Source organism: Pongo abelii, chromosome 18 (assembly GCF_028885655.2).
Source record: "Pongo abelii isolate AG06213 chromosome 18, NHGRI_mPonAbe1-v2.0_pri, whole genome shotgun sequence".
NCBI classification, from domain to species: domain Eukaryota; kingdom Metazoa; phylum Chordata; class Mammalia; order Primates; family Hominidae; genus Pongo; species Pongo abelii.
This window is the reverse complement of record NC_072003.2, coordinates 34034028-34178206: the sequence shown is the minus strand read 5'-3', so window position 1 is coordinate 34178206 and position 144179 is coordinate 34034028. Positions and strand designations below refer to the sequence as shown.

At 40.9% G+C, this 144179-nt stretch overlaps 2 protein-coding genes and 1 pseudogene across 6 annotated transcripts; 1 reads left to right on the top strand and 2 right to left on the bottom strand.

Moving 5' to 3' along the window:
* Window positions 1-48182: 48182 nt before the first annotated feature.
* On the top strand, window positions 48183-53245 carry LOC100456288 (ubiquitin-protein ligase E3A-like; annotated as a pseudogene).
* Window positions 53246-54277: 1032 nt separating this feature from the next.
* Window positions 54278-79191, bottom strand: LOC100455560 (nuclear pore complex-interacting protein family member A7-like). 5 transcript variants are annotated; one of them, XM_054533818.2, is made up of 11 exons: window positions 73856-75190; window positions 68498-68626; window positions 65011-65110; window positions 64709-64847; window positions 61644-61745; window positions 60575-60635; window positions 60430-60465; window positions 60293-60354; window positions 60081-60175; window positions 58843-58916; window positions 54278-57084 (listed from the first exon to the last, which is right to left on the bottom strand). In XM_054533818.2, exons 1-11 carry the CDS (start codon window positions 73919-73921, stop codon window positions 55987-55989), a joined length of 1962 nt encoding a protein of 653 aa, XP_054389793.1. In that variant the 5' UTR covers window positions 73922-75190; the 3' UTR covers window positions 54278-55986. The 5 variants fall into 5 exon arrangements, with proteins under 5 accessions (XP_054389793.1, XP_054389794.1, XP_054389791.1 ...); XM_054533819.2 differs by having other exon boundaries at window positions 58843-58913; XM_054533816.2 differs by having other exon boundaries at window positions 60293-60465; window positions 73856-75191.
* LOC112131899 (ubiquitin carboxyl-terminal hydrolase 31-like) lies at window positions 76164-136590 on the bottom strand. The gene is given in 21 exon segments (XM_054533815.2): window positions 76164-79122; window positions 79124-80411; window positions 80414-80644; window positions 83048-83200; window positions 84727-84885; window positions 90938-91115; window positions 91117-91164; window positions 93431-93550; window positions 95848-95977; window positions 96572-96649; window positions 98089-98183; window positions 98719-98830; window positions 101621-101801; window positions 113294-113438; window positions 116426-116561; window positions 117191-117283; window positions 117377-117465; window positions 119021-119158; window positions 135937-136043; window positions 136046-136098; window positions 136100-136590. Coding segments are annotated over 21 exon segments (4050 nt in total). The 5' UTR covers window positions 136576-136590; the 3' UTR covers window positions 76164-79082.
* Window positions 136591-144179: the final 7589 nt, after the last annotated feature.

Here is a 144179-nt window from a genome sequence, read left to right as displayed (position 1 = left end):
TACTTGGATCTCAGAATTCTGTGGTAAAATGATCCAAGGCCTGTCAACAGGGCCTGCATAGGCCTCTTTACTTGGCCTATTTCTGTGGCTGGACTGATGTGTGTACTTGTAGGTTGGAGTGGTAAACAAGATGTGGAAGAGGTGAATGGAGCTTGGAAATGAGGACTAGACTGCTCACTTTTGTGCACAAAGCCCTTTTTGGTGTTGTAAATAAGAAGGGCAGGCTGCAGATTAGAAACAGGGACCTGGAGCCAGCTTCTTCCAGATTTCACATTTTTGTACCAAAATAAAAGGAGTTAGAAAATTCCAAATTCACAACTAGCTTTTTGGGACTTATAAAGGGATAGTTACCAAAGTTGGAGAATAGAATTTTGTTAGCTTAGTTTATAATTTTTTAATACTTAGATATGATATGCAGGCTACTATATGTATTCTTGTCCCAGACCCCACAAATGTTAGAGGAAGGCCTGGTTTTCATGCATGTAATAATCTTTTATGTGCAATATCTCATAATAGAATTTGATTGTTACTTCATGTTCTTTACCTACTAGGTCTAAGAAAGCCTATTTTTTCCCCTCTGCAGTGCATGTTGTTAAATTAACACTTTAAGAGACAGCATAGAACATAATGGGGATTTAGTTCATTTTGTTGACTGAATAACCAGTGGACTACATTTAGGCATATTAACATAATTCTCTCACACTGTCTCATTTAACATCTGAACATCCACAGAGCTGAAATGGTCATATGCAATAGTATATTACAGAGGCCAGGCTACCACAGGTGGCATTCTGAATCAATGCTAGCAGAATTTCTAGATTCTGAGATATTTAGTTAATGTTGTCTAATATCCTAAATTACATCCTTTACGTCTTTAAACTGAGACTGTCTTAATTTTGTTATGCGTAGAGTGGTATGAGTAGAAAAATTTGAATGTGAATAATACTTAATATTAGCAAATTATGATGATTCACTCAATATCTATAAAGAAAGTTTAGAATTTTTTAAGTTAATGGCACTAAAGAATTAAATGTTAACACATAAGCCACTTTTCAGAATAGTAAGCTCCCTGTAGTCTATTTTCATTAACGGCAAATAGCCATTCCTTAATTATAAGGCATTGTATTTTCATACTGTTATTTGGTTAAGTATATCACACCAGGTCTTTGATTGTGCAAGTTCTAATTATTCTAATATGATAAACTGATGAAATTTAGAAGTTAATTTTTATGGCACTTTTGTTTAAAACCTCTAATTCTTAACAAAATTCTAAGAAATGAGCTTTGCAAATGTTGTTTAAAAAACATATTTTCTTCCTACAACTCCTTTCCTAATATTTACTCTTTATTTTCTTACAAGGATAGGAACGGCTTTAGCAGAATTAATCCAAGGTCCAGGAGATATCTCTATAAAAGAATGGAAGATGAATGGTCAAGATAATTTGAGCCTGACAACAAAGAGAGCTATAGCTCTTGAGAAATTTAAATTAAAATTTAAATGTATGAGAAGGATTGCAGTCCCTAGGAGTTAAAGTAGCATGCTACAGAGATCAATGAAAACATGAATTCTTCAGTTACTGGAGCTGTACATTAAACACCTGTCCCAGACTGCATCTATGCTCATTCGCATTTATTCATTCATTCAATAAGTATTTATCGAGTACCCACTAAATTCCAGGCACTGTACTGCTTGCTAAATACATGAAATAAGAGTTGAATTCTTAGAGTTTAAAGAAGGGAGATGGCTGGGTGCGGTGGCTCACGCCTGTAATCCCAGCACTTTGGGAGGCCGAGACGGGCGGATCACAAGGTTAGGAGATCGAGACCATCCTGACTAACACAGTGAAACCCCGTCTGTACTGAAAATACAAAAAATTAGCCAGGCGTGGTGGCGGGTGCCTGTAGTCCCAGCTACTCGGGAGGCTGAGGCAGGAGAATGGTGTGAACCCGGGAGGTGGATCTTGCAGTGAACCGAGATCGCGCCACTGCACTCCAGCCTGGGGTGACAGAACGAGACTCTGTCTCAAAAAAAAAAAAAAAAAAAAGAAGGGAGGTACATGTGCAGAAAGTGCAGGTTTGTTACATAGGTATACATGTGCCATGATGGTTTGCTGCACCCATCAACCTGTCATCTACATTAGGTATTTCTGCACATGTACACCAGAATTTAAAGTATCATAAAAAAAATTTAAAAATAAATAAATAAATGTTCTCCTAAAAAAATAAAGAAGGGAGGTATGCTGTGGAAGGGACATACTCAGTATGTGTTGAAATAATTATATGTAATGATACATGCTATGCTATGTATGCTATGCTTTTGCTGAAAGAGAAAATAATGAGAGACACAAATTTGATGGCAACATTTCTAGAGAAATGATATTCTCGACATGAAACATAGGTAGAGATTATTCAGGAGAAGAAAGAGGAAGTAATGTTTCGGGCCAATGGAGCAACAGGTGCAAAGTCATAGAGATTGGAAACACATTGGCATATATATATTTGTATTGTTTCTATGAAATCATTTGCCAAATTAGGCTAGTGCCATGGCCAGATTAGGGCTTATCAGTCAACAAAAATATTTAAATAATTATCGTTGACTCAGAGCCATTACAACTAAATTATGAGCTCTTATTCATATAATAGATATCCATTTGCACATGCTTCATAAACTATCACTGACACCTTTCTGTGTTGAACTGAAAGATCGGGGCATGCTCTTTATTGCTATTATGCTATTTATTATTGTGGTAAATTTAAATGACATGATATTCATAGATCTCAGAAACTATACTTAATGTTGGCAATCAATTTGAGATAAAAGAACGATAGGTTTCATGCAGTCATGTATTCCTTCAATAAGCATGTGGTGAGTGTCTACTTGCAAGTAACTACTAGGTGATGAGGATAAAAAGATGAGTTAAATTGTTTTCAGTGAACACAGAGGAGGAAAGCAAGGTATGCATACAAATGAGTCTGAAGTGTGAGAGTGGTTACTTAAGTAGAGGCAAGAGGAGAAACAGGCTTACTTTTATTTTTAAGACTGTACCAGTTTGCATATGTGTTAGGCTAAAAGAAAGAAGGTGATAGAAATGGAGAGACTGAAGATATTAAAAATATGACAAAAATCAGAAGGATAGAGGCCTTGAGGAGAGAATAAATGATTGAACAAAAGCAGATGTGGAAAGAAAGTGTTTGAACAAATAAATGTTACAGGCAAATTTAAAAAAAAAAGAGAAAAGTTATTGGAGTTGGCTCCTGGTGGTAAATACCTACTCCGTGAAATGTAAGTTAATGTACTGAAAATTAAAGGCCAGGCCAGGCTCAGTTTTTTGTTCTCATTGAACAAATGAGAAATAAGGTTTGAGGAGATTAGTTCAAAATTAAAATAAACTTTATACTTCTTTCTCTTAATACATTTGGTTTAGTTCCTCCTAAGTTGATGATGCTGATGATTGGAATGGCATTAATTACACTTTGCAGTTTTCAAAAGTTTAATAGTGAGCCCTAAAATTGTGACTAAAGAAATGTTAATGCTAAATACTTCAGATTTATGACAACTCTTTCTCTTCTTTTACCATAAAAGGTGGTTGAAAGCATACACAAATATGCAACTCTATATATTCATCAACAAAACATTTAAAAATTGATATCGCAAGATTTTGTTCCTTGCATAAATCATTCAGAGTAAGGTTGAAACACTACTAATATTTAAAAATGGGTTGATATCATCAGATGTCAGCTTGCCTTGCACATAGTAAACAGCAAATAAACCTAAGTTGAATAGAATTGTTCTCATTTTTTCACTTTTACTTTTGCATAAACTCAACATTTCTTTGATTTCTCTTGTTTTTTCTTTGAATTTATATCTCATGTTTTTCAAATTGAAACTATGTGAAAAGAAATGAAATTAACTGATAACTATAAAGTTTAGTATAACGTACAACAAATATTCTCAAGTATCCATATTATGGTAATCAGGCTGATGCAATATTTATCTCATATCTTATAAAATGTATTTACTACATGTACTAAATTTTATGGTGAAATAAGCTAAAAGAGCTTTTTCTGTGACTAATATTTAAGCTACACATTCCGTTTTTGAGAGTTTTCATGGTATTTGTCTTTAAAACACACACACACAAATACAGTGACAAAATGCTTTTGGTTCTAATCATTCAATTATATTTTTCCTATCTTTATCTCAAAGTTTGCATGTATTTGTATCATAGATTATCATGTTTTTCCACTTCCTGCATCATTTTTCCCTCTTTTTGGAGGTACCTTGGCAAAATAGTCCAACATGTCTGTATTTCCATGCCATTCATCTGCTGCTGAGCAAATATTTGCTAGGTAATTGTTTTTATCAGAGTGTCATAAATTTCATGAAACTGAACCATCAGTAAATCTCTTCTCTGCATGCAACAATAATCTATTGCCTAAAATTACTGAACAAATTAAAAACGAATACAGAAAATTTGAGTTTTTTCTTAATACTCTGAGCTCCTACACATTTTAAAGTGTAAAAACCTCTGACATTTTTTCTTAGAAGTTTAGAAATACTAAGTAACATTACTTTTAAATGTTAGTTATGGTACTGCTGATTCTTTCAGGCCATCTATTTCTCAACACAGGGCCATACAAGCTAAGGCAACAACTGGTTTCTTTGTTTTTGGATCCAATGCGCAGAAGCAAGTACACACACACATTCATCTTTTCCCTTGTTAAGCAACTGTCCACCATTCTGTAAAATCACAGAGGTAAGAAGGTAATTTTAACTGTATGACACTGAAATGTATGTGACTCCAGCTAGCATTCATTGTGTTTGACACTTGCAAACTCTCTATTTTCCTCTCATCTCAAGGAGAAGTCTTGGTCTTCCATTTCATTTTTACTTTTAGTGTTTTCTATTGAGGCAAAGTGAATACAATGAAGAGCAGCATGGCTTTTCTGAGTTTGTCTACTGATAGAAAAAATAAGAATGTGGAACCTTTATGCAGTTCAACAGTATTTCCTATTAATGACAACGTACTCTTGTTGAGAAGGGATTGGCCTGAAGAATGGCATCTCAAGATAAAGACGATAGAAGCAGAAGAGGAATAAAAGAGGTAATAGTCTGCTCCCATTCTTAAATATAGCCAATGATCTGAAAAGCTGAGAAATGCTTTGTGGTTTGTTGAAATCAATTCCTCTTTAAGATCTTCATTTTGGGCTACAACATATTTGTTTCTTTTTTATTGCCGATGTTTCTACATGAATTTATGAAATTGAATTAATGGACTCTATTCTTAGTTCAGTTTTCAAAATTTTCAATCGTTTAATATTAATTTGAAAACAAGTCTTTTCAGTTTTCAATTAATTATTTACTCCTCTTATGACTTTATTATCTGATAGAGAAATACGACATTTTAGCTAGTTGTGAATTTGTTGAATTGAAAAAGCATTATATAATCAATAGAACAATTAGGTTTAAGATTTATTTCAGTTACAGATGGGACATTTTACTCATCAGAGGTACTCGTGATTTGGTTCAGTGGTGAAGTCCAAATATAATGTATAATACATCTTTCATTATAAAATGAATAATACATCTTACATTTTATAATGAAAGATGTATTATATATACTATATATGTACTATATATTATAAGAGATTGTAAAATAATATATATCCTTTTTTGTGTTCAGTATTAACTTTGTAGAAGTTATGGACAATTATAAATGATGTAAAAAATGAAAAGTGTGTGTTCATGTTTCAGCAGAGCTAAAAGAAGCATTGGTCTACTGCCCTTGTTTTTGTAATAAGCAATGTTACATGCTTTGTAACAAGCAATGAAGGCGTTGTAAAATTCATTGAGTCAATGGATTTTAAATTTTACAGCTAGACAGGAGGAATCAGTTCTAGCATTGTTATACACCACTGATGACTACAGTTAACAGTAATGTATAGTTTATAATAGCTAGAAGGATAATATTGATTGTTACCAACACAAAGAAATGATAAATGTTTGAGATGATGGATATGCTAATTACCCTGATCTGATCACTCTACAGTATATGTAACATCAATGATGTTATCAAAACATCAATGTGTATCTTATAAATATTCACAACTATTATTTGTCAATTAAAAATAAAAAAAACTTTTATCATAATTTCTTTAAGAATATACAAGTTTTATATCTTGATTCCAATTAGGGAACTACAGCTTGGACAAATAATTAGTCTTATTGATGTTATTAGGTCAAGGACCAGAAATGAACCTATAACAACTTAACTGAGATCTCACTCTGTGTTTTACCTCACTAAAGGTAATTGTTCTTTATGAAGTATTTTTCAATGTTGGCTGCTTTAAAGCATTATATTATTTAGAGCAGAATGTATGAAATAAATTAAATTCTGCTCTAAATTAATAAAAAATTAAATAAATACCTTGGTGTTTATGTTAGGCAAAGCAGTTTATCAAAATTATCGAAACACTTTCTTATCCTTAAAGCAGCTTGCAATCTCCTGAGAGGAAAAGTAATTTTTGTAAAGAGATGTCCTGGCCAGGCACAATGGCTCACACCTGTAATCTCAGCACTTTGGGAGACCGAGGTGGGTGGATCACGAGGTCAGGAGTTCAAGACCAGCCTGGCCAAGATGGTGAAACCCCGTCTCTACTAAAAATACAAAAATTAGCTGTGCGTGGTGGGGCATGCTTGTAATCCCAGCTACTTGGGATGCTGAGGCAGAGAATTGCTTGAACCTGAGAGGTGGAGGTTGCCATGAACTAAGATCACATCACTGCACTCCACCCTGGGTGACAGAGTGAGACTCCATGTCAAAAAAAAAAAAAAAAAAAAAAAGAAAAGAAAAGAAAAAAGAAGGAAAAATATGTCCCAGAGCATTAATTTTGGCAGAAAATGATGTCAGCAAAAGTATAGAGATGGGACAACTAATGATAGGTTTTGGTAGTATTGTGGCTCAATTTAAAATCTATGCATTGTAGCTGCAAAGGAACCTAGAAAAGAGTTGCTGAAGGACAGTTATGGAACTCCTTAATGGAACACTGTAAAATCTGAAATGTGTTCTTTAAACAATAGAAACCATTAAAGCTTTTAGAGCAAAGAAATGACATGACAAGCTTGAGTCTCTGAAAGATTATCCCATCAGAATTATTGACATGTTGGAGAATGGAGGGAGAGAAACCAGTCTGGTGAAAAAAATTCCCAGTGAGATTCCCTGAAGCAGTGTTGAGTGAGTGATATTTAGAAGGCTACTTTGAATATGAGAAAACAGGCTCATTTATCTGGATTATTTTATGTGATTGAAGAAGATAAAATTATCTTCTCTTCACTGGATCTTTTGCTTACAGTGGAGGGAGAAAAGAAGACAATGGTATTTGTACAAACATCTCTATATTTTCACAGATATGCATTTTATTTCTTATAAAATCTGGCAATGCCTCAAAGCATTTTAAATTGACCTATTGCCGCTATGGGTTTTTTTCTGTTAATATGTAAAGGGACTAGGAAGAAGATCAACTCAGAACATCACTGGCGAATGGGTAGGAACCATAGGTCAAATAAAAAATGTGTTATAAACATAAAGGGATGTTCAAATATTAAACATAAATTAAAATAAAAACATTCTTTTAGAACCATTCTATTAGGCATAGAACAAGCAGTTTGGTAGCACAGTGTGTTGGCTACAGTGGGACGAGACAGACACTGTAATACACTAATAGTGGGAGTATTAGTATCATCACTATGGAGGGAAACTTGGCAGTAAAAGCAAAATTTTAAGTGTACCTTCTCAATGACCTAGCAATACTACTTCAAGATCTACTCATATAAAATTCATAACTAAGAATTTTAATTTCATATTTATTTGTTTTCATATGAGAAATAAATTGATAGATAATTTTAGGTGAGGAACTATTCATATAAATCATGTATAACTTTACCAAAAGTACTCTATTAAAAAATTGGATAACTTTTTGTTATGTAGCTACCCAAAATTATATTAAGAAAAATTGATACAACATTATCTATAAATAGAATGATACATGTATAAAATGAATGTATAAAAACCTCCTAATGATGACTACTTCTGAGGGAGCGAAACTCCGTCTCGGGAAAAAAAAAAAAAATTCTGGTATGTAGGAGATATTGGACCATATATAATGTCTAAACCGGTCAAGTTATAAGAATTATAAATGAGAACACTAGGTCATTTCTTCCTTCTAAATTAATATTTATCCAAGCAATTGTATGGCATTTCTGAATAGCTGGCATTTCGATACGCAACGTGAAAAACTAAGCCATAAATTTAGATCTTAAGAACTATTATCTTATAAGAAAAATACATGGAGCAAAGATTAAAAGACACCTTTGTTTCAGGTGAAATATCTATTCCAGGTTTGTTTGTTTTTTTCAAATAGCTCATGGTATGAATATTTATTTAATGACTTCCTCAGTGAACAGTACAAAATTGCTTTCCATCAGCTCCCTCTCCTGTCTGCTTGGTGGCTTTCTTCACCTTTTTTTCCTCTCTATCCAATAGTTCCAGACCCAATAAATTTTTCTCATACCTTTTTGAAAGAAAATATTCTTATCTGAGATTTCTTTCTTCCATTTCTTTCCACTATATTATATCTTCTGCAACAGTAGAATAATCAGTAAATGTTTCAGGAAGAGGTTTACTTATTGGACGGGTATAAAGGACATACATACTTAAAATATTATATGATTTACCACACAAATAATAAAATGTGTTTTTATTTTATAATAACTCATTACCAAAGTAGCCAATCCAAAAAGCTACCATAGTAATATATCTAGATGTCATTTTTGGAAAAAAAATTGTAAAATGTTTGCAAGCTTAAATCATTGTATTTTTGCTGTAAAATACAATTACAATTCACGATTTAAAAGATTTCCATTTCAATCTGTTTTAAAGAGTTAGCATTAGGCCGGGCGTGGTGGCTCATGCCTGTAATCCCAGCACTTTGGGAGGCCGAGACGGGCAGATCACGAGGTCAGGAGATCAAGACCATCCTGGCTAACACGGTGAAACCCAGTCTCTACTAAAAATACAAAAAAAAAGATTAGCCGGGCGTGTTGGCAGGCACCTGCAGTCCCAGCTACTCGGGAGGCTGAGGCAGCAGAATGGCTTGAACCCGGGAGGCGGAGGTTGCAGTGAACCCAGATCGCGCCACGCCACTGCACTCCAGCCTGGGCGACAGAGCGAGATTCCGTCTCAAAAAAAAAAAAAAAAAAAAAAAAAGAGAGTTAGCATTAGACACCACATTTGTAGCACAAGTCTGTTTCATAAGATTACTTTTTTGAAGTAGCAAAACAGACAATAAAAGTGAAAAAATAATATAATTGGGGAACATAATTAATTTCAAATGAATGTATTCTGTACTATTTTGTTATCACACAGGATTCAACAGACATTATGTGAAATATCTTCCTCTACTTACAAAATAGAATCTATGCTCTAAATAATTTTGTAAAGGGAAATGAAGGACATCCCTTTTCCGGCCCAACAAAACAAAATTAAAGTAAAATGTCCAGAAGAGGTAATCACTGTCAAAATGAGCAAGTAAAATAAGGTCATTAAAATAAAACATGTCACCATCAGCAAATATACATGAATACACAGCATCCAGCCAAGAAAATAGTGATTTTCTTCATATTTAGAATACTAGAGTCATTGTATCCACATATATTTATATAAAATTTAAATAATTTTATGCCTTAAAAAGTCTAAGGATAAAAAGAAATTTTGTAAGCATCTATAGCTAAAGATATGAAGAAAGTAATTTTGATTCCTAAATCTACAGTCTCATTTCCTTTTTGCAAAAAAAAAAAAAAAAAAAAAAACTATGAGTTAGTAGTCAATACATCTTTTACAGGGAAAGAAATGAAAACGTAGAAAGGTTATGGTGTTGCTCAGGGAAACACCTGGGTTAAACCTGAGTCTAAGAAGCCCATGCTCTTTTTGTGACCTCACCATATGCCATGAATGTGGTTTCTTCTCTCTTCTCTCTCTTCTGTGGAGTTCATTCTAGATGCAGTCGTCAATCCCTAGATTTTCATTTCATTCCATTCTATTCTTCGTCAAAACCTCCTAACTCACACAGTTATAGAGTAACAGTGGATCAAAACCTGAAGAATATGCTTTAAGTTCATTGATTTTAATTCTTTTGATTGAGAAATTAATAAACTAGGGAGAGAAGCAAGGTGACCTGTACAAGTCACAGTAAAGGGAAAAACTGAGAAGAAACTCAAATATCATCCAATCTTGAGATAAATATTATTCTCTTGCTTTGGAACAAAATCCCAACTTTTTCAGTTTATCTTAAAATCCTCCAAATTTCCTCATTTTATATACTTTTAACTTCTCTCTTTGCTTTAAAAGCATTCTTTCTGTACATTATTTAGCTTTCCTACTGTTTTCCTACACATTTGTTTTGCTTCTGCCTCTCTTCCCACCAACTGAAAAGAGTTTGTCTAGGAAGTCAGTTCAATCCATCACCACAATGACCATTTCTGTTCCTCCAATGTTTCTACAGTCTTTTACAGGTATTTTTCCTTAAGTTTCTTATTAAGCTGTGTCCTGACTGAATGATCTTCCATCTTTTCATTGTCAGTGGTCAAACTTCTCACTTCCTTTGAATCCCCAAAAGCATATGGTATCAAACATACTAGATTTATTAGAAGTATATATTCAAGAAAATTCTTTGAATAAAAGATGAGATACACAGAATAATCTTTAAATGCTGATGTTCTAAAGATCTCAATATCCCCTTCCACAATTAGAATAGGATTGTGTCTCATTAAAAAAAAATAGAATATTTGGGTAGATAGATAAGCTTAGAATGAAAATTGAAGTAAAATAAAAATTTCTCTTTCTGAACTTAAACCTTTAACAATTTTAACACTATAATTTTTTTACCACTGAAAAGTAGATATTTTTTCTTGTATATAATATTATGACAGGTATTTTGTACATAAAGAAAGATTGTTACTTGTCCAAAATTATACAGCTAATAAGTTTTAAAGTCAAAACTGAACCTAAAATTCAAACAGCACATCCTTTAATCCATATGGCTCCCTATGTTAGCTATATTATTATAATTATTAAAATAATGTTTACTATGACTTCTGCCACTATTACTACTATTACTATTTGGAAACTGCCATATAAGCAAAGCTTCATTGGCTTCATAATTAATCCACTCCTGCAAAATAAGTTTTATCAGCAGCATTAATATGTCACACTAAATAAATGAAAGAAATCAGTCTTATTTATAACATATAGAAATGGCATTTTTTTCCACAGCATCTCAGCCACATTCATTTTTACCTTGAATTTGGCTATATCATGAGAGATTAGATGGCTCTGAGATATTAAAATTAGCAACATAATGAGATGTCAAAAAACACAACATTCATTTAAAGTGGTTAGGTGAATCTTGGAACCAAAGTCACTTTAAAATAACTTAGGCACTGGAAAGTAAATGCAGCAATTAGAGAACTAATGTTAACATGAAATTGTCCAAGCTGGAAAGACTCATTAGGAGAAAAGTAACAGAAGTCTCCAGAAGGAGAAATATTGAGAATCTGTATCTTAGTCACATATACCTCTATGACTGCACACTTCACATTGAATTATATTCACCCTATGGGTGTATTTCCTCCGCCAGGTTGTGAACTATTTATTCTCTTTTATATTTTTACTTTGTACTGCCACTGTCCACAGTAGACCATTTATGTGAGTAAATTAATGTTGAAATTGCTTTAAATTACTCACTGTGGCACTTACTAACAAGACCACGTTAAAGAATGAGAAACAAACAAACACAGTCATATATTTTTAAAACAGTTAATATGTATAATTTTCATAAAATCAATTCTGGATCATTTAACTTCAATCTCAGATAACTACTCCTTCTTACTAAGATTACTGTTATTTGAAAATGTTAAAGAATTGAATGTAAGTTTTAGGAAAATAAATACCTAAGGAAAGTAAAAATTCAAAGAACTAAAATGACTATTCATTGGGCTTCAAGGAAATGTTTTATGTTTTATTTATTTTATTTGCAAATTGGGGTCATATACTTAGGATATAAAAGACTTCAGATAAAATACTAACCTTTTTAGTCACAGTCTTTTAGCTCATCTCTACTACACTACACTTATTGCGCCATCTTTAAATATTCAGTGTTTAAAGAAAAAGTCTTAAAACTTGAATTCATTCCCCCAAACACATAAATTGCTTGTCATAATTTGACAATTAAAGCATGAGGAGAAGGCATCTGTAAACGCAATGCAATACCAGAAATTCAGCAATATTTAAACTGCCTTCCACTCAATTGCGCTATGGTAATTTTATGTTTTATCATATTCAGTTCTACTGAGGAATTTTTAGTGTATACATTCATTCTAAAATAATTTATATGACATTATTAAAATTAAGCATAGGTAAACTTTGGTTCAGATACAATGACGATTAAATACTATTACAGTTTCAAATTTGTTCTCTATTAACCTCCTTTAATCTTGTAACAGAAAAACTAGAATTTATATAAAAGTTGACATTTGAACTTTAAAACACAGAAGAGTAGTGCATATTTCAAGAGATATATTCTCTGCTTTATTATCAAATGATCTAAAATTGCTACTACCTTTAAAAAGCCCATGAATTAAATTTTACCCAAAATTTGTCAAACACAGAAATACACTCTCATCTACATTTCTTGTTTAGTTTCTATTTGATTTAGGGCTTCCATTAAACATTTATTACTAGGAAAAGAAGAAAACCTGCCAGTCTGGGAAAAATCAAAAAGTATTATAGGGCAAATGGATGTTCCCTTATACATATGCCATGGAATAAAATCACTTAAATCCTTTTTTCTACTTAATTATAATACTCTAAAAGGTTCTCAAGTTTCCTAACTAAAACTGTCAAAAAAAAAAAAAAAACACTTCTGTCATTTGATGTAGCTGTTGAGTGCATACCAAGTTCACTGTGAAAAAGTTCACATCTAGCAGTTTAGTTCTATAGTTGTTGGTTAAGAGAATGTGGGTATAGCAGTTTCCACTGAGTTAATACAGTTGGATCTTAAATTTCTAACGTTAAAAGACAATGTTTTACAGATAATCAGGGGCAACAAGGAAATTACATATACTTATATTCTAATATAAGGATTTGATTTGAATAGATACAAAAATAATCAAGATGTCCACAGTATAAAACGAAGTATGAGCTATAAAAAGCTCTGATCTTGAAATTTAACAGATGTGGGTTCTAATTCCATCTTTTTACATTACTTGCAATGTTGAACACATCACTTCACCTCTTTATACCCTTGTTTATTACTGAAGAAACTTTGTTTATTATGAATAGGTAAAAATATGAGCTCACACGGCCCCTTCCAATATTAAATGGTATTTATTCTGTCACTGTTTCCTAAGGGTTCTGCAATTAATCATTAATAAATCATGAGATTTGTGCTGTATTTGAATGATACGTTTATTTTAGCATGAACTCTCATTCACCAGCTCACACATTAGAATAACAGCATCACAAAAGGAGGAAGAGAGTATTAAATAGAATTATGAAGCTTAGAGTTTCAATTCTCTTATCAATGCCATAACTTTTGAAATCCTTATCATTGAAAATACAAAATTAGAAAAGAAATAGTGGTCACTAACAAGTTGTTTTAATAATTTTTGCTATATGGGAGATAATATTAAGCCAGTCTATATCTTTTAGAAAAGAATATGAAGAAGAAGGTTTTAAAATAACAAAATAAGGCAAAATACAATACCTAACAGATTAAACATGAGACTTTTCACAATGTTTTCAGATATATTTGGGGTCAATCTGTTCCAGTGCCCAGGAATTCCTATCATATTTAATGATCATGAAACTGCCAATTAAATAAAAATGTATTTTTAGAAAACAATAATTCTTTTAAAAATTCTTGTTGTCACTCACCTGTAACTTCCAATAATATTACTTTAAATCATCAGGGATTTTGTCTAGTTTAATACATTTAAAGGCTGAAGAACAATAGTATCTCAACAAATATTGCATAATTGAAAGTAAGTTCTTGCATGTAACTGAAATGGGAGAACCTAGGTGAATTAAAACAGTTGTTCTAAATTCTTGAATATTGCCTTTATATTTCATTTAATTTCAGGAAAAAATCCTTAATACTTCTAAGTATAACATTAATTATTTAAGAAAATAAAGATAAAACTTTATATACTTAAAAGTAAATTTCTCACAAAATCAACATCCCATTTCTCTACTATTTATATGATAAATACAAACTCCTGCAACTCATGAAATATTTGTAAAACTACATTAATAGACCTGGTTGCAGCTCCAGATACTTTATTACTATCATTATAATATCTCTCAATGAGAACATCTCAGTATTTTTAGCCTCATGATGAATGCTTCTGTCAATATTATAACTCACAAAAGGAAGAGAATTTCAATCAATTTTTTATCACCTATATAATCAGCAACATTTCTCTTCCTAAACATATGCCACATTTACTACTGGATAGTAATGGAAGATGAGATGTTCTCCTTTCTGAGTTGTTAGCAGCTATAAGAATGGTATGAAGAACATCTCTACTCCCTTCATAAAATGTTTAAATATATAATTATACTTTTCCAGTCAATGGTTATGAAAGAGAATTTTTGATCATTCAGATAAATGAAATATTCCTTGCCTAAAATGCAATTGCTTATTTGGATACTGTTCAGTTTAGTCACTTTACCTTTAATTGGCTCCATATTTTCTAGTAAAGATACTATTACAATATTTTTCATAGCAAACTCATAAAATGTATTGGCTTCTTGCTTTTTATCTAGATCTCCGCTCTATGCAAATTGAGTGTGAGAAATATTTCAAACAAGACTGGCATAAGAGGAAATAGGTGAGTCCTGTCAGATCTGTTATGAGAATGTCATTTGTGAAAATAAATAAATAAATAAAAAGTGGTAGCCATTGGGCAACAAGTTATTTAGATCATTATGAGTTTTTAAGAACCACTCAGAAAAAAAGAAAAATCAACTTTACACCTGTGTTTCAAAATGTATCTAATGAAACATTTTTTGAAACGTTTAAAAATGGCAGTGATCACAAGAAATTCTAGCTTAAGAAATACATGGGAAATGAAAATGACTGTAATTTCTTAAGATTCTCATGAATGATAGATCTCACACTATTTTATATTAGATTAAAAATGACAGTTTTTTTTATTTCCATAAAACAGACAATCTTGATTTATTTTTCAGAATTACTCTGTGGCCTCTCTGGAAAGTTCCCAGTTCCCTGCACTGGAGAAAAGAGAAACTACCATACTTTGAACAGCTTTGTAACACTGATGAGCTTATGTTTGAGGAGGGTATAATGTCAAAAATATAATATGCACTACTCTGGGATATAAAACTAAAGACCTGTGTTTTAATGTATGGGGATTAATAGACATAAAATTATCTACAATTAGCTGATGCAAATATTTATAATAGGTAAAACATAACTGAAGTTATACAGTGTTGTGTCAAGTTCTTGGGATTCAATTCAATACTTCAAAATAATTTTGATGAAAGAAATCCATTGTAAAACCAATTTTCTAAAAAAGCAAATATATGTTTCCCTTTAAAAATTGCTTTTATAGCCACTGTATTAAAACACTATATTTTGTGTCATTCAATTTAAATAAAATAATTAACTAAAAAGCTGTTTAAGTGTCTTGAAAAAATATAAACTAATAATAATCAGTTTATTAGAACCCTTCTAACAATACACATTTGAATCTCCAAAAATCATAAAATAGGAAGGATATCTTACTTGAGTGGGTAGGGAGATGGAACATAGTTCATAATAGTTTTTAATCTTAAATCTTAAGCATTAGGAGTTTTATATACTTCATTACTTTTTAAAATGTACCTGCCTCTAATGTGGAGTTATTGATTACAAATGCTCAGAAAATAGACCTTTGCAGTGATTCTACTGCTTTGAGCTTCCGACCAGTCTCTTTCCTGCTATAAAGTGTTAAGAAGTTCATGTAACATGTTAGCACAGCCTTACAACACTGTTCTTAATATCTTGTGAGAAACGCATTACTCTCTTACTTTATGCTTGGATTGTCAGAAATAAGAAAGAGAGAATAAAATCAACTCCTGGAGTCAGAATTTCAAGAAAACAAACTACATGAATGTATGAATTTATTATTTAAAGTAAGAGAAATAAATTTCCAACAAGCTTTATTTTAAAAAGCTTCATCTTACAGTTTTTACATTCTGGCAACATGGCAAGAAAGGATGGCTTTGCAGAAGAGAGTGTGTCAAAAATCCTAAGTGGCTGGGAGATGAAGTGCACAATCACAGAACGCAGTCACTGGCAAAGGAATGTCAGCCACTTACCAATAAGATGCCAGACTCCACTGTCCTTCCTCTGTGACTCTCAATTCCTGTCTCCCATCCTCCTGCCCATCAGCACAGTTCAGAGAGAGCGGTTCCTCGGGTCCTTTGCAGCCTGTGGCAGAGGCGAATTGCGGAGTTCTTAATCATTCAGAGGGAATCCTCCAGCTTGCTGTGCCTCTCGCAGCATAGGGGACCCAGGTAACGCATCCTCTCCGCCCCGAGCTTTAATGACACTTTGGCTGCCGCCTTCTCGCAGTTCCGCTCCCCCACGCCGTAGTTGGTTATATTGGGAAGTAGGTGCGGCGCCTCCTGCGGCTGGTGTGTTTGGGGCTGGCGTGTTTTCCTCCAATGCGTCTGCGCGCCCCGCGCGCCGCGCCTCTGACTGGCTGTGTCCTCCCGGGGCGGCCCCTCGCCCCTCCCCGCCCGCCCGCACTGTCACCGGTGCCCGCGTCCAGCGCCTCACTGCCTCTTGCTGCAAAGGCTCATTGAGCATGTCCCCCGGCTTAACGAACTGTGTGCCTCCAGGAGGGTTCTCTGTGTTTCTCCACTCGTCTCACTAGTCAACCGGCATTTTCCTTCCCTGCTAAGTACAGAGGACTTGTCCCCCTTCCCCCAGCGTTTCTGCTCTGCAACCCCTCCGTATTTAACATTCATAGATTACAAAGCAAACGTGCTGGCTGGAGACGGCACGGGAGATCCAGGCGAGAGTCCCTTCCTCCTCTCCTATCTTCTCTCTGATTGATTCCTGTAGTCCCCGGCTCACACCTCTGACAGCAGCAGCACAGACTGACGTGTTCACTTAGGTCGGTTTGAGAGTGGACTTTTTCACTTTGCAGAATTTTCTTAAGTCCTGAATGGGAAGCACTTCTCTTTTGTTTCTGCACTTATGAGTTTCATCTAAGGACTATCAAGCTCTGCCTGTTTATATTTCTCTTTGATTTGGGGTGTTGAGTCAGTTCTAAAAAAAAGCGAAGGAATGGTCTCAGCAACCTTTTTTTCTGAATTTTTATATTACAATGGCTGTAATTGGAAAAATAACACAGGTAGTAAATCCACAGTGTGGCAGCTTTAGTGCCATTGTTCTGCCGGTCCTCCTCTCTACTTTTTTTTTTTTTTTTTCCTCTCAGTCTTTGAGTCGTTTTCCAATTCCCACGATTGGGTTGATGGTAATTGGGTATTTGTTAAATAAATTATATGACATTTCCTTTGCAATATATTTCCATAGAGAATGTGGTTTGCACCTGTATTTAATGGAAAGGAAATCCCACGTACTGCTTTCTATTTCTGTGTCTGTATAAGAAACTCTATGGGAGTCTAGGGTCGCACCCCGTGTCCGCTGGTGTCCGTTTTTCATGTGTGTTTGAGAGCAGCCTGACCCTGGACTGACGCTGATTCTTCTGCTCACTGAATCCCCCGATGGGGTCTGACTGGCTCTAATTGGCAAGGAGAGTACAGTGCCATGCAGCCTGTAGCTGGAAGCCGTCTACCACTAGCTCTGTGTTCTTCCTCTTGCAGTTTTTCTGGTAATTAAAATTAGTCTTTTCCTGTTTCTTGGCTGCTTCTCATTCATCCAATGATGTACAAACACCCAGTCTCTGCTTTTAATCGCTACCCTCAGGATCTAGGCTGATTGCTTGTTCTGTAGCAAAGACAAATTTGTGTGCATTTAATGCTTCTCCACTCTTCCATACTTTTTGTTTTCGTGTTCCTGCTTTCCAGTAATTAGGTTATCTTCTTTATGTGTTAACTGAGGGATCGTGGTGCAGATTCCGCTTCTGTGGCTTTTTCTCTGTCCCACTGGCTCTTCTCCTCTGTCAGCCTGTCGGTTCACAGAGAGAACTACCAGGACTTTTATAACCACATTAAATACATCACAAAATAAATTCAAAGTGTAGGAGCTCTAACGCATTCTTTTTATTGTTCGATGAGGTTTTTGCCTTTAAAAGTGTATAATTGAGCACATGCAGCCTGAAAGAGGGGTCGAGAGTGTAGAAAGCTTTCTGGAAGTTCTCTTCCCTTCTTAGAACACCGTTCTATATTACCCATGATCCGATAATTTGGGCATTTTGAGTCATTATATCACATAATTTCTTTCAACTAGCTTTGCTCTAGAAAGGATGTAAGTTGGCTTATAAAAATCTATTCAGTTTAAAAAAATGAATAAAAAATGTAGGTCAGTGAGATCAAGACAAACGGTAAAGTGATAGGAGGAGAGATAAGATGAAGCCAGAAATGAGGTTTATAGAGAAAACTGCATTGATGTTTTTTGTTACAAAAGGTGCTAGGTCTGCCATTAACGTTGTTAGCAGCCAATGTAAAGAAGGAAATGCTATCGGTCACGTGATTCGTGGTGCCCTCTTACCATTAATATGAACAAGAAAATTTACCTTTTACATGATGTAAACGGACTAAATATTTCTCCTTTCTTAAGCAAGAACTAAATAAAAGCTTTTAATGTTTTTGCTTTTTATAAGGAGAGCAATATTATCACAAGAATATGGTGTGAATATATTTTTGAAACAAGTAGATAATGTAATAGCACTTTTCCTTGCAGTTCTCTGATAATTTAGAGGGAGAGAAAGGAAATGTTGTATCTGTTTAATTAAAAATAGTAGGGTCTATTTCTGTCAGTTCAAATTTAAAATGTTGACTTCAGTCATTATTTGGGGGTGACTAGGTAACCTGGCTACACTTCATTCAGGACCCAGAAAGAGTGACTATATTTATTCTCATGTGTTTTATGACTTTTAATGTTCTAATTTGCAACAATATACAATTATATATTCCCTATTAATATCTATATATGTAATAGACAAACTGTTAGTCTATCTGACTCATCTTTCTCTAGAATTTTGCTGTTGTGGAGTTAACTTATGTACTGTATATTTTTACAATTTTCTGCTTGGAGAGTAAGGGCTCTATAGATCAGGTACTCTTATGTATCCTTTTATATCCACAGTGTTCAGGTTTAAGCAGGTCAATGTCTGGAATTAGAGAAACAACAGTGCTTAAAATAAGAAACAAACAAACAAAACTCCTTGTTAGAGTTCCACTAAAAAGAAACAAACTACCTTGTGTTTTCCAAGTAAACATCAAATCTTTTCACATATCATGACCAAGATTTTCTACTATTGACATGTGAAAATGGGATTTTAAGTTATAGTTGTTTTGATGTAAGATTTGTCTTTAAAAGATATAAAAGTATGTATGCCCCATTATTAAATTCCAGTGCTGTTTACTTAATAAAATGGCATTATTAAAAGATCACTGGCTTTCTCTGTTTGACGTTAATGACATTTTTTAATTAACCAGCTCATCCTGTACCCTGATAAAATATCATTTGTACATTAAGTTAATTAAAACATTGTTTATAAGTGAGTTAAGTGGTTCAGTAGGTCACTTTCTCTATGCTATGGTTATGACACCTCAACCTAGCTGTCATGTTGCTGATCTGATCTTGTTGTCTAGCCATCTTTGTGAAAATGTCTTAATCTCTTTATCTCATCATCCCCAATGGGCAAGCAAGCAGATGCAGCACATCTGTAGCAGTTGAGGTGCCTCTGAGCTTTTGCCTTATTTGTGTTACAGACTTTTATTTAAATCATGCCCTCGTTTCTCTTTCCCTTCATTTGACTCAGATAAGGTTCTAGGTTCTGGTTAACAGATCATAACTATTATTATGTTCCATCAAATCATAGCATAAATGTAGGGAAGCAGACCAATGGTGAATTCATGTCTAGATCAATCATCTTTCTTGGATCATCTGCCTTGCCTACTGGAGCTTCTTTTAGCATTTGCATTGTCTGTTTTGATGTTTTAATCCTCTATGTTAATGTGTTACCAATAATGGTGAATGGGTAAGTACTAAGATAAAAATTAAAGGACTCAAAATCTTGCATTTTCAATATATGCCAGTATTCCCTATAAGTGCAAAGTAACATATGAAGAAGCAAAAGTAAACTTTTACTTGAACTGGACAAAATATGATTTTAATTATATTTTGAGTTTCTTAGAAGATGTGTCTTAGTACTCATATCACAGCTGTTTTGTGAAAGCAGAAGTAAACATATCTTAATCAGACTTGGAAAATATACCAACTTAATTAATTTAACAGCTGCTTCAGTAAACAACACTAAAGAACATAGTCTACTTTGTGGATGTCTCGATAACATCGGCAACCAAAACCATTAAGAAGTATGAGAGAGGAGCTCTAATTCAACAGTGGTGGTCAAGCTTTTGGTGGTCACAGTACCAACTCTTACTTACAGAAGCTGCAAATATCTAATCTCCTGCAGGTGGAATTTATGCTCACCCTTTGTGACATTTTGGTCCAACCATTTATGCAAACCATAAACATTTGCAGTTAATTAAGATTTTAGAAAATAGAAGTAAAAGTTGAAATCTTACTAATTTAAAAGTAAAGTTGACTTAGTTTTCATCCAGTAGATTCCTTTAGATATGCATTTCTACTTTTTTTTCTTGGATATATTTTAAGTCTCAGGATCTCTATCAGTTTTAATTCACTTACATTTACAGATGTCTAATTTCTCTTTTATGTAGCACTCTCTCACCAAGACCTTTGTATATAAAGTTGTTTCCATAAAGAAACAAAACCTAAGATTCATTTGCTCGTGACCAGGTATTTCTCTGTATTGTCACTGTTTACATACCATTCTTCTCAGTATGGGATAAAAACATCTAATGGTTTCTTAGAATTAGTCTAATTTGTTCTTTATGGTTTTAAAGAATGGCCATATGTATGTTGCATCTTGATCATTTCCCATCTCTACCCTGTCTCCCAAGTCTGTCAGGTACGTTAACTTGACCTGTCTTTGATATTTGGCCCTCCATCAAAATAATCATCCTTCAAAAATATTGCTATCAAATACGATTCTCACCTTTATATATTAGCCATTCCTGGTCTCATCTACAATATTTCCAAAATGTACTTAGAATCCAGCTTAAAACATTTTGTGTAGATCTTTATGTGTAGAACTAGACTGTATGCCTCCTGTGGACCAGGAACTAAATTCTTCCACCCCTCAATCTGATATAATTCGTGTTTAAATTTTTATTGGCTGAGTAGCATATATATAGGATGTCTCATTTGTTTGTCTGAGACTAACTCCAAGAGACTGCATTATAATGAAGAAGCAGAACATTTTCACCACCTATTTTTTTTTTTTTTTGTTCACCAATAAGCCTGTAGTTAGCCATGTCTACCACTAGATGGCACTCATGCTCTAATTAGCAATGCCATTTAAGTTCTGACCTAAGGATGTTCTGATTTTTTAGGGAACTGAGAGGAACCCCAAATTAGCAGTTGAAGCTATAAGAAAAGTTGTATAGATTATATGACATGACGTATCTAATAAATACATTGGCAAACTGCAAAATGTCAGAATGTTTCGAAGGTGCCCTTACACTCAGTGGGAAAACAAGAGCTATTAACATTTGTTGAGGGCTAAGTATACACTAGGTATGTAAGCATGCTTTAGATAAACTGTTTAATTCTGTATTAATGATCTAATGAAACACAAACCTAAGTAGAGTTCCTCCACCATAGTGTTCTTAACTTGTTCACTAAACAAATCCCCATTTTAATTTGAATAAAACGATTAGAACACCACAAAACAAGTTGTTTGTATCAGATCAGATTAACATACCTCACATATAAAGAATCCAATTAATGGGGAATAGTTTTAGCACAAGTGCAATGCAAGGTAAAATACCAGATTAAATTTAATTGGCAGTTTGTGGCATTTGCATATACTCACCAGGATATATGGTTCATTCAATTGACATTTATTAGGAATCTACTACTTTAAGAACTGCACAGAGATGAATAAATTTACATATAAGATTTTGGCAAAAACTTTTGTATACAAATGTATAATCTCACATTCTAGTGTTTTACCTGAATATCTTATTCAACTTGCTAATTGGCATATAACAACCTGCAGTTTTGGAGGAAAATACATTGTTTCCACACATGCTGTTTTTTTTTTTTTTTTTCAGAAGAGACTACATTTTGTTATATCAGAGTTATTTGCCATAATCCTTATTTATATCTAGTTTTCTGTGTTTATGAGTTAGAAGATCTTTTCCCTGTTACCATATCAGGTTCAGCCTGGCACCTGGAAATGGAGCTGTGTTCTTTATACCTGAACTACCATCGACCATCACTTATGGTAGTGATAAGGGGATCAGGGCTCAGCTGGGAATTGTTTTGATGATGCAGGAGGCTCCCTCTCCAACAGCTACATTGGCTTTGCTTGCTGACAGTGGTAAAAACTTGCTTTGTGTCTGTGAACTCTCAAGATATAATTTATAAGCTATGCGAGTACAGACACACCACCAATATTTTATGCTTAAATAGCACCTTTCTTGTAAGGATCCCAAGCCCACTTAATGTGGCAACAAATATTAATCAATGTATTATAGCTACATGACACTTCTTTTATACACCTCTTATTATTTCCTGTTACACAAATTTTATATGAAAGAAAAAAATCATAGACTGTGAACCTACTTTCATTATAATTGGTGACGAGCTGCTCCTGGTGTTATGAAAATAAATTTCTTCAGGTGCCAAAGTACAATATAGTGCAATTTTATTATTAAACCTTAATTGATTATTAATTATCAGCTCACAAAGGGCTGACAGTCTTCTTGTAGTAAAGAGAAAGGAGGCTAGGTTGGACAGTCCCAAAGAAAGGCAAAAGGCTGAGCAAGGTAGCATCATGTCGGCTCAGGTGTTTCTGTTAAACGATGCTTGCTAATGAGGTAGCAAGATACTGATAAGAATCCAGAGCAGAAGAAATCATATCAGAACCCACTGGAAGCCAATATGAGACAAGAAAAACATGGCAATGCTTACTGAAAAATGACAGCAGTGGGTGTTCTGTATTCATGGCAAGCCTTAGAATAATGCCAACAACAGTGACAAGGCCGGAAGGATATAAAGTATGCTCATTTTCCAGTGGAAATCTGCATAATTAATGTGTAACAAAGTATTTGTATTAAGGAAAACTGTATGTTTGACCAAGAGACATTTAAAAACAGTAATAGAATAGTCACTAAAACCAGAGCTTTTGGATATAACAAGAATAATGGAAAAAATCAGTTTTCTACCCAGATAGTATTTTTTTTTAAGTTGAGTGATAGTTATACTAAAAGCACCGATTTCAGCACAGGGCAATATATGCATGTAACAAAACTGCACTGCACCTTCTAAGTCTATACAAATAAATTTTTAAAAAATAAAAAATAAAATAAGGGCAAAACTATCTGACTTCTGGACTCATGGACCAGTCCCTGGGAAGACTGTGACTTTATAGGCCATTTCCACTCCAAGCCCTCATCCCTTATTCCAGGTCTACTTTGCCTGTTAGCTATCCCTTCTGCATGTTCTTCTTGGCAAAGCAGTGCACAACTGTGCCAACCCTCTAAAGTGAGCAAGCTGCAGCTGTCCCGCTCATCTTCTCCTCAACATCCAAAATAGAATTGCAGACCTTTCCCCAAACCTTTTCCTTTTCTTTTTTTTTTCCTTTTTTTTTTTATTCTACTTCAAGTTTTAGGGTACGTGTGCACAACGTGCAGGTTAGTTACATATGTATACATGTGCCATGTTGGTGTGCTGCACCCATTAACTCGTCATTTAACATTAGGTATATCTCCTAATGCTATCCCTCCCCCTTCCCCCCACCCCACAACAGGCCCCGGTGTGTGATGTTCCCCTTCCCGTGTCCAAGTGTTCTCATTGTTCAGTTCCCACCTATGAGTGAGAACATGTGGTGTTTCGTTTTTTGTCCTTGCGATAGTTTGCTGAGAATGAGGTTTCCGGCTTCATCCATGTCCCTACAAAGGACATGAACTCATCCTTTTTTATGGCTGCATAGTATTCCATGGTGTATATGTGCCACATTTTCTTAATCCAGTCTATCATTGTTGGACATTTGGGTTGGTTCTAAGTCTTTGCTATTGTGAATAGTGCTGCAATAAACATATCTGTGCATGTGTATTTATAGCAGCATGATTTATAATCCTTTGAGTATATACCCAGTAATGGGATTGCTGGGTCAAATGGTATTTCCAGTTCAGTATGGCCTGAATGCGAGTTCCAACTTCTACTCTCCTAGAGTACAGTTGATCCTTGACCAACACGGGTTTGAACTGCATGGATCCATTTATACACAGGTTTTCTTCCACCTCTGCCACCCCTGAGACACCCCTCCTCCTCCTCTTCCTCCTTCCCTTCCTCCTCCCTTTCCTCCTCCCCTTCCTCCTCTTCAGCCTACTCAACAGGAAGAAAAAGTCTTTTTTTTTTTTCTTTCTCTGAGTGGGAGCCTCACTTTGTTGCTGCCCAGGCTGGAGTGCAGTGACGGGATCTCAGCTCACTGCAATCTCCACCTCCCAGGTTCAAGCGATTCTCCTGCCTCTGCATCCCTAGTAACTGGGACTATAGGCGCCTGCAAACCAAGCCTGGCTTTTTGTATTTTAGTAGAGAAGGGGTTTCAACATATTGGCCAGGCTAGTCTGGAACTCCTGACCTCAATTGATCTGTCCATTCCAGACTCCCAAAGTGCTGGGATTACAGGCGTGAGCCACTGCGCCTCGCTGAGGATAAGTTTAATGAGATGATCCTCTTCCACTTAATAAATAACAACTATGTTTTATTTTCCTTTTGGTTGTCTTAACATTTTTTCTCTAGTTTATTTCATTGTAAGAATGCCATATATAATACATATGACATACAAAATATATGTTAATCAACTGTTTATGTTCTTGGTAAGTCAATAGTAGGCTATTAATAGTTAAGTTGTGGGGGAGTCAAACGCTATATGCAGATTTTTGTGTGAGGGTTGGTGCCTCTAACTCTTGCATTATTTAAGGGTCCATGGTAGTTGGTAATAACACAAAGCTTATCCTGATTTGTTCTCAATGGCAATAGTTACTACAATATGAAAATACTCTCTGTACGAAGCTATGGAAAATACATTTCTTTTTAAAGTCTAAATTGTAGGCTTTCATATTCTGATATGGAGCAAAACATGTTTGTGCTTCATACTTCACTCTTTTTTTTTTATGGCTTTGTTGTTTCCCATCTAAAGCAAGAGCTTCTTTTTTTATTTTATTTTATTTTTATTATTATTATTATTATACTGTAGGTTTTCTGGTACATGTGCACAATGTGCAGGTAAGTTACCTATGTATACATGTGCCATGCTGGTGCACTGCACCCACTAACTCGTCATCTAGCATTAGGTATATCTCCCAATGCTATCCCTCCCCCCTCCCCCCACCCCACAACAGTCCCCAGAGTGTGATGTTCCCCTTCCTGTGTCCATGTGTTCTCGTTGTTCAATTCCCACCTATGAGTGAGAATATGCGGTGTTTGGTTTTTTTGTTCTTGCGATAGTTTACTGAGAATGATGATTTCCAATTTCATCCATGTCCCTACAAAGGACATGAACTCATCATTTTTTATGGCTGCATAGTATTCCATGGTGTATATGTGCCACATTTTCCTAATCCAGTCTATCATTGTTGGACATTTGGGTTGGTTCCAAGTCTTTGCTATTGTGAATAATGCCGCAATAAACATACGTGTGCATGTGTCTTTATAGCAGCATGATTTATAGTCCTTTGGGTATATACCCAGTAATGGGATGGCTGGGTCAAATGGAATTTCTAGTTCTAGATCCCTGAGGATTCGCCACACTGACTTCCACAAGGTTTGAACTAGTTTTCCGTCCCACCAACAGTGTAAAAGTGTTCCTATTTCTCCACATCCTCTCCAGCACCTGTTGTTTCCTGACTTTTTAATGATTGCCATTCTAACTGGTGTGAGATGGTATCTCAATGTGGTTTTGATTTGCATTTCTCTGATGGCCAGTGATGGTGAGCATTTTTTCATGTGTTTTTTGGCTGCATAAATGTCTTCTTTTGAGAAGTGTCTGTTCATGTCCTTCACCCACTTTTTGATGGGGTTGTTTGTTTTTTTCTTGTAAATTTGTTGGAGTTCATTGTAGATTCTGGATATTAGCCCTTTGTCAGACGAGTAGGTTGCGAAAATTTTCTCCCATTTTGTAGGTTGCCTGTTCACTCTGATGGTAGTTTCTTTTGCTGTGCAGAAACTCTTTAGTTTAATTAGATCCCATTTGTCAACTTTGGCTTTTGTGGCCATTGCTTTTGGTGTTTTAGACATGAAGTCCTTGCCCATGCCTATGTCCTGAATGGTAATGCCTAGGTTTTCTTCTAGGGTTTTTATGGTTTTAGGTCTAACATTTAAGTCTTTAATCCATCTTGAATTGATTTTTGTATAAGGTGTAAGGAAGGGATCCAGTTTCAGCTTTCTACATATGGCTAGCCAGTTTTCCCAGCACCATTTATTAAATAGGGAATCCTTTCCCCATTTCTTGTTTTTGTCAGGTTTGTCAAAGATCAGATACTTGTAGATATGTGGCATTATTTCTGATGGCTCTGTTCTGTTCCATTGATCTATATCTCTGTTTTGGTACCAGTACCATGCTGTTTTGGTTACTGTAGCCTTGTAGTATAGTTTGAAGTCAGGTAGTGTGATGCCTCCAGCTTTGTTCTTTTGACTTAGGATTGACTTGGTGATGTGGGCTCTTTTTTGGTTCCATATGAACTTTAAAGTAGTTTTTTCCAATTCTGTGAAGAAAGTCATTGGTAGCTTGATGGAGATGGCATTGAATCTGTAAATTACCTTGGGAAGGATGGCCATTTTCACGATATTGAATCTTCCTACCCATGAGCATGGAATGTTCTTCCATTGGTTTGTATCCTCTTTTATTTCCTTGAGCAGTGGTTTGTAGTTCTTCTTGAAGAGGTCCTTCACATCCCTTGTAAGTTGGATTCCTAGGTATTTTATTCTCTTTGAAGCAATTGTGAATGGGAGTTCACTCATGATTTGGCTCTCTGTTTGTCTGTTATTGATGTATAAGAATGCTTGTGATTTTTGTACATTGATTTTGTATCCTGAGACTTTGTTGAAGTTGCTTATCAGCTTAAGGAGATTTTGGGCTGAGACAATGGGGTTTTCTAGATATACAATCATGTCATCTGCAAACAGAGACAATTTGACTTCCTCTTTTCCTAATTGAATACCCTTTATTTCCTTCTCCTGCCTAATTGCCCTGGCCAGAACTTCCAACACTATGTTGAATAGAAGTGGTGAGAGAGCGCATCCCTGTCTTGTGCCAGTTTTCAAAGGGAATGCTTCCAGTTTTTGCCCATTCAGTATGATATTGGCTGTGGGTTTGTCATAGATAGCGCTTATTATTTTGAGATACGTCCCATCAATACCTAATTTATTGAGAGTTTTTAGCATGAAGGGTTGTTGAATTTTGTCAAAGGCCTTTTCTGCATCTATTGAGATAATCATGTGGTTTTTGTCTTTGGTTCTGTTTATATGCTGGATTACATTTATTGATTTGCATATAGTGAACCAGCCTGGCATCCCAGGGATGAAGCGCACTTGATCATGGTGGATAAGCTTTTTGATGTGCTGCTGGATTCTGTTTGCCAGTATTTTATTGAGGATTTTTGCATCAATGTTCATCAAGGATATTGGTCTAAAATTCTCTTTTTTGGTTGTGTCTCTGCCAGGCTTTGGTATCAGGATGATGCTGGCCTCATAAAATGAGTTAGGGAGGATTCCCTCTTTTTCTATTGATTGGAATAGTTTCAGAAGGAATGGTACCAGTTCCTCCTTGTACCTCTGGTAGAATTCGGCTGTGAACCCATCTGGTCCTGGACTTTTTTTGGTTGGTAAGCTATTGATTATTGCCACAATTTCAGCTCCTGTTATTGGTCTATTCAGAGATTCAACTTCTTCCTGGTTTAGTCTTGGGAGGATGTATGTGTTGAGGAATTTATCCATTTCTTCTAGATTTTCTAGTTTATTTGCGTAGAGGTGTTTGTAGTATTCTCTGATGGTAGTTTGTATTTCTGTGGGATCGGTGGTGATATCCCCTTTATCATTTTTTATTGCATCTATTTGATTCTTCTCTCTTTTTTTCTTTATTAATCTTGCTAGCGGTCTATCAATTTTGTTGATCCTTTCAAGAAACCAGCTCCTGGATTCACTTATTTTTTGAAGGGTTTTTTGTGTCTCTATTTCCTTCAGTTCTGCTCTGATTTTAGTTATTTCTTGCCTTCTGCTAGCTTTTGAGTGTGTTTGCTCTTGCTTTTCTAGTTCTTTTAATTGTGATGTTAGGGTGTCAATTTTGGATCTTTCCTGTTTTCTCTTCTGGGCATTTAGTGCTATAAATTTCCCTCTACACACTGCTTTGAATGCATCCCAGAGATTCTGGTATGGTGTGTCTTGGTTCTCATTGGTTTCAAAGAACATCTTTATTTCTGCCTTCATTTCGTTATGTACCCAATAGTCATTCGGGAGCAGGTTGTTCAGTTTCCATGTAGTTGAGCAATTTTGAGTGAGATTCTTAATCCTGAGTTCTAGCTTGATTGCACTGTGATCTGAGAGATAGTTTGTTATAATTTCTGTTCTTTTACATTTACTGAGGAGAGCTTTACTTCCAAGTATGTGGTCAATTTTGGAATAGGTGTGGTGTGGTGCTGAAAAAAATGTATATTCTGTTGATTTGGGGTGGAGAGTTCTGTAGATGTCTATTAGGTCTGCTTGGTGCAGAGCTGAGTTCAATTCCTGGGTATCCTTGTTGACTTTCTGTCTCATTGATCTGTCTAATGTTGACAGTGGGGTGTTAAAGTCTCCCATTATTAATGTGTGGGAGTCTAAGTCTCTTTGTAGGTCACTCAGGACTTGCTTTATGAAGCTGGGTGCTCCTGTATTGGGTGCATATATATTTAGGATAGTTAGCTCTTCTTTTTGAATTAATCCCTTTACCATTATGTAATGTCCTTCTTTGTCTCTTTTGATCTTTGTTGGTTTAAAGTCTGTTTGATCAGAGACTAGGATTGCAACCCCTGCCTTTTTTTGTTTTCCATTTGCTTGGTAGATCTTCCTCCATCCTTTTATTTTGAGCCTATGTGTGTCTCTGCACGTGAGGTGGGTTTCCTGAATACAGCACACTGATGGGTCTTGACTCTTTATCCAATTTGCCAGTCTGTGTCTTTTAATTGGAGCATTTAGTCCATTTACATTTAAAGTTAATATTGTTATGTGTGAATTTGATCCTGTCATTATGATGTTAGCTGGTTATTTTGCTCTTTAGTTGATGCAGTCTCTTCCTAGTCTCGATGGTCTTTACATTTTGGCATGATTTTGCAGTGGCTGGTACCGGTTGTGCCCTTCCATGTTTAGCGCTTCCTTCAGGAGCTCTTTTAGGGCAGGCCTGGTGGTGACAAAATCTATCAGCATTTGCTTGTCTGTAAAGTATTTTATTTCTCCTTCACTTATGAAGCTTAATTTGGCTGGATGTGAAATTCTGGGTTGAAAATTCTTTTCTTTAAGAATGTTGAATATTGGCCACCACTCTCTTCTGGCTTGTAGGGTTTCTGCCAAGAGATCCGCTGTTAGTCTGATGGGCTTCCCTTTGATGGTAACCCAACCTTTCTCTCTGGCTGCCCTTAACATTTTTTCCTTCATTTCAACTTTGGTGAATCTGAGAATTATGTGTCTTGGAGTTGCTCTTCTCGAGGAGTATCTTTGTGATGTTCTCTGTATTTCCTGAATCTGAATGTTGGCCTGCCTTGCTAGACTGGGGAAGTTCTCCTGGATAATATCCTGCAGAGTGTTTTCCAACTTGGTTCCATTCTCCCCATCACTTTCAGGTACACCAATCAGATGTCGATTTGGTCTTTTCACATAGTCCCACATTTCTTGGAGGCTTTGCTCATTTCTTTTTATTCTTTTTTCTCTAAACTTCCTTTCTCGCTTCATTTCATTCATTTCATCTTCCAGGGCTGATACCTTTTCTTTCATTTGATCTCATCGGCTCCTGAGGCTTCTGCATTCTTCACGTAGTTCTCGAGCCTTGGTTTTCAGCTCCATCAGCTCCTTTAAGCACTTCTCTGTATTGGTTATTCTAGTTATACATTCTTCTAAATTTTTTTCAAAGTTTTCAACTTCTTTGCCTTTGGTTTGAATATCCTCCCGTACCTCAGAGTAATTTGATCGTCTGAAGCCTTCTTCTCTCAGCTCGTCAAAGTCATTCTCCGTCCAGCTTTGTTCCGTTGCTGGTGAGGAACTGCGTTCCTTTGGAGGAGGAGAGGTACTCTGCCTTTTAGAGTTTCCATTTTTTCTGCTCTGTTTTTTCCCCATCTTTGTGGTTTTATCTACTTTTGGTCTTTGATGATGGTGATGTACAGATGGGTTTTTGGTGTGGATGTCCTTTCTGTTAGTTTTCCTTCTAACAGACAGTACCCTCAGCTGCAGGTCTGTTGCAGTACCTGGCCGGCCGTGTGAGGTGTCAGTCTTCATACTTCACTAACTCTTAACTGCAGATAATACACTCACGTATTGAATAAATGAATGCACAGGAACCATTATTAATATTAAAGAAATGTTAATATGGCAGCCTGAAAGAATTAGGAGATATTCTCTCTGACATCTTAGTCGGACCCAGGTTCTTAGTGGAGGTACGGCTTTGCTTACTGACAGCAAAACTGAATCTAGTAGAAATAGCCACAAACATTAAGCTTGTCTTTCTCAAAGTACCTAAATTTGAGGTAGGATATTTTATTGTATATATTTAAGATGTATAACATGATGCTTTGAGAGATACATTTTTTTACATGTGTATATATGTATATATGTATGTATGTATAATTATTATAGTTAAGCAAATTAGCCTATCAATCATTATGCTGTACAATTTATGATTTTTATTATTATTAGGCATTCATCCTACATAACTGCAAGTTTGTACTTTCTGACCTGCTTCTTCCCATTTCCAGCACTGCCCGCCCTGCCCCAGTAATGACTATTTTTTAGATGCCACATATAAGATTATGCAGTATTTTTCTTTCTGTGTGTGGCTTATTTTAGTTAACATTATGTCCTCTTTTTCTCACTATAAATCAGTGTTAAGATTATTTCCTATAAAATAAAATTTCCAAATAAGTATCTACACTGTTATATAAATTTTCCAAACAAAATAAAAAATAGTTTATTGTTACGTCTCTCAAAGCAATTTGAATTTTAACCAAAAGCCTTCTTAATATAAAATTTTCTTATTAATTAACAGTTTAAAAAGAGCAAAAAGAGGCGGGTGTTCCAACTGTTGCTCAAATTATACTTTACATGAGTAAATATTTATTCCTTCTATTTCCTATATGGTGATTTTTTTCTCACGATAAGTATTACTGAATAATTATATATTTTAGGGAAGAGTTCTGAAATGAATTTTTATTGACAGGATTCTAACCCGAGGTTCTCTATGCCACTGTTACTTGGATAGGCATATTTTAATTTTTTACATGATAGATTTGGTAATTAATAAAGATTGATATTTTTAAATTCCACATCTTCTTTTAACAAACTTTTAAAATGACGGATTCCATGACAACTGTGTCACATACGAAGATACACCATCTTTACTTTCAAGGAGTTTATAGTCCAGACATGTAAATGCAATGTTCAATATCGTTTACCAGAGATACTCTCAGGCTAGTGTAGGAACACATGGTGAACGCTGTGCTTCTCAACATGCAGAGAGGGGAGCAGAGCTTCATGGAGATCATACACTTGAAGAAGAATTGGCTGGAGGTGATTAAAAATATGTGTATCTGCATCTATCTATATCTGTACATCTACATCTTTTTGATTATGCCAGTATCTATACATATATTGATGTCTATAACTCTATTTATGTCAATATCTCTATATATCCCATATGATAGGAGCATAGTGTGTTACCTCAGGTTCATGTGTTTAGTAAATTTAAAATTAGTCAGTGTGGGTAGATGCTGTAGCTCCTGGAAAGTACAGAGTGGGAGATGACATTGGAACAAGTAGCAGCTGCATAAAAAAGGGATTTTTATGGCATCACAAATAATTGGAATCATTGCAAAGTTTAATCAAGAGGAGGTAAATATAAAAATAGGATTGAAGCAGAAAAAGTGATTGGGAGCTATTATACTATTTGAAGTCACGGATGATAAAAAGAATGAACTAAAAAAATGTGGCTGGGCAAGGGATGGCTTTTTGGATAAGGAATAAGAAGGAGTTGAGGACTAACTGATCGTGGGGAAGGGTGACAAAGAAGGGTCACTCTGCAATACATCTTTTCTTCTGAGAAAGTAGACCTACATGAACATGGTGAATGAAATAGATAAGAAATAGACTGTAACCTCTCAGAGCTGAGCTTTCATTGGTCTATGTAGACCAGTAAATAAGATGTCCAACACAGTCCACTGTGCTGAGTGGAACAAAAAGGTAATTCCACTTTCTCGAACATAGTGGGTTTAGCTGAGACGGAGACACGTATTTAAAGGATAGGAAATGAGTCCAGTTTGGGAGATAGTGACATAGATTCAATTGTGCAGTACTTAGGAAGCTGTACTATATAATATTCAGTACCTGTAATTAAAGGTCAGAGATGCTGTTTTGAAAGTAGTTCGGTGGAGTTGGTAGCTGACATAAGGAAGAAATAAGATTTACCTTTTCAGAATGATGGCAAGGCAAGAGGTTAGGGCCAAAAATGGAAACTTGGAGAAGGCTTCATTTTAGAGTAAGAGCCCATAATGGACACTGAGAAGGCAATATCACGTAGGTAGGAGGAGAACCGCATAAAATGTTGTCAAGGAAGCCAGGGCAGGAAAGAATTTCAAGAAGGAAGGCATGCATGAATGTGTCCTATTTAAATAAGTTAAAAAAGGCAAGAAAGGAAAACTGATTTTTCACTTAGCAGTGAGGAGTTTGGGAATATACACGGGTGTATTAGAGCTATGAAACGTGCCTCAAAAGCTATGAATAAAATAAAAAGGGCATCAACATTGGGATATATTTGTTTTAATAATAATATAGAAAAAGAAAGAGTGAAAAAAATGTTCTACCTGATGCAATTTTTTTTTTCTGAGTTAAACTTGAAATCAACAATACTATAGTTTTGAAGAGGTATTTTTCCCCACTGGAGATAAAATAAATCATAACCCATCATCCATCTTATCACCTTTTTCTGTTGTTGGAAGGGAATTCAGTTTCTAGCAACTAATCCATATATGAAGTATATATATAAATTTTGTGTACACATATATATATGACACTGTATTCATATATTTTAAGAATGATATGTTCTTAAAGCAAAAACCACATGACAACACAGAGCTCTTACCACCCAATGAACACGATGTTATAATAACACTTGTCAATTCCCAATTGAGAGAATCTAGGCAGCTTGAATATTTAAGGAATACATCTAAGACACAGGGACACTTATTTTCATTTCATATTTGACCCAAATAGAATGATTTTTCTTAAATAAAATCCAGTTAAGATTAATCATATCTTATTATTACCTAATTTCATTATTAATAAGTGAATGTAGCTAAAATATATTGTCACATTCTTAATTGTAAAATGCTCTCCAGTATATGTTCATTGTCACTAATGATTAGAGTTATAAATAATAAAATTTTAAAACTCAAATCACTTTTTCTAGATATGAACAGGATATTATATATAACATTTCTCTAACAAATAAAAATAAGAGCTCCTCATTCAGGTCTCAACCTATACAATTTACTCACAAATTATTTGCTAAATGCTGAAATAGCAAAATATAAACAAAAAAAGAAAATGTATTTCAGACTGACTATGAGACCACCAAAACAAATTAAAATATATCCTACGTAAGTTTTCAGAGAGAATAAAAAAGGCAAATTAATAATGAGATATAGTTCTTTACTGAAATAATGAAAAACGCTTTTCTGAAAACATTTTATTTTTCATACAAAATAAGGGACTGGCATGTGGTTTTTTGCTTTAAGAACATATCATTCTTAAATGATTCTGAACTGTTATCATATCATCATAATGTGAAATTATTTTTGCAACCTCTTTTGAGCTCATTATAAGTTAATTTGCCATATGCATTTTTAAAATATATTTTCACTTTCTGGAAATTAATGTTTAAATTTGGTCTTCCAACATTTTTATTTAACATATAAAAGGTGATCAGAATACATACATTTTGGTTTATGCTTGTAGACATGAATTTTAATTAACTGAGCAGCAGCTGATAACAAGATTATTAGCATGTACAAAGTGTGCAGTTAATAGAAGCAGAACTAGAGGCAGTTAGTGGAATTAGGTGTTTTTTCTACCGAGAAAGAGTATCCTAAATAGTAATTGTTTATGCCAGTCCAGTCACTGCAAATATCACTAATAGCATCATTAAATCAATGTAACACTACATTATAAGCACTAAATTGACTTACTGATTTGGTATCAGATTGGTGCAATAATGAGCTTATTCATATTTTCTGTGACTTATGTATATACACTGGGACTACCTGGATGTTTTGCAATAAACATTTATTTTTCTTTTTGAAAGACAGGCTTACTGTGACATTGGCACAGTGTCTCTATGTCACATACATTTAAATCATTCAGTGATTTTTCAAAGGTTTTTAATTATTTTTACGTACTTTATTAATAAAGATCTTATAACTGTCATGAAATAAAAATGTTGTGTCCTTATAATTGCTAAAGTGGAATGTAAAAAATTTAGTATTAATTATTACTTTTTTAAACTTGAAAGTCCAAGTATTTTTCTTTTCATGTTTCATTTTGGTTGCCCATGAATGTGGTTTTGAGATAGTTGCAGGAGACCTCCAATCCTTTGCTGTGATTTATTTATTCCTATAGAAGAGACATTTTTGTCTGTAAGACATGCCAAGTGAGATACAGAGAACTAACATGTCCCTTCAATTCTGTTTGCAATGTGTTCTTTGTCCTCTTTCTTTGATTTATTCTTCCTCCTTTATCTTTTCCATTCTTTTATTTTTAAGTCCTTAACAAAGATACATATGGAACCCCCAAAAAACCAGTGACCTCTGTATCCTGATAAATATATTTATTTAAAAGTATTTAGGACTGAAATACTCCAATTTTATGGTCTCAGAGCCACTTTGCACTCTGAAAATATATTAAAGTCCCTAAAAAGGTTCTATTGCTGATGAATACATTTATTAATATTTACTATGTAAGAGATGAAAATGGAAATAAGTTAAATATATAGTTATATATTAATTTATTTAAAATAGCAATAAAGTGAACAATTTAATGCTAGCATAAAGAAGTTTAATTTAAAAAGACTATATTTTTAAAACAAAAATGGTGAGAAGAGTAACATCATTTTATAGTTGTCAGAACTTTAAAAGTATCAGCCTTAATAGAAGGAAGATGATTATTCATCTATGTTTCTGCATTTAATCTGTTGCAATATTACATGGGATATAGCTGCTGGAAAACTCCAGTGCACACTTATGGAAGAACTAAAAGCAAAAAGGTAAATAACATTTTAGCATTGCTATGAAATAGTATGATTTCATGTACCCCCTGAAATGGTGTTTGGGACACCAGAATCCTAGGAAACTCTTTGCGAAATCACTAGTTTTGAAAATACAAGTCAGCTGGGTGCGGTGGCTCACGCCTGAAATCGCAGCACTTTGTAAGGTTGAGATGGGCGGATCATGAGGTTAGGAGATCGAGACCATCCTGACTAACACGGTGAAACCCCATCTCTACCAAAAATACAAAAAAAATAGCTGGGCGTGGTGGCGGGCGCCTGTAGTCCCGGCTACTAGGGAGGCTGAGGAAGGAGAATGGCGTGAACCCAGGAGGCAGAGTTTGCAGTGAGCCGAGATTGCGCCACTGCACTCCAGCCTGGGCGACAGAGCCAGACTCCGTCTCAATGAAAAAAAAAAGAAAAAAAAGAAAGTATAAGTCTTGTAAAGCAGAATGATTTTACTAATTGTGCCAATAGATTAATAACAATTATTACTATCTCCGTATACATTTATGTGTCTAGATTTGTCTTCACTTACATCAATTTAAATAGCTACTATATATTCACTACATAGAAAGCGTTTAGCTATCTAGGTTGTAGGACTACAGAGCTCCAATGGTAATCTTCTTGAGCCAGTATTTTGAAAAATGTTCTTTTTCTGTGTTTTGTGCTTGAGCATGTGCTTAAGCAATGTAACACAAAATTTTATATAATCAGTAGAAAAATTATCAGTAAAATATTTTAAAATCTCTCTCTCTCACACACACACACACACATATACACCTCTTAGTTAAGAGAATATAACATAATGGCATATTTACTTAAAAATTTTTTTTATTCTAAGGACAAAATGAATCAAATGAACCCACATAAATTTGAGCTATCTTCAGCTAGGTCTGAGCACAGTTATAATTAAATAATCATCAGACTTGCTTAGAAAATTGAAAGGCAGTTTAAGTATTTAAGACTCTGTAAAGCATTAAAGAAGCAAATCTCCTAAGACACAGAAAAACTTTAATGTTTTTCTACCAGCTCTCTCTCCAAGCCCCTTTCCACAAGTCTTCTCTCAACATTTTACAAGCCTTCAGTTGCCATCAAAAGCTCTTATTTTCTAAGTATTCTCAGTTTCAGATCACATATAATCCTGTTTGAGTTTGCTTACTTCCCTTTTTTTTTTTTTTTTTTTTGCTTTCCCATTATTCTCTTCTTTACTCTTTTTACAACTCTGCATTCATGATGTGACCATTGATTTCCTTGCTCTTCCAGTTCTATTTCCCCTCCCATTACCAGCAATGCAGACAGCGAAAGCCCAGGGGCTGAGCAGGCAGAGATATAATATTCTGTAGAGGGTGAGGTAGGAGGAAAGGCCATGAATACTTATAATTTTTGTTCTTCTTGTAAAAGCAAAATAATGAATCCCAAAATGTAAAATAAAAGATGTTAATTCACCTCTGTCCATTATTATGGATTCAGCTTTTTTATAGAACATTCTACTTGATTCTGGATGCATAGCCATTTTGAAGGATTGATCAGTGCCTAACTAAGAATGCAAGTACTTTAAAAAGTAACTGAGTCTCTCACCCAATCCTAAAATGAAGTGGGAGTAGAGGGGTGTTTTGAAGGCACTTTTATGCCATGAAATGGCACCTCTTTTCCTGTCCCCTGTGGGGAAAGTTTATTTTTAGCTCATACTTCCATCAGAAAGTTACTCCCCTGCAACAAAGAAAAGTTTTTTGGATGTGTCCCTCTTTTATTCATTAACAAAGAAATTAATGTGCAGAAGGCAGAGGACCCTCAGTTTTGATAAGGGTAGAGCCCAGCAGACACCATGTCTATGTTAATAAGCAAAGATATCAGTTAACAAAACAAAACAGAACATGTACAGGATAAAACCAAAATCTTAGTGATCATATTAATAATAAATAAATCATAAATATTATTAAACAAACTGTAAATAAATTTATAAACAAAGATCAGAACATTTAGAAAACATAGTAAACTCTACCATGACTCTATAAATGATATTCAAAAATTCAATTGCATAAAATAGTCACATTACTTCTGAGCATAGGGGAGTCCCTTTTTGTTTATATTTTATTCAAATTCACAATATGAAGTGACACATTAATGAAAGCTTCTTAAAGTTACACATGACAAGCTAATTGTAAGAATGGTGGGGTAGTATTTACCAAAGGCTAGGAAAGTAATTCTTTATAAGATACCAAAGTTAAAAGTCATATGATTAACAATTGATTTCTATTCAATGTAAGTTAGTTAAAGTGAAGAAACACATGTGGCTGGCAGAAGATGTTTATATCATCTAAAATGGCCAAGGCATGGGCAAAGTCTTCATGACAAAAACACCAAAAGCAATTGCAACAAAAGCCAAAATTGACAAATGGGATCTAGTTAAGTAAACATTTAACTAAATATAATAAAACTAAAGAGCTTCTGTGTAGCAGAAGAAACTATCATCAGAGAGAACAGGCAACCTACAGAATAGAAGAAAATTTTTGCAATCTACCCATCTGACAAAGGCCTAATATCCAGAATTTACAAGAAACTTAAATTTACAAGAAAAAAAAAACATCGAAAAGTGGGCAAAGGATATGAACAGACACTTCTCAAAAGCAAACATTTACGTGGCCAAAAAACATGAAGAAAGCTCAACATCATTGATTATTAGAGAAATGCAAATCAAAACCACAATGAGATATCATCTTACACCAGTCAGAATGGCGATTATTAAAAAGTCAAGAAAAAAAAAGATACTGGTGAGGCTATGGAGAAATAGGAACACTTTTACACCGTTGGTGGGAAAGTAAATGAATTCAACCATTATGGAAGACAGTATGGCAATTCCTTAAGGATCTAAACCAGAAATACCATTTGACCCAGCAATCCCATTACGGGGTATATACCCAAAGGAATATAAATCATGCTACTCTAAAGACACATTCACACATGCACATGTATGTTTATTGAAGCACTATTTACAATAGCAAAGACATGGAACCAACCCAAATGCTCATCAATGATAGACTGGATAAAGAAAATGTGGTACATATACATTATGGGATACTATGCAGCCATTAAAAAGGAATTAGATCATGTCCTTTGCAGGGACATGGAGGAAGCTGAAAGCCATTATTCTCAACAAACTAACACAGGAACAGAAAACCAAACACTGCATGTTCTCACTCATAAGTGGGTCTTGAACAATGAGAACATGTGGACACAAGGTGGGGAACAACACACAACAGGGCCTGTTGAGGGGTGGGAGGCATGGGGATGGAATGAACAGGACAGATCAATAGGTGCAGCAAACAACCATGGCACATGTATACCTATGTAACAAACTTGCATGTTCTGCACATGTATCCCAGAACTTAAAATAAAAATAAAATGGCCAAGGGATGAATATCTATAACGTACATATTAGTCTGTTTTCATACTGCTATTAAGAACAGCCCGAGACTGGGTAATTTATAACGGGAAGAGGTTTAATTTAATCACAGTTCAGCATGGCTGTGGAGGCCTCAGGAAACTTAACAATCATGATGGAAGGTGAAGGGGATGCAAAGCACCATGTTCACAAGGCAGCAGGAAGGAGAGGTGCCCAGCCATGGGGGAAGAGTCCCTTATAAAACCATCAGATCTCATGAGAACTTCCTCACTATCATGAGAACTTACTCACTATCATGAGAACTTCCTCACTATCATGAGAACAGCATGGGGGAAACTGCTCCCATAATGCAGTTGCCTCTACCTGTTCTCTCCCTTGCCACATGGTGATCATGGGGATTCCAATCCAAGGTGAGATTTGGATGAAGACACAAGCCTAACCACATCAATGTACTAAAGAATATCTAAATCAAATAAAAATAATTAGAAAAACCAATATAACGTGACCAAGAGACATCAATGAGCAGTTTAGAGAACTATAGGTTTGAATGGTTAAAAAGATACTTGAATCTACTAGCTATTAGAGAAACCCAGACCAAAAGCAACTGTAAGATTCTGGTTTACATTTACCTTGAGTGATAGAAATATGTATCATTTCTAGTAAATTCCAAAAACAAGAGGAGATGGATTTTAGGCCCTGGTGTTTAAGTGTGTAAAAATGACCATTCATAGAATCCAATTAAGTACTCTTTATCAAAATTCGGTATGCTTAAGCCTGATATGCTAGATATTGTTTATAGAAAACAAACTGTAATCTCCCCTCTCCTCCATATTTTATCATATGTCACAGAAGACGGAAGTATGGAAATACATTTTCCAAAATTTAGTGCTATTGTAGATCTTTCAACAAAAAGCACTCACATGTGATTCGGAATTATTTGCCTATAATTAGCAAAGTTTTTTAAAAATAATAACATCCAGCTGGGCATGGTGGCTCACACCTCTAATCCCAGCACATTGGGAAGCCAAGGCAGGCGGTATCACCTGAGGTCAGGAGTTCGAGACCAGCCTGACCAACATAGTGAAACCCCATCTCTACTAAAAATACAAAAGTTGGCCAGGCGTGGTGACGCATGCCTTGTAGTCCCAGCTACTCAGAAGGCTGAGGCAGGAGAATTGCTTGAACCCGGGAGGTGGAGGTTGCAGTGAGTGGAGATCATGCCAATGAACTCCTGCCTGGGTGACAGAGTGAGACTTTGTCTCAAAAAATAAAATAAAACGACATCCCGTGTTAGTGTAGAAGGAAATAAGTATTCTCGGCCGGGCGCGGTGACTCACGCCTGTAATCCCAGCACTTTGGGAGGCCCAGGCGGGTCCATCACCTGAGGTTGGAAGTTTAAGACCAGCCTGACCAACATGGAGAAACTCCTGTCTCTACTAAAAGTACAAAATTAGCCAGGCATGGTGGTGCATGCCTGTAATCCCAGCTACTTGGGAGGCTGAGGCAGGAGAATCGCTTGAACCCAGGAGGCAGAGATTGTGGTGAGCTGAGATAGTGCCATTGCACTCCAGCCTGGGCAATAAAAGCAAAACTCCATCTCAAAAAAAAAGAAGAAAATAAGTATTCTTATGGATTGCTGGTAGAATTTCAGATTGTTATAAAACTTTTGACGTATTTCATTTGTGTTGAACTGAATGGAACTGGGCATTCAGTAACAAAAACACTTAAAATATACCTATGTTTTGTACTTAAAATTCTACTCCCAAAGTGTAAACTAAATACATAAATATGTTAGAGATTTAACTATAAGACTGTCCACAGTAGCGCTGCTTATAATGAAACAAAATTGAAAACAAACCATATATACAACAAAATAACAGGGAATTGGCTAAATAGTGGTACTTCCATAAAACTGGTTAAGACACAAGCTTTAAAAAAAAAAAAAGTGCCAGGTGTGGTGGCTCTCACCTGTAATCCTAGCACTTTGGGATGCCGACGTGGGAGGATCACTTAAGGTCAGAAGTTTGAGACCAGCCTGGCTGACATGGTGAAACCCCGTCTCTAATAAAAGTACAAAAAAATTAGCCGGACATGGTGGTGGACACCTGGAATCCCAGCTACTTGGGAGGCTGAGACAGGAGAATCATCTGAACCTGGGAGGCAGACGTTGCACTGAGCTGACGTCAAGCCACTGCTCTCTAGCCTGGGAGACAGAGTGAGACTCCTTCTCAAAAAAAAAAAAAAAAGTGATGCAGGTACACAGTTATTAATATGGGAAGATGACACTGGTAACTCAAAAGGGCTGGTAAGAACACAGCATGTGTAATATGAACCTAATTTTTTTTTTAATGAAAACTACATACATGGAAAAGACTATAAAAATTCATAAAAAATGAAAAGAGTGGTTAACACTAGAGATGTTAATTTTGTTTGTTTTTTGGAGATGGAGTCTGGCTCTGTTGCCCAGGCTGGAGTGCAGTGGTACAATCTCGGCTCATTGCAGCCTACACCTCCCGGGCACAAAGGATTCTCCTGCCTCAGCCTCCTAAATAGCTGGGATTACAGGCGCCCGCCATCATGCCTGGCTAATTTTGTGTTTTTAGTAGAGATGGGCTTGTGCCATGTTGGCCAGGCTGGTCTCGAACTCCTGGCCTCAGGTGATCCACCTTGGCCTCCCAAAGTGCTGAGATTACAGGTGTGAGCCACCGTGCCCAGCCAAGATGTTAATTTTCTTAATTACACTTTTTTGTTTTTCATACTTGTAGAATTATTTTTTAAAACCACTAAACAGCCAGGCACAATGCCAGGAGCCCGTGGTCCCAGCTACTCAGGAGATCCCAGCTACTCAGGAGGTGGGAGGATCACTTGAACCCAGGAGTTTGAGGCCAGCCTGGGCAACACAGCAAGACCCCATCTGTAAAAAAAAGAAAATAAAAAACATCAAAACAGTCAGTTTTTGATCTATTGCCTTCCAGGTCCAAATCCATCCTTTTTGCCTTCTGGGTAAAAATGGATCTGGGCCCTTTAAATAGCTTTCCTTTGCCAGGAGGCACAATGTTATTTTAAGTTTTGTCAGTAGAGGACGCTGGAGAGACACTGCAGGAGGAAAGGGTTTTGCTTATTGGTTCCTGCTGATGGCTTCTCCAGTGCCCAGCTCCTGTACCACCCATTGGCAGGCAGCTTCCCCTGGCACTCCCCTCTGGTGGTCTTGCAGCAGAGTACCTTCAGTGAGACACCTTGCCATGAAAAGTTTACCCTGAGGGTCGATTTCCAGCAAGTTCCACCAGACAGCAGGGCATCATGTCAGCTGTCTTCTTTGCTATTCAGTGACCCAGGGCTGTACCTTCTCTACCTGGTCAGGATCTCAGCCTTCCAGGGTGATTGTTTCCATGAGTGTCATATCTCAGTCCTAGGGGTAGTGGCTGTTCCTTGTATCTACTACTTGTTTACTTTTTTTTGAGACAGGGTCTCAGTCTGTTGCCCAGACTGGAGTGCAGTGGTACAATCTCGGCTGACTGCAACCTCTGCCTCCCGGGCTCAAGCGATCCCCCCACCTTAGCCTCCCGAGTAGCTGGGACTACAGACATGAGCCCCCATGCCTAGCTAATTAAAAAAAAAATTATTTTTTTTTAAGAAATGGAGTCTTGCTGTATTGCCCAGGCTGGTCTCCAAATCCTGAGCTCAAGCTAATCACCTGCCTCAGCCTCCCAAAGTGCTGGGATTACAGATGTGAGTCCCTGCACCTGCCTGTATACTCTTCAGAGTTTCCTTCTTACTACTCAAACCCTCATTATTCCAGTCTCCTATTAACAATTCTTCATACAGTCCATCCTCATTATTCACGGGTTCCATATTTATAAATCTGTCTACCTTGCTAAAATGTATTTGGACCCCAAATCAATACCTCTGGTGCTTTTGCCATTATCTGAAGACATGTACATGCAGAGAGCAGCAAAATATTTAAGTCACATGATGCACCCATTCCCAGCTGAGGTCCGACAAGGTGACACTCTGCCTTCAAGTCTTTTTTTTTTTTAAGACAGAGTCCTGCTCTGTTGCCCAGGCTGGAGTGCAGTGGCATGATCTTGGCTCACTGCAACCTCCACCTCTGAGGTTCAAGCGATTCTCCTGCCTCAACGAGTAGCTGGGGCCACACACGTATGCTACCATGCCCAGCTAATTTCTGTATTTTTATTTTTATTTATTTATTGAGACAGAGTCTTGCTCTGTCTTCAGACTGGAGTGCAGTGGTGCAATCTCAGCTCAGTGCAACCTCTATCTTCCAGGTTCAAGCGATTCTCCTGCCTCAGCCTCCTGAGTACCTGGGACTACAGGCGGGTGCCACCATGCCTGGCTAATTTTTGTATTTTTAGTAGAGATGGGGTTTCACCATGTCGGCCAGGATGATCTGGAGCTCTTGACCTCTTGATCCACCCGCCTTGGTCTCGCAAAGTGCTGGGATTACAGGCATGAGCCACCACGCCCGGCCAATTTCTGTATTTTTATTAGAGACAGGGCTTCACCATGTTGGCCAGGCTGGTCTTGAACTCCTGACCTCAAGTGATCCTCCTGCCTCAGTCTCCCAAAATGCTAGGGTTACAAGCATGAGCCACCGCACCTGGCCACACTCTGCCTTCTTGTCTCAGCTTTCAGACTGCAAACAAGTGTCCTCTCTGCAGTGTTTTTAGTGTCACATCTTTCACAATTCTGTGCTTTTTGTGATTTTGCTGCTTAAAATGGCCCCCAGCCAGGTGCGGTGGCTCTCACCTGTAATCCCAGCACTTTGGGAAGCCAAGGCAGGTGGATCACCTGAGGTCAGGAGTTGGAGACCAGCCTGGCCAACATAGTGAAACCCTGTCTCTACTAAAAATTAAAAAAATTAGCCAGGCATGGTGGCGCATACCTGTAATCCCCAGCTACTCCAGAGGCTGAGGCAGGAGAATCGATTGAATCTTGGAGGTGGAGGTTGTAGTGAACCGAGATCACACCACTGCACTCCAGACTGGGGAATAGAGTGAGACTTCATCTCAACAACAACAACAGAAGGCCCGTAAGTGTCCTCCTGAAGTGCTATCCAGTGTCTCTGAGTGCAAGAAGGCTGTGAAGTACCTAATGGAGAAGGTACATTTGTTAGATAAGCTTTGTTCACGCATGAGTTACAATGCTGTTGGCCGTGAGTTCAATGTCAATGAATCAACAATATGTATTAGTTAAGGCATCCTTTAACACACACACATAAAAGAAGATTATGTATTGATTGCTTTATAAAAATATTGTGACCAGAGGCTTGGAGACACCCAATCCTGCATTTCCTTTAGAGCAAATGGTTCAATATTCACCAATTCAGTGTCCTTTTTTGAATGTAACTATCTTGAATAATGAGAATCAACTATATTAAACTTTCTCTCTTCTAGCTGGGTGCAGTGGCTCCTGCCTGTAATCCCAGCACTTTGGGAGGCTGAGGAGGGTGGATTGCTTGAGTCCAGGAGTTTAAGACTAGTCTGGGCAACATGGCAAAACCCTGTCTACAAAAAACACAAAAATTAGCTGGGCGTGGTGGCACTCAGCTGTAGTCCCAGCTACTTTGGAGGCGGAGGTGGGAGAATCACTTGAGCCTGGGAAGCAGAGGTCACAGTGAGCCAAGATCGTGCCACCCCACTCCAGCCTGGGCAATGGAGTGAGACTCTGTCTCAAAAAAAAAAAAAGAAAAAGAAAAATTGTATGGAAAATTTGCAGAAAGTGTAGCAGCAAGAGAGCACATCCCCAAGGTGGTCCGGGTGCAGCTTCATTTTATACATTTTAGGGAATCATGAAACATCAGTCAAATACATTTAAAGATTTACATTGGTTTGTTCTGGGTTATAGGTAGATTAAAAATTTTCTGGGCCGGGCACGGTGGCTCATGCCTGTAATCCCAGCACTTTGGGAGGCCGAGGCATGTGGATCACAAGGTCAGGAGATCGAGACCATCCTGGTTAACATGGTGAAACCTCATCTCTACTAAAGCTACAAAAAATTAGTGGTGTGTGGTGGCGGGCGCCTGTAGTCCCAGCTACTCAGGAGGCTGAGGCAGGAGAATGGCATGAACCCAGGAGGCAGAGCATGCAGTGAGCCAAGATCGCGCCACTGCACTCCAGCCTGGGCGACACAGCGAGGTTCAGTCTCAAAAAACAAAAAAAGAAAAAAAAATTTCTGATGGGCAATTGGTTGAAAGAGTTATTATTAATAGAAAGGAATATCTGGGTTACAGTAAGAGGTTGCAGAGACTAAAGTTTTATCTCACAGATGAAGCATTCAGGTAGCAGGCTTCAGAGTAAATAGACTGTAAATTTCAGAGTGAATAGATTGTAAATGCTTCTTTTCTTTTTTTTCGAGATGTAGTCGCGCTCTGTCGCCCAGGCTGGAATGCAGTGACATGATCTCAGCTCACCACAATCTCCACCTCCTAGACTAAAGCAGTTCTCGTGCTCAGCCTCCCAAGTAGCTGGGATGACAGGCACATGCCACGACGCCCAGCTACTTTTTTGTATTTTTAGTAGAGATGGGGTTTCACCATGTTGGCCAGGCTGGTATCAAACTCCTGGCCTCAAGTAATCTACCCCCATCAGCCTCCCAAAGTGCTGGGATTGTGCCACTGCACTACAGCCTGGGTGACAGAGCGAGACTCCAACTCAAAAAAAAAGGAAAGAAAAGAAAATCAGGAAGGAGGGAAGATTACATATCATTTCCTTGCCAGCCTCTCTCCATTCTCATTTCAGGTGACAAAGAGGAAGGCAGTTGCTTTAGTTTCCTGCTCTGTGTCTGCACATATGAACAAGTCTCAGAGGCAGATGTTGAAGAAACTTCAGTGCTACATTTTTTGAGGGGTTGGCCTTACTGGTTGATCATCTGCTCCACTGCAAAACAGTCCTTTTGGTCTTAAACATTTTGCGCATTGGCCGGGCATGGTGGCTCACGCCTGTAATCCCAGCACTTTGAGAGGCCGAGGCAGGCAGATCACCTGAGGTCAGGAGTTCTAGACCAGCCTGGCCAACATGGCAAAACCCCATCTCTACTAAAAATACAAAAAAATTTAGCCAGGCGTGGTGGCGCATGCCTGTAATCCCAGCTACTCAGGAGGCTGAGGCAAAGGAATCGCTTGAACCCAGGAGGCAAAGGTTGCAGTGAGCTGAGATCGTGCCACTGCACTCCAGCCTGGGTGACAGAGCGGGACTCCATCTCTAATTAATTAATTAATTAATTAATTAATTGTGCATCATAGTCTTTTGTTTGTCAGTAGAAATTTCAGGATTCGCAAGAGAAGCTACATTTTAGACATGGTAGCCCCCTTGGTGGTTCTTATTAAACTGGGATTCATTTAAATGAAATAATAATAGCTACAATAAGCTTCATTGTAGTCATCTTAATATATTTTAAATGTGATCCTTAGTTGTAAATTGAAGCTCAGTTCCCACATCAGTACTTATTCCCTGCTGAAAGAGCGCCGAACAAAACTGCCTTTTTTCATTCAAACACAGCCCTATGTTCTCCATTCATCTCCCACTGTTTGGGGATATTAACGGGACATGAACGCGCTGCCTCATTATTGCTGGAGGGCTCTGAATCACAGCTTCCACAGATGATGAAGCATCAATGTAATGAATTAATTTATCTTAGAGCATCTCTTCTTGTTTGAAGACCATGGGAAGCCTTTAGCATTTGCTTAAGTAATAGATTGTCTTTAGTTCCTGATTTTTTTTTCTATTGCTTCTAAGAAGAGACAAGTATACAGTAATGCATTGGAAATCATCAAAGCCTTCTAAGTCTTCATTTTTCCTTCTTTCAGTTCCCATTAAGTAAATCCATTGAGCTGCTCCACAAAGAACACCATGGATATTACAGGATATTTGCCTCTAGAGATTGCTACCGATCCTTTGCCTCTCTGGGTTTCTAGGAGAACTGACATGTGCAGAAGGTGTCCAGTAAATGTCAGTTTCATCCCTTTGGCTTTGCCAGATTTAGTAAAATAATTTTTTTCTTTACTTTTTTTAATTTTTTAATTTTTTTTTTTTTTCTGAGATGGAGTTTCGCTCTTGTTGCCCAGGCTGGAGTGATCCTCCTGCCTTGGACTCCAGGGTAGCTGGGACTACAGGTGTGCACCACCATGCCCAGGTAATTAAAACAATTTTTTTTTTTGTAGAGATGTAGGTTGTATCAGTCCGTTCTCACTTTGCTATAAAGAACTACCTGAGACTGGGTAATTTATAAAGAAAAGAGGTTTAATTGACTCACAGTTCCACAGGCTGTGCAGGAGACATGGCTGGGAGGCCTCAGGAAACTTTCAGTCATGGCGGAAGGCAAAGGGGAAGCATGCACATCTTATATAGCTGGTGCAGGAGGAAGGGAGAGAAGGGGGAAATGCTACAGGCTTTTAAACCAACCAGATCTCATGAGAACTCACTATCACGAGAACAGCACGGAGGCACTCTCCCCCCATGATCCAATCACCTCCTACCAGGTCCCTCCCCTAACACTGGGGATTATAATTCGGCATGAGATTTGGGCAGGGACACAAATACAAACCATAGCAGGGGGTTTCACTATTTTGCCCAGACTGGTCTTGAACTCTTGGCCTGAGAAGCGATCCTCCCGCCTCAGCTTCCCAAAGTGCTGTGATTACAGATATGAGCCACCACATCAAGCTAACATAGGGATCGGCACTCTAGCCTTGGCGACAGAGGTGAGTACGTCTCAAAACAATTAATTAATTAATTAAAATAAATAACCCCATACTTTCTGCCTCTGTGGCTTTGCCTGTTCTGGGTATTTCGTGTGAATGGGCCCATGCATCTGGTGGTCTGGGCACATTTCAAACGCTCAGCCCTTATGTCGGCCCATGGCCTCCGGATTGGATGGCGCGGGCTGGGTGTGCGTGAGGTGCTCAATCCCTCCGGAGCATCTGGAGTGGCCACGTGCTGGTGCCGGCGGCGGTGGCGGCGGCAGCGCAGGGGGCAGCTGGAGGCCCGGGAAGCCTGGACGTGGTGCAGGGAGCTGCCGACCATGCCGGCTTCTGATCGTGGGCGCCCAAATTCAAGATAGCCCTGGTGACATAGCAAGAGCCTGTCTCTATAAAAAATTAAAAATCAGCCAGGCATGGTGGTGCATGCCTGTGGTCCCAGCTACTCGTGAGGCTGAGGCGGGAGGACAACTTCAGCCTCGGGGTTTGAGGCTGCAGTGAGCTATGACTGTACCACTGCGTTCCAGCCTAGGTGACAGAGTAAGACTTTGTCTAAAAAAAGAGAGAGAAAGGGAGATGGAAGATTTATGCTGCTGACTTTGAAGATGTTGGATGGGGAGCCAAGGAGTGCAGGGAGCATCTGGAAGCTTGGAAGAGGCAAGAAAATGGACTCTCCTTTAGGACCTCCAGGAGGAATGCAGTCCTGCAGACCCGTTTGACTCTGACCCCCCAAATTCTAAGACAAGAAATTTGTGTTCTTTTAAGCCATTAAATTCGTGGTAATTTGTTACCTCAGCAATGGAAAAATGATACAACGGGGATATAAGTAAAAAGCAAAGAAAGAGATGTTTTGGTGAGCTGGAAGCTTGCCCAGCTGGGAGAAATCTAACAGAAATTTACTCGGGACCAGTAACAAGGATAAGGAACTGGAGAAGGCTATAAATCAATAAATGGGCAGATAAAAAGGGTCAGAGAACACAGAAATGGGCAGATTTCCAAGAACTGAAGAGAATGGATATATTAGTTTGCTGGGGCTGCCATAACAAAATAGCGCACACAGGGTGGCTTAGACAATAGAAATTTATTTGCTTACACTTCTGGAGGCAAGAAGTCCAAGACCAGGGTGCCTGCTGGGTTGGTTTCACATGGCTGCCTTCTTGCTGTGTCTTCACATGGTCTTTCCTTGGAGTGAAAACATCCCTGGTGCCTGGTTTTATTTATTTTTTAAATAAAAAAAAAAAAAGAGAGAGAGTGACAGGGTCTCACTATGTTGCCCAGGCTGGTTTTGAACTCCTGAGCTCAGGCAATCCTCCTGCCTTGGCCTCCCAAAAGGCTGGGATTACAGGCATGAGCCACCACACCTGGCCCCTGGTGCCTCTTTGTGTGTCCAGTTTTTTTTTTTTTTTAAGACGGAATCTTGCTCTGTCACCCAGGCTATAGTGCAGTGGCTCAATCTGGGCTCACTGCAACCTCCCCCTCCCAGGTTCAAGTGATTCTTCTGCCTCAGCCTCCCAAGTAGTTGGGATTACAGACATGTGCCACCACACCCAGCTAATTTTTGTATTTTTAGTAGAGATGGGGTTTCACCATGTTGGCCAGGCTGGTCTCAAGTGATCTTCATACCTCAAGCGATCCTCCTACTTTAGCCTTCTAAAGTGCTGGGATTACAGGTGTGAGCCACCAAGCATGCCCCCAAATTTCCTCTTCTTATAAGGACACCAGACAGATTGGATTAGAGCCCATCCTAAAGGTCTCACTTTAACTTAATTGCCATTTTAAAGGCCCTATCTTCAAACACAGTCGCCTTCCAAGGTACTGGAAATTAGGGCTCCAACATATGAATTTTGGAGGGCATCATTTAGCCCATAAAAACTGGGTTGATAAATTGAGGGACAGCCTACAGAATAGCTGGTTAGTGGTCTCACTTGGAGACTAAGGCCATTTGACAGTTCAACACAATGTGAAGCAATCTAGGATTGGAGGCCACATGGGGAACAAAGAACCTTAGGGTGAAGACTGGTGATCATTTGAATAAGATCTGTAGATTAGGTAAGGGTATGATTTCCATGCTTATTTCCTTGTTTTGATCATTGTACTATGGTCATGTAAGATATCAATATTTCAGGAAGCTTGGGTGAAGAGCATGTGGTAACTCTTTGTACTATTCTTCCAACTTCTTTCAAAGTCTGTAGTTATTTCAAAGTTAAAAGTTAAAAATCAAGGCCAGGCACGGTGGCTCATGGCTATAATCCCAGCACTTTGGGAGGCCAAGGCCAGCGGATCACCTGAGGACAAGAGTTGGAGACCAGTTTGGCCCACATGGCGAAACCCCGTCTCTACTAAAAATACCAAAATGATCTGGGCATGGTGGCGCATGCTTGTAGTCCCAGCTACTCAGGAGGCTGAGCCAGGAGAATCGCTTGAACTTGGGAGGGAGAAGTTGCAGTGAGCCGAGATCGCACCACTGTACTCCAGAGCCTGGGCAACAGGAGTCTGTCTCAAAAAAAAAGAAAAAAGAAAAAAGAGAAGTTAAAAATCAGGACCAGGCGCGGTGGATCATGCCTATAATCCCAGCACTTTAGGAGGCCACGGCGGGCAGATCACAAGGTCAGGAGATCGAGACCACCTTGGCTAACACGATGAAACCCCATCTCTACTAAAAATACAAAAAAAGAAAGAAAGAAAAATTAGCCAGACATAGTGGCGGGTGCCTGTAGTCCCAGCTACTCAGGAGGCTTAGGCAGGAAGCTACGTTGAGCCCAGGCATTTAAGGTTGCAGTGAGCTATGATTGTGCCACTGCACTCCAGCCTGGACCCCATCTCAGGCTGAGACCCCATCTCAAAAAAAAAAAAAAAGGTGAAGAAAAAAAGAAGCAAGGAGAAAATGAGTTCTATGAGGTGTGAGACTCTATAGTGTCTGTTGCTTGAGTTCCCACTGACACCCCACTTTTGGGACAGTGCCTAGAAGCTGGGAGCTCAGCATATGTTTTGGGAGGTGATGATCACTGAGGCACAAACTGAAGAGGAGGAGGCACACTGGGCCTCATCTCGCATTCATAAAAGCCCTCGCATTGTAACTTTTGACATTCTCTCTAGAGGAAGTCACACAATCAGTACAGTGTATTGCGTGTGTTGCAAATGTGAATTCTTGGCCTGTAAACAGTTAAAACACATTGCCATTTTGGTAACTGAGTTTTGCTATCCCTTCATTTCTTTCCCCCACCCCCCCCCTTTTTTTTTTTTTTTTTTTGAGACGGAGTCTCGCTCTGCTGCCCAGGCTGGAGTGCAGTGGCGCCATCTTGGCTCACTGCAAGCTAATTACAATCCTTTTTTCTTTTTTCTTTTCGTAGAGATGGGGTCTTCCTATTTTGTCCAGGCTGGTCTGGAACTCCTGCCCTCAAAGGATCCTCCTAATTCTCCCAAAGTGCTGGGATTACAGGCATGTGCCACTGTGCCAGGCCAAATGCACCCCATTTTTTTAAGTGTACAATTCAATGGTTTTTAATATATTCACAAAGTCATGGAACCGTCACACCTAATTTCAAAATGTTTGCATCACTCCAAAAAATAACCCCATATGGGAGGCCGAGGCGCGCAGATCACTCGAGACCAGACTGGCCAACATATTGAAACCCCGTCTCCGCTAAAAATACAAAAATTGGTGGGGCGTGATGGCGCACACGTGTAGTCCCAGCTGCTTGGGAGGCTGAGGCAGGAGAATCCCTTGAACCCGGGAGGCGGAGGTTGCAGTGAGCCCAGATCGTGCCATTGCACTCCAGCCTGGGCGACAGAGACTCCGTCTCAAAAATATCTAATTAATTAATAAAAATAAATAAAGTCATAAGCAATGAATTTAGCAGTCGAAATCTAGTGAATGATGATGATGCCATTGTTGCTGCTTCGAAGTGCTTGAAAATGGTTTACTATGCAAATGCAGTGGGAGGGGAAGTGGACACAAATCACAATGAAGAAGATGATGAGGAGCCCATCCCTGAGTCTAGTGAGCTGACACTTCAGGAGCTTTTGGGAGAAGAAAGAAGAAACAAGAAAGGTCCTCGAGTGGGCCCCCTGGAAAATGAACTTGGTGTTAAAACCCTGGATTGTCAAAAACCACTTATCCCTTTTGAAGAGTTTATTAATGAACCACTGAATGAGGTTCTATAAATGGATAAAGATTATACTTTTTTCAAAGTAGAAACAGAGAACAAGTTCTTTTATGACATGTCCCTTTATATTGAATGCTGTCACAAAGAATTCGGGATTATATTATGACAATAGAATTCACATGTACAGTGAACGAAGACTCACTATTCTCTACAGCTTAGTTCAAGGACAGCAGTTGAATCCATATTTGAGACTCAAAGTTAGATGTGACCATATCATAGATGATGCACTTGTCTGGCTAGAGCTGATCGTGATGGAAAATCCTGCAGACTGGAAGAAGCAGTTGTATGTGGAATTTGAATGAGAACAAGGAGTTGATGAGGGAGGTGTTTCCAAAGAATTTTTTCAGCTGATTGTGGAGGAAATCTTCAATCCAGATACTGGTATGTTCGCATACGATGAATCTACAGAATTGTTTTGGTTTAATCCATCTTCTCTTGAAACTGAGGGTCAGTTTACTCTGATTGGCATAGTACTGGGTCTGGCTATTTACAATAACTGTATACTGGATGTACATTTTCCCATGGTTGTCTACAAGAAGCTAATGGGGAAAGAAGGAACTTTTCATGACTTGGGAGACTCTCACCCAGTTCTATATCAGAGTTTTAAAGATTTATTGGATTATGAAGGGAATGTGGAAGATGACATGATGAGCACTTTCCAGATATCACAGACAGTTTTGGTAACCCAATGATGTATGACCAAAGGAAAATGGTGATAAAATTCCAATGACAAATGAAAACAGGAAGGAATTTGTTAATCTTTATTCTGACTACATTCTCAATAAATCAGTAGAAAAACAGTTCAAGGCTTTTCGGAGAGGTTTTCATATGGTGACCAGTGAATCTCCCTTAAAGTACTTACTCAGAACAGAAGAAATTGAATTGTTTATATGTGGAAACCGGAATCTACATTTCCAAGCACTAGAAGAAACTACAGAATATGACGGTGTCTATACCAGGGACTCTGATCTGATTAGGAAGTTCTGGGAAATTGTTAATTCATTTACAGACAAACATAAAAGACTCTTCTTGCAGTTTAAAATGGGCACAGACTGAGCACCTGCGGGAGGACTAGGAAAATTAAAGATGATTATACCCAAAAATGGCCCAGACAAGAAAGGTTACCTACATCTCATACTTGCTTTAATGTGCTTTTACTTCCGGAATATTCAAGGAAGGAAAAACTTAAAGAGAGATTGTTGAAGGCCATCACATATGCCAAAGGATTTGGCATGCTGTAAAACAAAACAAAATGAAACAAAAAAAGGAAGAAAAAAATTTAAAACCTTAAAAAAATATAACAACGGGGATAAATTTTTGGTGGAGATAGTGTCCCAGTACAAAAAGACTGTAAGACAGAGAACCACAGTAGTCACCTGTGTCTGTGCCTCGCTTCTTTATTGGGGACATGAGGGTTGGAACAGCACATTTCAGCTACATATATGAACAAATCCTTTATTATTATTATAATATTTTTTGTGTGAAAGCGTTACAAATTTTTTCACTTGTATGTACAGAGAGGTTTTTCTGAATATTTATTTTAAGGGTAAAATCACTTTTGCTTGAGTTTATTACTGCTTGAGGTTGAGCCTTTTGAGTATTTAAAAAATATATGCCAAGAGAACTACTCTCCCAAGGAAAATATTGCCACTATTTGTAGACAATGTAACCTTCAAGCATGTGCTACTTTTTTGTCCCTGTATCTAAATCAAATCAGGAACTGTGTACATATTTTTTAAAGATTTGCTTTTGAAACTTGAAGTCTTTAAAACAGTGTGATGCAATTACTGCTGTTCTAGCCCCCAAAGAGTTTTCTGTGCAAAACCTTGAGAATCAATAAAGACGGAAGGGAGAAATTGGAATGTTTTAACTGCAGCCCTCAGAACTTTAGTAACAGCATAACAAATTAAAAATAACTCATGCCACAGTATGTCGTCTTCGTGCGTCTTGCAATGAACTGTTTCAGTGGCCGGTCCTCTTTCTTAGTATATGAAAGGACAAGGATTTTTGTTCTTGTTGTTATTTTAAGTTTACTGGGGAAAGTGCATTTGGCAAAATGAAATGGTAGTCAAGCCTATTGCAACAAAGTTAGGAAGTTTGTTGTTTATTATAAACAGAAAGTATGTGAAAGTACACTTCAGATAGAGTTTTTATTAATTACTTATTGCCTAGATTTTCAATAGACAATCCAAAGTCTCCCCTTCGTGTTGCCATCATCTTGTTAAATCAGCCATTTTAGAGAGGCACGTGATGAGTGTTGCAACATAATGAAAAAGATGGCTACTGTGCCTTGTGTTAATGAATCATACAGTAATCTAACCTGGAAATGAATGAAACTATTACTCCTGAGAATTACACTGTATAGCCCCACAGGTAAAATTTAATTCAAAACATGTTAAACATTACTTTCATGTACTATGGACAAGTAGAAATAGGTTTACATTACTGGATTTTCAGAAGTAAGTAGTTTCCCTTTTCCTAGTCTTCTGTGCATGTGATGATAATTTCTTTTACTGCATTATGAAATAAAAGAATTATGTATTTTAACTAAAACAAAAAAATAAAAACAATAACAACAAAACAGAGAGAAAATAATCAACTAGAGAAAATGGTACAGGTCCCAGGGGACATGAGACTGGAAATGTCAGTCATCTCAAAAAATCATCAACTAGAGAGGAAGAAAAGGTACCAGAAGACACTTGAGGGGAGGTGTCTGTGATGCCAGAAAATCATCAGCTTGAGAAAATGGTAGGAGTCCCAAGGGAAAGTCAACTGCAGGTGTCTGCGGTCTCAGAAAATCATCCGCTGGAGACGGTGGTTGAGGTGCCAGAAGACATTCGAGGGGACATGTCTGTGGTCTCAGAAAATCATCAACTGGAGAATGTGGAAGAGGAACCAAAAGACACTTGAGAAGTGTCTTGAGTCTGAGAAAATCATCAGCTGGAGAAAATGGTACCAGTCCTAGGTGACACTTGATAGGAGGTGTCTGTGGTCCCAGAAAATCATCACCTGGAGAAGGTGGAAAAGGTATGAGAAGATGCTCAGGAGGTGTCTGCAATCTCAGAAAATCATCAGCTGGAGAAAATGATCGTGGTCCCAGGGGACCGTTGATGGGAGGTGTCTATGCTCTCAGAAAATCATCAACTGGAGAAGGTGGAGAGGTACCAGAAGACACTCAGGAGGTGTCTTGAGGTTGAGAGAATCATCAACTGGAGAAGGTGGAAGAGGTATGAAAAGACACTCGGTGGGGGTGTCTTCAGTCTCAGAAAATCATCAGCTTGAGAAAACAGACCAGGTCCCAGGCGACAGTGGATGGGACGTGTCTGTGGTCTGAAAATATCATCAACTGGAGAAGGTGGAATAGGTACCAGAAGACACTCAAGAGGTATCTTGAGGCTCAGAGAATCATCAACTGGAGAAGGTGGAAGAGGTATGAAAAGACACTCAGGGGGTGTCTTCAGTCTCAGAAAATCATCAGCTTGAGAAAATGGACCAGGTCCCAGGCAAGAGTTGACAGGACGTGTTTGTGGTCTGAGAATATCATGAACTGGAAAAGGTGGAAGAGGTAGCAGAAGACACTCGGGAGGTGTCTTGAGGCTCAGAGAATCATCAACTGGAGAAGGTGGAAGAGGTATGAAAAAACAGTCGGGAGGTATCTTGTTTCAACTAAAATCATCAGCTCGAGGAAATGGTACAGGTCCCAGGTGACAGTGGACAGGAGAAGTCTGGTGTCAGTAAATCATCAACTGCAGAAGGTGGAAGAGGTACCAGAGGACACTCAGGAGGTATCCTGAGGCTCACAGAATCGACTGGAGAAGGTGGAAGAGGTATGGAAAACACTTGGGAGGTGTCTCGAGTCTCGGAAAATGATCAGATTGAGAAAATGGTCCAGGTCCCAGGTGAGAGTGGACAGGAGGTATCGGTGCTGTCAGAAAATCAACTGGAGAAGGTGGAAGAGGTACCAGAAGACACTCGAGGGGTATCTTGAGGCTCAGATAATCATCAACTGGAGGAGGTGGAAGAGGTACGAAATGACAGTCGGGAGGAGTCTTGAGTCTCCGAATATCATGAGATTTAGAAAATGGTCCAGGTCGCAGGTGAGAGTGGACGGCAGCTGTCTGTGGTCTCACAAAGTCATCAACCGGAGAAGGTGGAAGAGGTGCCAGAAGACACTCAGGCGCTGTCTGGAGGCTCAGAGAATCATCTACTGGAGAAGATGGAAGAGGTACAAAAAAACAGTCGGGAGGTGTCTTGAGTCTCCTAAAATCATCAGCTCGAGGAAACGGTAGAAGTCCCAGGCGACACTCGACTGGAGGTGTCTGTGGTGTCAGAAAATCATCAACTGGAGAAGGTGGAAGGGGTGCGAAAAAACAGTCAGGAGGTTTCTTGAGTCTCCTGATATCATCAGCTCGATGAAATGGTACAGGTCTCAGGTGACACTGGACAGGAGGTGTTTGTGGTCTCAGAAAATCATCAACTGGAGAAGGTGGAAGGAGTACCAGAAGACACTCGGGAGGTATCTTGAGTCTCAGCGAATCATCAACTGGAGAAAGGGAAATTGGTATGAAAAGACCCTTGGGAGGTGTCTTGAGTCTCGGAAAATCATCAGCTCGAGGAAGTGGTTCAGGTCCCAGGGCACACTCGTCTTGAGGTGTCTCTCTTCTCAGAAAATCATCAGTTGTAGAATGTGGTTGAGGTCCTAGTGGACACTGTAGTCGAGAAAGACTCAGAGGTCTCAGACACCCTTTAACTGATGGACGTGGTTGACCTCTCAGATAACACTGAGTTGGAGGAGGTAGCTTGTGGCCCATCCTTTTTCTTAAAGTTTCAGCTGTGAGGTAGGGCCAGTAGGGCAATCCTGAGGAATGATGGTGCTCCACTGCCGCCATCCTGACCTGTAGGGCCGAAGGAGGAAATGTTTTCACACATATTCATTTGATGGACAAAATTACCGCCACCAACACAGGCTGCACCTTCTGTTGCTGGTGATAGATTTTTGCACCTTTCCATCCTCCAGATTTCAAAATAGCAGTATCAGTGTCATAATATCACCCTTCCACTGAGTACTGCCCACAGCTGGGGAGTAAAGAAAAGTCATTGGGACACACTGTTGTCTCCACATGCTACTGTGTCTGTTTGCAAATGTAGGCAGGCTGGGGTCCTGCCCCAGGGAAGACAGAGTCACAACAGAGTAATAAAGAAGCATGTTTGAGACACAGGAGTGTCTATGTCTATCCTCTTTCCTCCCTCACAGCCATCACCAGAGCATGTTTCTTGCACCAGGTCAACAGAGAGTAAGAGAGGCATGAAAAGCCCATTGTCCACACATGTTGCAACTTGTTTTTGGAGAATGTTTTCCAGGCCTTTTATGTTCTGTCTCTGATTCTCAGAACTCCGCAAGGTCAGTGTGACCACCCTGCTCCAAATCAAAGAAAACAGAGGTTTCCAGAGGAAGGAGAAATTGTGCCCAGGGTCACACAGCTTGCAAGAGGCAGAGTGGAAGTTGATTCCAGCTCTGCCTGTGGGACCCTCTCATTTCCCCTCTGTTTCCCTTCTGGACAAAGGATCTTCTTCACTCTGGAGGTGCCACCCATGAGAACAAAGAGCTCTGGAGATATGTGGATTCCTGAAGAGCTTCAGGGGAACTGGGAGAGGGATTTCTGACAGAACAATCTTACCTCAAGAAGTCAGTTAGACATGGCTGTAATATTTCTTTTCACTCCCAGGTAATACCAAATTGTAAGTGCACTAGGACATAAAGAATACTTTTGTCCATGGAAAAATGAGGTGGGAATTCTAAACAAAGCAAGTTTTAAAACTGTGTTTCACTTCAAGTGTACAAGTCCCATCATGTGTAATCATAGGACTCGGCAGCTTTTGAAGGTACAGAGGCCACACAAGAGCCAGCTTAGCTGAGCATCATTTAAGGCCTTCATTTGGAATTGTCCCTGTGGGTAATAAGTTACATTCACTCTTCACTAATTTAGAGTCAGGGCCTATTTGCTATTACAAATATGGAACCCCTGACACTTAGAATATTAGATCAGGGGCCCCACTGGGTGGGTATGAAGGTGTTTTTGCACAACACGGTTACCAACAGGGATGGGACTGTGATGAACTATGGAATTGGCCTTGTCAAAGAGCATTCAAAATTGCACAAAGCACAAATTAATGTTAGATTAATGCGTTTTCACTATTTTCACTTCTGGGAATACAGAAGATATTTCAAACATTAATCACCTACATTATAGCAGAATGCAAGCAAAATCACAGCAAAAGAAAATCCCACATATTTCGGAAATGAGACCCCACAACATCTTGGGTAAGGTGGATCAGTCAGAGTTCACCGCACCATGAGACCTACAGTACTGGAGGTCAGTGGTGCCTCCTCATGTTATTTCTGGAAACAGAACAGTAAAAGCCCTTCAGCCCTCAGTCCCTGAGCTTTTATGGATTCTGGAGGTGCCACCAACGATGATCAGCTGGGAATGGAGAAGCCTGAAAGCTCATGGAGAAGATTTTGCTTCTCAAGAAGTCGAGACAGAAAAGGCACCACAGAACCCACAGAGCAGAGGCCAAGCCAGGAGAGGGCGTTGTCGGAAAAGACCAAAGCATCCTGATATAGGAAGAGTGAAAACGTCCCCAGCATTTACCTTTGTCTTCTCTGTGTTTTCAGCTTGGACGCCGCTGCTATTCCTCATGGGAACCGAATGAGGTCCTGAATCTGCTAAGGGCCAGAGAAGGGAATGGGGCTAAATCTGGCTTGCATGTTCTGTGCAGAATAAGAAACCTCCACACCCTCCGCTGCCATCTCACTCTCTGCCACACGGGTCTCTTACCAGAGGCACAGGGTTTATTGACCACATGCCTCAGAGGACTCTGGAGCCCTCTGGACCCTCATCCTTGAGGAAGATACCACAGAGCCCTGGTCCAGGGGTATTCTTAACTCTCAACAGGCTGTGAACAGGTCGGGCTCTAACCAGCTGGAAATGAGCTCTAAATCAGTACATATCAGAGGAAATCACTCATCATGTGAGCACAGACTCAAAATTAAAATAGGAACAGCCATGGTTGGAAGAATATCAATAAACCCTGGACAGGAACAGCACTGCTCCTCTTCTTCAAGCCATAGGGACATTTAAAATTCTGTGGATTCATAGTTAATCTAACTTTCATACCTGGCCAGGTATTATCAATACTTGTGAACAGAAATGGACATAAAGAGATGAACAATCATGAGAAAAGGTAAGAGCTACAGAAATTAACTGGAAAGTTTTAGGGTTACACTTCAAATGTTAGAGGAGTAGGATTACATAGAAATTTAACTTACTAATGGAGTTATATAGTTGACAATAAACAACTTAAACAAAAAGAATGAAGGAAGTTCCAAAAAGTGTAAATAAATGCTTCTTTTCTTAAAGCAGATCTCAAGCTACAATATTGATCCATGAAGACACGGCCAGAAAATCTGTGCTCTCATCAGCACATGTGGCTCCCATTCTAAAGTGCTATTGTTGTTTTCTCAAGTGAAAGAAAAAGAAATCCTTCACACTGAGTGAAGGTGGAAAGGGGAGCTGGCCCATCTGCCTTCTAGGATCATCTCCTCAGTTAAAAGTAACCAAGACATCAGGGTGGGGCAACGTCCACAGTCAGTGGAGTGGCCTGAGCTCCACCATTCACAGGGGACTAGCCAAGAGCCATTCAGCTCGGGCACCTGAGAAAAATAGGGTCCTGTCACCCAGCGAGACAACTGTTCTCTTTATAAGTGCTTGGAATTGTTTCCAGGAAACATAACAATCACCCCACCCGAGCCCTCATCCCCAAAAGGAGAAGCAAGGTGTGTGGATTGTGCAGCAGAAATTAAGTGGCTGCCTTCACAGCGAGCTCCTACCCCTCCAGAAAGGTTTCTCTAGGCCCAGTCGTCCCTGGACTGGCTCCTGACTCATGTGTCTCTCTGGCACTCTCTGCTTTTGCCTCATTTCACACCTAGAAGACATAGAAAGAATTGACTTGAAGAATTAAAACACCAAGTTCTTTACTAGATGCTCAAAGCTTTATCTCAAAACAAAAACATCCTTTAAAATGTCCATCACAATGACCTACGTGTGCCGCTTGTAGGCAGCCTTCCTCTCTGCCATCCCCCTTTGCAAGGCTTGAGCACAGAGCTGTGGGGAGAAAAATACATCCATGTCCTGACCTGGCAGACTATGTCCAAAAGCAAGGAAAACAAACAAACTTACTGAGTTGGCAAGAGGCTTTCTTGCAGAAGGGGCAATCTGAAAAAGCCAACACATGAGAAATTGAATGTTGAGAGAGTCTAAGGGCCGTGGCATCATCTGCATCAGCACTGAACTATCCTGCAACTGTGGGGAGGAAGCTCCTTACTTTGCATCTGTAGTAGTCCTCTGCCCGCCGCCGCAACTCTTGCATGCGTTGAAACAGTTTCCTATGGATTACAATCACTTTCATCAGATAAAGCACCACTTTCAGGATGATTTTAAATAATCTGCCATGTTTCTGTTATCCTCACAACTGTACCTTTACACAATCTATCTATACCTAGAAAACATTTCAGATGGCTATAAGAGTACAGTCTGAGCCGGTCGCGGTGGCTGACGCCTGTAATCCCAGCACTCTGGGAGGCCGAGGCGGGTGGATCACAAGGTCAGGAGATTGAGAACATCGTGGCTAATACGGTGAAACCCCATCTCTACTAAAAATACAAAAAATTAGCCGGACGTGGTGGCAGGCACCTGTAATCCCAGCTACTCGGGAGGCTGAGGCAGGGGAATCACTTGAACCTGGGAGGCGGAGGTTACAGCGAGCCAAGATCACATCATTGCACTCCAGGCTGGGTGACAGAGCAAGACTCCACCTCAGAAAAAATAACAAAAACAAAAACAAAAACAGTACAGTCTGATCCAAACTGTTGCTGTATTGATTCCTCCTCTTTTGCTTACTGCCTGCTGACTTCTGAGTTGACAATTTCCTTCCCATTCTCAGTATATCCCTAATTCATCCTTCATTGAGCATCTTTTATCATAAAGCTCTAGTCTCTTTGTATTAATATCCTTGCTGTGTTTCACAGGGCAGAAACAGCTGGGCTTATAAACAGGCATAGTCCTTTTGAAGGATGTGGTTGATCCTACAACAACACACTTTCCTAAGGATGACAACAACTCACTCCACCCCTAGAATGGCTGGTAACTGAGTTTCCACACAGTCTAGCTGGCAATGGGGTCAGGAGACGTTTTGCTACTTCACATCTTTTGGTCACTGGTAAATCTTAAGGTACTTTGTTTTCTGTTTTGTCAACTCTCTCTCTCTCTCTCTGGATATGTCTTCTGACCATTTGTTTCTATTTCTGCAATTACTGGGTCTAAACACTGTACAAAGGTTAAAAACAACATCCAATGGGGTTTTCCCAAGAGGGTGGGGTTGTTTCTGAACTCACAGGTAGGTGTGTATTTCTTTCATATCCAATTTCCCATTCTCCTCTGCCTCTGATAGCTGCCTCTTGTTTTCTGCTTGCTCACATTGTTTCATATTTTGTTTCCTGCGATTAGAAGGGAGGGAAATGCACACACATGATCCACCAGCCCATGTGGGATTCCCTCTGCCCTTCTGGCATCTGAAGGCTGTGATTCAAAGATCCCCCCTGCAACCTTCCCATAAATGAACCAACTGATTCTCACAACCAAAGGGAGAATTGACACCTCCCACTGAGGGACAAAGAAAAATCACACTCTGGCCTGCTGGCAAGTCACCTGTCATTTCCAGCTCATCTTCATAGTTCTATAGTTAGTCCTATTCTTTAGTAAATAAAGACTATTAAAAGCTTCTATGAAGTGCACTATGTGTGTCTCTGGGGTCAGTCTTGTGCTTGACACAGCAAAAGCTCATTTTAGTTCAGTGTGAAAAACCAGACCTCACCAACTCATCACAACTAACTCCATCGGAAGCAGAGGAATGCTCCTCATCTGACTCCTCCTGTGGGAGACCTGATTCTCAGTCAGAGGCTGATGCCAGAACTGAGACCATCAGCCATAGAGAGATCCTTCCAGAATATGGTGTCATTAACCCTGCAGTTCACTACTGCACTTTGCCATGATTCAGGACTGGAACTCTTGTCATCGACTTTACAGATCCTGGTTGAGAGAAAAGGCAATCTGAATGCTGGGTGCATCTATTGAATTAGAAATGATCAGAATGGTTCCTAAGTCAGGGTGTTATGTCCTGAAAATAGATGACAACTGCAAACCATCCACCCTGGTGTTGACTGACTTTAACAAGGTTCAGTTCACAGAGAGTGAGGGCAGAAAAAGGAAATGGCCTAAAAAGTTAAGTTTGCTGTGTTGCCCTCACACCACTTGATTCATGGTCCTGATCCTAAGGACCTCACCTGATACTTGGTTTTATAGGAAGGATGTGTAAAATTCCCAGAATGCTAGGAAACAGGGACAAAAACACTTCAAAGAGAAAGTTAATGAACTTGTTTCTGACCACAGGGCATCCTTCAGCACATGCTGTCTGGAGTGGCCTCAAACAAGGAGTGTGTGGTGAAGTGCTGAGAATGCAGTGGGAGCAGGGTCCTGTCCCCACGCTAAATGAGCTCACAGATTAATGCAAATGAGAAGCCAGTGAGGACCTCACTACTCCTGCTGTGCACTTGGGAACTACAAACACAAAACCTGACTCTGAAGGGAAGCTAAGGAAGCATTCTAATCTTGAGTTGACATAAGTGCATCTGAAGCTTCTGATCTCCGATGAGAACAATGGGGGACACCAAACAGAATATAAAACCCATGATTGAATACATCAAATTGCTAACATGGCAGTAAACAGACATGAGGTCAAGATGGAGAAGAAGGAAACCCAGGAAGAAAGTCAGCCTTGCATTTGGAATCCATTTCCCTGAGTTTCATTGCTGAATTCCAGAAGGGACTACTGAGATGCAAAGAAGCAGAGCAGCTTTTGCACACATGCATGCGATTAGATGAAAAACAAGTGGATTGAGGGACTGCCAATGAAAGCGACCCGTACTGAAGTCCACTGGCTCTGGTTGATACCCAGAAGAGTCACACATCAGAACAGAGGTGGATAGGAAATACCCTGGCCTTTGTAGGGACTGAACCTGCACTGACAACCTCAATTGCAGCCTGTATGGAGGACCCCTCACTATCCCCCAGATGTAGACTCCCATTTCTTCTGCAGCAAGATAACATGCTACTAGGCCTCAATTCATTGCTAAATACTTTTTAACAAGTATCTCACATTTAACAAAAAAAGATCAGTCATATGGCAGCAAAATACAATGTAATATGACCAAAACGTGAAAGACTGTGAAAATGAATCTGGAGGTGACCCAAGCATTGAATTCAACAATCCAGGCTGGGAGCAGTGGCTCACGCTGGGAGGAAGACGCAGGCAGATCACCTGAGGTCAGGAGTTCAAGACTAGCCTGGCCAACATGGTGAACCCCGGTCTTTACTAAAAATACAAAAATTGGGCTGGGCACGGTGGCTCACGCCTGTAATCCCAGCACATTGGCAGGCCAAGGTGTGCGGATCATGATATCAGGAGTTCTAGACCAGCCTGGCCAATATGGTGAAACCCCGCCTCTACTAAAAATACAAAAATTATCCGGGCATGGTGGCATATGCCTGTAGTCCCAGCTACTCAAGAGGCTGAGGGATAAGAATCACTTGAACCTGGGAGGCGGAGGTTGCAGTGAGCCAAGATCACACCACTGCACTCTAGCCTGGGTGACAGAGTGAGACTCTGTCTCAAAAAAAAAAAAAAAAAAAAATTGGCTGACTGTGGTGGCACACACCTGTAATCCAAGCTACTCGGGAGGCTGAGGCAGAATTGCTTCAACCTGGGAGGCAGAGGTTGCAGTGAGCCAATATTGCGCCATAGCACTCCAGCCTGGGTGACAGAGTGAGACTCTATCTCAAAATTAAAAAAAAAAAAAAAAAGGCTGGGTATGGTGGCTCATGCCTCTAATCCAGCACTTTGGGAGGCTGAGGCGGGTGGATCACCTGAGGTCAGAAGTTCGAGACCAGCCTGGACAACATGGTGAAATCCCGACTCTACTAAAAATACAAAAAATTAGCTGGGCATGGTGGTGGGCACCTGTAATCCCAGCTACTTGGGAGGTTGAGGCAGGAGAATTGCTTGAACCCAAAAGGCAGTGAGTCGAGATTCTGCCATTGCACTACAGCCTGGGCAACAAGAGCAAAGCTCTGTCTCAGGAAAAAAAAAAAAAAAAAAAAAGAGAAAGGAAAACCAATGCCAGTACTAGCACCTCCTCTTCCCCCAAAAAAATTACAAACAAGAATGTAGGAAGGGAAAGGAATTATGCGGATTAAACTAATCAAGCAGAAAGGACAAACTCAATTTTGAACCCACTGAATTTGCCACAAATACTGTAGAAAATATTCTCAAGGACTTTACAGTTGTCTACTTTGATTGGCACATGGTTCATAACAACAGTATTTGTGTCAAGGCACATCTTACTCTTCCTTGGCAGTCTTCCTCTGTCCATTGATTTTGTAATGACTGTTGACCTTCCTTGTCACCTTATGGACTTCAGCTCGAACTTTGGCTTCCATATGTCTCCATGAAGTAAAGAGGTCTTCCAGGCCAATTTTAATTCCTGGAAAGGAAGAAACCCTTTTCTTTGTGTGCATACAAATGGACCTCGGCCCTTGGTGAGAGTGAGGAGAGGAGAACGTGAGAAACCTGAGGGCAAGAAGCTGTTCTTTCCCTTTCCAGGGCAAACTCATTTCCACACTATGGGGACTCCAACAGAGCCATACCTTCCCGGCTATGGCTATTGCACCTCCAGGCTTTCCGCTGTACATCCTTGGATCCGTCATGTACATTTTGTGACTTTAAGACAGTCTTGAGGAAAGACACCTAGGAAATAATAATTTAAGAATGACGGCTGGGCACGCTGGCTCATGCCTATAATCCCAGCACTTTGGGAGGCCGAGGCGGGTGGATCACGGGGTCAGGAGTTCAAGACCAGCCTGGCCAAGACGGTGAAACCCCGTCTCTACTAAAAATACAAAAATTAGCCGGGCATGGCTGCGGGTGCCTATAATCCGAGCTACTCGGGAGGCTGAGGCAAAGAACCATTTGAAGCCGGGAGGCGGAGGTTGCAGTGAGCCGAGATCACCGGGAGGTGGTGCATGCCTGTAATCCCAACTAGTCGGGAGGCTGAGGCAGGAGAATCACTTGAACCCAGGAGGAAAATGTTGTAGTGAGCTGAAATTGTGCTATTGCACTCCAACCTGGGCAACAAGATTGAAACTCTGTCTCAAAAAAAAAAAAAAAAAAAAAAAATAGGCCAGGTGGGGTAGCTCACGCCTGTAATCCCAGCACTGTGGGAGGCTGAGGCAGGTGAATCACAAGGTCAAGAGATGGAGACCATCCTGGCCAACATGGTGAAACCCCGTCTCTACTAAAAATGCAAAAATTAGCTGAGCATGGTGGCGCACGCCTGTAGTCCCAGCTTCTCGGGAGGCTGAGGCAGGAGAACTGCTTGAACCTGGGAGGCAGAGGTTGCAGTGAGCCAAGATCACACCACTGCACTCCAGCCTGGTGACAGAGTGAGACTCCATCTCAAAAAAAAAAAAAAAAAAGACATGAATATACGTCACACAACTGAACTGTACACTTCAACACGGTTAGATGGTAATTGTCATGTTATAAGTATTTTACCACAGGTTAACATGTTTCACAACTTGAAAAGGAAGTAATTACCTTCAGCTCTCTGAGTTCTAGAATTTGTAACATTTCACCCCCTGCTCCTTCCTGATCTGCACTGGAGCATCTTCCTTCTATCCCTGCTCTACTCAGAGTCCACTTTCCCTTCCCTCACATCAGCTTCATTGAGGCTGGTTTGAACCTAACGCAAAACATTCTCACTAATGACTGAATTCCCACCAAGATTTCCATATTATCACAGTATGCTTTTAATCTTCTAAGATATTAAATATTTGTTCTCATCATAGCTAAAATGCAATGCAAATCCCATCTCAGATGTGGGTCAGATACCTATGAATCTCCTGAGGTAGTCATTGAAATAACTTTTTTTTTTTTTTTTGAGATGGAGTGTCACTCTCACCCATGCTGAAGTGCAGTGGTGCTACCTTGGCTCACGGTAACCTCCACCTCCCAGATTCAAGCGATTCTTGTGCCTCAGCCTCCCAAGTAGCTGGGATTACAGGTGCCCACTACCATGCCTGGCTAATTTTTGTCTTTTTAGTAGAGATGGGGTTTCACCATGTTGGCCCATCTGGTCTTGAACTCCTGACCTCAAGTGATCCACCTGCCTCAGCCTCCCAAAGTGCTGAGATTACAGGCATGAGCCACCACACCTGGCCTGAAATAATATCTTTCAAATTCTTCGTAGAATTTGTTCTTTTCTGATTTCTGCACATAGGATAAAAAACAAAACATGTAGTAGGATTTCGAGAGAAGCAATGGGTAATCTAAAAAGATGAAAGAGCAACCACATCTATCCCACAGCTACCGCTAGATTTCATAGGAAAGGTAGCTGGCCCAGTTTGGAGCTAGGAGGAATGTCAAACACATGAAGAAATGAGAAGCAAGGAAATGCCATCATGCATGAATGCTTCATGGCACCCATGATGCCCCTGCTTAGGAGGTAGTGGTATAGATGACTAGATGACAAGGACAAAGATGAGAAGGCACAAAGTTGTCCAAGTCAAACAGTCCAACTGAACTTTCCTCAATGGAATTTTTAAAAAGCGGTAAATTTAAAAACTTCCCCCGGCTCACGTGGTGGCTCACGCTTGTAATCCCAGCAATTTCGGAGGCTGAGGCAGGCAGATCATTTGAGGTCAGGTTTTGAGACTAGCCTGGCCAACATGGTAAAACCCCGACTCTGCTAAAAATACAAAAATTAGCTGGACATGGTGCTGGGCACCTGTAATCCCAGCTACTTGAGAGGCTGAGGTAGGGGAATCGCTTGAAGCCAGGAGGTGGAGGTTGCAGTGAGCCAAGATCACACCATTATACTCCAGCCTGGGCAACAGAGGGAGACTCGTCTCGGGGGTGGGGGAAAAAAAAAAACTTCCTCCAATTTATACTGAAAATTCTCTCTTCAGGACTAAGTGGCATAGAGAATGTTAAATGTGCCTCGATATCTTCATAACTCATATATTTTCTGTTTTCTATATATCTTGAAAGGCAGTGCCAAATGACGTGTAATTATCTAGGTGGTAAAACTGAAACATACTTCCTCTTCCCTTGAATATAAAAAAGCATTGTGGTGTTAGTACTTTTATCTTGGATCATTGTTCAGAAGGAGGTTCAGCCCCCACACAACCACATTTTTACTGCCATGAATGGCAAAAGAAAATGTAGAGCTCAACTTACCCAATGGAAAAAAGGCTCAAAAGACAAATTATGGCAGAACTTAGCAGCCAAATTCTTACCAAGTACAGACTTTTGACATACTGATCTCTCTCCAGTTGCCACTGGGAACATGCACTTTGAATGATGTCATTCAAAATTACCCTGCCCAGATACACTTTTCATTGATTCTCTGGAGGGAAGTTCTAAGAGATTCTCTGGGGCTTTCTCTGCATCATGAGACGCAGTGCAGTTCTGCCCTTCACCTTCTGGAAGTTTGTCACCTCGTCCCTATGACCTCAGAGGAACTTTGTCTCAGGCCAATTGTTTGTTCCTTGAGCTCTTCCATTTCCCCTAAAAATCATTTGCTGCCCCTCTAAATGGCCTACATCTCCATCTATCTCCCTCTCCCCTCAGAAGAGGGTGCTCTTTAAGCATCAACCATCCGGCCCTTCTAGCAGTCTCATTTTTCAGCTGGTTCCCATGTTTATGACTGTTCTATGTTTTTCTTCTCCTGTTAAGCTGTCTGTTGTCAGCTCATTTCTGCAGTGAATCTTCAGAGAGGAGACTGGAAGCTTTCCTTCCACCCATATGCTAGAACTATAAAGCAGAAGAGTTTAGAAAGAATTTCCTATTTAAGTGATGAAACCTCATACTCCATTTCTGATAAATAACACTAAGGTTAAAAAAAGTTATTTTTGACCAAAAGCTCTGTTGACATTTTATTAAACAAACACCAACCTATTTAATTTTCATAATGTAAATGGCAGATACTTTCATAATTCTTATGCTAATAAATCATTTTCCTGATTTTTTGGGTAAAACCACATATTCATAATGAAGTCCAGAAACGTGAATTGTTTTAAATAATTTCTTATTTGTGATTACAAGTATACCTCTACAGAAAGTTAGTATACTCACACAAAGGCTAGTTTTCCAGAGGAAAATGGCAAGTGTAGAAATTCCCAGAAACAGAATAATGAAAACTATCCAAGGAATTCCACAAAAGTCAGTCCCAGGATGAAAATCATCAGGCACAGAATTGATAACCTGGAATAATAATAGTTGAAATAATGAAAAGGTCAATGACACTGACAATATTTCACTCAGAAAGAATCATCCTTAGAAACCATCAACCTCCTCCAAAAGGTAACCACATCCCTCAGATATCACCGTGGGATTCCACTGCTACAAAAAAGAACAGAAGTTAGAAGTCTCATGTTTTTCAGATGGCTGGTAGTGTTTTTAGGCATTGCAAATGTGGGGTGTCGTCTTTCTTGGTATAAAGCAGGGACATCCAATCTTTTGGCTTCCCTGGCTATATTAAAGCAAAGTTGTCTTGAGCCACACATAACATACACTAACACTAACAATAGCTGATGATCTAAAAAAAAAAGCTCCTTTTTTTTTTTTTTTTTTTTTGGAGACAGAGTTCCGCTCTGCTCAGTTGTCCTCCTTGAGCCTCCCAAGTAGCTGAGATTACAGGTCTCTGCCACCATGCCCGACTAATTTTTGTATTTTTAGTAGAGATGAGGTTTCACCATGTTGGCTAGGCTGGTCTCGAACTCCTGACAGGCGATCTGCCTGCCTCAGCCTCCCAAAGTGCTGGGATTACAGGTGTGAGCCACCGTGCCTGGCCACTTTTTGCTTTTGTTCTTGTTTGTTGTTTGTTTTTGAGATGGGGTCTCACTCTGTCACCCAGGCTGGAGTGCAGCGGCGTGCTCTCGGCTCACTGCAACCTCTGCCTCTCAGGTTCAAGTGATTCTCCTGCCTCAGCCTCCTGAGTAGCTGGGAGTACAGGTGTCTGACAGTGCACTCAGCAAATTTTTGTATTTTTTGTGGAGATGGGGTTTTGCCATGTTGGCCAGGGTGGTCTCAAACTCCTGACCTCAGGTAATCTGCCCGCCTCAGCCTCTCAAAGTGCTGGGTTTACAGGCAAGAACCACTGCGCCTGGCCAAAATCTCATAATGTTTTAAGAAAGTTTACAAATTTGTGTTGAACTGCATTCAAAACTGTCCTGGGCCACATGCAGCCCATCACTCATGGGTAAGACAAGCTAAGTATAAAGTAATTATCTTATCTTTTCTGTTTTGAGACAAAGGCTTGCTCTGTTACCCAGGCTAGATTGCAGTGGCATGATCTCAGGTCACTGCAACCTCCGCCTCCCGGGTTCAAGCAATTCTCCTGCCTCAGCCTACTGAGCAAATGGGATTACAGATGCCTGCCACTGTGCTTGGCTAATTTTTGTATTTTTAGTAGAGACAGGGTTTCACCATCTTGGCCAGGCTGGTCTCCAACTCCTGACCTCATGATCTACCTGCCTCGGGCTCCCAAAGTGCTGGGAATACAGGTGTGAGCCACTGCGCCTGGCCAGTAGTTATCTTTTCTTTAAAGTTATTTAGTTGTTTTTTAAATTGATGTGTAACATTGGATGCATTTATTATATACCACATGATAAAAGAATCCCTCTAAATAATACTTCTCTGTTGGATTATGTGAATCTTTGTCATTTAAAGCTCAGCATAAGTAAAAAAAAAAAAAAATACAATGAAGGGATTACTTCATTCACAAATAAGTATCAAATTTTAGTGCTTAAAAATTAATAAGGTGGGCCGGGCGCGGTGGCTCATGCTTGTAATCCCAGCAATTTGGGAAGCCGAGGTGGGTGGATCACGAGATCAGGAGACTGAGACCATCCTAGCTAACATGGTGAAACCCCATCTCTATTAAAAATACAAAAAATTAGCAGGGCCTGGTGACACGGGCCTATACTTCCAGCTACTCGGGAGGCTGAGGCAGACGAATCACTTGAACCGGGGAGGCAGAGGTTGCAGTGAGCCGAGCTTGCACCACTGCACTCAGCCTGGGTGACAGAGTGAGACTCCGTCTCCAAAAAAAAAAAAAAATGACCAAGGTGGAGATCATGACAATGGCATGAAGAGTGTGGGATTTCTCTAAGATTGTTCATATTCATTCCATTAGACTCTTATGTGAGTGAAGACGAAGACTTCCCCTGAGTAAGTTCAGATAGCTTGTGATAGCATTTCTACATCGATTCCTCAGGATTTAACTATATATTTTTGAAAACATCTCAATTTTAAATGTTTCTTTCAAGATGGTGAATTAAACAGAAATAGCCCTTCAACAGGTTGAACTCAGCATATGCTGAGTCTGAAATGCAAATGATGGAGTTAGAGAACCATACAACAATGGTAATGATTCAGAAACATGGTGTTGAGCAGAATAAGGCAGACACAAAAGAGTACCTATGGCATGGTATGCATCTGTATACGCGAAATTCCAGAATAAGCAAGCTAACCCATGATAAGAAAGAGACTGGCTGGAAAGAGTGAGAGTTCACTTTCTGGGGTGACATACTAGTTAGATCTTGGCTGGGCATGGTGGTTTACACCTGTAATCCCAACGCTTTGGGAGGCCAAGACGGGCGGATCGCCTGAGGTCGGGAGTTGAAAACCAGCCTGACCAACATGGAGAAACCCTATCTCTACAAAAAATACAAAATTAGCTGGCCGTGGTGGCACACGGCTGTAATCCCAGCCACTCGGGAGGCTGAGGCAGGAGAATTGCTCGAACCTGGGAGGCAGAGGTTGCGGTCAGCTGATATTGTGCCACTGCACTCCAAAGGGCAACAAAGGATATTGTGCCATTGCACTCCAGTCTGGGCAACAAGGGAGAAATTCTGTCTCAAAAAAATAATAATAATAAAATAAAAATAAAAATAATAAAAATAAAATAATGTACATCTTGAACGGGGGTTGGGTTGTGCTGGTGTACGTAATTCCCAAAGTTAGTAAACTTACACTTAAGGTTATATATTTTGGCAGGGCGCGGTGGCTCACGCCTGTAATCCCAGCACTTTGGGAGGCTGAGGCAGGCGGATCACGAGGTCGAGAGATAGAGACTATCCTGGCGAACATGGTGAAACCCCGTCTATACTAAAAATAGAAAAATTAGCCAGGCGTGGTGGTCTGCGCTTGTAATCCCAGCTACTCAGGAGGCTGACGCAGGACAATTGCTTGAACCCCAGAAGCGGAGGTTGCAGTGAGCTGAGATCTTGCCACTGCACTCCAGCCTGGGCAACAGAGTGAGACTCTGTCTAAAAAAAAAAAAAAAAAAAAAAAAAAAAAAGAGTCGTCAAACCAGATGACACAAATCAAATGATATTTCACTTTGTTTTGGTCCATTTTGTTTGTTTGAGACAAGAGTGCAGTGGGGCCATCTCAGCTCACTGCAACTTCCAGCTCTTAGGCTCAAGCGATCCTCCCACCTCAGCCTCTCTGGTAACTGGGATAACAGGAACACACCACCAGGCCCGACTAATCTTTTTTGGAATTTTTTGTAGAGATGGGGTTTTGCTATGATGCCCTGGCTAGTCTTCATCTCCTGGACTCAAGTGCTCTGCCCACCTCGGCCCCCTAAAGTGCTGGGATTACAGGCCTGAGCTGTGTAATTTCATGCCACATGACACAGCCCGGAAACAAGGAAGAAACCCCGCGGGTCCAGCATCTACTCACATAGGTGGGGTGATGGCTGATAAATCCCAGCAGGAGGAGCCAAAAGAGCAGCCACCACACCGACATGTCCTGGTCCTCTCAGGGCGCCCTGAGGCGGCCAGGACAGAGGCGGGGGTGGCTTAGGGCAGGGGGAGGGAAGGGGAAGGGGACGGGGAGGCAGAGGGAAGGGGGAGGGGAGGGGAGGGAAGGGAAGGGAAAGGAAGAGAAGGGGGCTGTTGGGCACCTGGAGGTGGAAGAGGAGGCGGAGGAGGAGGAGAAAGGGGTCTGGGAAAGGATCCGGTTCAAATTAAGTTCTCAAGCGCTGGTGGAAGGTTTAGCTACAGGTCACGGAGAAGGTCAATCAGGGAAGCAACAGGACGTGCAGGGCAAGGGAGCGTGAGGCTTAGGAGCAGTTAGATGGAGACCAAGGTTCTGCTTTCCGCCCAACTGCCAAACCTTCTTCGGTCTGGGCCGTCTCTTAGCAACCCTAGGATTTTATACTCCCTCTCCACCAATCCCTGACACCGGTGGTGCTGCCTCACAATGGACGGTCCGCGGGCGCCCCGCCATTCCAACGCCCCCTCCCCCATCTCAGCCCCCCACGCTCCTCCCAAGGACAGGTCCTCTCTGGAACCTTCACAAACCTGATTTCTGGTCCTCCCCAACCAGCTCCCTGTCCCTGCTTCTGGGCACTCCTTCCTTCCTGAGCTCCCAGGGTTCCTCAAGGTCAAACATGGAGAAACCCTATCTCTACTAAAAATACAAAATTAGCTGGCCGTGGTGGCACACGGCTGTAATCCCAGCCACTCGGGAGGCTGAGGCAGGAGAATTGCTCGAACCTGGGAGGCAGAGGTTGCGGTCAGCTGATATTGTGCCACTGCACCCCAATGGGCAACAAGGGATATTGTGCCATTGCACTCCAGCCTGGGCAACAAGGGAGAAATTCTGTCTCAAAAAAATAATAATAATAAAATAAAAATAAAAATAATAAAAATAAAATAATGTAGATCTTGAATGGAGGTTGGGTTATGCTGGTGTATGTACTTTCCAAAGTTAGTAAACTTACACTTAAGGTTATATATTTTGGCCGGGCGCGGTGGCTCACGCCTGTAATCCCAGCACTTTGGGAGGCTGGGGCAGGCGGATCACGAGGTTGAGAGATAGAGACTATCCTGGCGAACATGGTGAAACCCCGTCTATACTAAAAATAGAAAAATTAGCCAGGTGTGGTGGTCTGCGCTTGTAATCCCAGCTACTCAGGAGGCTGACGCAGGACAATTGCTTGAACCCCAGAAGCGGAGGTTGCAGTGAGCTGAGATCTTGCCACTGCACTCCAGCCTGGGCAACAGAGTGAGACTCTGTCTAAAAAAAAAAAAAAAAGTCGTCAAACCAGATGACACAAATCAAATGATATTTCACTTTGTTTTGGCCCATTTTGTTTGTTTGAGACAAGAGTGCAGCGGGGCCATCTCGGCTCACTGCAACTTCCAGCTCTTAGGCCCAAGCGATCCTCCCACCTCAGCCTCTCCAGTAACTGGGATAACAGGAACACACCACCAGGCCCGACTAATCTTTTTTGGAATTTTTTGTAGAGATGGGGTTTTGCTATGATGCCCTGGCTAGTCTTCAACTCCTGGACTCAAGTGCTCTGCCCACCTCGGCCCCCTAAAGTGCTGGGATTACAGGCCTGAGCTGTGTAATTTCATGCCACATGACACAGCCCGGTAACAAGGAAGAAACCCTGCGGGTCCAGCGTCTACTCACATAGGTGGGGTGATGGCTGATAAATCCCAGCAGGAGGAGCCAAAAGAGCAGCCAACACACCGACATGTCCTGGTCCTCTCAGGGCGCCCTGAGGCAGCCAGGACAGAAGCGGGGGTGGCTTAGGGCAGGGGGAGGGAAGGGGACAGGGACAGGGAGGCGGAGGGAAGGGGGAGGGGAGGGGAGGGAAGGGAAGGGAAAGGAAGAGAAGGGGGCTGTTGGGCACCTGGAGGTGGAAGAGGAGGCGGAGGAGGAGGAGAAAGGGGTCTGGGAAAGGATCCGGTTCAAATTAAGTTCTCAAGCGCTGGTGGAAGGTTTAGCTACAGGTCATGGAGAAGGTCAATCAGGGAAGCAACAGGACGTGCAGGGCAAGGGAGCGTGAGGCTTAGGAGCAGTTAGATGGAGACCAAGGTTCTGCTTTCCACCAAACCTTCTTCGGTCTGGGCCCTCTCTTAGCAACCCTGGGATTTTATACTCCCTCTCCACCAATCCCTGACGCCGGTGGTGCGGCCTCACAATGGACATCCCACGAGCGCCCTGCCATTCCAATGCCCCCTCCCCCATCTCAGCCCCCCACGCTCCTCCCAAGGACAGGTCCTCTCTGGAACCTTCACAAACCTGATTTCTGGTCCTCCCCAACCAGCTCCCTGTCCCTGCTTCTGGGCACTCCTTCCTTCCTGAGCTCCCAGGGTTCCTCAAGGTCAAACATGGAGAAACCCTATCTCTACTAAAAATACAAAATTAACTGGGTGTGGTGGCACATGGCTGTAATCCCAGCCACTCGGGAGGCTGAGGCAGGAGAATTGCTCAAACCTGGGAAGCAGAGGTTGCGGTGACCTGATATTGTACCACTGTACTCCAATGGGCAACAAGGGATATTGTGCCATTGCACTCCAGCCTGGGCAACAAGGGAGAAACTCTGTCTCAAAAAAATAATAATAATAAAATAAAAATAAAAATAAAAAAAGTAAAATAATGTAGATCTTGAACAGGGGTTGGGTTATGCTGGTGTACGTACTTTCCAAAGTTAGTAAACTTACACTTAAGGTTATATATTTTGGCAGGGCGCGGTAGCTCACGCCTGTAATCCCAGCACTTTGGGAGACTGAGGCAGGCAGATCACGAGGTCGAGAGATGGAGACTATCCTGGCAAACATGGTGAAACCCCGTCTATACTAAAAATACAAAAATTAGCCAGGCGTGGTGGTCTGCGCTTGTAATCCCAGCTACTCAGGAGGCTGACGCAGGACAATTGCTTGAACCCCGGAAGCGGAGGTTGCAGTGAGCTGAGATCTTGCCACTGCACTCCAGCCTGGGTGACAGAGTGAGACTCTGTCTTAAAAAAAAAAAAAAAAAAAAAAAAAAGTCGTCAAACCAGATGACACAAATCAAATGATATTTCACTTTGTTTTGGTCCATTTTGTTTTTTTGAGACAAGAGTGCAGCAGGGCCATCTCGGCTAACTGCAACTTCCAGCTCTTAGGCCCAAGCGATCCTCCCACCTCAGCCTCTCCGGTAACTGGGATAACAGGTACGCACCACCATGCCCACCTAATCTTTTTTGGAATTTTTTGTAGAGATGGGGTTTCGCTATGATGCCCTGGCTAGTCTTCAACTCCTGGACTCAAGTGATCTGCCCACCTCGGCCCCCTAAAGTGCTGGCATTACAGGCCTAAGCTGTGTAATTTCATGCCGCGTGACACAGCCCAGTAACAAGGAAGAAACCCCGTGGGTCCAGCGTCTACTCACATAGGCGGGGTGATGGCTGATAAATCCCAGCAGGAGGAGCCAAAAGAGCAGCCACCACACTGGCATGTCCTGGTCCTCTCAGGGCGCCCTGAGGCGGCCAGGACAGAGGCGGGGGTGGCTTAGGGCGGGGGGAGGGAAGGGGACGGGGACAGGGAGGCGGAGGGAAGGGGGAGGGGAGGGAAGGGAAGGGAAGGGAAAGGAGGAGAAGGGGGCTGTTGGGCACCTGGAGGTGGAAGAGGAGGCGGAGAAAGCGGTCTGGGAAAGGATCCGGTTCAAATTAAGTTCTCAAGCACTGGTGGAAGGTTTAGCTACAGGTCATGGAGAAGGTCAATCACAGAAGCAACAGGAGGCGCAGGGCAAGGGAGCGTGAGGCTTAGGAGCAGTTAGATGGAGACCAAGGTTCTGCTTTCCGCCAAACCTTCTTCGGTCTGGGCCCTCTCTTAGCAACCCTGGGATTTTATACTCCCTCTCCACCAATCCCTGACGCCGGTGGTGGAGCGGTGACGCCTGCCATATCATTAAGGAATGATATGGCCTCAGTGCAATGGATGTTTACAAGAAATCAAGAATAAAACTTTTTTTAAAAAGCAAACAAACATTACAGATACAACATTACTGTTGGTGATTATTTTGTGCCTACCAGGAGATGACTGCTCTAATCAGGCCCATCTAGATGTCAACCAGAAACCCAGGCCTATCATCCCTAGCAGATAATTTTTAACCCCAAAGCACATACACGCTCATTGTGCTAAATATTGTTGGGAAAATTTTAAAAAAAAAGACAGAAACCAACACCAAGTCCCCAACCCTACCAATGAACTAAATTGAATCAAGTAACTATTTTCCCACAAGATACTTTCCACCCCAAAGAGCACCTCCAAACTTTTGGGCCAAATAACCTTTCCTGTGGCCTAAAGTTGTACCTAGTTGTTGGAGATAATGAAATTTTCACTGTTTACCAACCATGGAAATAAAATAGCTTCATGATGTCTTGACAATGCCATAATACTTCCTGATTTTTTCTATTAAACCTGAAACAAGGACTAAACTCCATGACATACAGTGTATAGACACTGACATTTTATTCCAGATCCCATGGAAAACCAAAGGGATTTGTAGAAACTTTTTTCCTTTTTAAGTCACTAGACATCGTGGAAAACCCATTCCTAGATAACTCAAGAATAAAAATATTTACCACTGTGAAAATTAAACTAGTTTCTATTAATGTTTAACTACAGCAAAAAAGAAGTGTTATTTAAAAACTTTTGTCTAGTCAAATTATAATTGTTTCAGAGATTCAGACAGGAGACTTCAAATGAGATCTACCTATTAAACAAAAATGAGAGGTTTGAGTTAGACATTCAATTCCTTATATAGATGATCTCTTATTTGGTACATCTTTTTCAGGAGATAAAAGCGATACAGAAAAACGAGAGCGGTGGCTACACACTGATGGGGCTGTGATGTGCTGGGCTGAAAGCAATGACAGCATCCAAGGCAGCCAGTTGCCGCAGATGTACTGAGCAGATGAGAGTGGTGCTGCTTTGAGAACCCACCAAAATCTGAACAGTAAAACCAGGACACCGAGTGAAGAGGTGAGTACAGGGCTGAGTGCAACGGACAACAGGCTCGCAGTCAATGCATCACATGGAGCACTGTGGTAACTTTCACAAGGCTAAACGTCTAAATCTTAAATACTGCCAAGGGTCTAAAATTCCAGCTACCCTCAACGTTAAGTGGCCTCCAGACTTGCAAGTTACCAGCTAATGCACAAATTAGCAGCAAAATAAAAGTTAAGTAACCTACTAAAAACTTTTCCCAAGAGATATTCTTGGGGGGGGGGGGGGGAAGGTAGTGCAGAATTCATAGCTATGCATGCATATGTGTTGTAGTTAATTCACACACACACACACTGAATACTGAATACTGAAAAGGGAGGTTATATATGGATCTGGGCATCAAGGGTTCAAGAAGAACTTGAAGAGTCTGACGAAAAACACTAATATTTAAAAGCACATAAACTTAGCTTGCTGTATTTACTGCCAAAGTGACAAATGCTATTCAGAGAGAATCAAGACCCTCACTCTCTTGACATTTAAAAAAAAAAAAAAAGCTAAAAATTGAGCAGGAAAATATTGCCAGGAGACCTTGAAAAAGCCTGGAAAACTATATATTTTGCTCATCTGTGAGAGTTTTTTTTTGTGAGGTTCTCCTTTGTAAGAAATGCAATTTGCACTGACACGGCCAGATGGAACACACTCCAAAGCCTGCTTGTGAGTTCTGGGTATGAGATGAAATCTTAAAAACAAAGAAGAAATAATAAATGAGTTACCGAAAGGCAGCCCTAACAGAGACTGACAGACAGGATCTGAAGTGCATATGTAATATTTGATCACACAACGCTTCAACATACCACCATTGGCTTTTGGCAGAAGGCAACTTCTTTCCTCTCCAAGCTACAAGATGAGGGAACATGAGCCCACAGACACAGGGCATCGTGGAGCTTCCCACCTCTAACGGAAAAATGCAACACCTCACAAGGAAAATGATGTCCAGTCTTTCACCCAGTTTAGAATCTAGAAGTTTTTTCCAGGAATCTGTCAAAGGTGTTAACTGCTCTACTACAGTGCAAAATTCCAATAGCCTTAGCTAGTAATTTCAGAAGGAAAAAAAAATAAATGAGTGACTGGCTTTCTGGCTATCCAATCTGCCACCTCTTAGGACCTATCCCAAGAGTCAAGACAGGTTTTGGTGCACATGTCACCACAGAATATGAAGGTGGTGAAAGGCTTCATTTCTACCTCGAAAACGTCTATCTGTGGCAGTAGGAGAAATGACACAGTCACCCACATGGCACCTTCCTCTTTAATCCATTTACTGGTGTGCATCCATGCTAGACTAGCTGAGTATATACCTGAGAAACATTAGTGTTAAAATATTGCCCTTTACAAAGACTGGTAGATGGTGCGAAAGTGCAGAAAGCAAGAGTTTTTCCCTCGATTTGTTTCATTGTTAGAGTCACAGTTTTTAGAGCTCCTGGTGCCACCCACAATCCACAGTAAGGACAAGTCCTGCTCAGAAGAAACACGAGTCAGCTCCTTCCTCCTTCTACGCACTAATGGTAGCTTTACTGGTTCACAGGTTTCAAAACCCTCATATCCAAAGAAAGTCATTAGAGTTCTCTAGAAAGAAATATGTACAATTGCTAAAGGGACCATCCTGGGTATCATCTACAATTATTCCAGTTAGCTTGGTGTCAATGTTTTGCCTATGGCTGTTATTTGGTTCAATGGCAGAATAAGGCGATGCTTTGAACAATTTACAATTGAATTAGACACACACACACACACACACACAGACACACACAGTCGGGCATGTGACAAAAAAGTACAAAACAAATGCACAGGAGGCTTTGGTGGGAGGGCAGGGGTTCTAAATAAATAAACATCTTTACAGATAAAACACTTTGATTGCAGAAATATCACTGAGGTTTTTGAGAAGGCCGTGCAGAGGCTTGCATGCGATAACTTTTTTGAGGATTTCTCTGCAGACTGCCTGCCACCCGGAGATGAGGGAACTCCAGAGTCTAGTTGGGAAGACTTGGATTTGCGAGCGGACAGCAGGGAATGTTTGGCAGAAGCAGGGTCCTTGGAGACAAGCTGCTCTTTTCCCGTTATATTTGCATTTGGCTGCTGGGAAGCTAGAGGCTAGTGGCCTTTCTCTACCTTGTCGTCCCCGGTGTTCTTACAGACGGACTTCACAGAGCTCCCACCAGCCTTTTTAGAGAGCAAGGCTGTCTTGCCAAGATCCGTCAAGTGCCGGGTTTCCTTCTGTCTCAAGGCTGATTTGAAGAAGGACAGCCCTTTGTCCTCAGACTTGCTGTCCCTCTTCAAACCAGACTTGATGCTTGTGCTGGGGGAGCGCAGGCTGGCCATAGAGGAGCTCCGCACATGCTTCCCGGCCCCCCTGCCCTCCCCTGCTCGGGCCTGGCCCACCCGAGGGGAGTTGGGTTTGGAGGTGGAGGTGGCGCTGGCTCTGTCAGAACCCAAGCTTTGTCTGGAGCCCTCTCTACTCAAGCTCCGGTCTGAAGTCCTGCTCTTCCCAGGTGGGAAAGGGCTCCTTGTGGCAGGGCCCGAGGCCTTTTTGGCAGATGTGGAGGAAGCAGTGTAGGTGAGGGTCGATGCTGACTTCTGCTTCTGTGGCGAAGGAGATGACACGGAGTCCTGAGATTTCGGGGATGACTCCTTTTTGGGTTGGGCAGGGCCAGGGGATGAATGCCGTCCACTGCCCCTGGAAGAAGAATCTGCTTTGCTGCGGGAGCGGGAGGGCTTTAGAGAGACTTTTACAGGAAGAGGAGAAGAAGGGGATGTACTTGAAAGGGATGACTCCTGGCTTGCCAAGGCCGGTCTCCCCTTCCGCAAGCTTTTCTCTGGCTCAGAAGTGCCTTTGGAATTGGGGGATCTCTTAGTTGTGCTCTCTGGTTTCTTTGCGAGTGAGCCTGGGTGGCTGGGGGGTTTCACCTCTTTGACTGGAGAGCTGTCTACGGAGTCGCTCTGATCCACATAAGCGATCTGATTATTGTTATCAAATGGACTAGAGAGCGGGGGCAGGCAGTCCCCTTGTGCTGAATGTTTGCTCTGTGTATCTACGACACTGGAGTTCAATCTGCGGGTGTCCGATTCATCTTTGAACACACCTTCCATGACAGCCAGAGGGGCAAGGCCCACAGCCTTGTGCTCACGGTGACTATGACTGTCGCTTGGTTCCTGGTAACTGCTAGAAAGGTTCCGCAAGCTACCAAAGCAAGAGAGACCTTGTCATCCGCTGCCTCCCCAATCTTCTCCAAGGTGGAAGCAGAGCTGTGAATTGGCGAATCCCCTGAAAATCGGGATGGAGAATTGGAGCGCATCTGCAGCTTAGCAGACAGGGACCATGAAGGTCTCATGCAATTTTCATTGACGGCCAAGGGGCTGGTGGCAGAAGATCTGGATGACAAACTCTGACGCTGGACACTTCTCACAAATGGTCGAGTTGAAAAGCCTCCTGAACACAGTAAAGAGAATACTGTTAAGCTAAGCCAATGAAGACATTCTAACAACACTGTAAGACACTGAAGGTGAAACAAAGGTAAGCCTCATGGGATGAAAGGAGCATGACCTTCAGAGCCAGCCCATCTGGGATCAGGGAGTCCCTGTGTGGCTTTGACTTTTCTGAGCCCAGTTTCCTTATGTATAAAATAGGGACATTCTAACTCAGGATCATTCTAACACAGCAAACTTCTATTCGCCTCCTTGCCCTACATCAGGGCTCGGTATAACTTTTCCTGTGAAGGCCTAGACAGCAGATGTTAGGCTTTGCAGGCCAAACATTCAACTCCACCACTGCTGCATGAAAGCAGCCACAGGTAACACGTAAGAAAACGTGTCTGACTGCGTTCCAAAAATCTTTACAAAGAAAGGCAGTGGGCTGTATTTGGCCTATGGGGCTACAGTTTGCTGACCTCTGGTCTAACTCACAGGGCAAGTGTGACAATTAAATACAATCTTACAAGTCCTGTGCCCAACAGAGCACCTGGCACTCCATAGATGCTGTGAGCTATTGACCCAGCTTCATTACCTTCCTGAAGGTGATCTGGGGCTCACAGAAATGAAGTCCTTGACCAAGATTACACAACTCATTAAAGGAAGAGCTAATACCAGAACCCAGAACCCCTTGACCCCCCGCACCACTCAATTCCACATGTAAGCTGGCCTGTCATTGTTGACTACAGATGTGGATCAACGCAAAGAGCTAAAAAGACTTGGATATCATATACTCCTATTTCCAGTGACTTAAAACTTCCAAAAAAATATTCATAATCAGAGGCCAGGTGTGGTGGCTCACGCCTGTAATCCCAGCACTTTGGGAGGCCGAGGCGGGCGAATCACAATGTCAGGAGATCGAGACCATTCTGGCTAACATGGTGAAACACCGTCTCTATTAAAATCCAAAAATTTAGCCAGGCGTGGTGGCAGGTGCCTGTAGTCCCAGCTGCTGGGGAGGCTGAGGCAGGAGAATGGCGTGAACCCGGGAGGCGGAGCTTGCAGTGAGCCGAGATCACGCCACTACACTCCAGCCTGGGAGACACAGAGAGACTCCGTTTAAAAAAAAAAACCAAAAAAAAACTCATAATCAGAACCACATACTCCTATTTGGTGTGGCTCAAAACATCCTAAGAAAATATTCTAAATTAAATTTTCTACACAATGATACTACAGTTGTGATATTTACAAAATTCTGTCTTTATAGAGCTTAAGAGATAGGCTCTATTCTGTGGGCACCACCCAGCACCATTATACAATGATGATGCTTAAAAGGATATTGATTTCACCAACTGCACTGCTTAAAAATAGATTGAGGCAAACCTTATTGAGGCTTATCGTTAAAATGACAGTGAATTCTAAGTTTAAAGGCAGTACTGAAAATAACTGCCTGAACAAGCAAAGGTTCACCAGTCAGTTTTCCATAAAATGTGAGGAGCCGGAAGGAGCTTAGGAATTGCAGTCCAATGTTTTTATTTTACAAATAAAGAGGAAGAGGCAACAAGCCAGAAGAGGTGACAGAGCTAGAGCTATGGTGCAGCTCTCTTCACCTGGCATTCTTCTTCCAGACTACTGCAATTTTAACTCAATTTCATTTTCTCAGAATTACAGTGATCGAAATGCTGGCTGCAGACTGAGACTTGTTGGCAGATTGAGTCACTGTGCTCATTATAGAAGCTGCACTCACTCCTCCTTCCAGCTTCCAGTACTGTGGCTGCCTGGTCCTTCCCACACCACCTGGGTCCCTGTCGAAACTAAGGTCTATCCTGCCATTACCCAAGCAGAAAGTGAAAGTTTGAAAAAAAAAAAAAAGAGTTCAATTTTTATCAGACTTTTTACTATCTCTATGCAAAGGCAACAACAGTTTTTGTTTTAGATGCTTCTGTACTAAAAAGAACATTCCACAGCTTCCTCCCTGGGGAGCAGCATGGTGGAAAGGTGAGGCTCTCCTGGGGCCAAGAGAGCCAGGGGCCTCCGTGCCAAGCCTGGAGCCGAATCCCCACCAGGGCCTGGGCAAAGCACAAACTCTCTGAGCCTCTTCCAGCTATTCTGCTTTTTAAAACACTTTGGGGGGGAAAAAAAGTATACATTGGTATATAAAGCTCCAGCCTCCACAAGAGACCTTACAAGTGGAAAATAATGAAGTGGAAGGAGAAAGTACTGGGACACAGGAAAAGCAAATGACTCCGTTAATACAAAATGCTTCTTAGGATCATAACTCACAGCTACATAGCTCCACTCCCTGTAGCTCCCTTTGGGTTCTCCTACCATCTCCTTGGGACTTAGCTCCTAGGAAAAACACAAGGGACTCTGCTGTGTCTGTGAGTTACCATTCTGGAAATTTGTCACCAAAACCCACACCCACCATCATCTTCACTCCTTTCTCCAGTCATCTCCACGGACTCAGAGAGCGACGCCAGGGAGGTGTGTCTGGTGGAAGCTGCAGAGGTCACGCTGGCTGGCTTGCTGCCCGGGAGTCGGCTCACCCAGTGTTCACACAGGGAAGAACTCGTGGAGCCTGCAGAGAAGAAAACAGGCATAGAGGTCAGGTTGGGGTCCCTCGGCCAGCCCTGAGCCACACACACCCTCATGAAGGTGCTACGAGCTGAGCTGGGGGGCGCTGATGTCCTCACCCCGAGCTCAGCATCAATTCCCAGACCCTGTGTCATGTCGTGCCTTCCCGAATATCCCCAGTTAAGATGAAAAGATGTAAGGCAGACTTCCAGACGCATGAAATTTGTAGTAATAAAATGCAAGGATAGGGATGAATACTTTATAATGTAAGTCTGAGTCTAAAGAATTGGCAAGAGAATGGAATAGACAAGCATTCATACACTTACTCTACAAATATTTATTAAGCATCTACATGCCAAGCACTGCTCTAAGCAACTGCAGTAATATTTCTTACACAAAGAGAAGAGAGGATGCGGCAGTGTACTCTTTTTCTCTCAGCCTCAGTGTTTTAAGGAAATTTGTAACCATTTTCATAATATTAATAATATACACACACACAGCTATATGTCAATCTGCCCTGTCTGTTCCAGGGATGCCCTTAAATATTTATTAGGGCAAGAGAAATTGCTCTTGAAACAGAGTACATGAAGCAGCATGACTGTCTCAAGTAGACCTCAGGAAGGTGTCATTTCTGAGCACATCTGAGACTGGTGGAAGAGCACTGGAGTTCCCACTGTGTTAAGTGAGTGAGTGGCTGTACACCGGGTGGGCTTGGCCCCCAGCAGGGCGTCATTCTGCTTGAGAGATGCCTTGTTTTCACTGCTTTGAACTCACCCCCTGCAAGCTTCAAGAGAAGCAAGGATTCATAGCCCCTAACCTGACTGCACATTACCACATTCCAATCCTCTGTCACGCTCTCTTGAAGTCAAACTCTGCATTCGGAAACGTGTGTCCACTTGTTTGGATTATGTGTGGCTGCATTCATATTGTGTATGGGCACTGGTCCCTGCGTTTATTAAACACAACAGGCTGGATGTCATCCGGCTAAACCCAAGCCATCTAATATTATCACAGCCATCAATCCTTCTCCTAACAGAAGAGGCCAATCTTCTCACTGGAAAAGCAGACTATTTCTAATGGTCCTTTACCCTTTACAAAATGTTTTAACACACATTTACCTAACTGGATGCTTACGACGACCCCATGAGGTAGGCATTATTATTACACCTGTATTATAGATGATTGCTATGTGGCCCAGATGGGACAGGCTCCAGGATAACCCCAGGACAGGGGGTAGCATGCCACGCTGCTTTTCAGCTCACCCATGCATTTATCCACAAGAACACATCATGAGCTTTGTGCCAGATCCAACCCACTCTCCCCAGTGAACTCCACTGGGCCACAGCTGCTGTCACATTCCTCCCCAACTTCCTTGACTGCAGTCATTTTAGTTTCCAGATTAAATGCAAATGTAAGGATTCATCTGATCAAACTGACAGAGTCATAAGAGCCTCCAGAGAGGTCCTCTATACCATTCACTACAATCTTCTGCTCTGGAAAATACGGCCCAAGAACAAGAGTGGACCTTACCTGCCACCGAGCTGTTGGCTGACCATGACGGGATGGCTGTCTGCCTCTGGTAGAAGAGGATGTATGCTGTCTGCGTGCAGACCTCATCTTCTGACAGCTGCTGCACATCGCTGTCATCGAAGCAGTACCAGAGGCCATCCACAGAGTTCTTACAGTACGCTGCCAAAGAGAGCCCGCCATCAGCACCAGGGGAGGCTGCACCAGCCACTTCATGAGACCCACAGACACCATCTCTTTGGCTCATCTAATTAACTCAAGAATGTTTTAAGGCTGCGTGTAGCAACACAGAAAGAGATTTTAAAAAATTCTAAATTCTATATCACACTCGAGCAAAATGTCTTGAGAAATTCAAAACTATTCCAAGTAGATGCAGTTCCAGTTCATCTTAGAAAACACACACTTATTTAAACCAATGGGTCTCAACCAGGGAACTGTGTCTGTGGCGGGGGGAGTGGGATTTGGCAATGAATGGAGATGTTTTTGATTGTCACAACTCAAGGGAGAGGTGCTACTGGCATCTAGTGGGTAGAGGCCACGGATGCTGCTAAACATTCTATAATGCACAGGACAGTCCCCTGCAACACAAAATTGTCCAGCCAAAATATTAACGGTGCCAGGGTGAAGAAACCCTGAGTTCAGTGTGTTGCAACATTTTAGTGCCTATTAGAAATAGCAAATAATATGAATAGAAATAACAATATAATGATATGATAGCAGATAAATATAATATATAACACTTATTATGTGCCAAGCAACTCATTTAATCCTCAGATTTGTTCTCTTATTACTCCCAATTTCCAGAGGTTGAAAAAGATTAACCTGCTGCCCAAGGTCGTGCAGCTGGTGAAAGGCAGGAGCCCAGCTCATTTCAGGTTTATCAAGTCCTTGGCTTGCACTTGAAGCCCTATCCTGCCCTGCTTCCCTCAGGGAGGAGCACAAACCAGGCTCCATGGAAGTTCCCCGGCAGACTGAGAACACATGAGCTCATGAATGCAGGAGGACTTCTTTCAGTCCAAATTCTAAGCCTGAGCTAGAAATAAAGAACATTCAAGTACCAGCAAGAACAGACAAAAACTTAAGAGTTCACAAAGCCAGTCAACCTGCAAGGATATATCAAAGGGTGTTATAAGCTTGATCCAGAAAAGTACATTATGATCACATTTTCTAAAAATATGCATTTATTTGGGGTGAGAATAATCGAGTGCTAGAATATTTAGCTAAATGCTGGAACAGACTCAGGATGGCCCCAGGGATGGGGCAGATAAGGTCCTGAAAGGCACCAGGAGTGATTCCTTCAATGGGCCATAACCATTTCCGCAAGTATGGAGACTTAAGGGATAAAAGGGACTCAGGTGGGAAAGGGCTACACCAGACAAGTCCCCCAAAAGGAGAGCAGAACAAGAACCTATGAACGGAGGCAGGGAAGTTATTTGCAGCTGAGAACTTGCCGGAACCAGAAGGGAAAGAACTTAAAATGTAAGCAGCAAATGGAGCTCTAAGGAAACAGCAATTGGCCAGTGGCATCAGGTCAGGCTTGATGCACACATGACCCAGCTGGGGAGCAGCTGCTCTTCTGGAGTGGTGAGTGGGAGCAGAGCTGTGAGGGACAGGCCCAAGAGGAAGAGACAGAACAGCCTTGCCTCCTTTCAGCCTGCTCCTCTTCAGAATGTTCTCTTCTCAGTCATAGTGTAGAAACTGAGGCAGCACAGCAAACTCATTAATTACAAAATAATTCTACTTGCTTTTCTTCCTAGAACTATTTTCTGAAGTATTCTCTAGGCCAGTGCTACTAGAATTATGGCTCACGGACCAACACAAGCCCACAAGAGAGAAGCACCAAAAAGGAGAAAAGCATTTAAAAAACTTTTATAGCAATCTGATACTGCCGTGATATTTTTATTGTATTTTTACAAATGCACTAGTTGATAAAGGATTGGAAATTTTAAAGTAGAAAAAACCAAGTTCTTCATCACAGATGGTGTGAGAGGCACTGTTCTAGAATCCTTACACAATCGATTATATCATTATACCATCGATTATAGCTAGAAACAGTGCAAAATAAAGATTACATCAAAATAAACATTCCAGGCCAGGCATGGTGGCTCATGCCTATAATCCCAACACTTTGTGAGGCTGAGGCAGAGGACTGCTTGAGATATGGAGTTTGAGACCAGTCTGGACAACATAGTAGGCCCTGACTCTACAAAAAAATTTAAAAATTAGGCAAGTGTGGTGGCACACACCTGTAGTCCCAGCTACTTGGGAAGCTGAGGTAGGAGGATCTTGAGCCCGGGAGGCTGGGGCTACAGTGAGCCACGATCACACCACTGCACTCCAGCCTGGGTGACAAAGTGAGACCCTGTCTCAAAAAATAAAATAAACATTCCAAATGAAAACTTAAAAACAGAGATGAGGGGTGAGAGAGCATCAGGAAGAATAGCTTAATGGATGCTGGGCTTAATACGTAGGTGACGGGATGATCTGTGCGGCAAACCATCATGGCACATGTTTACCTAAGTAACCAACCTGCACATCCTGAACACGTACACCTGAACTTAAAAGTTGATGTTAAAAAAAAAAAAGAAAAAACTTAAAAACAGAGTATCTTTAATTCAACAATGCTAAGAATATTTAAAATGTTCTCTAAACTAAGACTCTAAACATCTCATATACTAGAAAAGTGGTGGTAGGGCCTCAGCATGAGAAAGGGGAAATAATACAGAAAACATCTGAGCACATCCTGGGTAATGGGTTCCTTGAGGTCAGCATGACCACTTTCTGGCTCACTAACATGGTAGCCAAATTAGTGAACAGTTACCTGCCCCAGGACACAGAGCTAGAAAGATGTGTCTGGCTTCTAACCCAAGCTCCTTCCACCAAACTGTACTGCCTCTAAGGTAGCTGGAGGTTTCCAGGCATTTTCCAAGATCTATTCTATATATAAAGAGCAACATGATGCTAAAGTGTAGCCCTGTCTTATTCTTCCCAACAATTTCTTCCCAAAAACTATGTAACAAGCCAGTCCATATTTTCTTGAGAAATAGTGTTATAAATGGAAAACACATTCTTTACCAAAGCTGAGCTGGTGAACATCAAGGATGCTGGCAAAGGTGTTATAACACCGGGTGAGTTGTGAAGTTAAATGACCTCCACGTCCCTTTCCATTCTACCAGTCCACAAGTATAGAATTCCATCACTCAGTACCAAAGAACACAGACACAACTGGTAATGCCACAAAAGCAAAAATCCAACAAGACACAATATTTGTACACATGGCCCCCATAAAATAGAAACCTAAAATATGTAAGATACCAAATATACTATTATCATCATTGAAATATGGTTTAAACCAAAGCACAAGGCAAAATATATCTAAACATTTAATTCACATTAACTTTTGTCTTCTATGAAGTGACAGCATCTTTTAAACTTCTCTAGCTTCTTTCTCTCATTGAAAGTGCTTCCTAGAGCAGGCAGAGGCAATCCAAGCCATTCCATTACGAGATGCGCTCAAAGTTGGGATCATTCCTCTCACAAACAGTTGCTGCCTGCAGCATTTAAATATTTAAAGAACTTCTGGCAGTAAAATGAGTTTGAAAAAAAGAAAAATATCTATTTAAAGAACTTGAACTAAAAGGGTTTCAAGAATAAAAGATTATTGTGTCCAGTAATCTTCCCCAACCCCTGCCCTCCTGGAAGGGAACAGAGCAGACTGAAAAAGTGAGTATGAAAGGTAACAAGGCCAATGGACTCCTCTGCCTTGGCTGATGGGGAGGGAGGTTCATGGCTAAATACTAGAGAAAAGAGTCCCAGAGATTTAATAGTACCCAGGATTGGGCAGACCCCACCCCTCCTCCACCTCTCCCTACCTTTATAAATCAATGGTCAGCACTAGCACTCGGGGTCTTGTTGCAGAAACCACTGAATTAATAAAGAAAGTCCCTGAGAAGTATACATGTATAACACACTGAGTGTGAAGGATGCAGAAATCCAAATCCTAGCCACTCACACAGATAATCAAATTAATCACATCAACCCTCACATCAACAAATAAAGCCCTGAAATCTGCCTGGCTCCCAAAAGGCTCATGCAGGCCCTTAGCCCAATGATTCCATTTCCAAGACTCAATCTCAAGGAAATACAGAATTAAAATTCAGAAAAAGTGAAAGAGCATAAAGATATTCAACAATGTTACATGAAAAGTTAAAAACCAGAAACAATATAGATGTTCAGCAATGGGGAAGGGTTAGATAACATTAGAGGTCTATCAACGGAACATTCTGTGGTCATTAAAAAGTATTTATAGGTTGGGCGCAGTGGCTCATGCCTGTAATCCCAGCACTTTGGGAGGCCAAGGAGGGCAGATCACCAGGTCAGGAGATCGAGACCATCCTGGCCAACATGGTGAAACCCCGTCTCTATTAAAAATACAAAAATTAGCTGGGTGAGGTGGTGCGTGCCTGTAGTCCCAGCTACTTGGGAGGCTGAGGCAGCAGAATTGCTTGAACCCAGGAGGCGGAGGTTGCAGTGAGCCTAGATCACGCCACCACACTCCAGCCTGGTGAGACAGCAAGACTTCATCACACACACACAAAAAAAGTATTTATAAAAAATTAAGTGTCCACATCAAGCTACTTCTGTTACAATACTAGGTGTGAAGATGAGGATGCAGAAGCGCATGCGCCACTCACCCCTCACTGTGCTGCTGTGCTTCCAAATTTGTGACCTGTCTATCCACCCCACTGGCCCATGAGGTGAGGCAGCAGGTTCCTTTCCCCAGCAGCTGACCCTCCCTCTCCAGCACGCTCTGACCACTCTCTCCTCTGGCTCTGACCTCTGCCCACTGCTCACACCTCCACCACAGAACCCATGATGTGGGAGTCCTTTTTAAACTATATCTGTACCCACATTTCCCCCTACTTGATTACACTCTCAGAAAATAGAGGCTGGGGACCTATTGATCTCTGCTGCGATAGAGCCCAGGGCAAGCAGGATGTGAGGGGCTCAATAAATGTTCACTTGAACAACAACAACAAAATGCCAGTATAATCCCAACAGTGGAAAACAATGGCAAAAACTTAAGAGAAAAACATGTCAAGTATATACTACATACCAAAATATTACCTACATACAGTGGAACATTATTCAGCCCTAAAAAGGCAGGAAATTCTGATACCTGCTACAACATGGATGAACCTTACAGACATTATGCTACATGAAATAAGCCAGTCACAAAAGAACAAATATTGAATGATTCCATTTAAAAGAGGTACCAAGAGTAGTCAAATTCACAGAGACAGAAAGTATAGTGCTTGTCACGGCTGAAGGGAAAGAAAATGGGAATTAGTGTTTATTAGGTACAGAGTTTAAGTCTGGGAAGATTAAAAAACTTGTAGAGATGGATAGTGATAATGGTTGCACAACAATGTGAGTGTACTTAATGTCACTGAACTGTACACTTAAAAATGGTTAAAATGGTACATTTTGTTATGTATATTTTATCGCAATTAAAAAAAATGTTACCAGTGGTTTATCTCAGTGATAAGCCCATAGATGATGGTATTCTTTCCACCTCTAGCCTCTAAATTTCATGATGAACACAGTTGCTTTTATAAATGACAAGGTCAATTTAACCTTAAAACAAAAAGAAAAACCCTTCTAAGTCACTTTAAAGACACTATAAAAGTGTCATGCACTTGTATCCCAGCTACTCTGGAGAATGAGGCAGGAGACGCTTGAGCCCAGAAGTTCAAGGCTGTAGTGTGTGATAATCACATCCGTGAACAGCTACTGTACTCCAGCCTGGGCAACACAGCAACAGCTCATCTTTAATTTAAAAAAAAAAAAAGTAGTTCACAATCATTTAAAATGAGAGAGAAGATAGAACTCAAGGAACTCTATCTAGCAAAACCGTAAATGGGGAGTGCAGGTTAGGTAAACAAAGAGCAAATCCTCAGTTGACCAGACAATGTCATCTGCACATACCACTCCCCAGTCAGTCGGCTACCTACTGGACGACCCCACTCAGGAAAAGGAGGAAGAATGTTCATTTATTTGCTCTTGGACAGAGATCCAGAGGATGGAAACTGCCCTCACAGTTGGCACACTGCCTACCGGAGGGGAAATGAAGCTCTAAAGTCAAGTCACCCTGTTACAAGCAAACCCATCTGAAGGACTCGCCAGCAGACACGCAGCCTCTCACACTGCAGACCTGTGTAGTGCCCCCCTTGCATGGTGCCATGGTGATTGCACACAGCATACAGGTCATAGATGTAGTCCTCAGGGTCCCTCCCGAGTCCATAGGGCCGTCTCCATGGGGGCCAATGGGATGGCAAACTCCAGCGGCTCTGGCTCCTCTTAACCACATGAGGTGTCATGTCCAGGCCAGTCTAAGGGGAACTTGACCATGTTCTGAAGTTTCATGCGCCTGTCTCCTTCCTGTTGCAAGAAGAAAAACAAGTTCTGGTGATATTTTAATGCAAGCAGATGGCAGATCACTTTAGAGGGGAATGTGGATGCTATCAGATAAAGCGGTGTGAGTTACCTATCTGATGTTTCCCAAGACATACAAATCAGGGAAACAGATGATAGTTTTAGCTATCTAGAGGAACAGGTTTTAATATCAGCTAAGGTGGAACCAGTAAGGATCCATATAGAGGGGGTAAATGAGCCTCTCTGAGTCTTCCTTTCCTTATCTGTTAAAGGGCTTTAAAGCATTTGACTTACAAAAAAAATGACAGTATCAGGTGGCTCTTCCTGATACCTCTGTCAAAGAGACATGAAAACTAATGATGTGATGGCTCCATGAAGGGAAAACCACAGCGCCTGGTGCAGAAGAGCCTCTCGATAAGCAGTGCCTGTTCCCCTCCATCTCCTCCAACAGGCACATTACAAGGCAACACTGACTTAGCTTAACATATCCACTCAGTGGCAATCTTTGGTAATCTGTATTTTCCATTAAACCTATAGGTAAATGCTTTGAAATCCAACCATCAGTTGAATAGATATTGACTGAATGTTTCCTGTGTCTATGGAAACTTTAAAAAATTAACCAGGCATAGATATGTCCACCCTAAGGAGCTACGTATGGGTCTGTGAAGGGAAGAAAAATGTTCATGAGAGAAAGGGACAATGGGTCCTGGGTGGTCAGGAAGGCCAGCCTGAAGAATCTGGATTGTAACCTCTGAGGCTTTTATGGAAAAGGTGATGTCACCAGAGTTGTGGGTGAAGAACTGTGTAAGCAGTGCACAGAACATGTTAGAAATAGGAGTAATGGAGGTGAAGAAATCAATTAAAAGTCACTACAATGGTGACCAGCTGAAAAGCAACAAAATGTCTGAACCAGCACGCTAACAGCAAGAATGGGGCGGGGACACACAGGAGTCGATGAAGAGGCATGGCCATGCCTAGATGAGAGGGACAAGAAAGAAGAGTCAAAGAGGACACTGCAGGTTTGCGTCTGGATTGCTGGAAGGGTGGTGACATGACTTCAAAAGAAAACAGAAAGTGCAGGAAATTACTCTGTGTCTGCGGAAGGAGACACAGCAGGCTGGGATCCAAACCCTCAGCCAGCTTTCCACCTGCAGATCCCAACGGAATACACAGTGGGTGCCAAATGCCCACTCTTCACTCCCATAGGAGCTGAACCTCAAACCTATGAAAGTCCCAGACCTGGGGACCATCTGTGTGTCGCCCCTGATACCTCTGCCTCCTCAGACAGTCCTGAACATCTCTCCATCTCTACTCCACAACCTATCCCATCCACTAGCAGCCCACCCTGGATGACGGCAAGGGCCTCCTTTAGGTCTCCCCATCTTCATTCTTGTAGCCTCTAATCTGTTATCTACACAATATCCAGAATAATATTTTCAAAATACAGATTTGGTAAGGTTGCTTCTCTGCTTATAACCCTTCATCGGAATCCTACTCCGCCCACAAAGGGTTCTTTGGACAACCAGCATCCACCCACGTCTTCCATCAACTCCCGCCACTGCCCACCCCTCTGGAGTGCCTGCCCACCTGGCCTGCTCCCAGCCTCTCGTACAGGCTGTGCTTTCTCCACTGCCGGGCTTTGCACACACTGCTCCCTCTGCCCCCGTGTGGGAGATCCCTGCTTCCACCTCACCTAGTAAAAGCTTGCTCATCTTTCAGATACAAACTTAGAGCCAGGCCTCGTGGAGTCCGCTAATGTTTACTTCCCATTTACCTCTTATAATGAGACTGTCCAGACAATCCTAACCTCAGGGAATAGACAGCCTTTTTGGAAAAACTGACTCACAAAGCAATACAATTCAAAGCAGATTTTCTTTGTATTTATTTATGACTCATCTCCCCAACCATACAACAGCTTCTCAGGAGCAGAACACCCGTATCACGTTAGGTAGAAATAGAATTCTACCTCCCCAGAAAGGATCTCTACTTAGTTCTTTTTAAATCCCAGAGTACACTTAACAAAATTTAGGCACGACATTTACAAGTCAAGAACAAAGTAAAATATCTGCAATCTGAACTAAAATCAAATTTTGCCTTGGGAAAGAACAAAACATTACCCTAAACACAGGGGCAAAAGTGTGTCTATAACATACACAGACAGGACTCACTGGACCAAACAGGTATACCAAAGAATCCCCACAGAGCCCATCAGCAGGGGGCATAAGAAACTTGTCACAACTTGTTTGTTCCTGAGGATAGAGGATTTCCATACCTGCCAAAATCTCTTTAGATGTATAATAAGCACATCAGGCAGAGTCCAGAAGCTTAACGTAATGCTTCCCTGCTGCAGCTGCTTACAGTGTGGGCAACGCCAGGCATCATCAGGGGCAAGCTGAAAACAGAAGCATGACTCCCATTAAGTGCCACTTAATGCAAGACTGTGTTATGGCTGGACTAATGCCTTAGCCAGGGCATGGTGCAACTCAAAATCTCTCTGGAAACTGCAGATGCTGGGCATCAATGGAATAACACAATCAAAAGTGGCCAGAGCTGGCACCCAAACTCTAAACGGATTCTGGTTTGTTGAACAGATTATCCCTCACAGAGGAACGACTAAATTGGTAAATACTGTATAAATGTTAAATATGTTACTTTCTTTTTTTTTTTTTTTTTTTGAAACAGAGTCTCACTCTATCACCCAGGCTGGAGTACAGTGGTGTGATCTTGGCTTACTACAACCTCCACCCATCAGGCTCAAGTGATTCTCCCACCTCAGCCTCTTCAGTAGCTGGGACCACAGGCACGCATCACCACACCCAGCTAATTTTTGTATTTTTGGTAGAGACGGGGTTTTGCCATGTTGCCCAGGTGCTCTTGAACTCGTGGACTCAGGCAATCCGTCCACCTCAGCCTCCCAAAATGCTGGGATTACAAGCGTGAGCCATTGCACCCGGCCAGATGTCACTTTCTATGTGCCATACACTGCTCTGGATACTGGAATTATTTAGTGATCAAGAAAATGGAGTAGCTGCTCTCATGGAGCATATACTCTCTCAATTCTGTCCCCTCACTTCCTGTCCTCCAGCCATACTGGCTTCATTTCTGTTTGACAGTCTTGCCAAAGGGCCTTTGCTTCCTACTCCAGGACCCTTGCTTCCTTTATTTACTTGTTCCACTAGACTATAAACAGCATGAAGGCAAAAATGTTGTTTATGTTGGCCCCTGCTACTTCTTCAGTACCAGTACGATACCTAACATGGTATGTACTCAAAAAACACCTACTGAATGAATGAGCCCCTGTTAAAAGGTATCCTGCTAGCATTCTAGATCAGTGAGATGTGTTGTGGAATACCAGTGCTGCCATCTAGTAGATTTGCTCATCCATTATCTTTGTGCCATTATCAAACATCTCCAAAGTCATTTAAAAAAAAAAAAAAAAATGCTAAACAGGGCAAGGTGTCATAGAGAACCTACAGTCAACCAATTCCACAGCCAACTATTTCATAATTAAGTGCAAAACAGGGGGGGAAAAAAGGGGTGAAAAAAAAAAACCCATGTCTTATGAAAAACTATTATTAAAGGAACTAGCTAAAAACAGTGTGGGGGAGAGAAGACTCGCTGGAAATACAAAAGCTATTTTCAAACATTCAAACAACAGACAAAAATAAAATTAGGACTTCTGAGTCATAATGAATTTAAGACAGAGAACAACTGTTGGCTATAGTAACCAGTGGACATATTTCAGGTTAACTTCAGTCACCATCACAGCCATCCAGAGAAAACATGGTCTATCTCTGTCTTAAGGAGGCAAACTACCTCATAACAAAAGATATTCAAACTCAGCCTAAGCAATCACCTATTTGAAATTAAGTAGAAGAAGAACCCAACCACTAGAATAAAGGAGTTTTCAAGTCCCCTTCAATCCTGAAATTGCATGACTCCCTCTATTTAAGAGTGAAGAGTTACAACTAGTAGTCAAAATTATGATCCTAGATATCAGTGCAAGGTTAGATGACTACAAGTACTCTGGTCAATGTTTATAAAGTGCATAAACATCACACAGGCCTGGGCCCCACCCAAAGAGGCTTATTTATCCATCTCTCTGTCCATCCATTCATTTAAATACTTACTGGGTCCCTACTACCTGCAAAGCCTTGCTGTCTACTTTCTGGTCTATATCTACACTGTTCAATATGGGACCCACTAGCCACCATGTGTCTGCTGAGCACTTGAAACATGACTAATGCAATGAAGGAACTGAATTATTTACTTCACTTAATTTTAATTAATTTTTTAAATTTAATTAATTTAAATTTAAATAGGTCCTGGCACCTATGTTCTTAGTACCAAAAAGTCAAGAATCACTGTTTAAGTTACTAAGGAAAAGATCTTAAAACTTCTAAATTGAGAAAGAAAATCACCAAAACTTGATCAGTAACCATTAAAAATAACTAACTATGAAAGTTCATTTCCAGAGTACTTCAATTAATCAAGGTTTTCTAGAAACTTACAACTTCTTGTTAAAGTCCTAAAAGCAAGAGCATTAAGATGCTTATTACATGTGCAGACTTACATATATGCAAAATCCTGTGGCGACTTCTGGGGCGTGATTTGTTTCTCCACTGTCACCTTGCCATGTCCCACTCCCCACTGCCCTGAGCAACCAAGAAATGCTGCCCAGTCTCTTACCCGCTCCTCTTTGGTGTACAGTTGGAAACACTGGGATAAAGTGCAGGTTTGAGGCTGATGATGACGCTCCCTTTGCAGACGAACACTTTCTGCATCAGGGATATACTCATCCTCAGTATTTACAAACAAGCTGCAATTAGGGGGAAAAGCATCTATCAGGGAATGTCTTGCAAAACAGAAGGAAAAATACAATTATGGCTTCATGAAGTGACTACAAACCCATAACCAAAGGAAAAAAAAATCAATGTATAAGAAAACAAAAGTAGTGACCCAACTTTTCTATATTCCAAAATTTTCTTGAAAAGTTCTCTGTATACAAAGTTATTTCCAGAAGTAACTTGATTTTTCTGGGTTTGGCCATGAACTGTACTGGTTAAACCACATATCCCTGTCCTTTACATCTAAGAACACGCATCTGACATCGCTTTCTAGAATTAATGGGCCTGTAATAAAAATCAAAGTAAATTGAACCTATATAGTAGTTAATGAGTATACAGCTTCTCTTTCAGCAGTGAACAAATGTTCTAAGGTTCTGGGATTGGGAAAAGAGAATGTACAGGAAAGGAATAATAAACTGCTTAAATAAAGGGTTAACACCACACCTGGATACTTAGCTAAAGAGAAGAGAGATTTGTGTTTCAGCTCATTTAACATATCAAAGGTGTGCTATAAAAATGATAATTAAAACAATGTTTCTATAAATACTAACTTTAAAAATACTCACAAATCTCTTGTCTCCTTGTCCCACTCGACTACTAATTTCACATGAGTGGTGCCAGCTGGTCCACAAGATTTTAATGCCCTATAGAACCAGGGAAGTGGAGAGGGAAGCCACATATTATTTTCTAAACAAATGATTTTACTTAATGTGATTATGTCCTACCCGAAATCATAATGTGATTAATGAAAATCTTCATCATAGTTCCCCATCAGAAAAAAGTTTTCAGCAAGACCACTATAACCACTGATTTAATAACTACATTACAACTAAACTGAAAAACCCTTAAATTAAAAAGCCCAATACAGTATTAATAGTAAAGAGGTTGGAAGAAATTTAGTGTCATGTTTTAAGGTTGATGATCACTCTCAGATAGTCATTATGACCTTCCCAACTTCTTGCCCAATTTTTCACCCACCCAAACAGACACCGGACGGTAGTCCCCCGGGAACAAAGTTGCCCCTTGCACCTTTCCACCTCTGCACCAACATGCCACGCCTGTTCTAGACTGCACCCTTCTTCCTCCTTCCTCCAAAGCTACCCCCGTCCCAAGTTCACTGGCTCCTTGCCATCTCCTGAGAAACCCAGAACTCAGTTAATATTACCCATCTCATCTTGTTTACGTTGTGCAATATTTTGGATTGTTGTCTACTAACTCTCATCTCTAAACCCAAACAGTGAGCTTTCAAGCAGGACCATGTTGTATGCTTTTTTAGAATCCTGAAATATAGACACTACAATATTTGTTGAAAAAATCATTATAATAATTATTATAAAAAATGTGAGTTTTCATATGTATATTATATATTCATAGACACATAGTGTGTATATATGTATATTATTTTATTAATACAATAGAGTATTATAAATATAACAGATTTAGACAGCACAGAGGTAGCAGAGTAGAGTGACTAATTCTATGGGGCAGGTTGCCGGGGGTGGGAGGAGGAAGAGTATAAAAAAGGGCTTAAAGGAAAGGAATTACGGACAGAGGAAACCACACATGCAAAGCACGCATATAAAATAGTATTGCCTGTTCAAACAATCATCTGTACTTTAATGCTGCTGAAAGTTTGGGATAGTGGGGAGAGGAAAAGCAAGGCCTGACAAAAGTGAAGTAAGTGGAATTCAAACTGTGAATAACTTCTTACATTGTGGAACACGGGCTTTATCTTTTAGGCCACAAGTTGCCGTATAAGGGTTTTAAGGAAGAATGTGGCCTGATTAGAACGTTACTTTACAAAACTTCATTCCTGGTGAATATGAAAGTGTAATTTATCTGCAGTCCTAGGACATACGTTAATTTGCTTTCCTAACGCAAGTCCTCCAGGGCTTTTCTTATTTCAAGAAAGATAATCAAACATATACCCAAGCACAAATCAAAAGTAAAATAAGTACTTAATTTCAAAATGAACCTAAAGAACCCTGCATACTTATGTGGAAATTATATAAGACATCACTTGAAATCACACATGAACATATGTGAGACTGTAAAAGGTAATTTAAAAAAAATTTTTTTTTACCTTTCTACTGTTGGGTGGCACAAGGGCTGCTCCTCCTGGGGCAGCAAATATGTTATTCCAACAACACTGACCACACGCAAGCTGAATGGACACACCTGCATCAGATGTTAGATGAGAATTAAGCCAAATCTTTCTTCAAGGGCATCTGTTTCACAGTGGCGTTTCCAAAACAGATTAGAGTTACAGTAAACTGTTTATTCTGCAAAATGCTTCACTATAAGATTCTATAAGGTTGTTGAGCCACTCTAATACACTTTAAATACTATTTACCCGAATGCGATTTACATATCAAATGTTATGCAAGACAAGTAACACACTGCCTTTACTAAACATCAGCTTAATGGTCTTCCACGGATACCTTAACATAGTAATAATTTTTAAAATATACAGATAGACATTCTACTAAATCCCTTCCAAGCTGATCATGTACTAAATGTTAATAGATAAATATTATAAAGGAATATGCAGCAGTTCAAGGAAAACCTTGCAGTGGCTAGCTCTTTCATAAAATGAGGGATAAATTCTCAGTCCTGGAAATCCAAACACAAGAAACTCAAATTTCATTGTAATGATTGTTTCTTCACTGAGTATATACCCATGCTATGCTGGAATATCAAAATGCTTACAAACCTGAATGCAAACCGTGGGCCTCAAGAAATACTTCATCTTCTCCAAGATTTCCTTCTGCAGAAGGTCCCAAGCTATTGTCTTCTCCAAGTGCAGCACAAAAGGCAGTCCAAATCTAACACACATCAACAATGTAATCACCTTAAAAGTACGGTAATTCCTTTAACACTGTTATCTTTTGTTCTTGATCTCTTAAAACGGAATCACAATATAATTGGCTTTAGGAAAGTTCTCAAAATAAAAGAAACAGGAAATTTAATGGTAACTCTTCATAAGGAGATGAACAGCTTGGATTTCTAAATGAAATTTAATAGCCAATACACCAAAATGGCTTCTAGGGGAGTATGGTGCTAGGACAGCAGGTGGCAACAGGGCAGGATCAGTGAAGGTGGAGAGCACAGGGGGTGGGAGTGGACATGAGCCTGGCAAACAGCACAGGTCAAACTCATAAGGGGTTGGGTGCCACAGGACTAGACAGGGCTGGAAGGTCTCACAGACAGGCAGCCACATTCTTGAGTCTCTGACAACAAGGGAGGCACTGGCAAGCAAGTGACAGTGAAAGTCAGCTCCAGAGCTATGTCCCACAGAGTCCAAGCAGTACTGTGGTTCTTGGCCTCAGCTGCACAGACCGAAGACCAAAATCACCAGAGGAGCTTTAGAAAATAATGATACCCAAGTCCAGCCCCCAGAGATTCTGATGAAATCAGTCTGGAATATGATCTGAGCACTGAGATGTTTTTAGGGCCTCCCTGGGTGGTTCTAATATGCAGCCAATGTTGAGGACCACTATCCTAGCCTCAACTCTCATCCACGCCCAGTCATTCAAACCTGAATTCCCTGAATGTGTCCTACTCTCACACATCCATGTCTTTTTGTCAGGGAACTCCCTCTGCTTGGAATACCCTCCCCACCCTTCTGAGTCTATGCTGTCTCCTACTCACTCATGTGAAGACCCAGTGGAGGTATTCTTTTCCAGGAGGCACCCTGTTGGCTTGTTCGCTGTGTATACTGTGCTACAAACAATGCCTGCTTATTTTTCTGCCTCCACCAATAGGCTGTGAGTTATTTGATAGCAAGCACTGTGATTTATTTATCTTAATAGCGCAAACAGACAATATCTAGAAAACAGAAGATGAATGAATGAATGAACAAATGATCTAACAGATTAACTCTGACTCAGGCACAGAGGGAAGTAGAGGTGCTAAGATCACCAAGAAACCAGTTTCCAACAACTATCAAACTGTTCGCTCGTAGTGGTGCTTAACAGTGAACCAATCTGCCTAAAAACTACTGTGATGTGAAATGAGTTACAAGTACATGTAAATCACCCAACCATATTTTTTTAAAATAATGACTTCACTCTTTGAGAGACTAGCATCATGAAGGGAATTCCACAGGTTCTTTACTTCATTCCTTCTGTGCCTGATACACACCAAGCTCCTCCTAGTCTTGTGTGCATGTACCGGGTGTTCCCTCTGCATGGGATCCTTTCCCCTCATGTTCACACAGCACACTGGGGCTCAGCTTGGCCGCGGTCTCTTCAGGGACGCCTTCCCTGACCTCCCTTCCTAATGTAGTCTTGCCAGCCTCCCACCATCATACTCTATCATTCTAGTCTGTTTTAATGCCTTCGACATGGTACGGACTGTCTGAAGTTAAAGACGTCTGCTTGTTCATAGTCGGTCTGTCCTAGCTAGGATGGAGGCTCCATGAGGACACAGACCCTGCCTGTTTTGTTCCCTGCTGAATCCCCAGTGTTTAGAACCGTGCCCAACACACTGTAAACACTAAAATACCTGTCAATGAATAGCATAAATATGCATATCAACACATTCTACATTTATGTTATTTACTATGCAGGGAACTTATTTCAAAGCAAAATTTTCAAAGGCTAACATAAAGGCTATTCTAACAAATGTTAAGAAACACTGAGTCCTTTCTCCTTGAAACATACCTGTCTCTTGTTAATACTCAGGTTACATTCCTACTGTGACACAGTTACTTTAAAAGATAGTCTAAACACCCATATACTCTTACAGAGGGCATCAGACAAATTTGAGAGAGATTTCTGACTCCCAAATTACTGACTTACAAACCTGAATGAATGTGTGGTGCCATTTGCCAAGATGGGAAATACTGGGAGAGCCAGTTTTAAAAGGAAAGAAAATTTGGACATATTTCAATTCAACCTGGGACATAAGACATAAGTTCAATTTGGGACAGAAGACTGAGGGACATGGCACCATCCAAGTAGACATGTTAAGAATTAAAAAAATAAAAATAAAAAAGCTATCAGGAAAGTAGCTGGAAATGGGTCTACAGCCCCAAGAGGAGCCTGAACTGAAAATACACATATGAAATGGGACTTTAAAAACTAGATTCCTGGCCGGATGCGGTGGCTCACGCCTATAATCCCAGCACTTTGGGAGGCCAAGGCGGGTGGATCGTCTGAGGTCAGGAGTTTGAGACCAGCCTGGCCAACATGGTGAAACCTCATTTCTACTAAAAATATAAAAAATCTGCTGGGTGTGGTGGCTGGAGCCTATAATCCCAGCTATTCAGATGGCCAAGGCAAGAGAATCGCTTGAACCTGGGAGGCAGAGGTTGCAGTGAACCGAGATTGCGCAACTACACTCCAGCCTGGGCAACAGAGCGAGACTCCATATCAAAAAACAAACAAACAAACAAACAAACAACAACAACAACAAAAAACCCAGATTCCTAATTTTACTCTCCCCCGACCAACCCCCCAAATCAGGTCAACTTGTACATGTATTCTTTCTAAATATCAGAATCAAAAATTAACTACTAAAAGTAAGAACTTTTTGCCCATGCTTTTTAAAATGTTTGAAAATACTGAACTTTTACAGTCTAGGTACTTACTGGAAAATAATCTGGTTCTCACCTTTTCCCTTGTTGCCCAGTGCAGGCTCGGTTACACACCAACAGGACAATCTTGTCGCTGCCTGCTCTTGAGGTGGGCGAATCCATTTTCCCTTGCTTTGCTGCTGTTTGTGTAGGAGAAGACAGTCTATGATAATCCAAGCCAAATTTCAAGTGGTTTAGGTTGTTGTTTAAATGAATTCCTGAAATAGAATAAAAACAACTTATTTTATCACTTCAAAATTATTTTTATTCACTCATTATGAAGAAATTTACCCAACAGAGAAAATTTTTTTAAAAAATGTCATTATGTAAATTAAACTGCAATCAAAAAAAGAAACATCCTACTTAGATTACTCATCTAGCCGTTAGAGAATTTCTTTAGCATCCATTATTATTTCCTTTAAACTAGCCTTACCTATCTTAAAAACTGAAAATTAAAACTGCACTTCAGTGAATGTTAGATACAGTTTTAGAAGGGCATGTGTGCTAAGATGATTCACCAAGAAAATTTAGTGAGGTCATGCAACCAGTAATCAAACAAATTTTTAAACAATAAAGGTGAGAATATGTGGAATGTTCTTCAATATTAAATAGCAGTTTCTCCTCCCTGATTAAAGAGCCAGACTTATAAGAAATAAAAGGTAAATTACACACTACACCTACTAGACTCAGAGCCATCAGGAGAATCTTCCAACTTGGAATACAGTCTACTAGACTGGATCAATCCACATTAAAGTTAACAAATATATATATTTGATAGGCACAGTACTGATCCTCCCAAATGCTCCAAAGCAGAGCTCCCTGTCAATCAAAGTACCCAGCAACTCAGCACCCAGCACAACCCCAATAAATGCCTGACTACCTGTTCATTCCTTTAATCCTTTGGAAGTACAGCCTAGGGAAATGACAACCCAGCTGGAAAATAGAAGAAACCCCTTCTACCACCACCATAAATAATAACACCACCAGAAAAAGAATAAAATACAAATGGCTTACACAAAAGTATTTATAGCAGAATGCTGGCAATAACCTCAATACTCAGCAATCTAAGACTCACTGAACCTATTAAGATACCTCAACATTATAACAATTTAAAATGACGAGTACATAGTTAATGCCAATATAAAGTCCAGATAGAGTTTAAAAGAACAACACATACAAACTAGAAATAAGAAAAAAGCTGAATCTTTGTCAAGCCACTAGAGGGAAGAAACCCCTTTAAGCTTAAACACCATAAAGAAATCACAAAAGGAACAGGAGTAGATCTTACTTCCTAACCATTTTAAACTCTGGTATGAGAAAATAAAAATAATAGATATCTGAAGTTGAGACAATAAACTTGTTTCCCAGGTTCTTGGCAGAGGTAAGGGTGGGAAGACCTGTTCTCCTAGAATTGATGTGGACTCCTGACGAGATGAGGGGATGCCACATTGTCAACTGCACAGAAATCAAGCTCCATGTTCAAACTGTGGACGCATTTACTGCCAGCTGTGTGAGCTGGGAGTGGTTACTTCATCTCTAAGTCTCAGCTTCCTCACTGGTAATGTGGGGAAAGCAGTAGCCTCATTATGTATTGAACAAAACATCTGTTAAGGCCTTAGGATAGAGGCTAACGCACACTCAATAAGGCAGTCCCTGGCTAGAATACAATAACCTTTGGATTCACCAAATTCACTTATAAATAGAAGCTTAGTGTTAACCCTAAGCAACTGGGGTGGGAATAGGATTTTGAGAAACTTTCAGCTGAACAAACATTACCTGGGCTCTTGCTGCATATTAAGAACTATACTGCACTGCTGGCTATAGCAAGATAAAGCAAAATGTGGCCCCAGCTCCAGAGGACTTCACAGTGTGGTGGGAAGGACAGAGAAGAAAACAAATCATTTCCACATAACACACTGGTGTGAGAGATTAACAGAACAGCAGGAGTTCACCAGCCAGCCTTCAGGTAAAGGGAGTGAGGAAAGGCTCTCTGGACAAGATAATTTAGGTATTTTTTACTGTAATGCAATAAAATTAGAAACAATCCAAACAAAAACACATACGGGGAAATGTAACAACTGGAAAAGAAAGACAAACAAGCACCTGGGTCAAAGAAGAAGAAGTGAAATAATAGACTATCTAGAAAATATTGTAAATATGAGTAGACCAGAGAAAACTGAATTGTAAGCTGGCATTGGAGAAAGCTGGCCAACCCAATATACAGGATCACCAAAAGAATCAGAAACTGGAGGCGCCAGAGGCCTCTGGAAGTAGAGGGTGAAGTAAAAGAGGAATTAAAATAAGGACTTTCAACAAGAGCACCAAGACCATTCAATGAGGACAGTACAATCTCTTCATCAAATGGTACTGGGACAAGTAAATATTTACTTGTCCCAGAATGGAGTTTGGTCCCTACCTCATACAATTTATAAAAATTAACTTAAAATGTATCAACAACCTAAATGTAAGAGCTAAAACTACAAAACTCAGAAGAAAACATAAGAGTAAATCTTCATGACCTTGGATGTGGTGACAGATTCTTAGATATGACAACAAAATTATGAGCAACAAAAGAAAAAACAGACTTCATCAAAATGAAGAACTTTTGTACATCAAAGAACACTATCAAGAAAGAGAAAAAACCCAGAGAATGGAATAAAATACTTGCAAGTCATATATCCCATAATGGTCTAGTATTATACATCCTTACAAAGAATTCTTACAACTCAACAAAAACAACTCAACAAAAAGATAATGCAATTTAAAATGGGAAAAAGACTTGAATAGACATTTCTCCAAAGAGAATATATAAATGGCCAAACAAGCACATGACAAGATGTTCATCATCACTTACTATTAGAGAAATGCAAGTCAAAACCTCAATGAAGTAACGCTTCACATTCACCAGGATGACTAAAATCAAAAAGATGAAAAATAAATGTTGGTAAAGATGTGGAGAAATTAGAACTCTCATCTATTGCTGGTGGAAACGTAAAATGATCCAGCTCCTGTGGAAAACAATTTGGCAATTCCCCAAGACGACAACCATAGAATTATGATATGATCCATCAATTCCATTCCTAGGTATATACCCAAAAGAACTGAAAACAGGTATTCAAACAAATACTAGTACACAAATGCTCATAGTAGGACTATTCACAATAGACAAAAGGTAGGAAAAAAACAAATGCCCATCAATAGATTAATGAACAAAATGTGGTACATGCATATGTATGTATGGAATAATGTTCAGCCATTAAAAAGGAATGAAGTGGATCCGTTCAAAGATGGCCGAACAGGAACAGCTCTGGTCTGTAGCTCCCAGCATGATCGACGCAGAAGATGGGTGATTTCTGCATTTCCAACTGAGATACCTGGTTCATCTCATTGGGACGGTTGGACAGTGGGTGCCACCCACGGAGGGTGAGCTGAAGCAGAGTGGGGCGTCACCTCACCTGGGAAGCTCAAGGGGTCGGAGGATTTACCTTTCCTAGCCAAGGGAAGCTGTGACAGACTGTACCTGGAAAAACAGGACACTTCTGCCCAAAAGACACTTCTGCGCTTTTCCCAAGGTCTCAGCAACCAGAAGACAAGGAGATTCTCTCCTGTGCCTGGCTCGGTGGGTCCCATGCCCACGGAGGCTTGCTCACTGCTAGCGCAGCAGTCTGAGAACGAACTGTGAGGCGGCAGCCTGGCTGGGGGAGGGGCATCCACCATTGCTGAGGCTTGAGTAGGTAAACAGAGCGGCCAGGAAGCTCCAACTGGGCAGAGCCCCCCGCAGCTCAGCAAGGCCTGCTGCCTCTATAGACTCCTCCTCTGTGGGCAGGGCATAGCTGAACAAAAGGCAGCAGACAGCTTCTGCAGACTTAAAGGTCCTTGTCTGACAGCTCTGAAGAGAGCAGTGGTTCTCCCAGCATGGCATTTGAGCTCTGAGAATGCACAGACTGCCTCCTCAAGTGGGTCCCTGACTCCCATGTAGCCTAACTGGGGACACCTCCCAGTAGGAACCAACAGACACCTCACACAGGCGGGTGCCCGTCTGGGACGAAGCTTCCAGAGGAAGGATCAGGCAGCAATATTTGCTGTTCTGCAGCCTCCACTGGTGATACCTAGGCAAACATGGTCTGGAGTGGACCTCCAGCAAACTCCAACAGACCTGCAATTGAGGGACCTGATCATTAGAAGGAAAACTAACAAACAGAAAGGAACAGCACCAACATCAACAAAAAGGACATCTACACCAAAACCCCATCTGTAGGTCACCAACATCAAAGATCAAAGGTAGATAAAACCACAAAGATGGGGAGAAACCAGAGCAGCAAGGCTGAAAATTCTAAAAACCAGAGCGCCTCTTCTCCTCCAAAGGATCGCAGCTCCTCGCCAGCAATGGAACAAAGCTGGATGGAGAATGACTTTGATGAGTTGACAGAAGTAGGCTTCAGAAGGTTGGTTCTCTGAGCTAAAGGAGCATGTTCAAACCCAACGCAAGGAAGCTAAAAACTTGAAAAAAAGGTTAGATGAATGGCTAACTAGAATAAACAATGAAGAGAAGAGCTTAAATGACCTGATGGAGCTGAAAACCATGGCATGAGAACTTTGTGATGCATGCACAAGCTTCAATAGCCAATTCGATCAAGTGAAAGAAAGGGTATCAGTGACTGAAGATCAAATTAATGAAATAAAGCGAGAACACAAGGTTAGAGAAAAAGAGTAAAAAGAAATGAACAAAGCTTCCAAGAAATATAGGGCTACGTGAAAAGACCAAATCTATGTTTGATTGCTGTACCTGAAAGTGATGCGAAGAATGGAACCAAGCTGGAAAACACTCTTCAGGACATTATCCAGGAGAACTTCCCCAACCTAGCAAGGCAAGCCAACATTCAAATTCAGGAAATACAGAGAATGCCACAAAGATACTCCTCGAGAAGAACAACCCCAAGACACATAACTGTCAGATTCACCAAGGCTGAAATGAAGGAAAAAATGTTAAGGGCAGCCAGAGTGAAAGGTCAGGTTACCCACAAAGGGAAGCCCATCAGACTAACAGCAGATGTCTCGGCAGAAACCCTACAAGCCAGAAGAGAGTGGGGCCAATATTCAACATTCTTAAAGGAAAGAATTTTCAACCCAAAATTTATATCCAGCCAAACTAAGCTTCATAAGTGAAGGAGAAATAAAATCCTTTACAGACAAGCAAATGCTGAGAGATTTTGTCACCACCAGGCCTGCCTTACAAGAGCTCCTGAAGGAAGCACTAAACATGGAAAGGAACAACCAGTACCAGCCACTGCAAAAACATGCCAAATTGTAAAGACCATCAATGCTAGGAAGAAACTGCATCAATTAATGGGCAGAATAACCAACTAACATCGTAATAACAGGATCAAATTCACACATAACAATATTAACCTTAAATGTAAATGGGCTAAATGCCCCAATTAAAAGACAGACTGGCAAACTGGATAGAGTCAAGACCCATCAGTGTGCGGTATTCAGGAGACCCATCTCATGTGCAGAGACACACGTAGCCTCAAAATAAAGGATGGAGGAAGATCTACCAAGCAAATGAAAAGCAAAAAAAAAGCAGGGGTTGCAATCCTAGTCTCTCATAAAACAGACTTTAACCCAACAAAGATCAAAAGAGAAAAAGAAGGCCATTACATAATGGTATAGGGATCAATTCAACAAGAAGAGCTAACTATCCTAAATATATATGCAACCAATACAGGAGCACCCAGATTCATAAAGCAAGTCCTTAGAGACCTACAAAGAGACTTAGACTCCCACACAATAATGGGAGACTTTAACATCCCACTGTCAATATTAGACAGATCGACAAGACAGAAGGTTAACAAGGATATCCAGGACTTGAACTCAGCTCTGCACCAAGCAGACCTAATAGACATCTACAGAACTCTCCACCCCAAATCAACAGAATATACATTCTTCTCAGCACCACGTCACACTTATTCTAAAATTGACCACATAAATGGAAGTAAAGCACTCCTCAGCAACTGTAAAAGAACAGAAACCACAACAAACTGTCTCTCAGACCACAGTGCAACCAAATTAGAACTCAGGATTAAGAAACTCACTCAAAACTGTACAACTACATGGAAACTGAAGAACCTGTTCCTGAATGACTACTGGGTAAATAACAAAATGAAGGCAGAAATAAAGATGTTCTTTGAAACCAATGAGAACAAAGACAACGTACCAGAATCTCTGGGACACATTTAAAGCAGTGTGTAGAGGGAAATTTATAGCACTAAATGCCCACAAGAGAAAGCAGGAAAGATTTAAAATCAACACCCTAACATCACAATTAAAAGAACTAGAGAAGCAAGAGCAAACACATTCAAAAGCTAGCAGAAGGCAAGAAATAACTAAGATCAGAGCAGAACTGAAAGAGATAGAGACACAAAAAAACCCTTCAAAAAAATAAATCAATCTAGGAGCTGGTTTTTTGAAAAGACCAACAAAATTGATAGACTGCTAGCAAGACTAATAAAGAAAAAAAGAGAGAAGACTCAAATAGACGCAATAAAAATGATAAAAGGGATATCACCACTGATCCCACAGAAATATAAACTACCATCAGAGAATACCATAAATACCTCTACACAAATAAACTAGAAAATCTAGAAGAAATGGATAAATTCCTGGACACATACACCCTCCCAAGACTAAACCAGGCAGAAGTTGAATCTCTGAATAGACCAATAACAGGCTCTGAAATTGAGGCAATAATTAATAGCCTACCAACCAAAAAGAGTCCAGGACCAGACAGATTCACAGCCAAATTCTAGGAGCTGGTACCATTCCTTCTGAAACTATTCCAATCAATAGAAAAAGAGAGAATCCTCCCTAACTCATTTTATGAGGCCAGCATCATCCTGATACCAAAGCCTGGCAGAGACACAACAAATAAAAGAATTTTAGAGCAATATCTCTGATGAACATCGATGCAAAAATCCTCAATAAAATACTGGCAAACCGAATCCAGCAGCACATCAAAAAGCTTATCCACTATGATCAAGTTGGCTTCATTCCTGGGATGCAAGGCTGGTTCAACATATGCAAGACAATAAACGTAATCCATCATATAAACAGAACCAACGACAAAAACCATACGATTATCTCCATAAATGCAGAAAAGGCCTTCAACAAAATTCAACAGCCCTTCATGCTAACAACTCTCAATAAACTAGGTATTGATGGAATGTATATCAAAATACTAAGAGCTATTTATTACAAACCCACAGCCAATATCATACTGAATGGGCAAAAACTGGAAGCATTCCCTTTGAAAACTGGCACAAGACAGGGATGCCCTCTCTCACCACTTCTATTAAATATAGTGTTGGAAGTTCTGGCCAGGGCAATCAGGCAAGAGAAAGAAATAAAGGGTATTCAATTAGGAAAAGAGGAAGTCAAATTGTCCCTGTTTGCAGATGACATGATTGTATATCTAGAAAACCCCATCGTCTCAGCCCAAAATCTCCTTAAACTGATAAGCAACTTCAGCAAAGTCTCAGGATACAAAATCAATATGCAAAAATCACAAGCATTCCTATACACCAATAACAGACAAACAGAGAGCCAAATCATGAGTGAACTCCCATTCACAATGGCTTCAAAGAGAATAAAATACCTAGGAATCCAACTTACAAGGGATGTGAAGGACCTCTTCAAGGAGAACTACAAACCACTGCTCAATGAAATAAAAGAGAACACAAACAAATGGAAGAACATTCCATGCTCATGGATAGGAAGAATCAATATCGTGAAAATGGCCATACTGCCCAGGGTAATTTACAGATTCAATGCCAACCCCATCAAGCTACCAATGACTTTCTTCACAGAATTGGAAAAAACTACTTTAAAGTTCATATGGAACCAAAAAAGAGCCTGCATTGCCAAGACAATCCTAAGCAAAAAGAACAAAGCTGGAGGCATCATGCTACCTAACTTCAAACTATACTACAAGGCTACAGTAACCAAAACAGCATGGTACTGGTACCAACACAGAGATACAGACCAATGGAACAGAACAGAGGCCTCAGAAGTAACCACACATCTACAACCATCTGATCTTTGACAAATCTGACAAAAACAAGAAATGGGGAAAGGATTCCCTATTTAATAAATGGTGCTGGGAAAACTGGCTAGCCATATGTAGAAAGCTGAAACTGGATCTCTTCCTTACACCTTATACAAAAATTAATCCAAGGTGGATTAAAGACTTAAATCTTAGACCTAAAACCATAAAAACCCTAGAAGAAAACCTAGGCAATATCTTTAGGGACATAGGCATGAGCAAGGACTTCATGATTAAAACACCAAAAGCAAAGGCAACAAAAGCCAAAATTGACAAATGGGATCTAATTAAACTAAAGAGCTTCTGCACGGCAAAGGAAACTACCATCAGAGTGAACAGGCAACCTAAAGAATGGGAGAAAATTTTTGCAATCTACCCATCTGACAAAGGGCTAATATCCAGAATCTACAAAGAACTCAAACAAATTTACAAGAAAAAAACAACCCCATCAAAAAGTGGGCAAAGGATATGAACAGACACTTCTCAAAAGAAGACATTTATGCATCCAAAAGACACAGGAAAAAGTGCTCATCATCACTGGTCATCAGAGAAATGCAAATCAAAACCACAATGAAATACCATCACACGCCAATTAGAATGGCAATCATTAAAAAGTCAGGAAACAACAGATGCTGGAGAGGATGTGGAGAAATAAGAATGCTTTCACACTGTTGGTGGGAGTGTAAATTAGTTCAACCATTGTGGAAGACAGTGTCACAATTCCTCAAGGATCTACAATTAGAATTACCATTTGACCCAGCAATCCCATTACTGGGTATATACCCAAAGGATTATATATCATGCTACTAAAAAGACACACGCACATGCACATAAAAAATTAACTCAAAATGGTTCAAAAAACTATAAGAGCTAAAACTATAAAACTCTTAAAAGAAATTATGGGGTAAATCTTTATGACTTTGGATTTGATAAAGTGTCAGATATAACAAAAGCACAAGCCAAAAAAAAATAGATAAACTGGACTTCAACAAAACTAAGAACTTTTATGTTTCAAAGGACATTATCAGGTAGTTAAAAGACCACCCACACAATGGGAGAAAATATTTGCAAATCATATGTCTGATAAGGGTCTAGTATTCAGCATATGTGAAAATTCCTAAAACTCAACAACAAAAAGCAAACAATGCAATTTTAAGATGGGTAAAATATTTGAACAGACATTTTTCCAAATATGATATACAAATGGCCAACAAGCACAAGAAAAGATGCTCAACATGATGTCAGTCACAAACACAAATCAAAACCATAATGAGATACCACTTCATACCCACTACAATGGCTAAAATTAAAGAGTCAGATAATAATCAAGTGTCGGCAAGGACGTAGAGAAACTGGAACCCTCAAACACTGCTGATAAAAATGTAACATGGTGCGGCCACTTTGGAAAACAGTCTGTAAGTTCCCCCAAATGATTAAACATAGAGTTACCACACAACCCAGCAGTTCTATTCCCAGGTATGAAGAGAAAGGAAAACATAAGTCCACATAAAAACTTGTGTGGAATGTTCACAGGAGCATTATTCATATTAGCCAGAAGGTGGAAACAACCCAAATGTTCATTAACAATGAATAAACAAAATGTGATCTATTCAAACGATAAAATATTATTTGGCCACAAAAAGGAATTAAGTATGATATATGCTACAACATGAATGAATCTTGAAAACATCATACTAAGTAAAGCCAGTCACAAAATACCACGTATTTTATGATTCCATTTATATGGAAGTCTAGACTAGGGAAATCTGTAGAAACAGAAAGTAGAATAGTGGGCCGGGTGTGGTGGCTCATGCCTGTAAGATTACCAGCACTTTGGGAGGCCGAGGCAGGTGGATCACTTGAGGTCAGGAGTTCGAGACCAGCCTGGCCAACGTGGTGAAACCCCATCTCTACTAAAAATATAAAAATTAGCCAGGTGTGGTGGCATGCGCCTGTGATCCCAGCTACTCGGGAGGCTAAGGCTGCAGTGAGCCAAGATCATGCACTGCACTCCAGCCTGAGCGGCAGAGCAAGACTCTGTCTCAAAAAGAAAGAGAGAGAGAAAGTAGAATAGTGACTGCTTAGAGCTTGGCAGGATGGGGAGACTGGAAGGTACCTTGGGGAGACAAAGCAGGAGCTAACGAGAATAGAAGCTGGAGAAGTGAATCCTCAGCACAGCAAATGGTAGGGAACATGGAAAAGCACATGGCATGTCTGAGAAACAGAGTAACCTGAAAGAGAAGACCTGAGGAAGGAGAGGAAATGGGAGTAGAGAGACTGGAAAGAAAGGCAAGGACCAAATCATGGCACGGGAGGAGGGCGTTATGCTCCTTCCAAGGTGTTTAGATTTGATCTTAGAAAAGGGGAATCACTGGTAAATCAATAGCATGTAACATGATCAGAACTGTGTATTAGAGTAAGTCTGTGGAGAAATAACTAGAAAGGAGAAAGCTCAGTGGTAAAGATAAAAACTTACTGGAAAAGCTCAGTTGGGACTGGCCTGAACTACGTCAGTGGCAGTAAAATAAAGGCGAAAAATGCAGTGTGTGTCAACAGCTCTATGAGAATTTTGAAGGAGAAGTTATCAAGCTTGGATCCAGTTTGAGTGAAGAGGAGGATAGTAGTGCCATTATTTCTAGAAAAAATGCAGGAGCAACCAATCTAAGAAAGAAATGCTAAGGGTAAGACACCTGTAGGATTTCTAAGTAGAAATTCCAGTAGGGAGGTGGAAGTCAAGGAATGGAACTGGAATCAAAAGAAAAGTTGAGGCTAGGGGGGGAATACAGTTCAAAAAATCAAGGCGTGGAAAATCCTGATAAGAGCGGCAGTTTTCACTTTAGCTTGCATCATGATCACCTACCTAAAGGGCTTCTTTACCAGAGTTTCTCCTTTACTAGGTGTGGAGTAGGGACCAAGAATTTGCATTTCTAACCAGTTCCCAGGTAATACTGATGCATTAATAACCACCAGGGTAGAGCAAAAGAAGAGGAGCCCTAGGAGGAACCCTGAAGAATGCTGTGGCCAGGAGCAAAGTCTGAGTTGCTTGGTAACTCTTAAAATCAGAATAACCCCATAACTCCAGGCACAGTGGGGAGACAAGCTAAGTTCCAAATCACAGCCCAAACTACAGTAAGAGGAACAATACTGTCCAGGGCTTTACTTCATTTTGCTGCCTATCAGTGAAGAGTTACATGCAAATTTCTTAAAAGCAGGTACCAAGAAAACATTCTATAGCAAAAATGTTAGAATCTTAAGAGGTGATAGCAAAATTAAAAAGAAAAAAAAAAAAACCTATGGCATAGTATATCTTCCTGAATGTCATGAAAAGATGCCAAAAAGGCTACTTAAAGGAGGTCACAGTCCTGAATCTCAATAAGAGGTTTTCCCAACTAAACTATGGATATATCTTTGCCTAAAACAGTAAGAGCTGCCTTCTTCTAGGATAATATTACTGTAAGATTTTTACCATTATACCATCATAAAAAAATTAAGTGTATTTTACCACAATTTAAAAAAAATGTATATCATTATATAATAGACAACTAAAAGGGTAGACTATAGTTAAACCTGCAAACCCAGGTAGCATTATGGAAACAGGAGCTCATTTACCTCTTTGACTGAGAATTCCTTCAGTCCTAAATATTTCGGGAGTCTCAAAGGCAAAAATGCAGTCGCTTTCATGGACTGTTTCCAGGTCGTCTGTATCACAAAAGGAACGATGGAACCCATCATAGTACATTTCTGTTAACACAATCTAAAAATAGGAAAAATGTAAACAGCTGCGTAACTGGAAATTCGATACTAATTGATCTCCCAATTCTATGAACTTCTCCAGACCATCAGGACTGGCAGTGGTCTGAGAGAGCTCTGAAACATCTCGCAGAGCCCACTTTATTTGCCTTTAATGAGAGAATCCTGGAAGCACAGTATCCTCTGTAATTATATAACAATATACAGTCACCCCTCCATATCTGTGGGTGCTACATCTGTGGATTCAACCAACTGCAGATCAAAAATATTCAGAAGAAAAAAAAAGGATGATTGAATGTATACTGAACAGTCTTTTTTTCTTGTCATTATTCCCTAAACAATATAGCATAACAACTATTTACATAACATTTACACTGTATTAAGTATTGTAAGTTATCTGGAGATGATTTAAAGTATATTGGAGGTACAACTATTATGTATCCATAAAATAAAAAGTAAAAATAAATAAAGTACACAGGATGATATGCTTAGGTTCTATGCAAATACTGTGCCATGTTATAAAAGGGATTAAAGCACTGTGGATTTTGGTATCCTAGTGCAAGGGTTCCTACAACCAATCCCATGGACACTGAGGGAAACCTGTACTCTGATGCAGAACTCCATGACTCTAACTCCAGAGTTTCTCTAAGTTTTAGTGTAGAAGAGAACCAGGAGATCATAATGTCTAACCCCCATTTCACTGAAAGAAGAGATGCCAAGAGACTTGCCTAAAGTTCTACAACGATCCAGCCTCATGTCGAGGACAGAGTCCACATCTGACACTGAGGCTTTCTCCCATATCATTTAATTTTCTATTTTTCAAGCCTAAACCATGGATATTTGTATTGAAAAAAAAATCAATTCAAATGTCCAAAAATACTAACTAATTAAACGTAGTATAGCCTTACGGGAATTATAAAGCTACTAAAAAGAATAAACTATATATATTTGCACTAACATGCAAAAATCTAAGTAAATACAAAGCAAGGTAAAAATAATATGTGTAAATGATTCTACTTATATAAAATAATGCATATATGCATGGAAAAAATCTAAATGAATACTATATAACATAGAATTAAAGTTAGTAACCCTTAGCATTAAGATACCTAGTATGAGATACTTCCTCTTTCTGTTATATTTCAAGAAATGGTTATTTTACAATAAAACAGAAAAACAGGACAGGCATGGCGGCTCAAGCCTGTAATCCCAGCACTTTGGGAGGCCAAGACAGAAGGACTGCTGAGGCCAGGAGTTCAAGACCAGCCTGGGCAACATGCCAAAACCTTGTCTCTATGAAAAATACAAAAATCAGCTGGGTGTGGTGGCATGTGCCTACAGTCCCCACTACTTGGGAAGCTGAGGTGGGAGGACTGCTTGAGCCCACAAGGTTGAGGCTGCAGTGAGCCATGATTGCACCAATGCACTCCAGCCCGGGCAACAGAGTGAGACCCTGTCTCAAACAATCCATACATACATACATACAAACAAACAAACAAAATAGAAAAACAAAAGATGGAGAGGAGAACACGGGAGACATTTAAAGACTTCATTATATGCTCAGCCGTGCTGTCTAGTGAAAAAGCACTGGATTGGGCATGCAGGTTCCAGTTCGGCCTCTCACCAACCAGCCCTGCAAACCTGAACAAGTCCCATGGCTTTTCTGAGCCTCTTTCAAATAAGGGAGCTGGACCGGACCCCTGAGGTCCCCTCTACCAGCACTAACATTCTGCGAATCTACCAGGTAAAAGGGGTTGGTGGTATATTCTACAAATAGTCCAGCAAAAATGTTCCTGGCACATTTTCCTTCTAATGAATTTAATGACCATGTTGTTTTTCTGCCGGTGAACACGCAAGTAAAATTCACTTTCTTCAGCAAACTGAGGTCAACAGCAAACTTGTAATTATTTCACCAATTTAAACCACATGCAAAAGGAGCCAGACAGTGCTGGAAGCTCTAAAGATGCAACCAGATTTGCCCTGGACACCACCGAAGCCTTGCTCCCTCCCTTTCTGCCTTTCCCTCATCCTGAAGGGAAGAAAGAGCCAACGGGCTTTTCAGAGTAGGAAAGAATATGAACATTTTACCAACATGCCAGTACTTGGCCTGCAAAAATATGAGATATTTGCCATATTAGGGCAACACTGCTGGCTGTGTTTGTTTTACTGTGGTAACTTCCCAAATGACGCCACATGAGGCCGAAGTACAAAACACCTTTATTAGTCCAGGGATTACACTTCTGGATAGTAGCTTCCAGAAGCTACTATCTAGGGAAAGCAATTTAGCTACTGAGTCATCTTTCCTTAATAAATCTTAAATAAGGAATGTTTTTCCAAATAAAATAATAATAGTAAATTGAGTAAAAGCTATCTGCAAAAACATGTCAAGTCCAAACAGGTCAAAAGTATTTTTGGTAAATTTCAACATAACTGCTTATCAAACATTTACCCCAAAAGGGATGCGGCATGGGCACAACTTCCCTTTCTCTTCTCTAAACAAGGTAAGAGACTCTGGTCCAGCCGTAATGAGAAAACAAAACGTATTAAGCATCTATTACATACAGAACACGGTACTAGCAAGATATCCACTCTTATCACCACAATGGGAAGGGGTTTTCTAGTGTCACTCCTTAAGTTTTCAAAGCCTCTTTGAGTATCAAACACTGTGAGGACGCTCCAGTGCCCACATACACATCCACAGGAATGATTTAAGAAGGGTTAAGTAATTATACCTTATGAACAAGGCTACAAGAAGGTCTTGGTGTAAAGTCACAGCTTCTTTTAAAATTACATACACAATTAAATGAAACATGAAAAGTTTCTCTATACATTTTAGTCTTTGGGGTCTTGATTTTTTTCCCTCAACTCTAAATGCAACTGGTTTTAAATCTCTATCCAACCATACTTGGCAAAGAACTATAAAAAATTCTAAGAGAACAGAAAGCAATACTTTTGTGGCTCATGTGTAACTGGTCTTAGCAGACTTATTACCTGATCAGTGGGGATCTTTGTTTCCATAGACACTGCTTCCTGAAGTCTGGCAACAGTCCCAGACAGAGGTACGGCCACACCAATCCTCATGCAGTGAGAACATTTGCCTTGATACACTACAGTGACATAGAGAGGCCTGTACAGATCAAAGTCAGATCTTCTCATTAGTCACTTATTTCAACTAAAATATAGACGATGCAAAATAAACCTGAGATGAAATCAACAAAAAACTAAAGCTAACCCACACTGTTACTCGGAAGCCCAAATGGAAAAATTTCACTTGGCTCTAAGCAGAACTATCAATCATCGAGATCTTTGGAAAAGGCAATCTTCATAAAATGAACATTCTATGAAGCAAACAAAAATATATCTACACTTGATTCTGTGCTTTGTATTTTCTTTAGAACAGCATAACTCCTGGAAATGTTGAGAAATTGTTCAAAATAAAGCAACTAAGAAACAAGAAATGTAAAGTAAGGTCTCTAGAGAATCCTGAAGTCACTCAGCAGCCCTGCCCATCCCCCGATACTATGTGTGGATGACAAACCGGGCCAGACTACACAGCCCCTGCTTGCCTCACGTGCCTGCTCACCCTGCAAACTCAGGAGGGCATTTATTCTTGTAAGGTTGTAGCAATGACTGTATTCAATCCCATTATTAATCCCATTACCTGTCTAAATAAGTAAGAAAACCTAATAGGAGCCTACAGAGGAAAAGGGATACCGTAAGAAAATACAGTCTTCATTTTACTAAATCCATTCTTACCTTGTGTGGGGTAGAGGAATTGGCAAAGAAATGCAAAGGAAAGGATCAAAAGTGTTGCTCTGTTTCTGACAATGAGGACACGTCAAAGAAGATCTTCAAAACAAAAAGGTAAGATGCTTGATATTAAAATCACCCAGAACGATGTCAGGTAAACAAAATAAGTGGAAACATCTGATTTTCTCATACCTATATTGGGCTTGAAAGAGTTCTTGTACAAAAGTGCTACAGACAGGAAAAGATGGTCCCTCAGGCATCATATCAGTCTCTGACGGTGGCTAAAAAAAAAGAAAGTACAATTTCACAGACTAGAAAGACCAATTCTTGGTTGAAGATGAAGCTAGAGAATCACAAATGACCTTGACTTCCTTTACAAGCTATGCATCAAGTGCAGATACTTCAGTGACGGGCACCTGCTAAAGGAGCCAGAACACAGCAGGTAGGATGTAGGTCGCGTGGACTCATCCCCTCACACAGACTCTGCCAGCGATCGTCTCTGCACAGCACTCAGCCGGGCAGCTCCCCTTCCCCAGGATGCTCCAGTTTCCCTCCAATTCTCAAAGCCCCCATCCCAATCTCCTCTAAGAAGTAATCCCCAACCACTTTAAAAGTACTAATCCTGGCCGGGCACAGTGGCTCATGCCTGTAATCCCAACACTTTGAGAGGCCGGGGTGGGTGGATCACTTGAGGTCGGGAGTTCGAGACCAGCCTGACCAACATGGAGAAACCCCATCTCCACTAAAAATACAAAATTAGCCGGCTGTGGTGGCACATGTCTGTAATCCCAGCTACTCAGGAGGCTGAGGTAGGAGAATCACTTGAACCCAGGAAGCAGAGGTTGTGGTGAGCCGAGATTGCGCCATTGCACTCCAGCCTGGGCAACAAGAGCAAAAGTCCGTCTCAAAAAAAAAAAGTACTAATGCTTCCCATGCCTAAATTCCCTAGTACCTATTAGTTGTGCTGTGTATGTTGGTGCCTAATCACACTCTACTTCATGTTGTATTTAACTTTTCATGTCCCTCCACCTAACAATTAGTTACTGAGCACCTGCTACCACATGCAGAGAGCACTGTACAGAACATTAGGATACAAAGATAATAAGACCCAGTGCCTGACCTTGAGGATGTCTCAATTTGGTGGGAGAGTCAGCCACACGCATATAGTCATATGACAGAATAGAGTGTTCAGGCACAAAAGGACCTTGAATCAGAATAATTTAACAACTTACCAAACTTAGAAATTTAAAATTTGAAGTATACAGCAGAATTATCAAAAACTTTAAAAGCTGCCCAAGGGAAGCAACTCTTTAGTCTAAATTTTTTCCATTATATAAGTCATTTTATCCATATTTGTAAGACTACATGTATAAAATTAAGAATTAATTGCTATGTTTCTCAATAAGAATATTCTGGGGCTCCTATGGTCAAATCCAATCCCAACAGCAGAGAAAATCCATATGTTTCCTTTATGATTGTGTATTCATTCCAGTGAACTACAGAGTATGTGTCTTACTAGAATAGAAAGCAAACATATTCTGCTTTAAAAACAGTTTAGTGAAATGGAATCACTTTTTTTAATCTGAAGCTCATCATACATGCAAATGTTTCCCCTCTCATTAGACTATAAATTCCTTGGGGACAACAGCTCTTGTATCTTACACTGCCAGCACAGTAGTAAACAAAATGAAATGTCCTTTAAGTAGCCACTGAATCTTATACTCACCCAGAGCTTAGTCAATTTCATTGTATTAACGCAATGCAACAAGTCCTCAGTAGAAAAATCTACACACTCTCATGACTAGCTGACTGCCCTAGGGCAGCATGCGTCCTTACCTTCAGAGGAGGCTGGCCACTCTGCTTCACTGAATGGTTGAGGTCTTCATGAACTCGGTCCAAAAGCCACAGCAGAAACTCCTGGGCATCATGCTGGGAATTTCCCCGGTACTGCAGTGCATTCTTTGACACAATAGTCTATGCAGGTAAATAAATCAGCATGAACAGCTGTGAGTTCCTGGCTTTAAAGAAAAACTATTTATTCATAATCCCAAAAGGGATGCAAGATCTCAAGGGTGTTAGAGAGTACTTCCCAGAAGGAGTGAAAAGTAAAAACAGATGCCAGTGTAAAAACCTCACCCCTAGAAACACGTACCAGAACCCTTAAAATACACTTACTCCAGCAATTCTACTTTTAGGAGTGTATCTAAAGAAATCATCAGAACAGCCTGTCAAGACTTCTAAGAAAATATTAATCAGGGTTTATAAAAGCAAATAATTGGTAATAACTTGGACATCTTAAAAAAGAGAATTGGTTAAGAGTAGGAGGAGCTGAAACAGTAAAGACAGTTAAATTATGATACAACTACATGACATCCTTAAGAAATACTATATTAAGTGAAAAAAAGTTATAAATAAGTAGTGTGAAATGTGAATGTATTCTTGTAAAAATCGTTTAGGGGGGTGTACACATATACATACAAAGAAAAAGTTCTAAAATAACACATACCTACATATTAAGTATTACCTCTGGGTGATAGAATAACAGGTGCTTTTTTTCCTTCTCACTTTTCATATTTTCTACAATGAATACATGTTACATAACAAAGCAGTTAAAAGTTTTGTTTCAAACTTTACAAGATTGATTTACATTGCTTTTGCTAAAATGCTAAACTTTTATTAGGTAAGATACATAACAGCTTCAAGATTCATCACTCATCAACAAAGATTTAATAAGTGTCTAAGATACTAACAGCCTAGTGAGGGGGACAGGGAGAAAGTCCACGCTTACAGTGTAGTTAATGGGATGGTGGTGATGGATGCCAAGTTTCTCATAGTCAGAGAGGGAAGTTACAGATAAGCAAGGAGGGAAGGCAATGAATCAGCTGAAGTTAGTATAAACTCCTATTTAGCTTAACATAGAGATGAACAGATAAATAATTACAGATATTTATATAAATTTGGGTTCACATCCATATATCTGTACACTGAAAGGCGAAGAAGCAGTGACACCCCAGTAACAATGTGCACATCCAGTGCCCATATCTTGGTTTCTAATACCATTTTCCAATATAAAACTAGGGCTCCTTGGAGAAATGGCCGATTCAAGGACATTGGGACAGGGGACATGTCAAAGGGACACAGGAACCAATCTAAAAGAACTCCCAACAGCCAAACCTGGAACAATCTGATCAACAGAATAGACAATATTGGGTTATAACCCAAAGTATAAAAAAGTATTAATTGATATAATTAAATGACTGAATGAATAAATAGGGAGAAGAGACAAATCTTCCTTACAGAGGAATTCCAAATAATTTATATGAATAATCCCCCCTCCAGGAGGTAAAGCTTACCACCCCTACACCTTGAGTGCGGTTTGGGATAGTGACCTACTTCCAAAGACAGGAGAATGGAAAGAGGAGTAGAAAGTAACTTATAGTTACTAACACAGTAACTAACACTGCTTCAGAGAGCTGGGCAAGGTTGACATCATCAGTGGTAAGTCACGTTGCTAGCACGTGCACTTGATATGTGATGAAAAGAACATTTTATCCCTGGTCTTCCTCCCAAAAACCCATGGCCTCAGTCTAATCATAAGGAAAACATCAGACAAAACCCAAACTGAGGGACATTGTGCAAAAAAAAAAAAAAAAAAAAAAAGTGACTGGTGCTTCTCAAAACTATCAAAGTCTTCAAGGATAAGGAAAGTCTGAGAAACAATCACAGACCAGAAGAGACTAAGATGATGTGATGACTAAATGTAATGTGTTATCCCATGGGAGCCTGGAACAGAAAAAAGGCACAAGAGAATAACTGGGGAAACCTGAATAAAGTATCAAATTTAATCAACAGTAATGTACCAGTGTTAGCTTCTTACTTATAACAAATGCACTACAGTGACATAGGATATTAACAAAAAGGAAACTGAGTATGGGCTTCATGGAAACTCTATGCTACCTTTGCCACTTTTCTGTAAATCTAAAACTATCCTAAAAGTTTATTTAAATACGAATATATATATTTACAAACTTTCTATAAATATAAATATGGCAGTTGTGTATATGCATATCATGGGAAAAGAAGAGAGGCTAATTAAGAAGTAAGAGGACGGTGGTGTTAACTAATAGACAAGAAACCCTTCCAGGAGATGTCATTTGAGCTGGGCCTTGAAGATAAAGAGGCAGGGATTCAAGGCTGAGGAAGCAACATGCACAAACACACAAAGGTACAATATGACACCTTCAAGGAAGACCAACAAGGTAGAAATAGGCCTGAAATTCCAGATCTATTAGACAGAATGGGAGGAGATCAAACAGTAAACAGATTAGGCAGAGTAGGAGGATATGAAACAGTAAAGTCAGATGCCAGCTCAGGAAAGATTTTAAAGGCCACTCAAACATGGCACAGGGAGCCATAAATGAAATGGTAAATTAAGATCATGGGCTCTGGAGCATACAGCCTGAGTTCAGATCTCTGTTGCCCCACTTCCTATTTGTGAGGCCTGGTACTACCCTCCTCCAAAGTAAAATGGATAATAATGACTCAGTGTGATGAATAGATTTTGAGAATGCATGCCAAACATTTCACTTGTAAATGAGATAAAACCAGCACTCAAATTTTAGCCATATTATATATGGGAGTAAAGACTAATCGGGGGGCCGGGCACAGTGGCTCACACCTGTAATCCCAGCACTTTGGGAGGCCAAGGAGGGTGGATCACGAGGTCAGGAGATCGAGACCATCCTAGTTAACATGGTGAAACCCCGTCTCTACTAAAAATACAAAAAATTAGCCGGGCGTGGTAGTGCCCGCCTGTAGTCCTAGTGACTTGGGAGGCTGAGGCAGGAGAATGGCGTGAACCCGGGAGGCAGAGCTTGCAGTGAGCCAAGATCGTGCCACTGCCCTCCAGCCTGGATGACAGAGCGAGACTCTATCTCAAAATAAATAAATAAATAAACAAAAATTAAAAAGAGAGAAAGCAGGGGAGGCAACTGCACAATGGGAGAGTAGTTGGGAAACAAACTAAAGAGGCAAGAAATAATGACAGTCTAAGCTAAAGCAGTGAGGACAGAATGGGAAGGCAGATTTGGGAGAGATTTAGGAATTTGAGTGGTAGAATCAATAGGATTTGTGACCTAATGAATGTGGAGAGGGAGGAAGGAGGCATTAATGTTACTCAGGTGTCTTACCTAGATGATGAACAACTGGTAGTACCCTGCATCAAGATAGAAAATAAAAAAGGAGGAAGTCCAGGAAAGAGTTCCCAGAATGAGTCCCCACTTTCGAATCCATTGTAGCTAAAGTTCTACGGAAGCTCTGAATGGAAGTTATCTGGTAAACAACTGAAAAATACAGATCTGTGGGCTCACTGGAGGAGTCTGTGCTAAGGACAAAGATTTGGAATTCAACAGATGGGTGGTGGTAGAAACCTCAACTAAGGCTAAGAGTGCCCAGACATCATCTATAAGAGATCGAGCCAGAGGACAGAATGCAGAGGTAACCTATATTTAGGTGGGGGGCTCAAAGAAGCCCAAGAAAAACACCATCAAAGATGTAGTGAGAAAATCAGGAGAATGGTGTCTAATAGTCAAATGAAGAGAGCTTCATGAAGAAAAGGGTGATCAACAGTGTGAAATGTTGAAGAATGATAAAGGAGGCCAGAGAACGAAAAACTGTCTACTATATTCCAGTTAAGACAACGATAACAGAGGTGAAAAGAAGGAACAGATTTGCGATTTGCATCACAATCTGATGATCAGTTTGATGTGAATCAACAAGAAAATATTCATTTATAGATCTTGAGACTCAGATTCAGGAGGAAAAAAACAAAGGGATATCACAGAGAATATGGAGGTGTCACTGACACAACTTACTGAATAAAAGGAGCAAGGGAGAAGGATCCTGATAGCAACAAAGTTTCAAATACCTGGAAGGGACCACTGGATGCCATCTCAGAAACAGGTACACAAGGAGGAACAGGCGTGATGGGAAGTCTTCACCACGGTACAAAACCTCCCCACTAAATCACCAAATCCAAGTGCTTTTTCCTCAGTCTTCATGTCTATCTCCCTTTAGCATTATATATATGTAAACGGCCCAGGCATGGTGGCTCACGCCTGTAATCCCAGCACTTTGGGAGGCTGAGACAGGTGGATCACCTGAGGTCAAGAGTTCAAAATCAGCCTGACCAACATGGTGAAACTCCGTCTCTACTAACACAAAATTAGTCGGGCGTGGTGGCACATGCCTGTAATCCCAGCTACTTGGGAGGCTGAGGCAGGAGAAATGCTTGAACTCGGGAGGCGGAGGTTGCAGTGAGCTGAGAACGCACCATTGCACTCCAGCTTAGGCGAGAAGAGTGAAACTCCATCTCAATAAAAAGAAAAATAATTTAAAAAAAAAATCTTATTCCATCTTGAAATGGTTTGGCTTATGGCCTTATGTTCCCCTCATTTAGAAGAATCAAAACCAAAGGCATTAGTATGTATAATGGAAGAATGTGAGCTACAGAAGAGAAGATTTCCTAATTTTAAAAAAATGAATAGCCAGGTGCGGTGGCTCACACCTGTAATCCCAGCACTTTGGGAGGCTGAGGTGGGCAGATCACCTGAGGTCGGGAGTTCAAGACCAGCCTGACCAACACAGAGAAATCCCATCTCTACTAAAAATACAAAATTAGCCGGGCGTGGTGGTACATGGCTGTAGTCCCAGCTACTCGAGAGGCTGAGGCAGGAGAATTGCTTGAACCCGGGAGGCGGAAGTTGCGGTGAGCCGAGATCACGCCATTGCACTCCAGCCTGGGCAATAAGAGTGAAACTCCGTCCCCCCAAAAAAAGGAATTGATAAAAAACATCATTAGCACTAATGAAACCTTGGTTGACTCGGGATGTAAGACAAACATGTAGGTGTCACTATACTGATGGATCGAAAGAGGAAAGCAGATGACACCAAGGTCTCCCATTTCTGACTTAAGTAGGTAATGAACCAGGAACAGAGGAAGAGATTAGGGGACCACAGTTTTGAACAAGCTACATTTGAGGTATCAACATGATCTCAAGTGAGGTTAAATCTGGTGCTCAGGAAAGAGATTTGAGCTGGAAATTTGAATCAGAGCAGCACACGCCTATCGCCTATCACATGAGACAGAACCCAGGGAACATCTGGTAAGAGGAAGCAGCCGGGACAGAATCTTGAACACTGGAAAAGGTCACAGAAAAGCTGCCTGTGAAGAAGCAAAGAGGTGGCAGCCAGGAGAGAGAGAGTGGCATCATACAAGTAAGGACAGACAAACCTCCATGGAGGCGGAAGCAACAATGAAAACTACCGCAGAAAAGGCAAGTCAGGCAGGCTGTGAGGCAGATCCTCTAGAATAGCAAATTAAGAGGCTGCTTGCTCATGTAATCTCAATGAAGCAGAATAGTTATCAGAGAGGGTTAAAAGAAACAAGGCAAGGGTTTGAATGACTGCCAGAGATCATTCTTCATCACCAAGGAGCTCAATTATAAAAGGATGGAGGAAAGATGCTGTGACCATCTGGAGGGGACCTTCAGGAGCAGAGGGACCCACAGGCTAAGGGAAGGAGCTAACAGAAAGGAGATATCTGAATAAAGATGATTCTTCAGGCTGGGTACAGTGGCTCAAACCTGTAATCCCAGCACTTTGGGAGGCTGAGGTGGGTGGATGACCTGAGGTCAGGAGTTCAACATCAGCCTCGCCAACATGGTGAAACCCCATCTCTACTAAAAATACAGAAGTTAGCCAGGCGTGGTGGTGGGCACCTGTAATCTCAACTACTTAGGCGACTGAGGCAGGAGAGTTGCTTGAACCTGGGAGGTGGAGATTGCAGTGAGCTAAGATCGCATCACTGCACTCCAGCCTGGGCAATGGAGCAAGACCCTTACTCAAAAAAAAAAAAAAAAAAATGGTGATTCTTTGGTAAGGGGAAAAGGAGAGATTGATTTAAAAGAGGCTGCAGAGGAACTGGCCTTAAACAGAAGGTAGGTAGGAGAGATGGAAGAGAAGGAGGTAAAGATAGTCCTGGATGCAGATAAACTAGAGATAGGAAGGCAGGGAACCTGGTTTTTTGAGTTTATTTTGTAAAGAAAGTAGAGGACAACTGCCAAGAGGAGCTCTTAGTTGTAACAGGGGTAATGACAATCTCATAGCATAGAGTTGGGCCACACAAACTGTCAGAAGTACAGCAAGCTTCTGTTCTGAATCCTCTCTCTTAATTGACTCCCAATGGGGAAAAAATAGAAAAAAAAAAAGTTTCAGCATAGACATTCCTAACAAATTAACTGAAATCAAACTCTTCCTTACATTTCAAAGCAGATATTTTATACACAGCATCCATTCAGATTTCAGGGTGGAGACTACATTCAATTATCAAGACTGCATTAAATTTATTTACACTTCTGTCCACTATCACTTCAACTCATCCACACTTATCCACCAACTGCTGTGTTCTAACGCAGAGTGCCAAGGCTGCTCAACAACATGTTTGTTGGGCATGACCAAACAGGTAACAGAACGTCCACAATCCTCGTAACTAGGGAAAAAACCATTCTGGGTCAACCCCACCCTAAATCACTATATCAGACCCTAAAGGAAATTTAAGGAAAAGAAAATCTCAATACACAAACACAAAAGGTCCTCTTTCTGCCTCTTTTTACCCCTCACAATGGTAACTTATTCCCACTGCAGATACCCAGGGGACTACTTATCTTACCTCTTCCCCAGACAAAACAAAACACAGAAGAATCTAATGGCCAATCCTTTAGTATGTATCACAGAAAAAAGAAAAGCAGTAGGAGTCAAGAATCCTAAGCTCAAGCTCCGGCTCTGCCACAAACCACTGGTTATCAGAGGCAACTCACTGAACCTGTGATTCAAATCCTGGTTCATCAAATGAGCAGATGAGTCCCCTGCATCCCAAATCTTCACCCAAGCCCTTCCCCAAGAGTCCCGGCAAGTGATCTGGTATACGTTTTTGGTCACATCTGATGTTGCTTTGATTTGCCTTTTACGATTTTTTTTCATAATTAAACCTTAGTTTATTTGATGTCCTAAATTAATCTTTCTGTATGTTTGCAGTTTTGAAAAAGTTGATTATCAATGTCCTCTGTAAATAGAAGCATTGCTACAATCTGAGAAATTATTTATGTCATTTCTATAGAAAACAGAATGTGGGCCACGTGTGTTGGCTTATGCTTGTAATCTCAGCACATTGGGAGGCCAAGGCAGGAGGATGGCTTGAGCCCAGTTCTAGACCAACCTGGGCAACATATTGAGACCCCGTCTCTATTTAAAATAAATAAAAAGAAAATAGAAAAGAAAAGAAAAAATAAAACACGCACCTTCTTAAAATTAATCTTACATATTTGTGTCTATTTTACAGAATTTGGGTATAGTGTTTCTGTTTGGAAAAAAAAATTAAACTGAGTCTCTTGGTCTCCTGGCTTAAATCCTATACATCCTACTATAAACAAGTTTGACCCTTGCTCCTATTTTCCCCTCAGTTGGGATGATCCTTAGCATATAGTTACTAAATAATAAAGTAAAAGGCAAAACACTTACCGGGTTTTCAAGTTTCACAAAATTTCTCCTTACCCTTCAAAGAGAGAATGTTTTTATTTTTTTCCCTTAAAGAAAAAAAAAAAAAGAGTTGGAAACATGGGTCAGAAAAGAAAAGAGCCATAAAATGAGACATGAGGGTCTTTCTTCCTGTAGAGCCCTAGTAAAGAGGTCGAAGCATCCCAGGCTCCAGGGAAAAGATACTGACTGGTCCAAGACATCCTTCACCTAACTCCAGGAAGAAGAAGAAAAAGCAACGGTCGGTCACTGGTGACTTCCACCCATGGGAAATGGATGTGGCAATACTGGTCTGACATGAATGATCGGGAGTTGGACTTCTCTTTTGGGAAGAAGGGTAGCTTGCAAGACTCATCAAACCCAATCATTGCCCACTTTCTTTGATTCTATGCCAGAAGAAACACAAAATTTGTTTCCAGTGATCATGGACAAAAACAAAAACAAACAAAAACAGAAGAACTCAGGAGGACAATAGTATTTACATTTTTAGAAAAAGAAATAGATGAAATGCAAACAGCTGGGTGGTATCTAAAAGTGAAATCTGGTTTATGGGCTGCTGCTGGAAATAAAATAATAAGTGCTTGTCTTGAGAAGTTTCATCTTTTGAATTTTACTTTCAGGACGCCTACTAAGTTGATGAAGAATAATTAGCTAAAACATAAGGGATAAAATTTGTACAAATAGATGAACACTGTAAAAACAGATACAACTCATGAAAAAATGGTAATATAGTGTCCATATGACATACTATGGACACAGGTAGGTGTCCTATGACATACTAGGACACAGAATAAATAGGGCCTTCTGTGCCCTTCATCTATTCTTCCTCCTTATCTTCTCCTCTGAGGGGAGAGGAGACAAATAAGACTGAGAGGCCCCTAATATTTGCTGGCTGGGGCAACAGCCCCTTGAAAGGGACCCTAAGGCCTCTAGGCTTTCACATGTACTTCCCCTAGGGCTGGAATGCCCTCCACCACACCCTTCAAACCACTCTCCCTCCTCAGAAAGATAAGCAGGGGACCCTGGTGGGAGAGGAGAGAGAAATGAGGCACAGGGAAAGGGGGCTTCCATCCAGGATGGAAAGACAACCTGATGAGGACAGGAGCAAATGCCACACACATTCCTTGGACTCTGTTCACATTTGGCCACAGAGAAAAGCATGTTATTCCTGGTACAGGTTGAGTATCCCTTATCCAAAATGCTCAGAACCATAGGTATTTCAGAGTTCATATTTTTTTCAGATTTCTGATTATTTGTATTATACTTACCAGCTGAGTATCCCAAATTTGAAAATTCAAAATCCAAAATGCTCCAATGAGCATTTCTTTTGAGCATCATGTAAGTACTCAGAAAGTTTCAAATTTTGGAGCATTTCAGATTTCAGATTGTCAGATTTAGGATGGTCAACCTGTACAGAGCTCCTGATCCTTCCACGCACAAGGGCCAAGCATAGGATAACTCAAGTATAGGTGTTCATCATATCCAAGTTCTCAGGATCCAAACTCAGGAACCAAACAGATTTGCATAGCAAAGAATATCTGCACTGCTGTAAGATTAGTGTCAGCTTTTAAGCAAATTCATATGTACCACAAAGACCTAGTGGCAAAGACTCATTGCTGAATAACGACTAGTAAAGTATGCATTCCTCACCTAAAAGAAAAGGCTATAATAAAGGGGTTGAGTAACGGTTACTGCATTTCAAGAAATTATAACTGACTCATGAAACCACAAAACTAAGGGTTGAAATATGGTCAAGAGCCAGGAAAAAAGGGAGAAACAGTGAAAGGAATATCCTATAAGTGGATTCAGCCAGACAAACAAGGAGCAAAAGTTGTCCCAACTGATTATACAAGTAGCAAGAGAAGACCTCCAAGTAAGTACTTACACAATGGTAAAAACTTTCTGCTAGAAATGCAGTAGAAAAAGAAAGACTGGATTATGAATACCAGAGTTCAAGTTCTCATTCTACTACTTTTGATTTTTCCTTTTCTTATTTTTGTTGTTGTTGTTGTTGTTGAGATGGAGTCTCTCTCTGTTGTTGTTGTTGTTGTTGAGATGGAGTCTCTCTCTGCCCAGGCTGGAGCGCAGTAGTGCAATCTCAGCTCACTGCAACCTCCGCCTCCCGGGTTCAAGCAATTCTCCTGCCTCAGCCTCCAAGTAGCTGGGACTACAGGTGCACACCACCACGTCCCGCTAATTTTTGTATTTTTAGTAGAGATGGGGTTTCACCATGTTGGCCAGGCTGGTCTCGAACTCCTGACTTCAAGTGATCCTCCCATTTCAGCCTCTCAAAGTGCTGGGATTACAGGTGTCAGTCTCTGCGCCCAAACTTTCTACCATTTTTTACTTAATGTGCTTCTCTGAGCCTCAGTCATCTTTTCTGAAAAATGGGAATGGTGATAGTAATGCTTTTCTAAAAGGATTACTGTAAGGCTTTAATGAGATCATAAAAGCATTTTGTAAAGTCTAAAACTCTGTACAGATGCTATTATGTTAGTTTTGAAAAATAGAATAAAAAAAGAAAAGAATCACTCTATGATACTACACAATCCTTAAAAATGCCAAAGAGAAAGAAAACGAGAAAATATCTAAAGCATTAGTTCTCTATCCTGGCTGCACATTAGAATTACCTGGGGAAAGTTAAAAATAAAAACCATGTCCTGGCAGCAGCCCACTGCTAATTTTTTTTTCAAGTGTGACTTATTTTTAATGACTATTTCTAATGTGAAGCCAAGTCTGAGAACAAACACAGCCACATTGGAAAAGCTCCGGAGTTTCACTTCCAAAAGCACCAAAACTTATGGGAGGCTCCTTTGTCATAAGCGCATTATATGACTTCTTACATTACGTTTTATTCATATCTCCAGGATATACCATCTCACATGCATCACTAGACAGTGAACAGGAAAAATGTCTTACTCAGTATTACTTCCCCAATACCTAGCAAATACAATGCTTGGTGCAAAGGGTAACAATAACAGTTAATACTTATTGAGCGCTTATACTGTATCAGGTATTACGCTTATTGCTTATAGATGTTATTTTCTATAAAATTCACCCTTAGTGGCTGGGTGCAGTGGCTCATGCCTGTAATCCCAGCTACTCTAGAGGCTGAGGCAGGAGGATCGCTTGAACCCAGGAGGCGGAGGTTGCAGTCAACTGAGATCGCATCACTGCACTCCAGCCTGGGCGACACTGCAAGGCTCTGTCTCAAAAAAATAATAAAATAAAATAAATAAATTCACCCTTAGGAAATTCCCTATGCTGTATTCTTATTTATGGATGAAAAAACTTAGCCTCAGAGAAACAAAGTAATTTTTCAAAGTTATCACTCTTCTTTTTTTCTTTTTTTTTTTTTTGAGACAGTCTCACTTTGTCCCCCAGGCTGGAGTGCAATGGCACAATCTCAGCTCACTGCGACCTCCGCCTCCCGAGTTCAAGCGATTCTCCTGCCTCAGCCTTCCAAGTAGCGGGGATTACAGGCGCATATCACCATGCCCAGCTAATTTTTGTATTTTTTGTAGAGACGGGTTTTACCATGTTGGCCAGGCTGGTCTCAAACTCCTGACCTCAAGTGAGCCGCCTGCCTCAGCCTCCCACAGTGCTAGGATTACAGGCATGAGCCACCATGCCCGGCCAGTTACCACTATTCTTCAACCTCAGCTGATTAAAAAAGCCTTAAAATATTTTTGCCCATAATCCTTCTTCAACAAAGTACCTTACAATGATTTGTCCCCATATAGGACTCAGCATCATACAGGGCTCAGGTTCTTCATTCTAAATGTCAATTCTCAGTTAGACATAAAGCACGACTGAACTACAGCTGCACCAACCCTGAGGCTTCAGGGAATTTATCTGCTCTTAAATAAATCCTTGTTAAGCAGTTTTTGTTTTGTTGCAATTTGTATTTCTTCCTATGACTGAAATATGGCCCAGAAACAAAAATGCCGTTTATCTAATTGGCATGTTATTTGAGAAATAAGGAGGAATGCAGACAATGTAGAATGATCAAGTTGCAGCATGTGAAGAACTATGTCCTGCCCAAGTGTCCCAGGATGCTAGAGAAAGCAAACACACCAGAGACAAAGATCTGGCTTCAGGGAACTCCATCCATCTCTCATCAGTAATGTAAAGGGGGTGTTCTTCACCTTAAATGCTCAAGCTGCTCTTCTGGTGGAGATTAATTCCACCAATAGTTCATCCTTCCCCGCACAACTTAAGTGGCCAAGACTTGCTGACTCCAAGTTTAGAGTCAGCTCAGGTCACCAAAATGTATTTAACTACCCAGTCAACTAACTCAAGTAACTCAAAAGTATCTTCTTTTTGGACTCTTTCTCATTTTTTCCAACACAATCTACCATTCAAAACTATAGTAAAACAAACCCTTTTTTTAAGGAGGAAGGGGGGAAATTTTGACTTACAATCAACACAAAAAAGCAAACGTCCAGTCCCAATGCAAGTTGGTCATCATACAGGAAGAATGATAATCTGAAAGAGTTAAAGTTAAAACTGAAAAGCCACCTAAATATCTAATAAATTATTATATATTCCTGTCATGAAACATTACAAATGGTTGAGGGTTTGAAAAGCATCAAGTTGTACACTTTAAATATACACAATTTTTATGTGTCAATGATATCTCAGGCTGTTTAAAAACAAGAGACAGACACCTATGGAGCTTTAAAACAAAGTTTTCCATTTATAGTAACTCTAAACTCAAAGCCCAAACCAACCTCTGGATCTTAACCACTGGGGAAAGAGACAGCAGCCAGCATCAAAGGAAAATTAGAGAGAGAAAAAGAATGTATCCCTACAGCTACATCCAGTGGCCTTTTCAGGCCATCCTGGCTTGCCAGGTGGTGGGAGATGAATGCTTAACCCTAGGAAGAGAAAAAAAGAATGGCAGTGGCAGCTTTCTGAGCAAGTAAAAGAAGGTAGAGGAGGAACATACAGACTTACAAACTCAGCACAATGACCCTGCCCACAGCACAAGAGCCAATCAATGTTCTTCACTGAGTGGTGCTCCTCTCCGAAGTGGAAGTAAAGTGACCTATACATCCCAGGAGGCAGAATAAGGTGGGAAAGGCAAGAACTAGAGGAAAAATGAGATAAGGCCTTGAACTACCCCTAAGCCAAAGATGCATATATTTCTTCTATAAACACACACAGATTATATATACACACACAAGAGGCAAAATCCTCTTGATTTGAATATATTGACATTTTATTACAACAGACCTAAAATGTTTTTGACTGAAGCCGATTTTATAAGGGGATCCAAAATATTCTGGAAATAACCTTGCGTTGACTCATTATTCTGCTATTGCATTTTTATAACTGCAACATCACTTAGTAGTAACTAAGGGAGACTATTCATAAGCAGATCCAGCAAGTTTCACTATAAATTATGCATTCACATCTCCATAAACCCAGAGTACTCCCAGTAAATTTTAACTGCCTGAGACGCTTGCAAGTCACAGACCTGCTGTGGCACTCTACACAGCCAACCCTATGGATACTTGACAGGCAAGCCAGGCTGACTCTCAGGCCTCCAATCAATCACAGCCTCCGCTCATTCTTTCAATCCTGGACACAAGAATCAGATCTCCTAAAAACCAGCACAGACACCTCCAGCTCATCCTGGCTCCAGTCTTCTCCTAGCAAAGTACAATTTAGAACCTTCCCAGCCTAGGCCTGGCCTGGCCCAATCTTTACCAATTCTAGTCAGTTCAGGCCTTGGTCATCTGCCTGTCTTATGTGGATGCTAAATGGATGAGTGTGTGAATATACAGACAGTAAACAAAGAGAAGAGTGAGAAATCAAAATAGGGCAATTCCCTAGTATCAAAATGTTACTATCACATAGTAACTTCAAAGAGTAGATCAAGCTGTTCTCCCTCACTACTAACCAAAGAAATGCAAATTAAAACAATGAAATGCTATTTTCTACTTAGCAACTTAAAGATTTCTTTTTTAATTACAACAGTGGGGTACCACACATTCTTAACAATGCTAGTGGTAAAATCCTTCTGTAAATAAGGTAATAATATGATTTAAGAGCCTTTGAAATAGGTAACTACTGAAAGGAATTTCGTTTTATATGGCCTCAAGAAATAATCAAAAGTGAAAGATTTATGTACAAAATACATTCATTACAACCAGAAGCCATCTACATGCCCAAAAATAGGTTATAGTACCTTCATATAATGATCTGAAAAGTTTTTATGATGAAAATTACTCATAAGACAATACGAAATAAAGATCACAAGATGAAAATCTGGATATATGGTTTGATATCAATTACGTTATACACACACAGGGGAGGGGAAGGCAAGTAAGTCAATTTTATTATTTCAACTTGCATATATTTTCCATGTTTCCTACAAAACTTTAGATACTACTCTTACAGAAATAGATGTTATCTAATATCAAATTTTAGCAAAAGAACCCAGACACAAAAGAATATATACTTATTGCAAACCAAAACCACAATGAGATACCACTTCACGCCTACTCAAATGGCTATAATGAAAAAGACAGACATTAACAAGTGTTGATGAGGATATGGAAAAACTGGAACCCTCACACAGCGCTCGTGGGAATAAAATGGTATAGCAACATTGGAAAAGTGCCTGACAGCTCCTCAAACAATTAAACACAGTTACCATATGACCCAGCAATTCCATCTCTAAAATATACCCGAGGAACAAAAACACATCTCCACATAAAAATCTGTATGTGAATGTTCACAGCAGCATTATTTATAATAGCCAAAGTAGAAACTACTCAAATGTCCATCAGCAGATGAATAAACAAAATGTGAAATATTCATATAATAGAATATTTTGCAGCTACAAAAAGGAATGTAGTATGATATATACTACAAGATGATTAATCTTGAAAATATCATGCTAAGTGAAAGAAGCCAGATGCAAAAGGCCGCATATATGATTCCTTTTATCTGAAATGTCCAGACTAGATAGAGACACAATGTAGCTTAGCGTTCATGTAGGGCTGGAATATTCCAGGGAAATAGGGAGCGACTGCTAATGAGTATGGGGTTTTTTGGGGGGTAATTAAAAATGTTCTAAAATTGATTGTGATAATGTTTGCACAACTCCAAGAATATAATCAAACTGTACACTAAATAGATGAATTAAATCGCAGGTTAACTGTATCTCAATAAAGCTGTTTTTAAAACAATATATACTTATTTCACTCATAATCAAGTCCAACAACAGACAAAACTAATCGATGGTGTTAGAAGACAGTCTATGTTTAATCAATGGTGTTAGAAGACAGTCTAATGGATGGTGTTAGAAGACAGTCTAACATTCCAGAAAGGGTACCTTCTGGAGGGTTAGAGATGTCCTATTTCTTGATCTGGGTTACAAATTATCACTTTAGGATAACACATCAAGCTGTACACTAACGACATATATATTTTTCTGTATGTATGCCATACTTTGTTCAAAAAGTTGACATTAGGCTGGGCGCGGCAGCTCACGCCTGTAATCCTCGGACTCTGGGAGGCTGAGGTGGATGGATCACCTGACGTCAGGAGTTCGAGACCAGCCTGGCCAACAGGGTGAAACCCTGTCTCTACTAAAAATACAAAAATTAGCCAGGCGTGGTGGTGCACGCCTGTAATTCCAGCTACTCATAAGGCTGAAGCAGGAGAATCACTTGAACCTGGGAGGTGGAGGTTGCAGTGAGCCGAGATCATGCCACTGCACACCAGCCTGGACAACAAAACAAGGCTGCATCTTAAATAAATAAATAAATAAATAAATAAATAAATAAATAAATAAAATAAAATAAATAAATAAATAAAATAAAATAAAATAAAAAATTAAAAAGTTGACATTAAAATGGAAAAACACCGCAACCTCCACCTCCCAGGTTCAAGCAATTCTCCTGCCTCAGCCTCCTGAGTAGCCAGGATAACAGGCATCAACCACCACGCCCGTCTAATTTTGTATTTTTAGCAGAGATGGGGTTTCTCCATGTTGGTCAGGCTGGTCTCGAACTCCCGACTTCAGGTGATCCACCTGCCTTGGCCTCCCAAAGTGCTAGGATTACAGGCATGAGCCACTGCGCCCCGCCCGATTCCATGCTGTTTAATACCATATTCATGTCCCACCTAAAAGTATCCCTTACACAATCTCACGTCATGTTCCCCTTCTGCTTAGAGTAACAGCCCAATTTCTTCGTGCATCCTAAATGGTCCCATACCATCCGGTCCCAGTCCACCACTCGGCTCTCAAATCTCACCCTCTCACTACACTTGCAGCCCCACCAGCAGACAGCAAAGGAGGGCTTGGCCAAGGGCCATACATACCCCCAGGGATGTATAGCTCACCCCTGTAATCTCGGCACTTTGGGAGGCCAAAGAGGGGAGGGTGGCTCGAGGACAAGAGTTCAAGACCAGCCTGGGCAACAAAGCAAGACCCTGTCTCTAAAAATAAAATAAAAATAAAAAATAGCCTGTCAGCACATCAATCACATCAGCAGGTTTTTTTTCTTCAAACCACTATCTGATATTACCTCGTTAACTTCTTCAAGTCTTTAATAACAAAAATAATAGCAGCAAATACACATGATATTGAAGTATTTTACTTATCAGGTTGAACCCTATAAAAGTGCCAATCTGTAAATAAAAAACGGTGAAATATGGGTAATTCCACAGTGTTCGACCTAATATATCAACTTGTTTGCAGCTCACAACCACCTTATAAAGTAGGTCCCAGATGAAGAAACTGTAAGCACAGAGAGGCTGCTTAACTTACCCGAGGTCACATTGCTAGTAAGTGGCAGAATCAGGATTTGAACCCATGCTCAACACTCCCACCCCACAAAAATGCAAGTTCCATGAAGGCGGACAGTCTTGTTCATTGCAATGTCACTCCCATTGCCTATTATCACAGAATATGGGCACGTATGTAGTAAGCTCTCAATAAATACATGTTGAGTGAGTGAGTGAGTGAATAAACGAATGAATGAATGAATCTCCTTACAATCACTGGTCGATTGCCCAGACCACTCAGAGCAACCAATGCAGAAGCCTGCCAGGCCAAGAGGAACCGAGGGAAGGAAGACCTGGGCGGGCAGGTGCCCCACGGGCTCCGGGTGCAGTCGGGGCGCAGCGGCGCGCGGGCTCACCTTGAAGTCGCGGCTGTGCTGCGAGATGTACTCCAGGGTCCAGAGGGCCCGCACCAGGTGCGCCAGCTGCTCAGTGACCTCGCCCTGGCCCTGCACGCTGCGGCCGTAGGCTGCTCGGGGTCAGGCGAGGGCTCGGGCCGCCCCGCCCGGTACTGGCCCAGCCAGGTACTCGGCGAAGAGCTCGGTGTTGCTGAGGCACTGCAGCGTGGCGTTCATGAAGCACGTGTTGCCGTGGTTGCGGAGCCCCGCCACGCCGGGCACCGGCTCGGCGGCGCGGGAGAGGCGGGCGGCGGCGGGAGAGGCGGGCGGCGGCGGGAGAGGCGGGCGGCGTGGGCGCGGCGCCCGGCCGGGCGGGAAGCAGCTGCGGAGGCGGCCGCGGTCCGGGGCGGCGCCCTCAGAGCTAAACTGCGAGAGCGTGGACAGCGTCTTGAGAAGGAGGCTCATAAAGCTGCCCACTGAGCGTGCAGAAGAGGGCTAGGAGGGCGAAGAGGGCGCGGCCGGCCCGGACGCCCGGGAGCCCCCCGCGCCGCCGCCGCCAGCGCGGCCGCTCGGAAACAGCCGCTTGCTGAAGGAGCGCTTCTCCTTCCCGCTCGCCGCCGCCGCCGGCGGCCCGGACACGGGCGCCGTTACCTTGGACATGGCGGCGGCCTCAGACACTCATCACCGCGCCCGCCCGCCTGGCCCGCGGCGCCGCCGCCGCCGCCGCCGCCGCCGCCGCCGCCGCCGCATCCCGCAGCGCCGCGCCTCACCAGGCCCGGGTGCTCCACGCCCCACACACCTCAAAGCGCAGCCCCACACACCTCAAAGCGCAGCCGCGCCAGCGAGCGAGCGGCGGCCGGCGGGGCCAGCGGGCGCGCGCGCGGTCCGCCCAGCTGGGCCGCTCACGTGACGCGCCTCCCGGCAGCGCCCGCCCCGTGCTGAAGCCGCCTCAGCCGCCATGTTCACTGTGGGACGATAGCTGCCTCTCCAGCCGGACGCGATGCCTGGAGGCTGCGGGCGCGGTCCTGCTGCGTGAAGCCCGAGGTAGGCCATGTCTAGTGTGGGCGCGGTCCCGGCTTGGAGGAAAAGGCTGGGCTCCCGGTGGATGGTGGATCCCTGGGGTGGGTCTCTGTCTTTGCTGATCAGATGGCAGAGGCGGGAACGTGCAGGAATCAGGATGCTGTCAGTTACCAGACCGTGCAAGAGCTGGTGGACATGGCCCTGACAGGTCCTGGGCAAGTCAGCCTTGTCTGGCTCCCAAGGGACGTTGCAGATACCTACCGTCTGGGTGCCAGCGGAGTGCAGTCACAGACCCTGGCACGTCCCAGCGGGCTTTTCTTCCTGGCTGCACCTTGGAGTCCCAGCGAAACGCTGTTATCATAACTACCTTCCTTTTCATTCCAGCCTTTAAAACTCCGCCGGGGTCTCCCATCATCCATCCATCCATTCATTCATTCACTCACTCATTCATTCAACAGTTACTGGGGATATTGCAAAGAATTAAATTAGAATCAAATGTCATATCCCCAGCGGATTAAATTAGCACGGTTTCTACCTGCCCTCTTGCAGCTTACATTCCTACTGGGTGTTTACAATAGCTGTTGTGTTCCACACATTATGCCAAGCATGCAATATTTTCTTTAATCTTTAATTCACCATCTTTGAGATTGGTACAGTTCTTATCTGATTCAAACACAAGTTTTATTCACAACCCCTATACTTGACCTCTAAACCAAAGGTCACGAATCCACAATATCACAGGTCACAAACCCACAAATGAGTGAAGAATCCTGGTGTTTGATTTATCATATTGACTTTCAAGTGACTTGGGTCTCAGTGTTGGGGGAAATATAAGGAATGATGGGGACTATAGCAAACTTCAAATTAACGTCTTTCTAAAGAGATGGCTGCCACTCAGCTCCAGCCAGTTGTTCCCATGTGAGAATAGGAGCTCAGCGTTACCAGATCATCTGATGTTTTAAGAGAAGGCAGAAATCCTATTTTTAAACGTTGGTTCCATTAAAAAAAATAGTGCAGGGAGCAAAAAATAGTACATCTTTGGGATGCCTTTAGTCCAAAATCAACTAGTATATGACCTCCTCTCTATAGGCTTCCGTCTGCTAAAAGGGCTAGTCTGAGTCCTGAGGCAGACGAGAGAAATCAGGGAAGGGAGAGCCCTTCCTCCTTTTTAAAACATGAAGGCCACCTTACACCACGTTTCAAAGTAAATGGTTTTTACCTTTGACCTCCCTCCCCATTGTAAGTAGGGCTCTATGATGACATCTCCAGGGTGCTCTGCACTGTCCCTGGACACCAGGAAGAAAGCCATCTGATTATTCACACTAAAATGTGAATGCAATGGCCCTGAACTTCTGGGCAGTTTGATCCAGACTCCAGGGCCTTTGCTGGAGCTGTTCCCTCTCCCTTGAACCTTTCCTTAGCTAACTTAGAACCTTTCTACTTAGTTAACTTCCCTTCATCCTTAAAGTCTCACCTTAGATATCACCCCCTCCAGGAGATGTCCCTTCCACAGGCTGTCTTGGCACCTCTCATTCATGACACTGACTTGACCATATTGCAATTCAGTTTACAATCATCACCTTCACTAATATGTGGGCTTCAACCCAGCAGAGACCCATCTTACTCATTATTGGGTACCCAGTAAGGTAGCCATCATGTAACAGGTTATTTGGCAACTTTATACCTAAACAATGTCGTATGTGTGTGTGTGTGTGTGTGTGTGTGTGTGTGTGTGTGTGATGGAGTCTCACTCTAACACCCAGGCTGGAGTGCAGTGGTGGGATCTCGGCTCACTGCAACCCCCATCTCCTGGGTTCAAGCAATCCTCCTGCCTCAGCCTCCTGAGTAGCTGGGATTACAGGCACTTGCCAGCACACCTGGCTAATTTTGTTTTTTGTTTTTCGTTTTGTTTTGTGAGAAGCAGCAAGATTTATTGTGAAGAGCGAAAGAACAAAGCTTCCACAGCGTGGAAGGGGACCCGAGCGTGTTGCCCTAATTTTTGTATTTTTAGTAGAGACGGGGTTTACCCCTTACCCTAAGCTCGGGAAACATAAATTAGAAACAACAGTGCAGTGAATATTATCATGACCTATACCTTGTCCATCCTGTAGCTATCTCCTTAGGCTGAAACCTTGGACCAAAGGGTATGCGTATTCCATATGTGACACCTATTGTCAAGCTGACCCCCAGAAAGGTTTTATCCTGCCAGCAATGAATGGGAAACGCACATTTCCCAACCCCAACATACTGTTGAGTTTTCCAGTCTTTTTCACATTGACAAGTTTGATGAACAAAACATGGCATATTAATGCACTTTTTGTTTGTATGAGTAAGGTTGAACATCATGTGCCAGTCTCTCTGCTATCCAACATCTAAACCAACTTCCTGTCTGCAGGGGATACCAAATTAGGCAGGACAACTCAAGATCCCATTATGAAAACTGGGTAGGGTGGCAGGGAGCAGATATTCCCCTTCCTACCCCTGGAAGCTACAGCCCAGGAAGATGACCTAAAAAAGACCACCGCCGGGTGCAGTGGCTCATGCCTGTAATCTCAGCACAGGCAGACAGAGACGGGAAGAGTTTGAGACCAGGCTGGGCAACATCATGAGATCCCATCTCTAAAAAAAATAGATAAATAAGCCTGGTGTGGTGGTGCACTTCTGTAGTCCCAGCTACTCAGGAGGCTGAGGTGGAAGGATTACTTGAGCCTAGGAGGTGGAGGCTGCAATGAGCTATGATCGTGCCACTGCCCTCCAGCTTGGGTGACAGAGCAAGACCAACTATATGTTCCTATCTAGACTTTGGCTCTAGAAGTATTGATACATGGTTCGTTGAAGATAATGCAGTGAATCAATGAATCTAGCAGCTATATATTTAGCAGTGTGACAGTACGGTGGTATACAGTGTGGGGGTGGTAGCAGCAAGTGTCCAGCTGCTACTCTAGTGTCAAGTTCTTACTGGTGTCTGCCTCCCTGGGTTTCTGCCCAAGCCTGTTTCTCCGGCTCTGTTCTTTCTGTGAGCTAACCTGATAGGTTTCCTGTAAATTCGTTTATTGGGGAAACAAACCAGTGTCAGTTTCTGCTGTTTGCAATCAAGAAAACAACTAGGAATACCTTTTAATTAGCGATTTTATTTTTACTGGTGTGATTCACCTGCACACACCATTTGCCCATTATTCTTTTCGGTGTATTCCTTTATAGATACTATCTCATAGAAGTTTTTTGTTTGTTTGTTTTGTTTTTGAGATGGAGTCTCACTCCATCGCCCAAGCTAGAGTGCAGTGACACGATCTCAGCTCACTGCAACCTCTGCCTCTTGGGTTCAGGCCATTCTCGTGCCTCAGCCTCCCAAGTAGCTGGGATTACAGGCATGTACCACCACGCCTGGCTCATTTTGTACTATTATTATTATTATTATTATTATTATTATTATTATTATTTTGAGACAGAGTCTTGCTCTGTCGCCAGGCTGGAGTGCAGTGGCACAATCTCAGCTCACTGCAACCTCTGCCTCCCGGGTTCAAGCGACTCTCCTGCCTCAGCCTCCTGAGTAGCTGGGACTACAGGCACCCACCACCACACCCAGCTAATTTTTGTATTTTTAGTAGAGATGGGGTTTCACCATGTTGGCCAGGATAGTCTCGATCTCTTAACCTCGTGATCTGCCCGCCTCGGCCTCCCAAAGTGCTGAATTACAGTCGTGAGCCCCTGCGCCCAGCCAAATTTGTGTATTTTTAGTAGAGACAGGGTTTCACCATGTTGGCCAGGCTGGTCTCGAGCTCCTGACCTCAAATGATCCGCCTGCCTTGGCCTCCCAAAGTGCTGGGATTACAGGCATGAGCCACTACACCTGGTCCATAAAATTATTTTTTATATAAATTATATTATTTTTCAGTCTATACCATTCCCTACTTCCCTTTCAACCATGTTTACAGTGTTTTCATATTGTATAGAGAACTTAAATTATTATTTTTATTTTATTATTATTTTTGAGACACGGTCTCACTCCGTCATCCAGACTGGAGTGCAGTGGTGTGATCATGGCTCACTGCAGCCTTGACTTCCCGGGCTCAAACGATCCTCCCACCTCAGCCTCCTCAGTAGCTGGGATTACAGGTGCATGCCACCACGCCCAGCTAACTTTTTGTATTTTTAGCAGAGACAGGGTTTCATCACGTTACCTAGGCTGGTCGCAAACTCCTAGGTTCAAGCCATCTACCCACCCAAGCCATCCACACGCCTCAGCCTCCCAAAGTGCTAGGATTACAGATGTAAGCCACTAAGCCCAGCCTAAATTATTTTATATAGTAAAACAGATTAGTCTTTTTCATAAAGATTTACAATCTTTTTGACATACTTAGCCTTCCCCCACTCCAAGATCATAAGAATATTCATCTGTATTTTAATTTAATGCAGTTCTGGGTTTTTTTCTTATTATTATGCTCTCCATCTGGAATTTATTTTTGCATGAGAAATGAGGTAGGGATCTTGCCTTTTCTGCATGCTACATGGCTAGCCAATTGTGTCAGCAGCATTTTTAAATGTAATTTTCCCACTACTTTAAAATGCTGCTTTTATCACCTATTAAATGCCCCGTATATTTAAGATTTTTAAAAATTCTGTTCTATCCCATTGATAAGCCTCTGTATTCCAGGATAGCATAGGTTTAGAATATGCTGAAATGTTTGATAGAGCATTATCTCCTGGTATTTTATTACTGTCTGTTTGCTTATTCTCTCAAATGAATTTAATCCTTTAGGGGGGTTAATTTATATAGATTAAGTTAAGGAAAACTGGCATCACCACAATATTTATCTTCTTATCTGAGAATAAAGTCTGTCTTCAAAAAATTATACAAGCACTTTTAATGCCCCTCCCAGTACTATAGTTTCCTCCCATAGGTCTTGCATAATACTAGTAAGTTTATTCCTATTGGTTGCTATTATGAATGGGATATTTTATGTCATTGTATTTTCTGTTGTTTGTCTACAGGAAAAAAGAATATTTTTGTAACCAGCCACCTTGATGTACTTTAGTTCTTTCTCATAATTTTCAGTTGATCCTGTTGGGTTTTTCAGGAATTTATATCAACACACTGGATAAAAACCTTGCCACTTTGTTTATAATAGTTGTACCTCATCTTTTTTTTCTCTTGTCTAATTGCCCTTCCAGAATTTTTTCTGTAATAGTAAGGAGAGTAGGAAAGCCTGCATTGTTTCTGCCTTTAAAAGCATTTCATTCAGTGCTTTACCATTAAGCATGCTTGCTTTGGTTTGAGATATATATTATTTATTGCGTTAAAGCGGTATCCATGTATTCCTATTTCAGGAAGGGTTATTATCAGGAATTGGTCTTGAATTTTATCAAATGCCTTCTGGGCATCAACAGAGATGACCCTTTGCATTTTTCTCCTTTGACCTGTATACCCATCGTAAGTTCTTAGTTGCAAACAACATAAATGACTTTTGCTAACTTAAGCAGAAAAGGAGATCTTTAGAAGGATATCAACAGCTCACATAACTGCTAGAAAAGCTTCAGAATCAGACTTAGGAAACCAAGGAAGACAGTACATAGCCAGGACTCTGCTCCAGAAAATGCTGCTTAAGATGTCACTGTTGGTGCCATCGGTGAAGCTGGCACCACCTTCAGGCAGTGGTAGCCGCACCACTTGCCTCTTAGTTCTGCTGTAGCCACTATGTAACCTTGAATAACTTCCAAATGTCTCTGAACTTTTGCTTTCCTATCTGATATAGTTTAGATATTTTTCCCCTCCAAATTTTATGTTGAAATGTGATCCCTGGCCGGGTGCAGTGGCAGACACCTGTAATCCCAACACTTTGGAGGCCAAAGGTGGGAAGATTGCTTGAGCCCAGGAATTTAAGACCAGCCTGGGCAACATAGAGGGAACCCATCTGTACAAAAAAATAAAATAAAATAGCGAGACATGGTGGTGCATACCTGTAGGTGCAGCTACTTGGGAGGCTGAGGTGGGAGAATCACCTGAGCTCAGGTAGTCAAGGCTGCAGTGAACTGTGATCATGCTGCTGCCCTCCAACCTGGGTGACAAGAGCAAGACCCTGTCTCAAAAAAGAAGAGAATAAAATAGAAGAGTCGAGAAGGGAAGGGAAGACAGGAAGGGAAAGGAAGGGAATGGAAGAGAAGGGGAGGGGAGGGGAAGGGAGGGAAAAGGGAAGGGAAGGGAAGGGAAGACAAAAAAGAAAAGAAAAGAGATCCAGGAAAGGAAAAAAAGGAGAGGAGGGAGAGGAGAGGGGAGGGGAGGGTCCCTGATGTTGAAGGCGGGTCCTAGTGGGAGGTGTTTGAGTCATGGGAGCAGATCCCTCATGAATGGCTTGGTGCAGTCCTCGAAGTAACGAGTGAGTTCTCACTCTGTTGGTTCACAGGAGATCCAAATGTTAAAAAGAGCCTGGCACCTCCTCCCTTCCTTCTTGCTCCCTTTCTCGCCATGTGATGCAGCTGAGTCCCTTTCACCTTCTGCCATAAGTGGAAGCATCAGACTGGCACAGTGCTTCTTGTACAGCCTGCAGAACCATGAGCCAAAAGAAACTCTTTCCTTTGTAAATTACCCAGTTTTGGGTATTCCTTTATAACAATGCAAAATGGACCAATATAATACCTTCAGCATTCTGAGCTCAAAATGGAAGCATCCATTTGGTTGGGCTAGGTCCTAGGTCTGGTCACTAGCAGCTGGAAAGTAGGGAAGGAACCATCATCTTCCTCCAGCTTCCATAGTGGGAGACAAAGCTGGGGACAGGCTGGACGCAATGGCTCAGGCTTGTAATCCCAGCACTTTGGGAGGCGGAGGCAGGAGGATCCACTTGAGGCTGGGAGTTACAGGTTGCAGTGAGCTGTGATTGCGCGGCTGCACTCCAGCATAGGCGACAGAGCAAGATCCTATCTCAAAAAAAAAAAAAAAAAAAGATTTTGGGGGTGTCACAGTGAAAATACAAAGTATTTTCCATGCTAGGGGAAGACAACAGAAAATAAGTGAACACACAAATACTGTGTGTAATATAATTTCAGCTACTGTTAATTGCTTGGAAGAAAAACTAAACCAAGAAAAGAGACAGGAAGTGGTGGGCAGAGAGGATGTTATGTAGAATGTTGAAGATAGCCTCTCTGAGGAAAGATATTTGAGCAGGGAACTGAATGAGGTGTGGCAACAAGCAGCTATGGAAATCTGGGGACCATCCAGACAGAGGCAAGAGGAACTGCAAAAGGCCCAA

Coding starts and splice junctions, on each gene's coding strand:
- LOC100455560 (XM_054533816.2), bottom strand. CDS start 73,921: ATGTCGGTGTGTTGGCTGCTCTTTTGGCTCCTCCTGCTGGGATTTATC. Junction 65,111..68,497: donor TCTGGAAAACTAGCCTTTGT/GTGAGTATACTA, acceptor ATTATTTCCTAG/GTGTCTTTCCTCAAGACTGT. Junction 61,746..64,708: donor AGGAAGACTGCCAAGGAAGA/GTAAGATGTGCC, acceptor TTCTAATCGCAG/GAAACAAAATATGAAACAAT.